The 144179-nt window shown below is 42.5% G+C and overlaps 1 protein-coding gene across 1 annotated transcript; it reads left to right on the top strand.

Moving 5' to 3' along the window:
• The first annotated feature begins 29938 nt into the window (after positions 1–29938).
• On the top strand, positions 29939–137689 carry LOC117361234 (Krueppel-like factor 5). The gene is made up of 5 exons (XM_033946298.1): positions 29939–30255; positions 88555–88599; positions 99397–100282; positions 100789–100848; positions 135622–137689. Exons 1-5 carry the CDS (start codon positions 30091–30093, stop codon positions 135798–135800), a joined length of 1335 nt encoding a protein of 444 aa, XP_033802189.1. The 5' UTR covers positions 29939–30090; the 3' UTR covers positions 135801–137689.
• Positions 137690–144179: the final 6490 nt, after the last annotated feature.

Here is a 144179-nt window from a genome sequence, read left to right as displayed (position 1 = left end):
GGAAAAAATGTAAAAAGCTGCCATTCTCACTGTGACCAATTTGGACGAAACTTGGTATGCAGATCCCTCACTACCTGGGGTGATATGTTCTGGGGGTCTCGCGGCCCACCTGCACACGTGGGCGGAGCTACAAACAGAAAATCAGATTTCACCCATTCATGTCAATGGAAAAAATGTAAAAAGCTGCCATTCTCACAGTAATTCACAAACGGCTTGACCGATTTGAACGAAACTTGGTATGCAGATCCCTCACTACCGGGGGTGATATGTTCTGGGGGTCTTGCGGCCCACATGCACACGTGGGCGGAGCTACAAACAGAAAATCAGATTTCACCCATTCAAGTCAATGGAAAAAATGTAAAAAGCTGTGGGACCGATTTGAACGAAAATTGGTATGCAGATCCCTCACTACCGGGAGTGATATGTTCTGGGGGTCTCGCGACCCACCTGCACACGTGGGCGGAGCTACAAACAGAAAATCAGATTTCACCCATTCAAGTCAATGGAAAAAATGTAAGAAGCTGTGGGACCGATTTGAACGAAATTTGGTATGCAGATCCCTCACTACCTGGGGTGATATGTTCTGGGGGTCTCACGGCCCACCTGCACATGTGGGCGGAGCTACAAACATAAAATCAGATTTCACCCATTCATGTCAATGGAAAAAATGTAAAACAGCTGCCAACGCAAAAACGGCTTGCCCGATTTGAACGAAACTTGGTATGCGGATCCCTCACTACCTGGGGTGATATGTTCTGGGGGTCTCACGGCCCACCTGCACATGTGGGCGGAGCTACAAACATAAAATCAGATTTCACTCATTCAAGTCAATGGAAAAAATGTAAAAACTGCCTCCGCAAAACCGGCTTGCCCGATTTGAACGAAACTTGGTATGCGGATCCCTCACTACCCGGGATGATATGTTCTGGGGGTCTCGTGGCCCAACTGCACATGTGGGCGGAGCTACAAACATAACTTCAGATTTCACCCATTCAAGTCAATGGGAAAAATGTAAAAAGCTGTGGGACCGATTTGAACTAAACTTGGTATGCTGATCCCTCACTACCTGGGGTGATATGTTCTGGGGGTCTCGCGGCCCACCTGCACACGTGGGCGGAGCTACAAACAGAACATCAGATTTCACCCATTCATGTCAATGGAAAAAATGTAAAAAGCTGCCATTCTCACTGTGACCAATTTGGACGAAACTTGGTATGCAGATCCCTCACTACCTGGGGTGATATGTTCTGGGGGTCTAGCGGCCCACCTGCACATGTGGGCGGAGCTACAAACAGAAAATCAGATTTCACCCATTCATGTCAATGGAAAAAATGTAAAAAGCTGCCATTCTCACAGTAATTCACAAACGGCTTGACCGATTTGAACGAAACTTGGTATGCAGATCCCTCACTACCGGGGGTGATATGTTCTGGGGGTCTTGCGGCCCACATGCACACGTGGGCGGAGCTACAAACAGAAAATCAGATTTCACCCATTCAAGTCAATGGAAAAAATGTAAGAAGCTGTGGGACCGATTTGAACGAAATTTGGTATGCAGATCCCTCACTACCTGGGGTGATATGTTCTGGGGGTCTCACGGCCCACCTGCACATGTGGGCGGAGCTACAAACATAAAATCAGATTTCACCCATTCATGTGAATGGAAAAAATGTAAAACAGCTGCCAACGCAAAAACGGCTTGCCCGATTTGAACGAAACTTGGTATGCAGATCCCTCACTACCTGGGGTGATATGTTCTGGGGGTATCGCGGCCAACCTGCACACCTGGGCGGAGCTACAAACAGAAAATCAGATTTCACCCATTCATGTCAATGGAAAAAATGTAAAAACTGCCTCCGCAAAACCGGCTTGCCCGATTTGAACGAAACTTGGTATGCGGATCCCTCACTACCCGGGATGATATGTTCTGGGGGTCTCGCGGCCCAACTGCACACGTGGGCGGAGCTACAAACATAACTTCAGATTTCACCCATTCAAGTCAATGGGAAAAATGTAAAAAGCTGTGGGACCGATTTGAACTAAACTTGGTATGCTGATCCCTCACTACCTGGGGTGATATGTTCTGGGGGTCTCGCGGCCCACCTGCACACATGGGCGGAGCTACAAACAGAAAATCAGATTTCACCCATTCATATCAATGGAAAAAATGTAAAAAACTGCCATTCTCACAGTAATTCCAACTACCTGGGGTGATATGTTCTGGGGGTCTCGCGGCCCACCTGCACACATGGGCGGAGCTACAAACAGAACATCAGATTTCACCCATTCATGTCAATGGAAAAAATGTAAAAAGCTGCCATTCTCACTGTGACCAATTTGGACGAAACTTGGTATGCAGATCCCTCACTACCTGGGGTGATATGTTCTGGGGGTCTCGCAGCCCACCTGCACACGTGGGCGGAGCTACAAACAGAAAATCAGATTTCACCCATTCATGTCAATGGAAAAAATGTAAAAAGCTGCCATTCTCACAGTAATTCACAAACGGCTTGACCGATTTGAACGAAACTTGGTATGCAGATCCCTCACTACCGGGGGTGATATGTTCTGGGGGTCTTGCGGCCCACATGCACACGTGGGCGGAGCTAAAAACAGAAAATCAGATTTCACCCATTCAAGTCAATGGAAAAAATGTAAAAAGCTGTGGGACCGATTTGAACGAAAATTGGTATGCAGATCCCTCACTACCGGGAGTGATATGTTCTGGGGGTCTCGCGACCCACCTGCACACGTGGGCGGAGCTACAAACAGAAAATCAGATTTCACCCATTCAAGTCAATGGAAAAAATGTAAGAAGCTGTGGGACCGATTTGAACGAAATTTGGTATGCAGATCCCTCACTACCTGGGGTGATATGTTCTGGGGGTCTCACGGCCCACCTGCACATGTGGGCGGAGCTACAAACATAAAATCAGATTTCACCCATTCATGTGAATGGAAAAAATGTAAAACAGCTGCCAACGCAAAAACGGCTTGCCCGATTTGAACGAAACTTGGTATGCAGATCCCTCACTACCTGGGGTGATATGTTCTGGGGGTATCGCGGCCAACCTGCACACCTGGGCGGAGCTACAAACAGAAAATCAGATTTCACCCATTCATGTCAATGGAAAAAATGTAAAAACTGCCTCCGCAAAACCGGCTTGCCCGATTTGAACGAAACTTAGTATGCGGATCCCTCACTACCCGGGATGATATGTTCTGGGGGTCTCGCTGCCCAACTGCACACGTGGGCGGAGCTACAAACATAACTTCAGATTTCACCCATTCAAGTCAATGGGAAAAATGTAAAAAGCTGTGGGACCGATTTGAACTAAACTTGGTATGCTGATCCCTCACTACCTGGGGTGATATGTTCTGGGGGTCTCGCGGCCCACCTGCACACATGGGCGGAGCTACAAACAGAAAATCAGATTTCACCCATTCATGTCAATGGAAAAAATGTAAAAAACTGCCATTCTCACAGTAATTCCAACTACCTGGGGTGATATGTTCTGGGGGTCTCGCGGCCCACCTGCACACGTGGGCGGAGCTACAAACAGAACATCAGATTTCACCCATTCATGTCAATGGAAAAAATGTAAAAAGCTGCCATTCTCACTGTGACCAATTTGGACGAAACTTGGTTTGCAGATCCCTCACTACCTGGGGTGATATGTTCTGGGGGTCTCGCGGCCCACCTGCACACGTGGGCGGAGCTACAAACAGAAAATCAGATTTCACCCATTCATGTCAATGGAAAAAATGTAAAAAGCTGCCATTCTCACAGTAATTCACAAACGGCTTGACCAATTTGGACGAAACTTGGTATGCAGATCCCTCACTACCGGGGGTGATATGTTCTGGGGGTCTTGCGGCCCACATGCACACGTGGGCGGAGCTACAAACAGAAAATCAGATTTCACCCATTCAAGTCAATGGAAAAAATGTAAAAAGCTGTGGGACCGATTTGAACGAAAATTGGTATGCAGATCCCTCACTACCGGGAGTGATATGTTCTGGGGGTCTCGCGACCCACCTGCACACGTGGGCGGAGCTACAAACAGAAAATCAGATTTCACCCATTCAAGTCAATGGAAAAAATGTAAGAAGCTGTGAGACCGATTTGAACGAAATTTGGTATGCAGATCCCTCACTACCTGGGGTGATATGTTCTGGGGGTCTCGCGGCCCACCTGCAACGTGGGCGGAGCTACAAACAGAAAATCAGATTTCACCCATTGAAGTCATTGGAAAAAATGTACAAAGCTGTGGGACCGATTTGAACGAAACTTGGTATGCAGATCCCTCACTACCTGGGGTGATATGTTCTGGGGGTCTCGTGGCCCACCTGCACACGTGGGAAGGGTGGGTTCACCCAAGAATGTATATGTTCTTGCTCCTGGAGGTGAAACTAAAAATGTTGTTTATAATCAATTTTTGTGTTAGTTGAATTGTATTCATTTTGTCAAATATTTCACATTATACTTTGAATATTTTACTTTTTATAAAGCCGTAACAAAATTATTTCATTCACCACTATAAAGTATCTTTATTTGAATCCATTTACAGTGTTATTGCTATAATTAAATACCCGTGCAACGCCGGGACATTAGCTAGTAAATATTAATTTTTTCCCTTTAGTTCATACACGTCCAGGGTGGGGTGGGTGGTGGATGGGAATATTTTATGATTTGTTTTGCTTCTGAATAATTGTATGGGGGTTATTTGATACGAGTTAGAACTTGAAGATTTATTAAGTGATGTTAAAGTATAAATGATTGTATTATATTTTACACTTATTGTGAGCTTTCAAAATGAAAAAAAATTAATAAAAAAAAAGAAGAAATTCTACATCTTATCTCTAGTTTAGAAAACTGCTTAAAAACCACTTGTTTAAGACATTTTTAGGTGTGTGGAGGGGCATTTTCATAACATATGTCTAAGTTCGATTTGGACATATGGTGCTAGATGACCAAAGTTGGCAGTAAGAAAATGCCTATTTTCGAAAGGCAAACCACCCACATGTTTAGAAATATATATATATTGAAAATTCTGTCTGGACATCCAGGCCATTGAGATGCCCAGACCATCAGAATGTCTGTCGTTATACCATATTTTCGAACAAAATTTCATCCAAGTCCCAAATGCCCAGAACAAGACCATTTGGATGTAGTCCTGTAATGGGCTGGGCACCCAGACATGGCAACTGAGCAGTGGGGCACCTTGGAGGGCACTGCTGTGAACTTCACAAAAAGGGTGCCAGATAAACATCTCACCAGAACTCCCTTATACGTTATGTTGAGCCCTCCAAAACACCTCCCAAATCCACCTGTGTACAACCCCAGTAGCCCTTATGGGTGCAGGTGGCACCCATATTGCAGTAGAGTATGGTTTTTGGGGAGACTCACATTTTTCACCATAAATATAGTGGTTACATTGGCTTATGGGCCTGGGTCCTCCTCTCTATGGTTCACTAGCCCACCCACCAGGCTACTTAAGGCACTTGTGTATAATTCTACTAGGCTTCCCCAAACAAGATACTGCTGTTTTAGAGACATAGAAACATAGAAATAGACGGCAGATAAGGGCCACGGCCCATCTAGTCTGCCCACCTTAATGACCCTCCCCTACCTTTCTCTGTGAAGAGATCCCACGTGATGATCCCATTTTGTCTTAAAATCAGGCATGCTGCTGGCCTCCTATTCCATCGATCAACCACTCCCTCGGTGAAAAAGTACTTCCTGGTGTCACCGTGCAGCTTCCCTCCCCTGATTTTCCAAAGATGCCCTCTTGTAGCCGTGGGACCTTTGAAAAAGAAGATATCTTCTTCCACCTCGATACGACCCGTGAGATATTTGAACGTCTCGATCATGTCTCCCCTCTCTCTGCGTTCCTCGAGTGAGTATAGCCGCAACTTATCCAGCCGTTACTCGTATGGGAGGTCCTTGAGTCCCGAGACCATACGGGTGGCCATTCGCTGGACCGACTCCAGTCTCAGCACATCTTTGCGGTAATGCGGCCTCCAGAATTGTACACAGTATTCCAGATGGGGTCTCACCATGGATCTATACAATGGCATAATGACTTCAGGCTTACGGCTGACGAAACCCCTACGTATACACCCTATGATTTGTCTAGTCTTAGATGAAGCCTGCTCCACTTGATTGGCAGTCTTCATGTCTTCACTGATGATCACCCCTAAGTCCCATTCTGCTATGCACCTTTTTGTTTTCCTTTTTGTGTGATGGAAGGGAGTCAGTGAGCACTGGGGGAGTGTGGGGGGTGTCTTACCTTGAAGTGTGCAGTGATCATCTGTACAGTATGGGCACCTTTGTGGCACTTAGAGCCTTCTAAAACAGTTTTATTTCCAAACGTATAAGCTCCATCCAGGATGTCTTGCAAAATGTTTGATTAATTATCGCTGCAAGATGTCCATGTCTAACCTGTCCTTGAAACTGCCCAAAGCCTGCCCATAACACACCTCCACCATGCCCATCTCATGCTCTGAATGTACAGAGGCTGGAACACATTGCTAGACGTACAGAAAAATGATTTTCATTATCGGTCCTGGTGATTAAGATGTCCAAGTGCTGATTTAGGATGCTTTTCGGACATCTGTGTTTTTGGATTATGGGCCCCCATAGCATTTAAACATTTATTTATGATTTATTAATTGTCCCTCTACTTTACAAACCTGGGCTAGAATTCCTATGAGAGTTTGAATTGTTACCACTGCATCCGGCGCTAAAAACACTAGACCGGCTTTGTAAAGGAGAAGGGGGTGTGAGTTATACTTGTAATTTGCTGTGTATGAACAGTTTCTTTTATTGTTTGTTACCTGCATTGAACTGCAAGGTATTGTGGGATAGAAATAAAATTTTATGTCATGTTATTCTGTAATGGAATCTGGGCACCCAGATGCCGTCATAAAATAACGTGCTCTCAACGCTGCATCGGTGAGCCTATCTCTAAATGCTCCTTTAAAGATTTGCCACTTTAAAATCCTACGGAACAGTAAATAATTATTTCCTTGCTACAAGTCAAAAGGGACATGATTTCAGAGATTACAGGCAAGACAGCCTAGTAATTGATATCTTAGCAGAAGTTAACAAGGATGTAGAAAACAGTGCTGGTTGTGATGGCCTCAGATTTCTGCCAGGTTCATGTGTTAGTAACATATCCTCCAGACATTGTGGGCGAACCCATTGCTTTAATTCTAAATGTCAACTCTGTTCCTTTGGGATATTCAGCAGTCTGAGATTAGTTAACATCCTCAGACACCTTGCCCACAAATATGTCAATACAATAGGCATGTATAATCACATAACCTGGGGCAACACTAGTGGCTAGATTCACTAAGGACACCGATCGGGTCCTGACCATTTTGCGACCTGATTGTTCCCCGACCTGATTCACTAACCTTGTGGCCGATCAACCTCTGATCCGATCCGATCTGTGCATGCAAATGAGGGGAAAGGCATGCAAATGTAGGCAGGCAGCGATTCACTAAAAAAATGAGGAACACCGATTGGGCTGACCGATCAAAAAATAAGCAACTGCTGAGGACCAGTCACTCAAGTTCTTTCTGACTGCCCTGCTCTCTGCCGCCCTGCTCTCTGTCCCAACTCGCCACCTTGCTTTCTGCCTCGACTCGCTTCTTGCTGCCCTGACTCATTTTTTGCCGCCCTGCTCTCTGCCCCGAAGCACCGCCCTGCTCTCTGGTCAGAATCGCTTCTTGCCACCCTGCTCTCTGCCCTGACTCTCTTGCCCTTCCCCACAGTGCGAGCCTGTGGTTTTAACCTGTGGGTTTAAAGCGGATTAAAACCATGGGTTCGTGAAGATGAGTGAAGTTAAAAAAAAATCCAAAGCTCTGTAAGTATGCACAGACCATCTACAGGCAATAAAGATGGTCTGTGCATGCGTCGGGATCGCTATTCAATGATCCGTGCAGTCGGTTGGGAGCGTAATTACGATCGCCCTCATATGCATGAGGACGCTTCGTGAATCAGCTACCCGTCCACAGATTGGATTGGGTCCGTGGGCTTAGTGAATCTAGCCCTAAGTTTGAGTTTTCATGGCTTTATTATATTTCTTACCTTTGCGGTCTGTCATTGTGCAAAACTGTTTTGTTTTATGAACTGGGTGCTTGTGTAGTATTCTGTTTTCAAGGCATCTTGCAAACTGCTGAGCTCATATGACACTTATCTCAATGACCCTTCTCTAATTCCTATAGAATACAATATGCAGATTATAGCTCTTTTCAGGATAATGGTAAAACAGCATGTGAATATTCAAAAGGTAGGGGGAAAAGTGGCTTAATTCAGACCTAGACGTCACCAAGAGCTGCTTCTCTCATTATTTAAAGGTGGTGATTTAGAGTCATGTTTTGCAGAAAATTATAGACCCATATCCCCTCTACCTTTCTTAGCTAAAATTGTTGAAAAACTCACTTATGATCACCTCTCTGACTTTGTAGAAACAAATAACATCTTAGATAATCATCAGCTTGGTTGCTGAGCTATAATCAGCACTGAAACCTTGTTAATTTCTGTATTAGACTTAACCAAAACTGACTTTGATAAGAGGTCATCTTTTATTTATTTAATTTTCTATACATAGCGGGAGGAAGACAGGATCGGCTGGTGACCTGACTACCGGAACCCAAGGTAGAAGACATAGTGAGCCGCATCAACAGGATCATTGACAGCGTGGAAGTGGAAGATACGGCGGCGGTGGGACAAACAACATGAGCAACAGGAACTACAACAGGGAAGTACTGAAGGACCAGTTCCAGAAGCTCGGAAGGAAGCTGAAGACCAGAACACAGAGGGTAGCATTCTCGGAGATCCTGCCGTTACCCATGACCGACGAAAAGAGGCAGACGGAACTGCAAGCAGTCAACGCGTGGATGCGGCGCTGGTGTGAGGAAGAAGGATTCCACTTCATGCGCAAGTGGAAAACATTCTGGGGGAAGAGCAAGCTATTCAGGAAGGATGGATTTCAACCTCAGCGGAGACGGAACGAGGCTACTTGCAAGCAACATCAAGAGAGAAATTGAGAAGTTTTTAAACTAAGAAGAAGGAGAAAGCTGACAGTCGACAGAGAGTCGATGGTTCGGGAACCGGTATATCCAGAGGATATCGTGCAGAAAGATAGTGGGGAAGACTCACTGGATCATAACCAAGACAGAAATCCTGACAGATCGAAAGGGACAAAGAGGGAAGTAAATGCAAGAGAGTAATAGGCCGCAAACTCAAGTGTATGCACACGAACGCAAGGAACCTAAAGAATACGTGAAAGATGGCACAAAAAGATAACCTTGACATCATTGGCATCATGGAAACATGGTGGAATGAGGAAAACGTCTGGGACCCTGTGCTACCGGGATACAAGCTATACTGCAGAGACAGAGTGGCAAATTGTCATTTCTTTAATAAGATATTAACTATTTTTTCTGAGGCCCTCCAAGTACCTATAAATCCAAAATGGTTTGAGTTGGAGACCACTGGTATAGAGCTATTCAAAAATTGGAGATTAGATTAGATTATACTTAGGTAACAATGCAATTGAGAAATACGCTGACAGCAGTGTCCCTTCCAATGTAAGAGTGTTATCAAAGAGGCTTCTCAGGTCTTGTACTTCACTTTCCAATTGTTTAAAGAGACAATGCCAACAGTAAGCATTGTTAGAAATGTTATTGTGATTTCAAAGAGGCAGATAAACAAAGAGCTGCAAACTGCCTATTTATTTCTATTTGGCTCACACCTTTTCCAGCGTTAATATAAGGTGAGTTATATTGCTACTACTATTAATTTTTATAACGCTACCAGATGTACGCAGCGCTGTACAGTCACAAAGAAGACAGTCCCTGCTCAAAGAAGCTTACAATCTAAACAGACAAGACAGACAAACAGGCTGCCAGGGTGGGGGATACAGTTAGGAGGGTGGGGGTGGATAATCTGCTGGTTGGGTTGGTGGGCAGTGGGGAGTAGGGTTATGGATTGAAGGCTATATCAAAAAGGTGAGTTTTCAGTCTGCTTTTAAACAAGGTAAGGGAAAGGGCATGGTGGACAAACTCGGGCAGTTTATTCCAGGCATAGGGGGCAACTAGATGAAAGGAACAAAGTCTGGAATTGGCAGTGGAGGAGAAGGGTACAGCTAAGAGTGGCTTATCTGAGGAACCGAGTTCTCTGGGAGGTGTATAAGGAGAGAGATTGAGGGGCAGCAGAATGAACATATTGTAGGTCCAGTCAAAACTAAGCAATGGGGGGTGTGGGGAGGGGGGGGGGGAACCCTTATTTTCAAACCAGCAGGAGTTTTAAGCAAATATCCAAAACGTTATGAAAAAGATAGACTCTAAATATCTGGCAATCTTTAAACCTGAATATCAATTGCATTCAATATCTAAACAAATATGCTATGATTGGATGGAGAGGCTATATATGGGGGGTATTCTCCGGGTACAGTCTCCAGGTCTCTGAGCATATTTTTGTTTAGATATTGAATACAATTGATATTCAAGTTTAAAGATGGCCAAATATTTAGGGGAGTCTATCATTTTCATAACATTTTGCATACCTTTAGGTCAGCATAGGAGCTTGAACTGTATGCAAAGGCGGGAGCCAGCGAAGTGATTTAAGTAGAGGGGCGACATGAGTGTAATGAGGTTGATAGAAGATGAGTCGTGCAGCAGAGTCTTGCACATATTACAAGGGAGGGGGGGACTGCAGGAGTAATCTACACGTGAGGTTACAAGAGTGTGGACAAGAGCCTGGGTAGTGTGCTCAGAGAGATTTTCAGGTATTTCTCTACCTACAATCTAAGGGCCTGATATTCAAAGTGATTTAATTGGGCAGCAGATGCTTCTGCTCATTTAAACCGCACTCAGTGGGCTGGAAGCTACTATTCATCAGCACTTAACTGGCCATGTTGAAAGTGGGCAAGAGATTGGTATTACAGGGGGTGAAGGAAGGGACAAGCCAATAGTTATGGGGGTGCTGGTAATATTCAGTGCCGGTGATCATATAGGTAACAGAGCATATAGCACTGCATAGGGGGAGAGTGTGGTGCAGTGGTTAAAGCTACAGCCTCAGCACCCTGCAGTTGTGGGTTCAAATTCAGGCTGTTCCTTGTGACCTTGAGCAAGTCACTTAATCCCCCCATTGTCTCAGGTACATTATATAGATTGTGAGCCTGCCAGGACAGACAGGGAAAAGTGCTTGAGTACCTGAATAAATTCATGTAAACCACTCTGAGCTCCCCTGGGAGAGCAGTCTAGAAAAATTGAATAAATAAATAGCAGTTGTATTTCTGCTTAATTAGCTATGTGTGTGCCAGCACTGGTATGGCCTGAAGCTGCCTGTGCATTCCCCTCCCAGCCCCCAACATTTTCAGCAGGTATCCCAGGCCTACCTTTAGTGATCTGGTAGTCTAGTGGTCAACAGGGGCCCGAGCAAACCCCATTCTCTCCTGCCCCAAGCAGCTCCAAAGTGAAAGTGGCTATTGCAATGACTGAGATTGCTGCTAGAGGTCACCTTGGCCATTTACACCAGGGGTGCCAACACTTTTTGGGCTTGCGAGCTACTTTTAAAATGACCAAGTCAAAATGATCTACCAACAATAAAATAAAAAAAAACACAAAGCACACTGTACGCAGAGAAAATGTTAATTATTTATATTCCGGGGTTTTTTCAAAGAGGTCAAGGCAGATGACTTTATGCAATGTCACCTCAGTAACAACCATACAAAAATCCCTTTGTTTTTAGCGCAGGGTGCTGTGCTACGCTGCTCTCAATGCTCATAGACTCCCTGCGCTAAAAACAGCTATTGTGGTTTAGTAAAAGGGGGCCATAGTGCAAAATATAGACAGCAGATATAAATTCTTAAAATGGACACATTTTGATCACTAAACTGAAAATAAAATCATTTTTTCTACCTTTGTTGTCTGGTGATCTCATGAGTCTCTGGTTGCACTTTCTTCTTCTGACTGTGCATCCAATATTTCTTCCCTTCTTTCAGCCTATATGCTTTCAGCCTGTATGCTTCCTCTCCTCCAGACCTCATTCCCACCCCCAACTTTTTCTTCTTCTCTCCCTGCCCTTTCTTTCTCCCTGCCTCCCTTTCTTTTTTCTCTCTTCATGCCCCCTTTCTTTCTTTCTTTCTTTCTCCCTGCCGTCCCCCAAGCCATTACCGTCGCCATCGGGGAACAGGCCCCCAAGCCACCGCCGCCACAAGCTCTCCTTGCAGAAGCGTCGGGTCAACCAGCATTCCTCTCCCCGATATCAATTCTGCCATTAGAGAGGAAATTCCGGGCCAGCTAGGCAGTGATTGGCTGGCCCGAAACGTCCTCTCCGACGGCAGAATTGACGTTGGGGAGAGGAAGGCTGATCAGCACAGTAGATTGTGAAGGTAACGCGAGTCTATCACAAAGCCTGGGATGGGCTCCGCGATCGACTCACTTTGCCTTCGCGATCTACTGGTCGATCGCGATCGACGTATTGGGCACCCCTGATTTATACTCACCAACCCTAGATTACCTAAACACATAAAAAAGGCCCATCAGAAGCTCCTGAAACTTGGGGGGTTGTGGAAGGTGGAGCTTGATGAGTGACATAGGAAGTGAGAAATGTAAACTGCCCTTATACAGGTTCTATGCAATATTCAGCCGCAGTCCGCATACATGTTTTTTATGGGACCTGGTTGAATATCAGCTGGGAACTGCATAAGTCCCCACAGCCAGCACATGTCTGGGCACCAGCATATTCAGTGCTGGTGCACAGACATGCCATGGTATTGAATATCCAGGGCTAATTTAGCTGGCCACAGTTAGCTCTTTTAAAAAATGATGATTATTGCCAGCTGAATATTGACTGGTAAGTTTGTACCTGAGTTAATGGATAGTTAAGTTCTTGCATAAGTGCACAGGGAATATCAGTAAGATTCGAACCCTGATTATAGGGTGACCAGATGTCTGGGAGAACCCAGCCCTATCCTCTTTTTAGAGGACTGTCTGGATGCCTTGAGGGATTTCCAAAACCCGGCAGTTTGTCCAGGTTTTGGAAGTCCCTGAGCTCAAGGCCATGCCTGCGCATGCCTGGACGTTGACATGATGATGTCACATGCATGCTCGCATGTGTGTAACATCATCACGCCAACATCCGTACATGTGCAGATGCCCTCCAGATGTGGCCCCGAACTCGGGGAAGGAGAAGCAAGGTTTGCGAGGTGGTGGGGCTGGGGGGTGGAACAGGGCGAGGCCTGGTGTCCTCTTTTTTTTAAAGAGGAAATCTGCAACCCTACTCTGGTTCCAACCTGCTGCAGCTACATTAACCATCATGCTATTCCAGTGGTTCCCAAACCTGTCCTGGAGGACCCCCAGGCCAGTTGGGTTTTCAGGCTAGCCCTAATGAATATGCATGAGAGAGATTTGCATATAATGGAAGTGACAGGCATGCAATTCTGCTCCATGCATATTCATTAGGGCTAGCCTGAAAACCCGACTGGCCTGGGGGTCCTCCAGGACAGGTTTGGGAACCACTGTGCTACTTTTACACTCTCCAAGTTACTTAGGCACAACCCACCCATGAGTGACAAGTGGGGGTGGAGGTGGGGGGAATCAAACTGCACGAGAGGGTGCTGAAAAGTTCTCAGCCCAATCAACTCACTTCCTAAGTTCTGAGCATTATTTTGCCACTGTAGTTGAAAAGAGTGTTATAAATCTTATTTCATTAAGTGCCAATTTGCAGAAATGAAATTCTATATTTTGACATTTTCAAATCATCGATTGAACCATATCCACATCATTCTCTTCTTGGTTGGGCTGAAAACTTTTCAGCACTCCCTCATATGTAATAAAAGTGAGTCAAGTATAGGACAATCACACCATTGTGACATCACTGCTGAGTTGGTTCTTAGGCATTGGTGAAATGAAGTATTATACATCACAATCTGAGCTCTGGAATGTTGCTATGAGGGGGTACTGTAAAGTTCTCAGCCCACCCAAGAAGAGAATGACATGGATATGGTTCAATTAATGATCTGAAACAATGTCAAAACATAGAATTTTGTTGCTGCAAATTGGCACTTCATGAAATAAAATAACACTCTTTTCAGCTACAGTGGTATAAGAATGCTCAGAATTTAGGAAGTTGGGGCTAGATTCACTAACCCTCCAAATCTTGTGTGATCTGTTTCCGTTTGCATGCAGGCCGACAAATTCACTAAAGGCCTACATGCAAATGGGGACGATCGATAACACGCCCCCTACCCATGGCCAGGATCACTAGAGAGCGATACCCGCTAATGCGCACACCCTGACAGTAGTGACAGGAGAAGCAGCCTCCAGTCACTGCTGTCAGGGCTCTGCCCAATCTCTCCTGCCTGCCATGCTCTGCCCCGATCTCTCTTGCCTGATCGTCAGACTCTCCTGTTCTCTATCATCGTTCTCTGCAGTGTAAGCCCGTGGTTTTAAAGCGGGCCTGCACTGAGGGGAGCGGCGGGAGAGTGCAGGAGGGTCCGGCGAGCAGGCAAGAGAGATCGGGGCAGAGCAGGGCAGGAGAGCCTATACTAGCCCCACACACCGGCCCGACACCCCCCAGGCCCCAATCTCTCCTGCCTGCCCTGCTCTGCCCCGATCTCTCTTGCCGATCTTAGCACTGAAAAATTGGGAGCAGGATGGGAGCTCAGTACCTCCTGCTCCTAGGCCTCCCACCCCCCGGCCCACCCCTGGTCGGCCCAGGCAGTCAGGCCCAGCCCACCCACCCCAGTACCTGTAAAATAGTTGGGAGCAGGAGGAGTGCCCGGTCCTTCCTACTCCTGGCCATCTTCGGGAACAGGAGGGGTGCCCGGACCCTCCTGCTCCTATGCCAATCTTTGGGAGCAGGAGGAAAGTCCTCCCGCTCCTCCTTCTGGCCGCCGCCCAATAGCGGCCTTAGGCCCCGCCCCGGTGCATCATCTGATGCATGGGGAGGGGCCTAAGGCACTGATTGGCTGAGGCGCCTTGGGCTCCTCCTAGTCTCACCAGTTTAGCATGAAATTGTCCAACTTTGTCTTGAAACCCTAGAGGGTGTTTTCCCCTATAACAGACTCCGGAAGAGTGTTCCAGTTTTCTACCACTCTCTGGGTGAAGAAGAATTTCCTTACGTTTGTACGGAATCTATCCCCTTTCAACTTTAGAGAGTGTCCTCTCGTTCTCCCTACCTTGGAAAGGGTGAACAGTCTGTCTTTCTCTACAAAGTCTATTCCCTCCAGTATTTTGAATGTTTTGATCGTGTCCCTTCGCAGTCTCCTCTTTTCAAGGGAGAAGAGGTCCAATTTCTCTAATCTCTCGCTGTACGGCAACTCCTCCAGCCCCTTAGTTGCCCTTCTGTGGACCCTTTCGAGTAGTACCGTGTCCTTCTTCATGTACGGCGACCAGTACTGGATGCAGTACTCCAGGTGAAGGTGCACCATGGCCCGGTACAGCGGCATGATAACCTTCTCGGATCTGTTCGTGATCCCCTTCCTAGCATTCTGTTCACCCTTTTCGCCACCGTAGCACATTGTGCAAATGGCTTCATGGACTTGTCGATCAGAACTCCCAAGTCCCTTTCCTGGGAGGTCTCTCCAAGTACCGCCCCAGACATCCTGTATTTGTGCATGAGATTTATGTTCCCAACATGCATCACTTTGTACTTATCCACATTGAACCTCATTTGCCATGTTGATGCCCATTTCTTGAGCTTGATTATGTCATGTTGCAGATCTTCGCAATCCCCCTGTGTCTTCACTACTCTGTATAACTTCGTATCGTCCGCAAATGTAATCACCTCACTCATCGTACCAATGTCCAGATCATTTATAAAGATGTTGAAGAGCACAGGTCCAAGCACTGAGCCCTGCAGCACCCCACTGGTGATGCTCTTCCAGTCTGAGAATTGTCCATTTACCCCCACTCTCTGTTTCCTATGCTCCAGCCAGTTTTTAATCCACGAGAGTATTTCACTCTCAATTCCATGGCATGTAATTTTCCGAAGTAGTCGTTCATGTGGAACTTTGTCGAACGCCTTCTGAAAATCCAGATATACAATGTCAACCGGGTCACCCTTGTTTATCCGACTGTTTACTCCCTCGAAGAAGTGCAGCAAGTTCGTCAGGCAAGATCTGCCTTTACTGAAACCGTGCTGGCTGGTCCTCATCAGATCGTGTCCGTCAAGGAGATCAATGATGCAGTCCTTTATCAGCGCTTCTACCATCTTTCCCGGTACCGAGATCAGACCCACCGGTCTGTAGTTTCCTGGATCTGCCCTCGAATCTGTTTTGAAGATAGGCGTAACATTCGCCACCTTCCAGTCTTCCGGAATCTTTCCCGATTTGATCGACAGATTGGCTATTAGCTGAAGCAGTTCAGCTGTAGTCCCTTTTCAGTTCCTTGATGACCCTTAGATGGATGCCATCTGGTCCTGGGGATTAGTCGCTCTTAAGCCTATCAATCTGCTTGCATACCTCTTCTAGACTGACCGTCAACCCTGTCAGTTTCCCGTCTTCATTTACAGCATAGAACCTAATGGGTTCCCGTATGCTGTGTATATCCTCTTCGGTAAATACAGATGCAAAAAAATGTGTTCAGTTTGTCGGCGATTGCTTTGTCCTCCTTTAGCACTCCCTTTATTTCACGGTCATCCAACGGCCCCACTGCTTCCCTCGCGTGTCGTTTCCTCTTAATATATCGAAAGAACGGCTTGAAGTTTTTCACCTTCTTGGCTATTTTTTCCTCGTAGTCTCTTTTGGCCCCTTTTACTGCCTTATGGCACCTGCATTGATGTTGTTTGTGCTTATTCCAGTTTTCATCCGTTTTTGACCTTTTCCATTCCTTAAACAAAGTTTTCTTGTCTCTGATCGCTTCCTTTACCTCTACAGTGAGCCATGCCGGTTCTTTGTTCTTTTTCTTCTTGGATCCTTTGTTGATACGTGGTATATATAGATTTTGTGCCTCAGTGACTGTGTACTTAAAAAGGGACCAAGCTTGCTCTAGTGTTTTTACAATGCTTATCCTTTTCTTAATCTTCTTCCCCACCATGAGTCTCATCCCTTCGTAATTCCCTTACGGAAGTTCAGCGCCGTGGCCGTTGTTTTGGACCGATGTTTCTCACCTGCATCCAGGTCGAAGCGGATCATATTGTGATCGCTGCTTCCCAACATCCCTTGTACTTCTACATGTTGTGCCGGTCCTCGTAGTCCATTTAGAATTAAGTCCAGAATTGCATTTCCTCTCGTATTTTCCTCGACGAGTTGTTCCAGGAAGCAATCGCCTACAGTATCCGGGAACTTGGTCTCACTAGTGCAGCCAGAGGTGCATAGGTTCCAGTCTATCACCGGATAGTTGAAGTCACCCATGATAACTACGTTGCCTCCCTTGCAGTTGCGCTTAATCTCGTTTGTCATTTGGTCGCAAAGGGCTCACAAACCGATCGGTACATCAGAGGAAGAAGAAAAGGCAACCAAAGGAAGAGAGGGAATAGTTTTTATCTACACACAGAGGGAGTAATTTTCAAGGAGCTATTTTTGTTCATGTGAATGCCACTGACATGTATGGATGACACTATCACTTATTTGTTTACTTGTGTTTCCACAGAGCGGTGAGGAGAGAATGAACAATGCTATGAGTACCTTTATTTCATATCCTACCTATTACTAAAGCACAATACAAGCAGTAGGAAGGAGTGGCTTTGTAGCAGAGCTGCTCCCTCTGCACCTAGAGGTTGTGGGATCAAATCCCAGGGCTGCTCCATTTGACCCTGGGCAAGTCACTTAATCTTTCATTCCCTCTGGTATAAAATTAGTACCTGTATTTATGTAAACCACTTTCAGTATGGTTGAGTAAGTATAAAAAAGCAATATGTAAGTCCCAATCTCTTTCCCTTCACAGAAAATACTACAACCAAAAACAGGGGTCAAAGAACCAAAATGCAGCATGCTAATTCTGTAACAACATCTGAACACCCAGATTCCATTGTAGAATGCTATACAGGCTGGTTAAGAACACCTGACTTACATCGGACCCATACTTACAAACTGGGGTCCTGCTTCTCCCTTCATGTGCCAACATGACCCTCTTCCTCCCTTCTGTGTCCCAACGTGTCCCATGTCCTCCTTCTCACTTGCCTCCCTCCCACAGATGTTACCTCTTGTGGCCGGCTCCCTCTGTACTTCTCTTCTCAACGCTGCGGCTACGGTTCCTACATGCGGCCCACAGCTGACTCAGAAGCCCTCCCTTCCTGTCCCAATGCACCTCTCTTCCTTCCTTCCATGTCCCAGCTGCGAGCCGTGTGCAGGACCCATGGTTGCAGCTTTCAGACGAGACGTAAGGCAAGGAGGAGGCCAGAGAAGGTAACACGCATGGGATGGAAGCAAGTGAGAAGGAGGATGAAGGGCTCATTGAGACATGGAAGAAGAGAGGTGCATTGAGACCAGAAGGGAAGGCTTCCAGTCGGCTGCGAGCCATGTGTAAGAAGTGCGGCGTTGAGAAGAGAAGTACAGCAGGAAGGAGGGAGTCGGCCAGAGGAGGTAACACCTGTGGGAGGGAGGCAAGTGAGAAGGAGGATAAGGGGCACATTGTGACATGGAAGGGAAGAAGAGGGGTGCATTGGGACACATAAGGAAGGGAGGAAGGAAGGAAGGAGGGGGTATGAACTTGGGACACAGAATGGAGGGAGGGGAGCATGAACTTGGGACATAGGTTGGAAGAATGGAGGGAGTAAGGGAAAGAGACGTTGAGATGGAAGAGAGACTAGAAAAGGAGAATTGTTGGGCATGGGAGTTTGAGTGAGAGGGAAAGAGAGATAGTGCACATGGGGAAATGAAGAAAGAGGAGAATTGGGCACAGGGAGGGAGAGAGAAATATTGGACATGGTGGTGAGAGAGGCGTAAGGTACAAATGCACGGGGAAGAGAGAGATGAGAGGGAGAAATGTCGGATGTGGTGCTGGAGAGGAAACAGTGGGATGGATGAAGAATGAAAGTACTGCAAGTGTAAACCTATCTTTTCTTTCTATTTAAACAACAGTACTTTATTTTGAGGACTCTTTCTTTAATGTTTAATAATTTTATATACTGTGTACTGTACCGGATCCAAGTTATATACAAATTCAACTTAAGAGTGGTTTAAAAAACGGAACCTGTTCTTAATCCTTGCACTATTTACATAGACTGTGGAATGGGGGTCAGGCCCCCCCCCCAATTGGCAGTGAACTAGTGTACATAATGCTAGTACCATTTTGATTTCTCCCTCCCCCTTTTGCACAGTCTGTAATAATGGGAGCAGGCACAGAAGCTGGAAGGGACATGTGCACGGGAGCAAAACGCCTCTTCAGCAGTGTGCCCTAGCCTGACCCGGGATAAAAAAAGAAGCGTCATTGCTAGCACTGTTCCCTAGGGGGCTACCGATTTTAAAAAATAAAGTGCCGTTCCTCTGCTAGCCTGGCACCTTTTTACCGGCAGCCCCCAAGGTGAAGAAGCATCATTCCTCTGCTGGTTTCCCCAGTGGCTCCCACAGTGAAAGAACTCCTCTCTGTGACTTCTGTCCTCCACTGCTTCCAGAAATTCTTGCAGCTGCTACCACTGCCCAGAAGAAGAGATCCATGCTCTCTTCTCCACCCCCCCCCTGCACAAGAAAACAGGGTCTGAACTCTGTACTCCTCCCCTCCCCCGGCACGAATCACATCTTTTGGGTCTACCACCACCAGAAAGAGGCACCTTTCCCTGGCAGGAGACCCAGTTCTATCTGGACAGCATTTTTAGTGCTAGGTAAGAATTAAAAAAAAAGATTATTGTGGGGTTTTGAATTAGATGAGTGGGTACAGCAAGAGAGATGGTGGTGTGGAAAGAAGAGAGTTTTTAAGAGTAACAAGAGGGGAATGGCCAGCATAGGAAAAAGGGCAGGAGGGGAGAGCAGTGGCATGCCTCACTTGGTGGACACCGGGGGTAGAGGGGCAACCCCCCTCCTCCAGGCAGTTGGGAGGATATAAGAACGGTCACAGGACTGCATTACAGATACACATAACCATTGGCTCTGCCTGTCCCCTGCCCCGGAAAATGAAATCGACAGGGGGTAGGGGTGTTAAAGAAAGCAGAATATAAATGATAGTTAATTAGATTTTTCTCTGCATCCTGCTATCTGGCATATCTTTCTCCTCTCCCTCCCTTCCATTCCCTGATTTAGCATCTCTTTCTCCCTTCTTCCATCACCCTTCTTTGGAATCTGACATCTCTCCCTTCCTTGAGTCATCTCTCCTCCTTCCCAGTATAACATTTTTCCCTCCCTTCCTCCTTTCTGTCACTTGCAGTGCAACATGTCCCCTACCCCTGAACTGAATTTCTCCCTGCTCTCATCCTTCTCCACCCCCCCCCCCTTGGCTAACCTAACACAGCTCCAGGGGGCTTCACAGTCATAAGAACATAAGAATAGCCTTACTGGGTCAGACCTATTGTCCATCAAGCCCAGTATCCTGTTCTTACAGTGGCCAATCCATGTCACTAGTACCTGGCCAAAACCAAAGGTGTAGCAAGCAGTGGCTTCCCCCGTGTCTTTCTCAATAACAGACTATGGACTTTTCCTCCAGGAATGTGTCCAAACCTTTCTTAAAACTAGCTACGCTATCCACTTTTACCACAACCTCTGGCAATGTGTTCCAGAGCTTAACTATTCTCTGAGTGAAAAAATATTTCCTCCTATTGGTTTTAAAAGTATTTCCCTGTAACTTCATCAAGTGTTCCCTAGTCTTTGTAATTTTTGACAGAGTGAAAAATCGATCCACTTGTACCCGTTCTACTCCACTCGGAATTTTGCAGCCTCCAGCCATATCTCCCCTCAGCTGTCTCTCTTTCAAGCTGAAGAGCTCTAAACATTTTAGTCTTTCCTCATACGAGAGGAGTCCAGACATCTCTTCCCCTGTCCATATCCTTCCCTCCTTTCCCCTCACCTTCCTAGTTTAAATCTTCTTTTTCAGAGGGGCCCTGGTGCAGCAGCCATTTTCACAGGATGCAGGTGCTGCCCCAAAGCTTTCCCTTTGCGGCAATTCACCCAGGCGGAAAAAGGAAGTTGCATTAGAGAGAGGAGGATCATGGCAGATGGAAAGCTTTGAGACAGTGCTGGTAGCCTGTGAGAATGGCTGCCACACTGGTGCCCTCTGGAAAAAAAAGATTTCAATTTAGAAAGAAGACTGGGAATGCCAATGGCGTACCTGGTATATTTGACACCCAGAATTGATCATTTTTTATCTCTCTCTCTATATATATATATAATATTTTTTATAATAATCCATGAGTCACACAATAAGGGTGCACCTAGGAAAAGGCAGCATCTTAAACACTGCAGTGAGCATTAGAACATCAATACACCCACTGTAAAACTAAACAAACCAGATTAATATAGATCGATCCTGCACAGTCAATGCTAACAGAAAACAATGTCCTTTTCACATATATAGAACACAGATATACCCGCGCCCAGTATGGAGTAAGTAATCACAAATACATAGATAAAAGTAAATTGAACTGTCAAGAAGCCAGACTCTGCATACAGTGAAACATCACAGAAACAGTGACACATGACCCCTCCTAATACTCTGTAAAATATAGATAGTAGATGTAAATTAGAAAAAAATTAAAAATAACAATCATCACTTTACAAATTAACAAATAGAAATAAAACAAAAATGGAAAATAAGAAAATACCACGATATTTGACTATTTGCTTTTTCAATTTGCTTTCAGAGGCGAAAACCTCCTTTTTCAGGTCAGTAAAGTATACCGCTATTACGGTATTCTGTCCTGACCTGAGGAAGGGGATTTGGACTCCAAAAGTTAGTAAAAAAAATGTATTACAATAAGTCCTATAAAAAGATTACCTTATTTCCATTTTCTGTTTACAAACATTTATCAATACAACTGCAATACTAATTTATTCTGAAGCAACAAAAAAATATTTTTTCTATCTTTTTTCATTTCTGCTTTAATCATTTTCTCATCACTCTCTTTCTGTCCAGCATCTGTCCTCTCTCTCCCTTATATTCAGCATCTGCCCCTTTCCATCCATTGCCTGCCCTCTCTCTCTTCCACCTATTGTCCTCCCTCTCCCACTTCATATAGCATCTTCCCACTTTCTCTGTCCCTTCCATAAGCAGTCTAACCTGTGCCCCTTCTCTCTTTTGTATATGATTCATTTCAGCTTCACTCCCTCTCCATTTTGCTTTCTGTATCCAACCCCTCCCCTTTTCTCTTGCATCTATCTTTTCTTTTCCTTCCTTCCCACCCTACCCCAGAGTCTGGCATCTCTGTCTCCTTCCCTTCTCTTCCCCCATGCCCTGGCATGTCCTTACGTCTCTTCCATCTATCTCTCCCCTCCGTGGTCTGGCATCTCCTCTCCTTCCTTTCCCCTTGGTTAGGCATCTGTCTCCTTCCCTTTCTTCTCCCCCCTCCATGCTCTGGCATGTCCTCTCCTTCCTTTCCCTTAATCCAGGGGTATCAAACTCAATCACATTAAGGGGCTGAAATCCAAAACACAAGCTAAGTCGTGGGCCAGACCCCGCCCAATCTCCGCCCCAGACCCCGCCTAATCTTCACCCCCATACCCTGCCCAATCTCCAGCCCCCAGACCCCGTCCCCATAATAATACTAAAACACCAGTTTTTCCATTCATTTTTCATATACACACACACAATATAATCTTATTAACACATAATGGTAATGGTTAACCAACATTTATTCCTACCAGAAAACAGATAACCCCTATGCAAATACAGGACCAAAAACTAAAAGTACTAATACATTAAAAAAACACCCTAAGATTCAAGATTCTGAATGCAGTACAACCCCCAGAGAAAAAGAAACAAACATGTATTTATTCCTGAGCATTGCAAAAGATAGCAGATTAAAATGCTCAAAATTGACACAATTTAAACACTAACTTGAAAATAAAACCATTTCCCCTACCTTTGTTGTCTCCCTCCCTCCATGCACTGCCTCCCTAACTTTCTGGCCAGCTCCAACCTGGCTGTTTTATGCGGCCTGCAGTCCAATCCCCCCTGGTGTCATCTTGTGGCCAGCTCCCTCCTCCTCACAGCCGTAGTGTGCAAGGAGCTACGTGCAATGGCTCCTCGTGCGTCCTGCACCTGAACTGGAAGCCTTCTCTCTGACGTCGCAACATCAGAGGAAATGCTTCTGGATAAGGTGTGGGACGTGCGAGGAGCCACTGCACGTGGCTCTGTATACATTATGGCTGTGAGTAGGAGGGTGCCGGCCACAAGGTAAAACTGGGGGCATCGGACCGTGGGCCGCATAAAATGACCAGGCGAGCCGGATTTGGCCCGCGGGCCTTGCGTTTGACACTTTTGCCTTAATCCCTCCTTCCTTTCCCCTCAGTCTGGCATCTCCTTCCCTTCCCTCCATGTCCTGGCATCTCTTTCTTCCCCTTCATTGTCTGGCATCTCCTTCCTTTCCCTCCCTCCCTCCTTCCCTTCCCCTTGGTCTGGCATCTTTGCCTCTTTCCCTTCCCTCCATGCCCTGGCATCTCTCCCTTCCCCTCCAGGGCCTGGCATCTCTTTTCCTTCCTTTCCCTCCTTCCTTTCTTTCCCATTGGTCTGGCATCTCTGTCTCCTTCCCTGAAACCGGGAGCTGCTCCAACGAAAAACAGACCCCTGCCGTAGGGAAGGAACTTCGGGCCGCGTGGGAGCCCAACTCCGCCCCCCGAAGCCCCCTGCAGAGCAGCTCACACAGCCTCTTCTCTTCAGAGCAGCCCCACTGAAACCGGGAGCTGCTCCAACGAAAAACAGACCCCTGCCGTAGGGAAGGAACTTCGGGCCGCGTGGGAGCCCAACTCCGCCCCCCGAAGCCCCCTGCAGAGCAGCTCACACAGCCTCTTCTCTTCAGAGCAGCCCCACTGAAACCGGGAGCTGCTCCAACGAAAAACAGACCCCTGCCATAGGGAAGGAACTTCGGGCCGCGTGGGAGCCCAACTCCGCCCCCCGAAGCCCCCTGCAGAGCAGCTCACACAGCCTCTTCTCTTCAGAGCAGCCCCACTGAAACCGGGAGCTGCTCCAACGAAAAAACAGACCCCTGCCGTAGGGAAGGAACTTCGGGCCGCGTGGGAGCCCAACTCCGCCCCCCGAAGCCCCCTGCAGAGCAGCTCACACAGCCTCTTCTCTTCAGAGCAGCCCCACTGAAACCGGGAGCTGCCCCAACGAAAACAAAAACCGGATCGACTGCCGCAGGGTAGGAACACCGGCCGCGTGGAAGTCCAATCTCCGCCTCCCCCCCCCCCCAAAGTCCCGAACAGGTCAATCATTTGATCAGACATACAACATAACCCATCTACCACAAAACAACAAGATCTATCTCCCTCACCAATAACAACAGGACAAACGACTTTCAGAATCAGTCCAGACCCCCACCAACTGCCACTAAAGATGAAGCTATCCACACAAACACATACTCAAGCCACCCTAATAATAATCCTCCTCATCACCAGCTGGAAAGTAGTAGCAAACAACTTATACACCACACCCACAAGCTCCTCTGTAACCAATTTCCAACTCCATAACGGCAGAACCTTCTTAACAAGAAACTCGAACCACCAGACCAGCACCCAACATTCCATCACCACAACCTGGAGAAAAAGAACAACTCCTCCCAAGACCAAACCTCAACCTCCTCCCAAAACACTCATCTACCCTGAAACGACCCACAAGAATCAAACAGAAACCACTACTCTAACGTGTGCCTACCTAAACATCAGAGCCTTAGGATCCAAAACAGAACATATAAAAAATTGGTTAAAAACCGAAAACCTAGACTGTCTCTTCCTCACAGAAACCTGGTTAACCTCAGACACAGACCCCAGAATAACAGAGGTATGCCCGCAGGGGTACAAAATAACAGTGACCTGCAGAGAGAAAAAAAGAGGAGGAGGACTAGCAATAATATTCAAAGACTCCCTAACCCTAAATATACAAGAAAAAACATCCACCACACAAATGGACTTCCTTGCCTGTCATTTCACAAGCTCCACACTAAAAAACTCACTAGCATGCATGCTCTGTTACATAACCCCGGGAAATTGGACCACAACGAGACCTGAATTTGAAAACTTCATCTACCAAAACTCCTTAACAGCAGAATATAACCTTATCCTAGGAGACCTAAACCTCCACCTAGAAGACCCAAAATCCACACCAGCAAAAAACTGTCTAGCATTTCTCAATGCCTTATCCTTCCAAATCCTAGACCCACAAACCACTCATGAAAAAGGACATCAACTAGACATTGCAGCCTTCATGACCCACCAATCAACCACCCCAGTAATTCAAACACCCAATGGAACCTGGTCCCCATCCCTCTGGTCAGACCACTACACTTACAATTTCAGCATTAACTGGACCAAGAACAAAACCACACCTAAATCCCAAAAAACAACATACACCTCACGCAAACATATCGAGCCAACTGTATTCTGGAAAAAAATAGATGAAACACTCCAGGACTGCGACCCAAAAGACTTCATCTCTCACTGGAATTCTCTAGCCACCAACACCCAGGACGAACTAGCCCCACTACAAACCAAAACTAGAACCAGTAGAAGATCAGACCAATGGTTTGACAATGATCTGCTCCAACTTAAAAGACAATGCAGAAGATTAGAAAGAAAATGGAGAAAAACAAACCTAGATCAAACGAAAACCGCCTGGAAAAAAACTAACAAACAATATAAAATCCTACTAAAAGACAAGAGAAAAACTCACTACACAAACCTAATAGGCACAGAAACCCAAGATACCAAAAAACTATTCAAAATATTAAAAGACCTAACGGACACCAAACCCTACACGACCACTAACAACAACCCAACCCCCTCAGCCACCCTTCTAGCAGACTATTTCAAGAACAAAATCACTAACGCCAGAGCCACCCTCAACTTTACCCCATCCCACCTAAACGAAATCACAACCCAACCCACGGATAAAGAATCTACTACAGCGGACAGAACATGGTCTCAATTCCCCAACATACAATGGTCCGAATTCAATAAACTCTACAAAAAATACAGCCACGCCTCCTGTGACCTCAACCACTGCCCAGCATATCTCCTTACCACCTCCAGTATAAAATTCCGTACTCTACTTCTGCAATGGATACAAACAACACTCACAGATGGCTTTTTCCCTACTGACTTCAGCGAAATTATCATCACCCCAATTCAAAAAGACCCAAAAGGACCAACAGACCAACCATCCAACTTCAGACCCATTGCCTCTATACCGCTATATGTCAAAATTACAGAAGGCCTAGTAGCCAAACTCCTCACAAACTATCTAGATGACCATAACCTACTCCACCCCATGCAATCAGGATTCAGAACTAACTTCAGCACAGAGACACTCCTGGGCTCCCTTATGGACACAGCCAGACAACACCTCAGCACAGGAAAAAAAATGCTTCTCATACAACTGGACCTAACTGCAGCATTCGACCTAGTTGATCATAACATCCTTCTCCAAATCTTGGATGCAATAGGTATCTCAGATACAGTATATTCTTGGTTTGAAGGCTTCCTAAAATCCAGAACCTACAGAGTAAAATCAAACAAAGAAAAGTCAGATCCTTGGTCAAACCCTTGCGGCGTACCACAGGGATCCCCACTATCCCCTACTCTCTTCAACCTATACACTGCCTCTCTCGGGGCATACCTGGATAACCTAGGCATTACCACCTATAGTTATGCGGATGACATCACCATCCTCATACCATATGATCAGCCAAAGACCACCATGACAAACATAATACACCAAACAATAGAAACAGTTACAACCTGGATGAAAGAACACAAACTAAAACTCAACCCAGATAAAACTAAATTCATCCTCCTCGAAAATGACAAAGTCCCAACTATAACCAATTTAGAACTTAACTCAATCAACTATCCAATCCAAACCACCATAAAACTACTAGGAGTGACAATAGACAGATGCTGCACTATGCAACTGCAAATAAATAAAACCATACAGAAATCCTTTGCAATAATGAGAAACCTGAGACAAGTCCGGAAATTCTTTGAAAGATCACAATTCCAGCTCATAGTGCAATCCCTAATCCTAGGATTGCTAGACTACTGCAACATCCTCTACCTCCCCTGCCCTGCCACGATGACCAAGCAACTACAAACAATCCAAAACACTGCTCTGAGACTCATCTACTCACTGAGGAAACATGATCATATCACAGAAGCCTACATCAACTCACACTGGCTACCAATCCAAGAAAGAATATTATTTAAATTCTACTGCATGATATTCAAAACCCTAAATGGAAACAGCCCAGCCTACCTAAACAATCGCCTCATCCAAGCAACCTCAACCAGACATAGAAAAACGCACTCCCCTTTCACACCTCCCCCGATCAAGGAAGTAAAACGGTCAAAACAATACGACGGCCTCCTAGCCACTCAAGCTGCAAGAATGGATAACCAAATCTCCAACCTACTGTTAACCACCCCAGACTACAAGATTTTCAGAAAACAAATAAAAACTATACTCTTCAAGAAAGCCCTGAAACAGTCCTAACCACACCCACCCTTAAAACCTCTTACTCTTAACAACACTTTTACCTATCAAATGCTATCTGAAACCCATAATTTCACCATATTCTTACCTCCTAAGGACCTCCACTTCCCTTTGGTAACTCTTTATCCAATGCTTATTACCTTAAAAAATTCTATGTCATCGCTTATTCTACTCCTTTTAATTTGTATGTAATTCCTGTTTTTTAGTTGGAATGTAATCCGCCTTGAACCGCAAGGTAATGGCGGAATAGAAATCACTAATGTAATGTAATGTAATGTAATGTAATGGTCTGGCATCTCCTTTCCTTCCTTCTTTTCCCTCCCTCCCTTCATCTCCTCTCCCTTCCCTGTTCTTTCTTCTCCCTCTCCCCTAGTGTAGCAATTCTCTTCCCCTCCACTCCACTTCCTCCCTCAGTCACCCCTCCCCGGTCGGCACAGTGTTCACAATTCACTGCTCTGTTTGGCGTCAGGCCTTCCTCTCTGTCAGGTCCTGCCTTAGCGGAAACAGTAAGTAGATGGGACTGGCAGAGAGAAAGGCCCAATGCTGACAGAACAGCGAATTGTGAAATGCTGCTGGTGCCAGAAGTTCATGATGCCGGCCCACAGAGCACCCCCTTATGCTGCTGTAGGAAGGTGAAGGGAAGGGAGGAAGGAGCATGGAAAGAGAAGAGATGCCTGGATTGCACACTGGCGCTGGTCTCATAACATCCCAAAATATTGGGGGTGCTCAGACACCCACTACACCCACAGAGCTGGCACCTATGACCTAATCCCTCCATTAGACAAATTTTTCCCCGTCCCCACAGGAACTCAATTTCCCCGCCCCATCCCCATTCCTGTCCCTGCCCCATTCCTGTAAGCTCTGCCTTAACCGCACAAGCCTCGAACACGTATGATTTTAAAATGTTTGAGGCTTGTGCAGATGAAGACAGAGCTTGCAGGAATGGGGCAAGAACAGGAAAAGAACTCGCCGGGTCGGGTGGGATGGGGAAAAAATATGGCCCCGTGTCATTCTCTACTCTCCATTGCCCCAGATATCACAGTTAGATTGTGAGCCTGCCAGGACAGATAGGGAAAATATTTAAGAGTACTTGATTACTATTCAGTGTACTATAAATTGCTTTGGCTGAATCTCTTCATGATAAAGGTGGTTAATAAATCCCAATAAATAGCCAGCCAGAAGACATTTCTGGCCAGTTAAATTGCTTTGAATATCAATCTCTAAGTACGTAAATGTTTGACTTGCACATACCTCTCCCCTTGTGTAACGTCCCTTGTAATTATACACTGTGCAACTTGTGCACTCACATTATAGAATATAGCTCTTGCATGTGTGAATATTGCATCCATGCATGCAAGTAATAATATTCTCTAATCTCAGCATGCAAGTGGTGCTTAGCAAATTCTGTATATGGGGTCTTAGGTTGTGCTCGCAAATTGGTGCGCACAGCTGATTTGCATGAACAACTTAATTGTTTAATAAGCCTAGTTGGCATCAATAATTGCCCATTAACATCTCATAACTGATGCCAATGGGCACTAATTAAAAGTTATGCACACAAAAATGGTAAGCGTATTCTATAATGTGATGTGCGCCAGTTCTAGTGTGTGAATCTGGAAAGGGTGCGGCCAGGGGAGGAGCACAGATGGATCATGGGCATTCCTAGAATTTGTGCAGGCTGTTATAGAATACACCCAATGCAAGCACATGCAGGTATTTAGGCCTGATTTTCCTTGGTGCGCTTAAAATTTGTGACAGGCACTGGCGCTTAGCATGATTCTATAAGGCGCACATATCTATTACAAAATTGTGCTAAGCACCATTCTAGTCAGCACTGATTTTTTTAGGCACCATATATAGAATCAGGCCCTAAGATTATAAAATTAGGGGGGAGGGGTGGGATACTGTATGGCATATAAATTGTGACCCTACGTCCTGCCTTAGATCCCAGCAATAATTATTATGATTTGTGTGCTGCATTTCCACTCCTGTAGCTTCCTGCTGAGAGGGCAGGACTGCAGGTATCAGAAAGCAATGTAGAATGAGTTTTGTAGGGCAAGTTTAGAGCTCTGTGACAACACAACAGACTTTTTTGTCTCTCTTTTTGTCTATCTCTTTGCTGAGGGAGCTGCCTCAGGTGCTGTAACAGGGCTGGTAATAGCAACACCAACCCTCTGCCTTCACTTATCTCCTTCAGAGCTCCACCAAATGTGCGTTGGCTGATTAGCCAGAGGTATTCTCTCTCAGCTCTGATTGGCAGAGACTATCTGTCAAAGAAGCTTGTTAGGGTAGTGTGCCGCCTACTTCAGGACAGGTACGACTCTCCTAGAGCAGACCAGACTTCTTAAGGCTACGGTGCACCTGGATTCCTAAGGATTAGCAACTGGATACTTACGGACCTTGAATCTCTTGTAAATTTATAGAAACTTTTCCTGTTCCCCTTTTCAGTTCTTGAAGTGAGGGCGGGGACAGGAGGGAGGGGGGGGCTCTGGTAAAGTGATGAGCAGCAGTCTAGTTTTGTGTACCCCAACAGCCGAAGACGGTGCTGTTTTTACGCAGCTTAAGCCTGTCACCATGTCAGGGGAGTCCGCCGAAGATACCTCAGTGTTTGAGGACATCAAGCCTTCCATAAGAATTCTGGAAAATCAACAGGATCTCGCTCAGGTATTTATTTTCCGAACCTATGCACGCAGCGGGGATAAAAAAGGGAGTGAAAATCCGGCACCTTTTTATATAATGTGGATGATATGGCATGTACAGTACAGATGCATTTTTGATCAGTTGCTACAAACCAGTGACATGTTTTACTAAATGATATTTAGAAACAGGATCAGGAATAATTTTCACGGATGTCAAATGTTCAGATCGTTTGAGTTGATTGAATTATTTTGAAACAGAAAGTATTGATAGTACGCTTCATATCCATGAATAGGTCTCTACTTGCCATATCAGTCTGTGTTAAAGTTTCAAGAGGTTCTTAGTATTAAAAACATATAATTAATTAGTACAGGTTTTTTTAATATCTTGAGAATGATCAGTTTTCTGGTAGATTTTATTACTGCATGAGGCTTGAAAATGTTCTTTAAAAAGTTGAAGGTGTTGCTTTCTGTGTAAGAACTAGGCTTCCTCAGCTTGTGTGTGCCTGTGAGTTTGTAGCGCTCTATAAGAAACATGCAAGGAATGTGTGGATCGGCTATCATTCCAATTTTTCATGCATTTAAGGGCTGCAGTGCCAGTGAACAGGAGAACAGAATTCTCTTTCAATCAGCCAGATCCTTCCCTTCATTCTGAGAAGTTGAGATAATGATAGCAGCAAAGGTGATGGGGTTTTCGGAGAGAGAAAGGTGGAGGAAACTTAACTCTATGTGTAATTGTGTATTAGCCCCACAATTCTGCTATATTTTTTTGGAGTTGGCTGACATGGTCAAATTGAAGTGAACAGCTCATCTATTTCCAGGAAATGGTGCCACGATGAGCAGCTAATATTCTACATGAAAACTGAATGAGTTAGCTCCACAGTACTTAACGTTTTTAAGGCATTTTCCAAAAAAGTGTTGCTTTATAGAGAAAAAAGCTTCCTCCTCCACTCAAAACTGCAGTAAATATTACCAATTTCTAACTACCTTGTATGAGGAAGATCTAAGCACTTAGCTCCAGGGAAAACACATTACTACAGTTATCAAGTGAATTCTTTTAGGGCATCTCATAACAGAAATGATTTCTTTCTTATGCAATCCCTGGGAGTTATGAAATGTGCTTCTGTAAGCTGACAGCCCTTGAATCAGGAGATTTAAAAAAGGGTAACAATAATGGTTTTAGAAAAGGCATACCTATAAGTTGATTGATTTTTAATTTTATAGGTAGAATGTTATTATTACAGCTGTTATAAGTACATCAGAAACTCAGGCCTCACAGCAGAGAGCAGAGAAAAGGGCCGAATGCTAGACAGGGTGACGATGTATGTTATCACTTACCAGTATTTGCCTGTTCAGTCAGTCCATATTCTACCCACTTAATAGTCTCATTTTAATCCCTGAGCAGATTTTATTGCACATTCTTGTAAGTAAAATAGCTGTTTTAAGGCCGGGTTAGTTCAACAATGACGTTATCTAAGCTGCAGGTCATTACAGAGTAATTTGGTTAATTTATATGCTCACTGAATATTTATTTATTTAAAAGATGTATAAAACCGCTTATAATCAAAGCGATGCACAAGATAGCATGCATATTATTGACACACCCCAAGATTCATAACAAACAAAAATTTACATTAACATTTCATACTTTACAAGTTGGAGTTCTTGCTTCGTCAACTGCTTCTACAAAATTCTAACATTTTAATATGTTCACATGTCTGTGTTTGTTTCTGATGAAAGTAGCAAAATGAGGTAAGGGGTGAAGTATATAAAGCGCTGTACTTCTACAGTTTTTGTTCAAATGTAGTTGCGGCCTATAAAGTTGAGTGACAGTTGGTCTCATGGTAACTGTCATTCAGCTTTATAGGCCTCAACTACATTTGAACAAAAACTGTAGAAGTACAGAGTTTTATATACTTCACATCTTATCCGCATTTTGCACATGAGACCAAGACCCACATCACTAATTGCACAGCATACCTGCTACTACTTATCATTTCTAAAGCTCTGCTCCCTGCTACTCTACTTGATAACAGCGTAATCTGAATGCCTGGAATGAATATTTGTGTCTCTTCCAAAGCAGCAAGAGTGAAGTAGCTTGGTAGAGCCAGGGCTACTCTGATTGCCACCCAATATCATGAACATGTTGTCTGAATAGGTGGAGTTCTTCATTTTCAAGTACCGTCCTGTCAGCCTGGCTCTAGGGGAAACATAAATAATGAAACAAAAAAAACATTTGGCTTCTCTGAAAATTTAGTGGACATATGGAGCAGTTTATTTCTGAATCAAAAGAAGTAAGAAATAAAACTCCCATATCAGAAGTCAAGAAAGTATGGATGATTAGAGGGAAGTAAGGGTTTGGGCTGCAGTCAGTTCAATTTGCAAAACTGTGGGAACGGAAACAAAGCGGGTTGCAGAGGAGTTGCAATTCTCATGTGCTGTTATATTCAACAAAGAATTTCCCATGTGTACTAAGTGCGAAAATTCCTTGCTAAACAAGGCCCTTTTCCTATGTTTCCTTTAGGCTAGAGACTAGTTCGTGGCATTTTGACTTCAAATTGAAACTTTCTGTTTCAGCTTCCTTGTTGGTCTCCCATCCATTGATCCCATCACCAGGTCCACAAAGTCATATTGACCCCAGGCACAAAGTAGGGTTTCAAGGCCTGCTTGTGAGACTAAGACTTCTATTATGAATCAGCTAATGATTAAACTCATCTGTCTTGTAAAACTCTGCTTCTATACAGTACATGAACAAGCCTAGCACTGCATGTACAGTGAGTACCGAAACTCAGAGAGGCAAGGGAGGGACACTGATAACCAATCATTGATTTTTAACATTTTATACTTTCTTTTATCTTGAGTAAAATGGAGCAGACTAGTTTTTCTTTACTATGATCTTTTTTATTTGCTCCTAGAATGAGTGGGGGAGAAAGAAAAAGAGGCCTAGTTGTCTAAGTACCAGGGAAGTTTGCATTGCTTCTATCTTTGCTGCATCTGAAGGTCTTTGATGGAGTAATATTTATAGGAAGCTTACAAACTCTGGTCTGCACTTGAGGTTGCACAGTTACTAGTTATGAGAGAAAGTTCTAGAAAATGATTTGGACTTCATGAGCATTTAACAAATCAATTGAATGAGGTTTTGGACATAATCAAGAGCTTGCAGGAATGACTACCATATGGGAAAAAAGGGAACAGAGAGAAGAGGAATGACAAGAGATTGGATAAAAACTAAGTGAGCAAGAAAAGAAGGAGACAGAACGGAAGAAGTAGGGGAATGAAAGGATGGAAAGAGACTTCATAGAGTGACAGAAGGAAAGGAAAAGTATAGGACTGGGTACTAGGAAAAGGGAGTAGAGAAATGGACAGTGAAAAGAGCAAGAAAGAGGGAAGATTAAAAGAGGTAAGAACTTAGAATGTGGAAAATAAGGAGAACAAGACAAGAAGGGCAAGAACTGCAGAGAGAGGGAGATGCAATGGTCACAGAAGTGAGCCATGAGAGAAAGAAGGAAGAAAGTGGGTGAGTGAAAGGCGAATAAAAATAATAGAGAGGGAACATTAGAAACATGATAGCAGATAAATGCCAAATGGCCCATTCAGTCTGCCCATCCACAGCATCCACTATCTCCTCCTCTCCTTAAGATATCCTAAGTGCCTGCCCCACACTTTCTTGAATCCAGACACAGTCTTTGGACAAATTCCTGGAGGAAAAGTCCATAGTCTGTTATTAAGACATGGGGGAAGTCTCTGCTTGCCCTGGATCGGTAGCATGGAAAATTGCTACTCTTTGGGTTTTGGCCAGGTACTAGTGACCTGGATTGGCCACCGTGAGAACAGGCTACTGGGCTTGATGGACCTTTGTTCTGACCCAGTAAGGCTATTCTTATGTTCTTTTGTTCTTAGTCACCACCATCTCCACCAGGAGACAATTCCATGTATCTATCACCCTTTCTCTAAAAAGTATTTCCTTAGATTACTCCTGAGTCTATCACCTCTTAACTTCATCATATGCCTTCTCATCCCGGAGCTTCCTTTCAAATGAAAGAGATATGCCTCATACACATTTACGCCACTTAAGTATTTAATCATCTATATCATATCTCCCTTCTCACACATTTCTTCCAAAGTATACATACTGAGATCTTTAAGTCTGTCTCCATACGCCTTATGATGAAGACCATACACCATTTTCGTAGCCTTCCTCTGGACTGACTCTGTCCTGTTTATATCTTTTTGAAGATGCGGTCTTCAAAATTGTACACAATATTCTAAATGAGGTTTTACCAGAGTCTTATACAGGGGCATCAATACCTCCTTTTTCCTACTGGCCATTTCTCTATGCACCCTAGCATCCTTCTACCTTTTACTGTCACCTTTTCAATCTGTTTGGCCACGTTAAGATCATCACATGCTATCACACCCAAGTCCTGCTCCTCTTTCATGCATAAATGTACCATTCCCTTGAGTTTTTGTAGCCCAAATGTGTGACCTTGTATATCTTAGCAGTAAATCTTAGCTGCCAAATTTTAGACCATTCTTCAAGTTTCGCTAGGTCTTTCCTCAGGTTGTTCACACCATCAAGGGTGTCTGCTCTATTGCAGATTTTGGTATAATCTACAAAGAGGCAAATCTTACCTGACAGCTCTTCAGCAATATTACTTAGAAAAATGTTAAAAAAAACAGACCCAAGAACTGAACCTTGAGACACATCACTGGTAACATCCCTTTTCTCAGAGTGATCTCCATTGGCCACTACGCTCTATTGCCTTCCATTCAACCAGTTTCTGACTCAGTCTGTCACTTTGAGGCCCATTCCGAGGCCACTCAGTTTATTTATTAGATGTCTGAATGGAACACTATCAAAGGCTTTGCTAAAATCTAAATACACCATATCTAGTGCATTCCCCTTATCCAATTCTCTGGTCACCCAATCAAAGAAATTGATCAGACTTAACTGACAATTCCTGCCTCTAGTGAATACATGTTCCCTCGGGTCTTGTAATCTACTGGATTCCAGAAATGTCGCTATTTTCTGTTTTAAAAACATTTCCATTAATTTTCTTACCCCATAAGTCAGAATTACTGGCCTATAGTTCCCTAATTCTTCCTTACTTCTACTTTTGTGGAGAGGGAGCACATCCGCCCTTCTCCAGTCCTCCAGTACCACACCTGATTCTAGAGAAGCATTCAAAAAGGTCAGCCAGCTGATCCACCAGAACTTCCTGCAGTACCATTGGACATACTATCTGGCCCTATCGCTTTGTCCATTTTTAGGGGTCCTTTTATCAAGCCGCGCTAGCGGGGTTAGCACGTCGGACATTTCATCATGCGCTAACCCCCGTGGCTGGCTAAAAAACTAACGCCTGCTCAATGCAGGCGCTAGCGGCTAGCACGGCAGGTGGTTTAACACATGTTAAACCCCTACCGCAGCTTGATAAAAGGACCCCTTAGTTTAGCTAACTCCTCACGAACACAATCCTCTGAAAATCGATCATGGTCTACCACACCTCCATCCTTATTTGCGTTTGTCTTCTGGGGTCCCGTTCCTGGCGCTTAAACTGTGAACACAACAGAAATATTTGTTAAGCAATTCAGCCTTATATATGTTTATCAGCTTCTACATATTTTTCCCCTTCACTTTTGAGTCTCAAAATGCAACTTTTGGAGAACAAAGAAAGGATAAGAGAGGCGCAAACAGAAACAAAAAATAAAAGAGAATGGGAAGTTACAGTTTTTTTTACAGTAATATAATACAGATGAGTTATTCAAATGAAAGAAAAAAAAATAATCGTGTATGTACCAGAATGATGTCTTTTCATTCAAATCGATCTGAACTATTTATAAAACTTTTCTGTACTAATCTACTTTGAAATAATATCTAATTATATGCAATTTAAAATTTGTTCACATCCAAGATTTAGGAGGTTGTATATTTTGAAACAAAATTTATGTACCCCCTCTTTTATTAAGGTGCGCTAACCGATTAGCGCACGATAAATGCTAACGTGTCCATAGACTAACAAACACGCATTACCGTTTAGTGTGCACTAAAGTAATTAGCACGCGCTAATTGGTTAGCGCACCTTAGTAAAAGAGGGCCATCGTTTTTTTTCTATGTCTATCCCTAATAATCCCTTTGCAAATCTCAAGTTGAAGAAAACACAAGTATTCGCTGCTATATCTGAGGGTACCAGTAAAGCCAATAACAGGCCATAATATGAGAGAAAAATAATTCTGATGAAGGTTCAGCGCACCTGATGACAAATTTATTTACGTACATTACATTAGAGAAGGTCACAGACCTTCCACTAAATCTGATCTCTTCTAAACTGAAATCAGAATTCATTAATATGACATAGCTGGATAATTATAGGAAAGTGAGTCACAAATCACATCCAGATTTAATTCACATTCTTTGCAGTCAGAGGGGAAGACTAGTGCCATCCATAGGGAGACATCAGCCCACTTTCTCTGTAGGTTGAGTTAGGGATTACCCTGTATCAGAGATGCTACAGTCACCCCTTCAGGAAATCCCTTTAGGAGACCTCCCTTCTTCTGAGACTGGTACAGGCCGATGGTAAATGATCTTGGCAATAGAATTCATTTTCTTTCAGCGCGGGATCTGAATGTCGAGCAGCTGCTTTGCAGAACAAAGTGCAGCCGCTAAAGCACTGGTAATATTCCTTATCTTTACCAAGTTACAGTTGGGTAAACAGACACAGGGCAGGGAGTGACCCAGCCACTGGTAAAATAATCATGCTGTAAAGTCTAAGCCAATTGACCAAACCCGCTATGCTGTTTTCATTAAGTGAATTTGCAACAAAACTTTACCCTCTTTCCAGCCTCTTCCAAGCTTTGCTAATGCACCACAGCCCTTGCTTGCTACACCTGTTTTTCCAGTACTGTTTTTCCAGACCCCACACAGCTCTGTTAATGCATTTCAGTCCCAAGCAGCAGCATTTCCATTGTGTTATATCTAGCATCTGGGCCCTACCATCACACTTGCCCTATGAGGTGGTTCAGTATTACTGACAAGAGCTTACTGATGGCACTGTTGATTATGATGACTGTGGTAAGACTTGCTAAACTAATTTCACTGTTAAGCTAACCCCCCCCAATTATAGAAAATTGGACTATTAAGAGAATGTCCTGTACCTTTGAAAGCAGGTTAGGAAAACATACTTTCTTGGCCCCCACATTTCCTACTAGATGGAATTGCACAGTTCACAAGGCATTTTAAAAAGTGTCATGGGAGCAAAATTCATTTAATATACATTAACTTCTGAACTGTGCCTACAATCAATTTCTGTACATTAAAAGTTCTAATGCATGTTCAAAATGTTTTTGTTGATATGAATGTGTAAAACACACACAAAAAAAAAAAAATTAATGATGTTGGGAGAAATCAAAATTTTCAAAAAAAGTCAACCAAATTATTTTGTGCATGTGCACATCCCTAACACACACGATTTCCTTATGGGCTACACTGTCATATAATTTACAGTGGTTTTAACTGGCACATTTATATTGCCTAGCCCAGACTAAAATAAATTGAATAATCAGTATAGATTCCTATGTATTCAAATACATCTCCCTTTTTACAAAACCGTAGTGCAGTTTTTAGCACCGGCAGTGGCTAGGGTCACCAGATGACCGACCAAGACGAGTAGGCTGAGGGGGTGGGGCTAGTGGCGACGCTGTGGTATGGTGTAGGTGTAACAGGGTGGGGATGGGGAGAAACGGGATGGGCAGATCTATGGGTCTGGATTTTACATACGTAAAATCTGGTAACTCTAGCCATGGCAGTAACAGCTCCGATGCTCATAGGAATTCTATGAGCATCGGAGCTGCTACCACCGCAGCTGGAGCTATAAACCACACTATGGTTTTGTAAAGGGGGGGGGGGGGGGATATGTGAATGAAAACACACCAGATTTCAACTTACCAGCCTAATCATAGTGCTATTGAAAGCCCTATCTGTGTATGAAAAGTGTTTTACCTGCAGAAAATGGTTTGGGGGAGAATTATTTACCCTGTGTACTTGGAAAAATGGTTTTACATGTACCGGAGGCATTCCCAGGGGTGGGATTAAGTCGAAGGAAGCAACAACATGTAATTTTTCCAGGAAAAAATATACTTCCAGAGAGAGCGGATGCAAATTTCAAAGATGTCAAGTTATCCAGTTCCAGGCTGTAGATTTTGGACCAGTCCTGGATTCCCGACTGTCCTATCCTAGAGCATTATGGGACTTGCAGCACGGATTTTAATGGAACAAATACCAGAAGTGGCCAAAAAGTCTTCAGCATGGAACTGGGTAAATTGGCATCTCTGAAATTTGTTTGTACATTCTCAGGGTCAATAAAGCAAAAGCACTCCTGGCAGTTGCACCAACATAGTAGCATAGGAAATGCTGGAAGATAAAGGCCAGATTGCCCAAAAGTCACACTCACTATCAGTTTGGGTTTAAAAAAAAAATATTTATTTATCAGTTTTTTTTATCATTAACCAAACAATCATAATCAACATACTTGAATATATGGTAGATTCACAAAGAAAATGAGTAACTTACATAAAGTGGGGGGAAACCCCTATCTCATTATCAGTTTGTGATTGAACCAACAACCCAATGTGGGCAGTTTGATTATTGCCTCCAGCCCCTCTCTAGTATCTGCCAGTCCTGTTATCCTAGTAGGCAGTATTTCTGTAATATGGGTAGATGTGTACTAGGGAGTAAAGTGAGGCCAGCAGATAGCGTATCTGGGTTCAAAAAAAGTTTGGACAAGTTCCTGGAAAAGTATATAAATGGCTATTGAGATAGACACGGGGAAAGCTACTACTTATCCCTGGGATTGGTAGCATAGAATTCTGCTACTTTTTGGGATTCTGCCAGATATTTGTGACCTGGATTGGCCACCGTTGAAAGCAGGATACTGGGCTAGATGGAGCATGAGTCTGACCCAGTATGGTTAGTGTTATGTTCTTATTTCATTTCTGATTTAAAAGTTCTAAACCATCAACAATGTAGAGAGCTCCATAATGGCACAGCCTTAAATATTCTATTGAAAGATAAAGAAGTTGATAATTATGTACTCCTGAGAGGGCAGTAGATAATTTTGCAGTGTTCATTCTTGCACTGCTAGTTTGCCTAGTCATTTGTGGTTTTCCAAGAACTGCGTATTTAAGCATTTCAAAGTAAAGAAAACAAAAATGCATTTTTTCAGCTTGTTCTATGCTGTAAACAGAGTAGTTTAAAGTCATAGACGTTTCTTAGTATTTGACTGGTACACGGAGTTGCAACATACCTTAAGATGCAGTAGGAATCAGTGTTGGAGCTTGAACTAGTGCTAGAGTTTACCATTACTGGCAATCGGTGATATTACACAGAGATAGAAAGAGTTGAACGAAAGAGCTAGAAATGATGGAAGACTTTTGAATTGTTACCCTACTATTCTATGATGACTTGATTCACCTTCCCAAAGATGGAAGGCTTCTTGGGAAGTCATCACACCTTTCAAAGGTCTGATACCGAAAGCTCTTCTAATATTATAGTTTCTAAAAAGGCGTTCCTACGAGGGGGTGTTGGAAAAGTACTCAGCTCAACCAACCAACTTCCTAAATTCTGAGCGTTATTTTGCCGCTGTAGCTGCAAAGAGTGTTCTCTTATTTCGTTAACTGTCAATCTGCAGAAACAAAATTCTATGTTTTGACATTGTTTCAGATCATTGATTGAACCATATCCACGTCATTCTCTTCTTGAGTGTGCTGAGAACGTTTCACCACTCCCTCGTATTTTATCCACCCTCTTTCTTTATCAGATAAATCTTTTATGGATGCCTAGTTTGCTTCATAGTTCCACGCAAATCTTTCCTGCTAAACCAGCAGTTAAGTGAAGTTCATGCTCCCAGAGACTTGGCAGCAGCTCCCTCTGTTGGCATTTAGTTTTGTGTTGCTGTTGGATGAAGGATGTTGTCAAGTGCTCAAAATTTCTGTTTTGCACAGCCTCAATAGGACATATAGTTGATGACAAAGTACTTACCATCCATCAAAAGAAAGATTTGATATGCGTCAAACCCTTAGGCTTTGTTATAATACTCTGACTGACATACAATTAATATTTTAGGGATGGTCAAATTGCTTTCAATATATCTTCTGTCTTGCTGTGCTTCATATTAAATCAATGTTGGCTTACTTCAGCTTCAAAAACTCTGAACTAGTTCCAGCTCAGCTTCAGTTCCCATTTTTGACTGGGTTTATGACCTGGATCTTGATGAACTCTTTTACTTCTGTCTGTGATAAACCTGGGGCAAAACATTGCATGGGAAGCAGAAAAGTTGCAAGAAACTCCCCTACCAGAGCCCCCCTCTTGTCCACTCAACGAGTCAATCAATGCCAAACCAAATGTATTGCTCCTATCCTACTTTGTTTCTCAGTGCAAACTTACCCATTTCTGTCGTTGCTGCACTGAATGTATGGATTATATACAGTCTTAATTTTCTTAGGGAAATTAGCACTACACCAGTATGTATGCAGTTTGCTGTCTGCTTTACAATAATAAAACCAAATCAACAAAATTGATATGTCCATTCCTTCTTCATGTTGCTTCAAAGATAAAAATAGTTCTTACCAGGGTTAGCTGAAGAACAAATACCAAGATATTTTTCCAAGCTATTTACTATAGATATTGTTTTATAGATATATTGAACTAGCTGCCTTATTTGTAAATTGCAGTTCAAATACCAGAATACTGAAATCTATCGATCGATCTTAGGGCTCCTTTTACGAAGGTGCGCTAGCACCGGATTAGCGCGTGCTAGCCGAAAAACTACCGCCTGCTCAAGAGGAGGCGTAGCGGCTAGCGCGCGGGGCATTTTAGCGTGCGCTATTCCGTGCGTTAAGGCCCTAACGCGCTTTCGTAAAAGGAGCCCTTAGTCTTGGATATACATTACAGTAGAATTATTGCTAGAATCTGTTTTTAGAGAGTCCTGGAATTCCAGGATGGGACACATTTCTTATTAAGGGAGAGGGATTAGGGTTACTGAATCACAAGAAAACACCAGTCCTAGAAAATTGACCTGGTGAATGTAAATCTCTAATTTGTCCCATACCTTGCTTCGGTTGTTCTCTCCTTTTTGAAATGAATCCTTTTTTTCTGAAGTCTGTTTGATGGAGGTTTTCTCAGGAAGGTTCCCTCCTCTCCATATTTTTACCTTGTCATGTTGCCATGCTATTTTTTTCCCTCCCTTTCCCCACCAGGTACTACTCCTTAGCCACTGGGTCATTGGTAACTTCTTTATTTCTTCTTCTTGTGATGGATAGAATGATTCACAAATTGTGATGTTATTCAACAGCAATGTTCTCCATTAAGAAATGAGAGTTTAACTTTGAAAGTAAAAAGGGAGTACTGGGCTAGCCTGCCAAAATTAAAATTAGTTGAAAGAAATCCGAGAAAGTTGCTAGCTAGAGATATAATCCCTTTTTGAGCCTAGAGGAAATTTTGAATTGCAGGTATGTGGGATCTATCTGCAAAGATAGATAGGGAGGGTCACTGGAGTGGGCAGACTTGATGGGCCGTGGCCCTTATCTGCCGTCTATTTCTATGTTTCTATGTATGCAAGGCCCCTTCCTAATACAAGCAAAATATTTGTGTCTTTAAAACATTTAACCTCAAAAAGGAGTCCTCTCTGTTCAGTTATATTGGTGGTTTTTCAACAGCCTTAAAAAAATCCAAACAATCAGCATTATTTCTTTCTGTTTCACTGCCACCTGATAGAAGCAAAGTTAAAAAAAGAACTGTCATTGGCCTTGGTATGGCTCAAAGAATTCATTTTGTGATGAACCATGAAGGGCCCTTTGCAATGAAATTAAAATGATTTCCTATTTTCTTAGATTTTAAACACTAGTCCATTGAGGACCATTCTGCTTGATAGTCATGTCACTAATGATGCACAATAATAGCACATGTCAATAATAGCACAAGCCTATTACAATAAAAGTGTTCTACGAGGGGGGTACTGAAAAGTTCTCAGCCCAACCAAGAAGAGGATGACATGGATATGGTTCAATCGAAACATAGAATTTTGTTTCTGCAAATTGGCACGTAACAAAATAACATTATTTTCAGTTGCAGTGGCAAAATAACGCTCAGAATTTAGGAAGTTGGTTGGTTGAGCTGAGAACTTTTCAGCACACCCCATCCTATTGTTTCATCACCCTGCCCTTTTTATTTGTTTATAAATTGTATTTAACCCTTTATTTTTTACCTTCTGTGTTTGGTTGGTCTAAAGTTGTTTAAACCATCTGGTTTGATTAATGTGTTTTTCTTTTTACCCCAATTTTATTATTATTTGTAAATCGCATTGAATTACGATTATGCAATCAAATCAAATTTTTATTAAACATGAAAATTGAAAAGTGAGCCAAGTATAGGACAATCAAGCCATTGTGACATCACTGATGAGGTTAGCTCTTAGGCATTGGTGGAATGAAGCATTATGACATCACAATCTCAGCTCTGAAATGTTGCTATGAGGGGGTGCTGAAAAGTTCTCAGCCCAGCCAAGAAGACAATGACATGGATATGGTTCAATCAATGATCTGAAACAATGTCAAAATATAGAATTTCATTGCTGCAAATTGGCACTTAACAAAATAAGATAACACTCTTTTCAGCTACAGTGGTAAAATAGAAAGTTTGTTAGTTGGGCTGAGAACTTTTCAACCCCCCCCCCCAGTGGCGTACCTAGGGTATGTGGCACCCGGGGCCCATCATTTTTTGAAACCACCCCCCCCCCCCCCCATGTAAAAAATTTTTTTTTTTTTTTTTGCAATAACCATGAAATGGAATAAATGGTCAGAATAGAAACAGGCAGTGAAAATTTTCTTTTATTGAACCTCATATATGTAACCATTATTCCAAACATAACATAACATAAATTATGTCTAAATTGTCATGACATTAGAAGTACATATGGAGTAGTTGCAGGTGATGCTTGGGACAGTTCGGATTGTGTTAGTTCGGTTTTATGTGTTTTTTGAATAGAAGGGTTTTTATTTCTTTTTGAAGGTTTTGCAGTCTGTGGTTGATATCAATTGGTTGTAGAGTTGGGGGTCGAGTGTTGCAGCTCGAATGGCTAGGAGGTTGTCGAACAATTTTTTTCTTTTGACGTTTTTGGTTGGAGGGTGTGTGAATGGTGCACAAGTTCTCCTATGTCTGTTTGAAGTGGATTGAATTATTTAGCTGAAGAAATTAGTTACCCCCCATTCCACACACATTAATTCTCTTCCATTTTTGTTCCCATTATAAAAAACACTGATAAGTTCCCAGAAAAAAAAATACATTAAAATAAGAAGTGAAAACAAAGGCCCCTACAGATGAGAACATAACATAAGAATAGCCTAACTGGGTCAGACCAATGGTCCATCATGCCCAGTAGCCCATTCTCATGGTAGCCAATCCAGGACACTAATACCTGGTCAAAACCCAAAGAGTAGCAACATTCCATGCTACCGATCCAGGGCAAGCAGACACTTCCCCCATGTCTTAATAACAGATTATGGACTTTTCCTCCAGGAATTTGTCCAAATCTTTCTTAAAACCAGCTACACTATCTGCTTTTACCATAACTTCTGGCCACTTCATTTTTAAGTTTAGATCTTTCCTTTCAAACAGAGACCTTGCTAGATGTCAAATACAGCACAAGGTAACTTCACATGGACTTAGCTGTGCAGGAAATGTGAATCTCCTCATACACCCACCATATAGTGCAAAAATGTGCAAAGGTCTGTTTTTTTCTTTTGATCACTACATAGCCTAATGCCACACGAGCGGTCCTTCGGGGGTGGCGGGGGACTGAACGGCAAGGCCGGGAACACCCCCTTAGGGCTGGTACCCGGGGCGGCCCGCCCCCCCCGCCTCCCCCTAGGTACGCCACTGCCCCCCCCCCCGTATTTGCTTGTACTATGTTGATATGCCCATCCCAAATAGTAACATAGTAGATGATGGCAGCTAAAGACCCGAATGGTCCATCTAGTCTGCCCAACCTGATTCAATTTAATTTTTTTAAATTTTTTCTTTTTAGCTATTTCTGGGCAAGAATCCAAAGTTCTACCCGGTACTGTGCTTGGGTTCCAACTGCCGAAATCTCCATCAAAACCTACTCCAGCCCACCTACACCCTCGCAGCCATTGAAGCCCTCTCCAGCCCATCCTCCCCCAAACGGCCATATACAAACACAGACCATGCAAGTCTGCCCAGTACTGGCCTTAGTTCAAAATTTAATATTATTTTCTGATTCTAGATCCTCTGTGTTCATCCCACGCTTCTTTGAACTCCGTCACCGTTTTCCTCTCCACCACCTGTCTCGGGAGCACATTCCAGGTATCCAGTACCCTCTCCGTAAAGTAGAATTTCCTACCATTTCTCTTTAATCTACCACCCCTCAACCTCAAATTATGTCCTCTGGTTTTACCATTTTCCTTTCTCTGGAAAAGATTTTGTTCTACGTTAATACTCTTCAAGTATTTGAACGTCTGAATCATATCTCCCCTGTCCCTTTTTTCATCTAGGGTATACATATTCAGGGCTTCCAGTCTTTCCTCATACATCTTCTGGCGCAAGCCTCCTATCATTTTCGTCACCCTCCTCTGGACCACTTCAAGTCTTCTTACGTCATTCTCCAGATACTGTCTCCAAAACTGAACACAATACTCCAAGTGGGGCCTCAACGACCTGTACAGGGGCATCAACACCTTTTTCCTTCTACTGGCTAAGCCTCTCTTTATACAGCCCAGCATCCTTCTGGCAGCAGCCACCGCCTTGTCACACTGTTTTTTTGCCTTTAGATCTTCGGCAGATCAAGACCGGCATGGTCCATGCTGTTTCCCTATCAAGGCTGAATCTGGCATTCTGCATAGGTTCTTCTTCTTCAGGATTATTTATGTATTAAAAAAAATTATATTCCACACTATCAAATCTTCTAGGCGGATAACATCAGTTACATACATAATCATAACATACAAAAACAAAACAAATTAATCCTCTAAAATAACAATAAAAACAAAACTCACCATCAGGTATAAATGTCCAATGCTTAGATAACGCAAATAGATTAGCTTTGCCCAAACTTCATTTCTGCACACTTTTACTGGCAAGGTATGAAGCAAGATGTCATGAAGTGTACTTTTACACCAGTTGATATTTTATGAGGCCTTTTATGTTCATGTGTGGCCACATACGTATATGCGAAAATAATTGCCAAAATTAACTGATTTATGCAGATAAAACACTTGTTTTTTTTCCACATAAATGTGAAAATTGACTTCTGAATGCACAAGTTACTGTACACTTATTCTGTGCAGAAAGGGCCAGATTCACTAACCTGCCCGATCGGGCCCGATCCGGGCAGGTACGACAAATTCTGCACAACTTAATATGCAGATGGAGGCGATCGGAGGAACGCCCCCATCTGCAGGCACGGATTGCTGTTGTGCGATCCCCGCGCATGCACAGATCATCTGGGGCTGGCTCTGAGCTGAAAAATACAATTTGCACGGCAGGGAGCTTACTAGTACCTGGAAGAAAAAATGAAACAGCACAGAACTTCCAAGCTGGACGAAACTCGAAGATCCCAAACTGACCCATTCGACGGTGCTTAGAAACCAGAAATGCTGCCCGAGCATGCAATGGGGTTGGGTGCCTGCGAGCAGAGGAGGGAAGATTTTTTTTCGAGAGCTGTGAAACTTTTTGCGAGCCCGTTTAATCTCCCGTGTCCCAGGCTAGCCTGCCTTCTCCGGAGTGCGAGCCCCTGGTTTTAAATTCCTAAATGAGAAGTCCATAGCCCATTATTGAGATGGCTTGGGAAATCCACTGCTTATTCTTAGCATAAGCAGCATAAAATCTGTTTTATTACTTGGGCTCTAGCTAGGTACTTGGGTCCTGGGTTGGCCACTGTTGGAAACAGAATATTAGGTTTGATGGACCTTTGGTCTGTCCCAGTATGGTAATTCTTATGTTCTTATTTGAGCCAAGACAATGTAGCCATTGTGACATCATTGATGGAATGAGGCTTTATGACATCACAGTCTCAGCTCTGGAATGTTGCTAACTATATGGGTTCTACCAAGTTCTTGGGACCTTGGTTGGCCACTGTTGGAAACAGGATACTGGGCTTGATGGACCTTTGGTCTGTCCCAGTATGGTAATTCTTATATTCTTATATGAGCCAAGACAATGTACCCATTGTGACATCATTGATGGAATGAGGCTTTATGACATCACAGTCTCAGCTCTGGAATGTTGCTAATTATATGGGTTCTACCAAGTTCTTGGGACCTTGGTTGGCCACTGTTGGAAACAGGATACTGGGCTTGATGGACCTTTGGTCTGTCCCAGTATGGCAATTCATATGTTCTTATGTTTTTATGTCTAGTGTCCAAAGTTAGGTGTGATAACTGGCCCTATGCACTAGTCTATAAAGGCACTCACGCTTTATAGAATAGCACTTAGCACCAATTTTATTTGGCACCTGTTTTTGAGCACTATTTATAGAATTCCCTCTGTAATATTCGGTTAACATGCAGAAACAGGCAACTGCATGACTGCATTTGGGGCCTGATTCTATATATGTTGTCTACAAAATCTGCACAAACTAGTGTGGTGCTAATGAGTCTATAAAAGTTAGTTGCCCATTATAGAATCACGCTTAGCGTCGCCTAATGTGTCAGGGCAGAAAGTGGACATTTCTATGATAACCCGCTCACTATTCACACACCCGCCAACCAAAAATGTCAAACGAAGAAAACTATATGACAACCTAATAGCCACCAGAGCAGCAAAACTAGACAACTCACCAAACTGCTGTCTTCGACCACAGACTACAAAACCTTCAAAAAAGAAATAAAAACCCTACTCTTCAAAAAATACATAAAACCTATTTAACATAACCAGATCCCAAGCTTCACCTATCTACTCCTTATTAAATCTAAAATGTTCAAATAACCCATTATGTATTCCCTAATTTCATGACAATTCTTATGTAATCCGCCTATATATGTCGTAACATCATGACAATTCTTATGTAATCTGCCTTGAACCGCAAGGTAATGGCGGAATAGAAATCACAAATGTAATGTAATATATCTACATTACCGCATGCTAACAGGTTAGTGCAGGCTTAATGTGCGGACTCTTATCGCCTACAAAATAGGTGTCGAGGAACACGATGAATAGCAGCTGTCAATCTTCAGTTGGGCACCATTTATAGATGCATGCCTAAATTGGACTTGGGCACTGGGAGGCATCAAAATTGTAAATGTGCCCTATTTATGCCAGAGTTTTCTTGGTCTAAATACCAGTGCCTAAGTTAGGCGCCTACAGGTGCTGTCCAATTTATGTGCCGACACAGAGAACAGGATCTGCCCATGACCCATCCTTAACCATGCACACTTTCTGGTAGGCACCTTGGGCAAGGTGCTTACCGATTTAGGTGCCTAACTAGCAATTAATTTTAATTTAAGCCGGGGGTAGGGAACTCCGGTCCTTGAGAGCCATATTCCAGTTGGGTTTTCAGGATTTCCCTGATGAATATGCATGAAATCTATTTGCTTGCACTGCTTTCAATGCATATTCATTGGGGAAATCCTGAAAACCCAACTGGAATACGGCTCTCGAGGACCGGAGTTCCCTACCCCTGATTTAAGCCAATTATTGAGCCACTTTACCCCCTCCCCTCCCCTCCTTTTTACAAAACTGCAAAAGCAGTTTTTAGGGCAGGCCGGTACACTGAATGCTCTGCGCTGCTCCCAACACTCATAGAGTTCCTATGAGCGTTGGGAGCAGCGCAGTGCATTCAGCTCACTGGTCTGCGCTAAAAACCGCTTCTGCGGTTTTGTAAAAAGGGGGGGAGGGTTAGCTTGTTATCTGTGCCGATTAAGCTAATTGATTAAGTTAGGTGCCTTAATCATCTAGGCACACCAATTAGGCTCCTAACATTATGCATCTTTTACAGAATCTGGACCTAAGTGTTCACATGGTAATTTTTTGAAAATTGCAGCAAATAGAAAATCAGGGTTTTTTTTTAAATAGCTGTGGTAAAAATGGCCTTAGCAATGGGAAAGACCTACGTAAGGATTTGCTAAGGCCAATTTTTAATGCAGTTTAGTAAAAGGACGCCAAAGTGATGCCTGTGCCAATATAGGCATGTTTACATGGGAGGATGTACACAATCATCTGATTGGCTGAAGATTATATTGGATGTGGCAATCATCCTTTCCATACACAGATAGGCTTTACCTCATACCTAATTTTTCTTCCTTCATCTTCAAACAATCCTTTCACTCAAGCAATAAACAAAATGTCACACAGCAAATTTACTGGCATGATAGCAATCGCTCAGTGCTTGAGGGCATGCAAAGCCATCTTGCAAAGGCATGTAGTAATCCCTGTATAGGCCCTGTCACAAATTATCACATAGTTTTACAGATGTAAGCCTCTCATGTGAAGAAAACTTGATTTCCTTTGACATTAGAACTGCAAGATAAAATCAACTGGTTTTGATATCAAAATGAAGGGCTCACTGTTATATTAACTAAAGGCTAATAATAGTGGGTTAGAATGACAAAAAGTAGTTATGAGCGTCGGGAGCATCTCAGAACATTCAGCGTGCTGGCCTGCACTACAAAATACTTCCGCGGTTTTGTAAAAAAAAAAAAAAAGGGGGGGGGAGGGGGTAAGTGACTTGCACAAGTTCATACAGTGGATAAAGGAACTAAACCAAGAATTTTAATTTTACATCTTTGTGCTTTTAACCCTGCAACACATTTTCACATTGCTGGCATGACAATTATAGATTATCCTTGGGTGAAAGCTTGCCCCGATACTCTAAAATCACCTTAAAATCCTGTGGGGCTGGTAAATTGTCTGATTTGAAAATGAAGATCGATGTTCAAAACAACTTTGCATGCAAATGTGGTTTGCGAAAGTCCACTGTAATCCCATCTGATCAGCCATAGGAGCAAGCAACTGAAACATGAGTAGAATAGTTCAAGGATAGAGTAGAATGCGCCAGGAAAAGCCACATCATAGTTACACATGAGCGTCAATCATAGGCATGCCTTAGTGTAGTGTATCATAGGCGTACATCATAGACATGCATCATATGCGTCTATAGCCATAAGGTGCTTATGCTACAAAATCAATTCTTTAAAACTGGTACATTTTCTTTTTCGTCCTTGTGTCCATCTATGCCATAGGTGAAGGAGAGGGGCAGAGAAGTATCAGCAAACCACACAAATGCTTTTTTCTATACTGCTTCTGTGGCACATTTAAGCTGCCCCTTGAGTTTTTTTAAACTTCCATGTCTCATGCAATCAGCAGTATTTAATGAACTCACATGAGGCATGCCTTTAACACATGCGCTTGAGATGCATTTATAATACACACATATATGGCCCTCTGTATGAAAAAAATGAATCCTGTTATTTCAATTTCTAGAACATTAATAACTTTGTTGCACTATCCACTTCTCCCTCCGTATTTGCGGTTTCAGAAATCGTGGTTTCGATTATTTGCGGTTTTTAGCTTGTTGGCTCCTCCTCCAAATTACATCAGCTTGCATAGAGAAATCACTGATTCCAAGTGTTTACAGAGAAAATCGCTGATTCCCAGCACTTTATTCACCGTGTTTTGCCTCTCCTTCAGGAACAGGCCAGGTCTCCCATCATGTTATTTGCGGTTTCACCATAATCACAATGGTTTTTAATAGAAAACAGCAAATAACATATGAAAAAGTTATTTGCGGTTTTTCTGTATTCGCGGGTCTGTTAATCCCCTATCACAGCGAATATGGAGGGAGAAGTGTATTTGCATAGCTGAGTCAGAGGCTGCTATGAAGCATGAGAAAGGCTGCAGTGAGCCATTATGAGCATCGATAGGTAAAATATTTCAATGCTAAACCAGTTAGAACTGGGCAAGGATCAGCGTGGGTTAAATGCACATTAGGTTTAGAACACTGGAGCCTTAAATGATTTGTACCTTTATTTACCCAGATAAGTAGTGAATTATTTGTCTGACAGTGTATTAAGACAGCTGGAAGCTGAAATCAATTAACACTTACACATAAACCACAGGAAAGATCAAAACATACTTCTGAAATGAATTGTGCCAGTTTTAAATAAAAGAGGGAACATACATTTTATCCCAAACAGTATTTAATGTCTTCTTTGCCCTTTTCTTCAAATAAATCTACCATACAGGAGGTACCTTTCAAAAATTACACTTAAGTGCATTTTTAGATCAGTTAGATCAGGCTTTTATGTCAGTTTTCAAAGGCAATAATTTCATTTAGGAAAATAGATGTAGGAAAAATATTCATTCAAATGTGAATCTATTATTAGCCAGGTACCACTTATTTATTTATTGATATATATTAACCGATTTATTAAAAATTCATCCAAGGTGGTATACAACAGCTATAACTTGATGTATACAAGTTACGGTACGTTGTGTTAACAGTGTAACAATAGTGGATGGGCAGACTAGATGGGCCTTTTGGCCTTTATCTGCTGTCATGGTTCTATATAAGCATAAATACAATCAATGTGATAAATTTGGAGATGGACAATTAAATCCTTCCAACAGCAGTGACATAAAATGTAAAACTTTCATGTAACTGAAATATAATGTCAGTATAATAGAAATGATAACAATAATTTGCAACATGAAAAAACATTCATATAACATAAATGCGATACTCACGATGTCAGCACAATGTAAATGAAAACACCTTAATAGGTATGCAATAGAACATTTAAATAACATACATAAGATACTCAAGATGTCTGCATAACACAATGAACCTTTGCTGACCCCATCCACTGAGACCTACCTGGGGGGGGGGGAATCTCATTGTAGTTCAAGTGGCTCAGAGAGAGAGCTCAGGACTGCACTAGGCCCAAAATGATGACACTTTGATGACCCTTTGTTGTAGTCTCGTGGTACTACCAGTAGGGGGCATCCTTCCATATAAGGAAGATTTTAATGCCTTGCTACTCATCCTAATTCCTGGATTCTTATCTTGAACCCTGGTCATATTCTTTCTATCAACTATGACATAAAACAGTGGATCCAGCTGAAGAATCAAAATGGCAGTCTTGGGAAAGGTACGAGAGGTACTGACATCAGAAAGGCACAAAACAAAAAAGAACAGCTTTTGCAACAGAAAAAAATAGAAATGGCCTTTTTTAGCTGGCAATGTACCACAACAAAAGAGAAAACAATAATTTATTGAGCTTTTAATATTTGTTTTGTGTGTGTGTGAGTGAATTTCATTATAAAAGAAAATAGTATATCTTTGCTAACTGTTCTCTTGTTTTATTCAGTTTTTGTTTTACCTCCTTGATTAATGTATGGATTTGGCTCACGCCTTTCTCAGAAGTAGAGAATGATACGGGGACATATTCAATTTCACTGTCCTGTCCCCGTGAGTTTTGTCACTATCGCTGTCCCATTCCTATAAGCTCTGCCTTAACCGCACAAACCTCAAACACTTATGATTTTTAAAGTGTTTGAGGTTTGTGCAGATGAGGTTGGACCTTGCAGGAATAGGGCAGGGACAGGAAAAGAACTCGCGGGAACAGGATGGGAAAATGAGTTCCCAAGGGGACAGGGAACAATGTGTCCCCATGTCATTCTCTACTCAGGAGCTCAAAGCAAGTTACATTCAAGTACAGGATTTACTTTCTTGACACCAGAGGCAATGGTGTAATGAGGGAGGAGGGCAGAGGGGGCAGATCGCCCTGAGCGCAGTTGTGGCAGGGGCACCGGTACCTCTTCTCCTTTCTACCCACCTCTTCAAAATCTTTGATAGTAGTTAGCAGCATCTCGTAGCTGCTGGTCACACCAGCCTCAGCTCTCTTTCTGTTGTCACTTCCTGGTCACAGGAGATTTTGAAGAGGTATATGGGGTAGGGTGCTTGATGGGGGAAGACGTGTGGAGGGGACATGTGACGGGAAAGAGGTACACAGGGGGGGCATGCGCAATGGATGTAAAGTGATGGTGGTGCGGAGGGCATACAGCACTATTGCCCCAGGCAGCTCCTGCCTCACTATGCTGCTGACCAGAGGGCTTACAATGTATTCAAAAATTCAAATTGATTTCATTGTGTAGAAGAGGCTCCTGACTCTTAACCAGGCAGTACCATTGAATATCCTCTCTGATTGCTATGGCACTGTCTGGGCAGTGCCAGGGCAGTCCTGGGGTGGTCCAAGAAGTTATGCAAGCATCAGCAGTATTTTTATTCATTCTGTTTTCTATACTGTTCTCCCCGGAGAGCTCAGAATTTATTCAGGTACTCAAGCATTTTTCCCTGTCTGTCCCGGTGGGCTCAGAATCTATCTAATGTACCTGGGGCAATGGGGGGATTAAGTGACTTGCCCAGGGTCAGAAGGAACAGCGTGGGTTTGAACTCACAACCTGTTCCTCAGAGCAGGCTTATCTTTGCCCAGTTAGCTGTGTTGGAATAGCACTGAAAATTGGCTGTGCTCACATAACTTTCAGGTACCCCTGCTGATCCAGAATGTCTGTGCCAATGCCCGGATATAGCCACCATTAAATATTCAGATTTTTAAATTAGCTGCTGGTGGTCATAGTTTTTGTGTTTTTTTTTTTTTTTTTTAAAAACAACAACAAATAAACACCCCACTTACTGCTAATGGCTCAATATTGATTCATAAGTTTATACCTAATGTAGTGGAGGGTTAAGTGACTTACCAAAGGTCAAAAGGATCAGCAATATGATTTCAAGCCTGTTGCTGTAAGTACACTCAGAGGGTGGTGGATACATGGAACGCGCTACCGGAGGATGTGATAAGCAGAAGCACACTACAGGGCTTCAAAGAGGGTCTTGACAGGTACCTGGAGGACAAAGGGATTGAGGGGTACAGATAGGAGTAGAGGTAGGTAATAGGGATAGGATTAAAGGATTAGAGGCAGTTACAAAATTAGTCATGGACACTGTTCAGGCAATTAGGCCTGATGGGCCGCCGCGGGAGCGGACCGCTGGGCAGGATGGACCTCTGGTCTGACTCAGCGGAGGCAACTTCTTATGTTCTTTAGGTAGCCATGGTTCACATTCCTTCTTTGCTATGTTGTTCATTCCTCAGTAAAACTGTCTATAAATTTTAGATTTCCTGTCTTTCAAATGACACTTGGAAAATTCTGAAAAATAATTATTTCTTATGTATACTGGTGCAAAAGGGTAAATACTTTGCATCTGACAACTTGAGTTGGCTATATATTCATATTATTGCTGACTTATTTGGACATGCTTTTATAGAGACCTATCAGTGAAGTAAATGGCTAAGCTGTGGGCCCAGACATCAATAGTCAGTCTCAGATCTTGTTCTGCTATCTCTGTACAAAGGTAGACATGTCAAACAGCTGCATTCAGCAGAAGTTCTCCAGGTATTGTAATCTATCTGTCACAGCTTGCTGTGTCTGGAGCTGGCAATTTTCGAGGCAGGCATTTGTGAGGGATTACAGAAACTCAGAAAGTACCTGCATGCCCACATGACAAGGCCAAGGGAGATTCTGACAACCAGGAAGTTACAGTAGGTTTTGGCATTTTATTCCCTGTTAAAAGTTTTTCATTCCCAAAGCTGTGTACTGAGACAGTGCATGAATTATCATTCATGCACTGTCTCAGTACACAGCTCATTCGACTTCTTCCCAAAGTGTCTAAAATGCATTCCAGTGGAATTGCATTTTACTAAATACATCTGAAACTGAAACAGAGCACATGTGAAGGGCAGTTCAATTACAGAACATAAGAACATAAGAAATGCCTTCTCCGGATCAGACCTAGGTCCATCTAGTCCGGCGATCCGCACACGCGGAGGCCCATTTAGGTACTCCTTTATGGAGACCTGGATTTCCCGTATCCCTCAATATGATTAGCAAGAAGGTATGCATCCAACTTGCGTTTGAAACCCAGAACAGTAGTCTCCATCACAACCTCCTCCGGGAGAGCATTCCAAGTGCCCACCACTCATTGTACGAAACAGAACTTTCCAACGTTAGTCCTGAACCTGCTGCCGCTCAGTTTCAGGCTATGACCTCTTGTCCTTGTCACATCTGAAAATGTTAGTAATGCTGATTCCTGGTCTATTTTGTCAAATCCTTTTAATATTTTAAAAGTCTCTATTATATCCCCTCGCAGTCTTCTCTTCTCGAGGGTGAACAGTCCCAGTTTCTCGAGGCGTTCTCTGTAGCTCAAATTCTCCATACCTTTGACTAGTTTCGTGGCTCGCCTCTGCACCCTCTCCAGCAGAGTTATATCCTTCTTAAGGTATGGAGACCAGTGTTGGACACAGTATTCTAAGTGTGGTCTGACCATTGCTCTATAAAGTGGCATTATAACTTCTTCCGATCTACTCGTGGATGGCCACTTTTACATGTCACTTGTGCATGTGAATGTACAGAATACTGACACTTTTTTGCTACTTCAGCTTGTCTGTGTTGTTCTTTGCTCACATGTTTAAAGACAAAAGACTGCTTTCAGTCCAATTCTTTATATGTGAGTTTGCAAACAAATGGACCCCTGAGGAAGGAGTGTTCGCTGAAACATGGACCGTGTAGGGTCCAGTTGGATTGTTATCACTTTATTTTTTATCATTGTATTTTCATGTTTTTATATGTTAGTGTATAATAAATTATCTCCAGAACATCTGAATCCACAGTTTTTTGTTTTTGTTTTCATCGGTGGATTGTTTTCACTGTGGATCATTGGGTCTCCCCATTTTTCTTTGTTGTGCTACACAGTGGTTAAAGCTACAGCATCAGCACCCTGAGGTTATGGGTTCAAACCCATGCTGTTCTTTGTGATCCTGGGCAAGACACCTAATCCCCCCAATGCCCCACTGAGTAGATTGTAAACCCACTGGGACAGACAGGGAAAATGCTTGAGTACCTGAATAAATTCATGTAAACCATTCTGAGCTCCCCTGGGAGAATGATATGGAAAATTTAATAAATAACTGGCAATAATTTGGATATGCACCTTGCCAAGTGTTATTCTATAAACATCCACATGAAAATCATATAGTGTGCAACTCAAAAGGGGGCATGGGCAGGTCAAGGGGGTTCACTGAAGATGCACTCAGTTTTACTAAATATTGGGGGATCCGCATCTAACTTAAGCTCTGAGATTTGCATCTGGTTGAGCGTGGATCCTGCACTACACGCTGTTCCATAAAGGGTGTCTCTCCTAGAGTCTGGGAGAAATTTGTGCAGGACTCACACTTATGTGCACAATTTATAGAATAATCCAAATTATGCACTCATCTTTGTCATTTAGGTGTAAGCATTTACATCAGCTCTGTGACTTGCATAAGCGCTCATGCCTAGATTATAGGTTAGTTAGTTAGTTAGGTGCCTTCGACTCATGTTTGAGTCCTAGTGACTTGATGAATTACAGATCTAAAAAGAGATTTGGTTTGTGCTAGTCCAGTAAGGTCCTCTAGCTAGGGTTACCAGCCATCCGGATTTACTCGGACATGTCTTCTTTTCAGAGGAATGTCCGGACGGCTTTTCAAAACCCAGCACTTTGTCCGACTGGTAAGATCAGGATGCGATGCGGTGATATCACACACATGCGCGCATGCGTGCAATGTCATCACATCGCATCTTTGCATGCGCAGATGCATTCCAGATCCATCCCAAAGAGATGAGGTTTGCGTGGGGCTGGGGTTGGGAAGTGGAATGGGGCCGGAGTTGGAATAGGGTGGACCTAGGGGCAGAATGGGTGGGGGGGGGGAAATAAGGGCAGAATGGGGAAGGGCCACAGGTCCTCCTTTACCAGATGCAACATCTGGTAACCCTACCTCCAACATCATCCCTATGGTTATTGTCAACATGTCCAGCCATCTGAGTGTAGGTCTCCTTCTTCACCTGGTTCCTTCAATCTTCCCAAACATAATGTCCTTCTCCAATGATCTTTCTCTTCTGACAGTGTGACCAAAATAAGACAGTCATATGCTAATATACTATAAAGGAAAGTTGGTGTCTACTTTCTGTTATAGAATGAGTGTCACATAGGTGCCATTTGAGTGCCTGCATAAAGATACAAGAAAATGGCCCTCTGAATGGCAATTTCCATTCTGTTTGCACATCTGTAAAGACCAGAAGTAATTTTTACTTGTGGGCTTCCACCAATTTTGAACAGGAAAAACTACCCATAGACTCTGGTCCCTCCTTTTTCTATGGCTACTTCTTCTGACCAAAGTAAAGTGCAACATGCATGTGCCAATGCTGGGGGTGTGGTGGGTACTTGAGCAGGCCCAGTATTGTGGGCTCCTTTTACGAAGCTGCGTTAGCGGTTTAATGCGTGTAATAGCGCGCGCTAAACTGCTGGCCGCGTTAGCCGCTACCGCCTCCTCTTGAGCAGGCGGTAGCTTCTTGGCTAGCACGGGGGTCAGCGCATGATAAAAAAATCACGTACGCTAAAGCCGCTAACGCCGCTTCGTAAAAGGAGCCCTATATGTACTACTTTACAGTGCAGAGAGGGGAGTAATTTATGTTACATCTAGTACCGTCAATTGGTTTGAAAAGTTAACTCTTTTGTGAGACAGCTCACACACTTTTTTCTGCAAACTGGATGGATGATTTTTCAAGAGCCCATGTCAGTTACCCCCTCCTCTATAATGTGCAGGACCACAAGGATGAAATATTTTCAATACACAGCTTCGTTTATGAGCACTGAGCCACGTTTAGCTATTAGTGCAAGGATAAAATGTTGTATATGCCTCCATCCAGGGGCAGCAGAACAACTTTTGGGTTGGAGGAGCCAAACAAGCAAAACTCCAGCCTTACCCCTTAGCTCTCTATTTGCTGATGCTGTGTTAGGGGGTGGGATGGTCAATGTGCTCAACCCCTTTCTGTTGCCCACATCCCATCCTCCTGCACAGCTGAGCATCTGAAAGGTACCTCAATGATTTTAACACAACATTGAGAAATGAAGAAAATTCTGCCAAGTTCCCAGCAGGAAAAGCCACAGGATAATGTGTAACTCTTTAAAGAATATTTAAGGGTGAAATGCACTCTATTTTTCTGCAAACTTAGGGCTCCTTTTACTAAGCTGCGATAGCGGTTTTAGGGCGTGCTTAGCGCCCGCTAAATTGCCGCGCATGCTAGATCTTAATGCCAGCATTGAGCTGGCGTTAGTTCTAGCCGCTAGCGCGGGTTTTTGCGCGCGCTAAAATCCTGCCTGCGCTAAAAATGCTATCGCAGCTTAGTAAAAGGGAGCCCTTGGTCTAATTTTTTTAATTATGTGTGCACACCTTTTGAGGAAATTCTCTTTAACCATGCAAAAAAAACTACCCTTGTCAAAGAACTTTGCATTCTCTTTATCTCGTCTCATTAGGACAACTGAACTTTCCAGTGAACTGTTTATTATCAGACTAAAATTGAAGAATTTCCTAACAACTGTGCCTGGGGTTATGGCTTTTATCTTTAGTTTCCAGGTGACATTTCTCTATTTTCTGAAATCTCTACTCCCTCAGGGAGCAATTGTCATTGGATTTTACCAGGACAAGTAGGGGCTTACCTGAGTATAAGGACCTGACTATAAACTGCCATCCCAAAAGATATGTGGGTTTCATAGTTCCTGTAGTTTTAGCCCTGGGAAAGAGAAGTTCTCCTGATGGTCTGTTGAGAGCAGAACACATAATGTGTTGCTTTGTGCCTTCTCTGCTAGGTGGTTGATAGTACATTTCCTAAATTTTTAAAAGAAACAACCTGGGTGGTGTCCTGAAAATTTTCTTACAGCACCTATGTACTTGCTACGTTTGCTATTTGAAAGTTTCTTCCTGAACGGCCAACTTAATACAACAAACACGAATTAGGAGGGTTCTGCTGTCCTGCTATAGGAAAGTTACATTAAAAGGGAAAGGACAAGTTACAACAGAGCAGTGGCTGTAAAGTAGATGTTTTAGGCTTCTAATGTAAATGAGGCCTTCAAAGGAGTCTTTACCAATACAAACAAAGACTCTTAAGAGATGTGAGGCATATGTGTATAAAGATGTTGAAGAGGGCTCACTAGATGAGCAGATTTTCTTGGTATATTGAAAAATAAGATTATTGGGAGGCACGGTTATTCAGGAAAAGGGCGGCGTCTTTATTTATTGAATTTATAACTGCCCAGTCTTTCCTCCTGGGTGGTTTACAGCCTACATACAACATACAAGAAACAACATGTTCAAAACATTCCTGGATCCAGATGCTAACAATAATATTGTAGAGATCTCTTGAGGATACAGCTGGGGAGATGCCAATGAATATCTTCAGTGCAGTCAAATGTTTAATAATATATGCCAACCTAATCCCCCTGAGTCATCTGGTGATGTCCCCTGTGCATGGGAATTTCATATAAAACTGGCTATTTGTCTACGTACAATGTTTTAACAAAAAGCATGGACTTTGCTCTCACAGTTTATGATATTAGACCATAAACACCCTTTCAACTGACTTATAATTTGATAACAATATTGTCTTTTATCCTTCATGTTAGATATTGAATTTGCTGTTAATTTTTAACTAGCTTCTCATCTAATATCAATAGATGTGAGTTAAAATTAATAGTAAGTGTATTGATTGGCTAGGAAAATTATTACACATGTATATTACTGATTCAAATCAGTTCTGGTTCTTTAATTAGTCCCACACTACTGTTGAAAGGCACCCCTAAAATCGGGCACCCCTATGGCAGTGAAGCTGTTATACACATTTTATAGCCTGCAGATGTTGAGGCAACATACAGTAGTATAAAACATATCTAGATCATGCATGAATTTATCCTATATACGTGTTATATCGTTATGTTAAAAAAATTTTATTATTTTGGCTGTGCTTAATATTTCATAGGGTTGCTTTTAGCAGAATGATCTCTTTGACAAGGGTATTGTGGGGTTAGCTGACTGAATTTCCTTAATAATTTTTCCCAAGTTTTTGTTTTTGACTTGCAAAATGGCTCCCTAAGTATCAGAATGAAAAACAAAATCGTCTAATTGCTTAACATGTCCAAAAGTCATGTTTCTCCAATATTTTATGGTCATGTGTGTACTTTGAACCTATTTGCGCAGTAAATTCAAACAACCCAGGCTTTAGCCTGCAGCTATAAACTTGTACTATGACAGGTGCTGTGGTTTGGAAGATACCTTAATATATAATTAACAACATTCCGCGTCTCTCTTCTTCCAATCCTTTCCATACCCTCAGTTCTATTAAATATGTTCTGTTAAAATCTATTTTTAATTCAACCCCACATCCTCTCTTGCTTTTTAGAATGTTCCATGAATTTTAAATTTATTGGTTACTGCAGAAAATAACAATTGTAATAACCTTTGTTTCAGATGCATATATTTCTGAAGGCCTGAAGCATAAAATCTAAAGATGAATACACTGAAAGACCATGTAGGATGCTCACTACAATATTGCTGACCTTACCTGGCCTGTCACTTCGTTCTCCCTTTCCCTTCATTCTCTTATTTTCCCATGTATTTTTGAATTGTGATGTTGCTTTGTTCCTACTCCCTGCATTGGAAGGATGATTCATGTACCAACCACCCTTGCTTTGAAAATATGCTACTCCAGCACCATTCCCTGTTTACTGCTTGCACAATATTTAGACTGTTGAAAGGTATTTGAATACTAGAGCTCTTAAGGTTTAACAGTTTAAAGGCCCAAAACGCTTTTACAAACACATTCTCGAGTTCTTTTTTGAGGCTAATCCCGATCTTCAGTCTTTAAGTAATCATTTGTATACAATAGTTTAACAGATTCTTGTGGCAGTGTAGGCCATACCCCACTTTTTTGATAGTTTTTAATCTATTTGGGTTTGAGAATGAATAACTGTGCCACAACTATGTCTCAAACTGTCACCCTGATAAGAGACAAAACTATAATCTATTTTGTATACTCTTGCAAATGACTTATTGGCTGTGTGGTATATAAATAGGAAACCATCAGTATGCCAATTGAATACAATAGGGTTAATAGAACACAATGAAAACCAAGAGAGCAGGATGCCTGTTCTTCCTAAAAATGTCATTGTATTAACAACTCCTATAATACAATCTTCCAAATAAGTCTTCTCCTTGCTCCTTTGCACATCTACATCCCACAACCAGTGGCGCAGTAAAGGGGGGTGGGCGATCCACCCCGGGTGCCGTTTTTGTGGCTTGGTGGGGGCACTGGCACCCATCCTCCTCTCTGCTCCCCCACCCACTCTTTCCCCAACCCCCACTACCATGCACACATGCCCTTTCCCTTCCCCATAACTCTTTAACCTTCCCGGCGCGAGCAGCAACCCCACGTGCCAGCGTCGGCTCTTCCTCTAAAGTTACTTCCTGGACTCACGTTATAGGAAGTGACGTCAGAGGAAGAGCTGATGCTGGTGCAAGCAGCAAGTTGGGGTTGCTGCTCGCGCTGGGGATGTTAAAAAGGTAAGAGGAAAGGGGCGCACACACGTGGTAGGAGGGGGCGGGGAAGGAGCGGATGGGGTGGGGTGGAAAAGAGGGCGGGGGAGGGGAGCCACCACCCCAGCGCCTCTCATCCACGCTATGCCACTGCCCACAACTATTCCTTATAATATACTACACTTCAGAATTTCAGCCTTTCTATATTTTCCATAGTTTCACCATCTTTTATTACTATTTTTGGTTGTTTTTGTGTCAGATTTCTTATTGGGTCAATCTTCAGAATGATTTATATGGTTGACATTGAAGTCAGCTGCATAAATTAGAAGGGCATCCTGTTATAGAACTGCCTCCCTAAGGGGGTAATTCTGTAACAACATTTAGGTGGCAGAAACACATATAAATGACAAATGCTGTGCATATGCTCACATATGTGCATAAATGCCAATATTCTGGGTATGCACTATTTTATAATTTGGTGCCTATATGTGATGATGAATAGTTTAAGGAAGTGATTCCCAACCCTGTCCTGGAGGACCACTGCCAGTCGGGATAGCCCTAATACATATGCATGAGAGAGATTTGCATATAATAGAGGTGACAGGCATGCAAATCTTCCTTATGCATATTCATTAGGGCTATCCTGAAAACCTGACTGGCTGGTGGTCCCCTTGGATAGAGTTAGGAACCAATGGTATAAGGGTTGGCATTCATTGGGGCAGGGTCTGGGTGAAGCATGGGCAGAGAACACATTTACATATGTAGATTATAGAATAATTAGTGTGTGTTTTTTTTTTTTTTTTTTTTTTTTTGCAATTTAGGCACCAGCACTATGGCTGGTGTAAGCAATCGTGCCTTAATTCGAGGTGTGTGTTTGACATGATATTCTATAAAGAAAACTATGCATGCGTTTTTCTTTACAGAATATGTTACAAACAGATGTGTGGTAAGCGCTTCATTGTAGACATCCCTTTATAGAATTGCCATCTCCAGATTCTATAAATGGCGCCCAAATCTTGGTGTTCAAAAGTGCACGTGACCCTGAGATCCGCGAGCAAATAAATGAATTAACAAGCCATTAACAATCAATACTTAGATGTTAGACATCAATTTTTTTTTTATTTGCATTTATAATATATATTTTTTCACACTGAATGACATACAAAGAAATCAAAGCACACATCAATGAGAATTATGTCAACAAAATTTAAATTTAGAAAATTAATCCCAACTCCATCATCCAAACTCTACAAAATTTAACTATATCTACTCTTAGTGCCCCTCAACAGATGCTTCTTTTTCAATCAGTAATCTTTCAAGCTGGGTAGGATCAAAGTACCTTGTAGAATTCAATGTTATCACACATTTACAGGGGAACTGAAGGAACAAAATTCCTTCTAACACTGTTACCCTATCCTTCAGTTTCAGAAACTCTTTTCGACGCAGCTATGTGGTCTTAGCCACATCCAGAAAAGTCCGGACTAACTGGCCACAAAACGGAACATCTTTTCTCCAGAAATACAACTTCAATATATTAATTTTCTCCTGTTCAGTCAGGAGGATGACCTGAAGAGTTGCCCTTGTGGTAATATCCTCCTGAGAGGATTCAAGGAAATTAGTCATGTCAATTGATTCTAAATTGGCAACCTCTTCTAGTCCCCCCTGACCTTCCCAGATTGAAGAACAAACACATAATGACATTCTGAAATAATTACCATTAATTACTGATGTTAATCGGCTCTAATTTGTATTTGAGCAAGGTTCTATAAAGATCTACACCTAAATCATCTCATGTGCAACCCAAAAGGGGGATGGCACTGACAGAGGCATGGGTGGGTCAGGGGTGTTCCAAAGAAATACATACAGTGTTACAACTTGCACGCCAGGATTTACACTAGGTTTCAGTTGGTGTAAGTCCTTGCGCCCAAAGTTGAGTGTCAGAATATGTGCTATTCTATGAAGAATAGTCAGCTTGGAAAGCCCTTTAGTGCAGTGTTTAACCCTGTCCTAGGGGAACCCCAGCCCATTGGGTTTACAGGATATCCCTAATGAATATGCATCTTATGTCCACTCAACACCCGCTATTATTAAAACTCTGTTAATTTAATTTTCAAACGTTTATTATTTTGTTATAAATTAAATCACAATATCATACACAATATCAATCACCCTCTATTTATAAATGAAACCCTCCCATTCCTTTCAATCACCCCAAAGTTCATTCATTCATTGTTTAAATCCTCCTGTAGATTTCTGTGCAAAACTTTGCCTTGCTATTCAACCACAGTCTTCTGGTCTCAAGCTTATTTTATGGATACTTTTCCAAATTCAAAGTTTTATCCATGTTCCTCTTTAAAAGCAAACACAGTCAATTCAGATTTCTGCCCGGAAGACTGTGATTTAAACAATGAATGAATAAACTTTGGGGTGATTGAAAGGAATGGGAGGGTGTCATTTATAACTAGAGGGTGATTGATATTGTATATGGTATTGTGATTTATTTTATTATATAAGTATATAACAAAATAATAAACATTTGAAAATTAAATTAACAGAGGTTTAATAATAGCGGGTGTTGAGTGGATATATGTTGTATATATATATATATATACATATATATATATATATATATAAAACGCTATTTAAATGGTATTATTAGCTCCGTGTGAGTTGAGTAATGAATATGCATGAGAGAGATTTGCATATAATGGAGAAAACAGTCATGCAAATATGTCTCATGCATATTCATTAGGGATATCCTGAAAATCCAACTGGCTAAGGGTCCCCCATTTAGGTGTAAGCATTTACAGAGGCTAGGGTTGAGAACCACTACTTTAGAGAATAGTGCAGCGTGTGAACATTTCCTAGTGTCTATTCCAGCCCTATCTGTACTGTATATCTTTATTTGTTTAAATACCACCACATATATAGCTGTCCTAACTTAAATGGATATCCTATTCATTTTAAGTTTAAGACCACATATTCAGCAGTCTTATTTAAAGTGATTGGATTGGATTTATTATTACATTACATTACATTAGTGATTTCTATTCTGCCAATACCTTACTGTTCAAGGTGGATTACAAAAGAAGTTATCTGGCCATTTCCAGAGGAATTGAAGAGTAGAGAGATTTGTTACAGAGAATTGGGATGAGTCTTGCGGAATTAGTTTGTCTTCAAGGATGTCTTGAATTGGATGGTTTTTATTTCTTTTCTAAACAATTTGTAGTCCGTAGTCGTTATCAGTAAATTGGAGAGTTGGTAGCCTAGTTTTGCTGCTTGAGTGGCTAGAAGGCCATCGTTCAGTTTTTTCCGTTTGACATCTTTGATTGGGGGATGAGTGAACAGTCTATGCGTTCTCCTGTGTCTGGTTGAGGTAGTTTGGATTAGGCGGTTGTTTAGGTAGGCTGGGCTGTCTCCGTTTATGGTTTTAAATAGTAGGCAGTAGAATTTGAATTGTACTCTTGCTTGTATTGGGAGCCAATGAGAATCTAGGTACGCCGCCGTGATGTGGTCATGTTTCCTCAATGAATAGATAAGTCTTAGCGCTGTGTTTGGAACAGTTTGTAGTTGTTTTATATTATATTATATTTGATATACTGCTTGTACGTGAGCATTAAGCGAAGGTTACAAAAATAATTTACGTTGGAGATAGAAGTTACATGATTAATGCATCAGAAGAAAGAAGAGAGGCAAGGGGGGTCAATGGACAGTGAGGCTGAAAATATGCCTAAAGATATCTAGATAACTTGCACATGAACATTAATCTCAATAGTTTTAGGGTCTGGGGAGTATATCTATTAAAGCTATGTATTTGTTTTTTAAATCTTCTTCCCAAAAGTCCCTGGAGTCATATTGCTCTTTGAATTGGTCGGGTAGAAAACTTCTCAGACCCAAAACAATGGGTGTACGGTGATGTGCAGTCAGGCATGGATTCTGTGTAGGACGCCCGGGAAGGGCAACCTATACAGAATCGGGCCTACACTAACCCCAATTCTGTAACCAGTGTCCATGTTGCAGACGCCGGTTACAAAATCGGGTTAGAGTAGACGCCGCCCACCCGATACCCCCGATCGCCGGCAGGAGGATGCCCAACCCTTCTTTCTGGAATGCCGCTCACCCGACAGCCCCAATCACCAGAAGGAGGGTGCCCAACCCCCGGATCCTCTGCACTAATGCTCCCCCGCTGCGCTAACACTCCCCGATGACCCCCTAAACCTCCCCCCCAACTAACCTCTTAATTGTTGGCCAGCTGGATGGGTCTTGGTGCTGTCCAGCCGGCAGGCCCGCCTCGTCGAAATGAGGCAGGCACGCCCCTTCCCGGCCCATCCCCGCTAAGCCTAAGGCCTGATTGGCCAAGGCTCTAGGCGCTTGGGCCAATCAGGTCTTAGGCTTAGTGGGAATGGGCAGACCCACTATGCCTAAGGCCTGATTGGTCTAGGCATCTAGAGCCTGGGCCAATCAGGCCTTAGGCTTACTGGGGATGGGCCAGGAAGGGGCGGGCCCGTCCATCCAGCCAACAATTAAGATGCTGGTTTTTTTTTGGGGGGAGGTTAGGGGGGGTCATCGGGGAGTATTAGCGCGGCAGGGGGCATTAGCGTGGGGGGTCCGGGGGGAGGCGTCCTCCGGAAGGAGGGGTTGGGCACCCTCCTGCCGGTGATCGGGCATGTCGGGTGGGTGGTGTTCCGGCAGGAGGGGTTAGGCAACTCCTGCTGACAATTGGGGGTGTCGGGGTGGGCGATGTTCCGGCAGGAGGGATTGGGCTCCCTCTTGCCGGTGATCAGGGTGGGGGGACAGGTGGCTGCTATACTTATCGCGGCAGGGAGATCCCTTGCCGCGATAAGTATAGCGGCGTCTACATACAATGTAGGTCAGCATTTTGCTAGCCTTTATTGTAAGCATCTCTTCCTCTACTAGGAAGATGCGTAGGGCCGCCTAGGTTCACCCTTCAGGGGGTTCAGAGAATCCCCAGCCCAAGAACCTTGCCATTTTTTGTTGTTTACTTTTTTTTGATGCAGTTTGACTGGCTGAGCAGGCTGCCTACTCAACAAATCAAATTGCATCAAGCAAAAAGTATACAAAAAAAAAACCAAAACAAAATAAAAAGGCAGGGCTGTAGATCTGTGGATTCACTGATTCTCCTGAAAGCTATCACTGCTCGCTACTGTGGGTGTGATAATAATAATAATAATAATAATAACTTTATTCTTGTATCCCGCAATACCATGGAAGTTCAATGCGGTTAACAATAGAAGAGACTGTACATTTACAGCGATGATACATATTACAGTGTTATTACATTTACAAAGATGTTACATAAGTAGCAGTAATAAAAAGGCATATACTAAAGAAGAGACTGTACGTATACAGCGATGTTCCATGTTAAAGCGGTGGTACATTTACAGTGATGTTAAATATGAGGCTATGAAAAGGCAGGGCAATTAGATAAAACAGAGCTTGAGAAAGAGAGGCCATAGTGGCTTGGGAGGGGGGTGTAGTCAGAGGGAATGGAGGCATGTCGAGGTCAGGAGGGTGCAGGGAAGGGGGGAAGGCAGCGTTAGCGGAATTTGTCGAAGAGGTAGGTTTTTAGTGACTTCCTGAACAGGTGGTAGGGTGGAGAGTTGGAGATGAGGGCGGTAAGGCAATTGTTCCATTTGCCCGCTTGGAATGCTAGGGTTCTATCAGTGAATCTCTTGTAGAGGCAGCCTTTTAGGGAGGGAAAGGTGAATAGGTGGGCGTTTCGTGTGCGAGAGGGGCCTGCTATTTCAAGGTGCTCAGACAAGTAGATTGGGGAAGATCCTGTTAGAGTTTTGAAACAGAGGCAGGCGAACTTAAAGATGATCCTTGCCTCTACTGGGAGCCAATGGAGTTTGGTGTAGTAGGGGCTAACATGGTCGTATTTTTTGAGATCGTAGATGAGGCGGACGGCCGCATTTTGGACTGTTCTAAGACGTTTGATGGTATTTTTATAGGATCCCAGGTAAATAATGTTGCAGTAGTCTAATATGCTTAATACCAGAGATTGGACGAGTAGATGGAAGGCTTGGTGGTCGAAGTAACGTTTGATGGTGCGCAGTTTCCAGAGGGTACAGAAACATTTTTTCACCTGGGCACTGGTATGGTCATCGAAGGTTAGGGTGCGGTCCAGGATGACTCCAAGGATTTTTATGGTGGGTAAGATAGGGTAATCTAGCCCATTCAATCTGAGGGAAGTGTTTGTTAATTTGTGGTTGGGACTCGCTAGGAAGATTTTGGTTTTTTCAGAGTTCAATTTTAATTTGAGTTTTGAGGTCCACAGTTCTAACTTGGTGAGGATAGATGCGATGAGTTTTTCCGTTTCTGGAGTGAGTGAGGTAATGGGAACAATGATGGTGATGTCATCTGCATATATGAACGATTTTAGGTTAGAGTTTGCTAGGCTTCGTGCCAGAGGGGTCAAGTAAATATTGAATAGGGAGGGGGATAGGGGAGAGCCTTGTGGGACTCCACAAGGGTTACGCCAGTGGTGGGAGAAGGCTCCATTACTGTGGACCTGGTAGGTACGGTTGGTTAGGAAGCCTGTGAACCAATCTATTACCTGGCCGGAGATGCCGATGGAGTCAAGGCAGTTGAGCATAATGTCGTGGTCGACCAGGTCGAAGGCACTACTCAAATCGAATTGAAGTATCAGGGCGCTTTTACCCAGTGAGAACAGGTGGAGGAGGTAATTTGTCAGGGCAGCTAGGACGGTTTCGGTGCTATGATTTGGGCGGAAACCGGACTGGGAGTCATGAAGAATATTGTACTTGTCGAGGTAATTCGTAAGGTTGTTGTTGACAAGACCTTCCATGAGTTTTTGGAAGAGTGGTATGTTGGCGATGGGTCTGTAGTTGGTGATGGAAGAGATTGGCTCCTTGGGTTGTTTAGGGATAGGGGAAATGAGGATGTGGCCAAGTTCGGACGGGAAGTGTCCAGTGGACAGGCATAGAGATACCCAATTGAAGAGTTCTGCTTTGAATGATGGGGGGGGCGCATTTCATGATGGTGGGAGGACAAGTGTCTAATAGGCAGTTGGAATTGGCGTATTTAGAATAAAGTTCGAGGAATAGATTCCAGTCAGGATTTACAAAGGAGGTCCAGGACATGTCGGCTATTGAACCTTCTGTGTCTGCTGCGCGTAGGTTGAGTGGGGGATCGGGGCTGTGAGCTGAAAGAGACAGTTTTAGAGTGTGGATTTTGTTCGCGAAGTGGTCGGCTAGAGTGATTGCGGAGGGAGGGAGGTCGGAGGTGGGGCGTTTGTGAGAGTCTATGTCGAATAGAGAGTTAACTAGTCTAAAAAGTGCTTTGCTGTTTAGAGAAGGGGAGTTTATTAGTTGGGAGTAGTGTTTACTGCGCTTATCGATGATCTGTTTTTTGTATTCTTTGACTTTCAGTCGCCAGGTAAGTCTGTCTAAATCAGTCCCTGATTTACGCCAGATTCTTTCATGTTTCCGGACTTCTCGTTTTATGGTCAGGAGGTCCGCGTCAAACCAGCTGTTTGAGGGGCGAAGAGTTTTCGAGCGAAGTTTAAGAGGGACAGTGGTGTTAAGAACCTGGTCGCTAAATTTTTCCCAATTTAGGTGGAAGTTGGGGTCTACGTCGGAGTCGGAGATGAGAGTGTAGTGTGACCAGAAGTCTGCTGGATTAAGATGTTCTCTTGTCCAGATGAATTGCTTTGTATGGATGGGGTTAGGCTTTTTGTCAGGTTGTTTTTTGTGCCAGGCTAGTTCAAAATTGCACAGGAGGTGGTCAGACCAGGGGGTATTTGACCAGGTTTGGTCTGAGAGACTTATATTGGGAGTGGTGTTGGTATTGGAGAGAAAGGTGATGAGGTCGAGGTGGTGGCCTTTGTTATGGGTTGTGGTTTGGGGGGGATTGGAGAAGCCTAGTGTCGTGAGGAAGGAGAAAAGGTCTGCGACATTTGGGTTCTCTTTCTGTTCTAGATGTAGGTTGATGTCTCCTGCTAAGAGATTGTAGGTACCTGCTGACGAGTTCGCAAGAAGGTGCTCGTAGAAATCATCTTTTGCTTGATTCCATTTATTAGGGGGTATATAGAATAGCGTGACGATTAGGTTATCTATACAGTCTGTTTTGGAAATTTTGCAGGTGAGGATTTCTAGGTCCTTGGTTGATTTAGAGTCTAGGACATGGAAGTGAAGGTGATTATGGAGAATGATAGCGAGGCCACCTCCTCTTTTTGAATTTCTTGAGAGAGTGATAATTTTGTAGTGTGGAGGGAGAATGTCCCCTATGATGGGGTCCTGGTCGGAAATGAGCCATGTTTCGGTTAGGAGGACAATGTCTAAGCGAGTTTCTTCCAGCCAGTCTTTGATGAGCTGGGCCTTATTTCTAGCTGAGCGGATGTTCAAGTAGGCACAAGGAAGAATGGATTGTTGTGGGGGGCAGGAGGGTATCGTACGTTGCAGATATTTTAGAGATCGTTTTCTTTTAGGAGTTGGTCTAGGCGGGTGGTGGGTGGTATTGATCACAGGAATTGGGAAAGGACCTGCTTCTGTGCAATCGTGTATAAGTTGATGAGGGCGGAGGAATTTGTCAGGACCGGGGATTCTAGTCCAAGTGGTGTAGGTTGAAATAGGTTCGAATGCTAGGACATTTGTAATCCAGCCTCTTGTGCTAAGCAAATAGAGGAGGAGAAAGGCGGGAAGATTATGAGTGATGCTGGTCATGTTGGAAATGTTGGCCTGGTCAGGAGGGGGGAGAAAGATTCTGAGAGGCTAGTGTGAAGGGGAGACCAAAACTGGGTTCGCAAGGGGGAGATTGAGGGGTGTTGGGGGAAGAGGAGGGCTAGGGGAGAAGCTTAGAGAGGGGTAGCTAGGTAGAAGCAGAAGGCCTGGGAAGTGGAAGAAAGAAGAGCGTAGTTCTGTGAATCAAAGTTCAAAATGAGGTTGGAAGCATTTAAGATGAGGTGGACTATGAACAGATCTGTACTAAGTGAGGGCGATGTGTAGGTATAGGAGACTATGAACAGGTCATAAGATGGAATTAAAGGTAAAAATATGTAACAGGTTTGAAATAGGAGTCGTGGGTAGATACAGAGAATAAATCTGTGAACTTGAGAGGAGATGATCAGATCAGGGAGGCCGCAAGTGGGAGTCAAAGAATATAGTGCGTGGCCCTCGGGAGTTAGTGACACTGAGTTAGGTGTCGGTCTTTGGCGGCTGAGCCCTTGAGAGGGCTGGAGAGGCAGGCCAGATGCCGAAGTGGCTGTTGGGGACGGGGCAAACCGCCGAACGCGTTGCTCCTCCGGTGCAGTGAAGAGGGACGACTCGATCTCCCTTCCCCTTCACTGTGCTGGAACAGGGAAAAAGGCCCGGTCTGCAAAGCCCTTAAGAGGGCTGGAAAAGCAGGCCAGGTGCCTAAGTGGCTGCTGGGGGCGGGGCAAACCGCCGAACGCGTTGCTCCTCCGGTGCAGTGAAGGGGGACGACTCGATCTCCCTTCCCCTTCACTGTGCTGGAACAGGGAAAAAGGCCCGGTCTGCAAAGCCCTTAAGAGGGCTGGAAAGGCAGGCCAGGTGCCTAAGTGGCTGCTGGGGGCGGGGCAAACCGCCGAACGCGTTGCTCCTCCGGTGCAGTGAAGGGGGACGACTCGATCTCCCTTCCCCTTCACTGTGCTGGAACATCGAGTGATACAGCCATAGGAGCTTCTAAGCACTTATTTAAGTGTTAAAACAGATTCTTGAAAAGTGTAGGTATAAGTGTTGGTGTAATATCTTGCTTCAATACCTTAGAAGAGATCTGGGAGCAAATTACTGTTCCACAAGTTGAAATGATTCTCCTAATTCAATTTGATCTGTTCTGTTATCTGAGGGTATTTGAGGTTAGGGTTACCATATGGCTCCAGAAAAAGGAGGACGGATTGAGACATCCGAGTTTTACTTCCTCTGAAAGCAATGGAAGTAAGGAGGACAGATTGAGACATCCGGGTTTTACTTCCTCTGAAATAATAATAATACATTTATTCTTGTATATCTCCCAACCACAAAGTTCAAGGCGGTAACAACAAAGAAGAACTGTACAATCAATGAAAAGGTGCATCAAGTTAAAAATGAGTAACAAGAAGAAGATTCCATAATTATTTAACAAATTTATCAAACAAGTGTAGTTTTAAAAATTTGCTAAAAACATTATAAGAATCCATTTGACAAGCGGGCTTAACCAAGAGTTCAGTTTGCCTAGCTGAAAGGCAAATGTCCTATTCAAAAATTTCTTGTAATGAGAGTTCTTAACCGAAGGATACATAAACATTAACTTATTACGAGTGTTTTTTGATGAGGTATAAAAATTAAATTGAGAGGCTAGATATCCCGGAACCAAACCAAAGCTATGGAAGTAAGGAGGACGAATTGAGACATCTGGGTTTTAGTTCCACTGAAAGCAATAGAAGTAAAATCTGGATGTCTCAATCCGTCGTCCTTTTTCTGGAGCCATATGGTAACCCTAGCTGCGGACAGCATAAACTTAGTTTAGAAAAATAGCTTGCTGTTTGAAATAAGTTGGTAGCAAACAAGAGAAAAGTAACCCATTGTAGAGCGGTATAGTGAGTAGATGTATAAGCCTACTGTTTGGAAGAGAAATGAGTGGAGTGACTTCATTATTTCCAGTAACAGTCAAACATGTCAAATTTAGATATTTTTTTTTACTCATCTCGTAACTGAATCAGTCTGCTATAGGATAAAAATACAGGGGCAGATTTCAGAATGATTTAACTGGGCAGGAGTTGGCTATCCCCAGATTTTCAGTGGTACTTATCAGCTACTGTTACTGAAACCACCATGGCACTATCCAGTTAGTGCTAGGGAGGTCCAGGTTTGGGATGAGGGTGAAGCTGAAACTTATCTAGATGGGCCATTTGGCCTTTATCTGTCATCATGTTTCTATGTTTCTATCTTCTACCAACCTCACTACGCTCATGTCACCCCTCTCCTTAAGTCACTTCACTGGCTCCCTATCTGCCATCGCATACAGTTCAAGATCTTATTGGTGACCTACAAGTGCGTTTATTCTGTTGCCCCTCAATATCTCTCCTCTGTCCTTATATACCTCCCAGAGAACTCCATTCCTCAGATAAGCCGCTCTTAGCTGTACCCTTCTCCTCCACTGCCAGTTCCAGACTTCATTCCTTTCATCTAGCTGCCCCCTATGCCTGGAATAAATTACCCGAGTTTGTCCATCAAGCCCCTTTCCTTGTTTAAAAGCAGACTAAAACCCACCTTATTTATATAGCCCTCCAACCCAGTCAGCTGATTAATCACTCAACTTAACTGTATCCATGACATCCTGTTTGTCTGTCTTGGCTGTTTAGATTGTAAGCTCTTTCGACCAGGGACTGTTTTCTTATTCTTTGTGACTCTGTGCAGCATTGCGTGCGTATGGTAGCGCTATAGAAATAATTAATAGTAGTAGTACCCAGCTTAGCATCCATTTTTAGTCTGAATATCAGCTGGGATTAGGCTAACCTATGGTGACTGCTTATGAGCTAGATATTCAATGCTAGTACCTGAATTAAGTGCAGTATTGAATATCAGCTCAGATTCAGCCTACGTAGTCATGGCTTTTAAATTTGCTGACTGCCTTGGGCTGAATATCAGGGGGACAAATAATTAAAACATACAACAGTATACAGTGACTGCATACAACCAAAACAAATAAAACCCAATCCACTTAACATCTTAACAGGCAAGATGGTCATGCTTTCTACCCACCTCTAGTCTGCGTATGGCCATTGGCAAGATGGTGGTTGCTTTAGGAATTACAAGGCTATGGCTTAAAGAAAGCTAAACCGAGTAACAAAGTAAAATGTGCTCTTTTTATGTGGCGTGAGGATTAGCACTTATCTTGCAAAATCTTGAATCCCTGCCCAGGGTTGCATCTTCTTTTAAAGAAGACCAGACCAGGCTGTGAAGCAATCCCTCACTGCCCTCGGGGAAACTTAAGAATGTAAGAACTTTAAGCCAGAGTTATGCAAAGGAAAATAACCTTTGCAGGCAACTTGTCAAACTGGTTAGGGTATCCCTGAATTAAAGAAAAACAAAATGAACACATGAATGCTTGTGTAAAAGGTCAGTGTAAACGGACTTTTTCTCTTGAATTCCTAACATGATTGTGTCTTGAAATGAAGTTTCCACTTTGATTTGTGAATGTGAATGACAGACTTACTGATGGTCCCATAGAGATAAGAAAAATCCATCACAGTTATAATGGAAAGCCTAATTTCTACCAAAACAAATCTTTCCTGTGGAAATTAGACCTAAGCATAGGGAAGAGCCTATTTTTTGCAGACCTTCATGAAACATATGAAACTTGAAAATGCTTAACTGATTTGCAGATCACTTTGCTTTATCAAAATATTTAGGAGTAAATATTCCGCTAGCAGTAGTTAGCCTTTTTTTTTCCTTTTTGGCTGCTGCCAGCAATATGCCCAGCTATTCAATGCTGGCCATGTCCAGGCACTGGCACAGATGGACCGATTCTATAAATGGTACCGAACAGTGCCTATCTTATAAAGGCCACTCGGCATGGTGGTCAATCAACTGCTAGGTGCCATTTACAAAATTGCACCTGTGGGCACCTACCTCAACATATGCACCAGTAGGCGTAGAATTGCCAGATTTCCTCATTGAAATAAGAGGATACCTGGCTCCTCCCTGTTACGCCCCCAGACCCACCCTGCTCCGCTCTGCCAGTGCCCCGTTCCTCTCCCATCCCCCCCCAAATCCCCAGGGTTTTCCTGGCCTAACTTATTGGCACCTAAAACAGTCACTTACCAATGTCTAAGTCATACCATGTCTATTCTCTGCTCCGAACAATGCCCACAGTTTCAGGCAGGCATTGTTAAGCGCCTGCAGGTGCCACGCTGAATTCAACACACAACTTGAATTACAGTTAAATTAATGTTTTAAAATTGACTTTTAATTAAAATATCAATTAAAGTCAATTAACAAATCTGCAGTTCTACACAGAATTTGGCTAGGTGCCGTTTATAGAATCTGGCCCTGAATATCCAGAGTTGTGCAGCAGGCTATCTCAATGAAAGGTAACATAGAAACATGATGGCAGATAAAGGCCAAATGGTCATTCCAGTCTGCTCAGTCGCAGTAACCATTATCTCTTCTCTCTCTGAGAGATCCCACATGCCTATCTTAGGCCATTTTGAATTCAGACACAGTCTCTGACTCCACCACCTCTTCTGGGAGACTGTTCCATGCATCTACCACCCGTTCCGTAAAAAGTATTTCCTTAGATTACTCCTGAGCCTATCACCTGTTAACTTCATCCTATGCCCTCTCATTGCAGAGTTTCCTTTCAAATGAAAGAGACTTGACTCATGCACATTTACATTACATAGGTATTTCAACGTCTTTATCATATCTCCCCTCTCCCGCCGTTCCTCAAAAGTATACAGATTGAGATCTTTAAGTTATACACCTTATGATGAAGACCACACACCATTTTAGTAGTCTTCCTCTGGACCAAGTCCATCCTTTTTATATATTTTTGAAGGTGTGGTCTACAGAATTTACACAATATTTTAAATGAGGTCTCACCAGTATTATACAGGGGCATCAATACCTCCTTTTCCCTACAGGCTACATACCTCTTCCTATGCACCCTAGCATCCTTCTAGCTTTCACCGTCACGTTTTCAACTTGTTTAGCCACCTTAAGATCATCACATACAATCACATCCATGTCCTGCTCTTCTGTCATGCAATATTCAGCCCTTAACCTAAGTAAAACCGGATAAAGATAGATTATGTAGTCTTATTTGTCCAATTAACCTAGGCAGTTAAGGGCTGAATATTAGCACTTAACCATATAAGTGCTGACTCTGTCCTCAGACCATTCACAAAATAGTCAGTTACAGCTTTAGTGGTTTGTGCTGATATTCAGTGGCACCAAGGCCCTGGTTCTATAAAGTCTGCCTAAAATTAGGCGCCAATATCAACTACTAATTTAATTGAGCAATAGGCAAGGCACCTAGACCAATGTGCCTACACTAAAATGGATGTAGTGAAGGGGCAGATCAAAGGTGTATTATGAAGTTAGGCGCCTCTTTGTAAATCAGGTGCCATAGGCTCTGATATCAGCACCAAACTCTAAGCATAGAAAACCCTGGCATAAATGAGGGACGCCTAAATCTTAGAATAGTGAGCAATGCCTAAGCACATTTAGTTGACGCTAAGCATGATTTTATGATGGGTGCCTATATTTTATTTATAGAATTGGTGATGGTATTGACACCTAACTTTAGGTGGATTCAGTGGCATAGTAAGGGAGGGTGGGGGGGGGGCAGTTTGCCCTGGGTGCAATCTTGGAGGGGGCGCCAACTCCCATAATCCTCTCTACCCCACTCCTTCCCTGGCCCTTCACTACTATGTACACGTGCCCGCCCCTTCCCTTCTCCTGTAACTTTTTAATGTTCTCAGCATGAGCAGCAACTACAGCCTACGGCTCGCACCAGCATCGGCTCTTCCCCTGATGTTACTTCCTGGACCCACGCCTAGGAAGTGATGTCAGAGGAAGAACCAATGCTGGCATGAGCAGCAGGCTGGGTTTGCTACTCACATCAGGAATGTTAAAGAGGTACGGGGAAGAGAAAGGGTGATGCATGCATGTGGCAAGATGGGGCGGGGAAGGCACAGATGGGGTTGGGGGTGGAGAAGAGGGCGCCTCTCACCTTTGTTATGCCACTGGGTTGATTTTATAGATTTAGGGCCTAACTGTTTAAGTGGTGCTGAATACAGCAGATAGATCTGCACAAGCAAATTAACCAGAAGCCTCTCTTGGCCGGTTAAATCACTTTGAATATCAACCCCATAATGTTCTTGAGATGAGAATATGTATTCTGATGATCCTGAGAGCTATTTCTCCAGAGAGTAAGATACTGACAGAGGTACCCCTGCCAAACAGATCTCATGCATAGAACTAGACAAAGAATGAACTGGAGTCGAATGTTGTGCTTCAGGCAGAAAAATGGACTTATCCCTAAACATCAAAATAGAAGGAGGAATAATTATATTTAAGACCTTTTTTCTTGTTTGATTAACTGTTTTATTATATCTATGCTCCGCTAAGATTCCTTGAGATATCTTATCTAATCAAATCTAATCTGGTATTTCTGAGTCGTGCTATGCCTAAACAGGTTCAAGGCGACTTAAAATATTTTGAATTACATAATGAATGTACTACATTATAGTAGTTTGAAGAGGACAGAATTATGAATAGGGTAATATATAGTAGATGAGAGAATGGAGGTTCTTTGATTGTACTGGATTTAGTGACTTGGGAGTACTTGTAGGCAAGTCAATGAAACAGTCCGCGCAATGTGTGGCGGCGGCGAAAAGGGCAAACAGAATGCTAGGAATGATTACGAAGGGGATCTCAAACAGATCTGAAAAGGTTATCATGCTGTTATACCGGGCCATGGTACGCCCCCACCTGGAATACAGTGTTCAACACTGGTCGCCGTATATGAAAAAGGACATCGTACTACTTGAAAGGGTCCAGAGAAGAGCGACAAAAATGGTTAAGGGACTAGGGAAGTTGCCGTACAACAAGAGGCTAGAGAAACTGGGCCTCTTCTCCCTTGAAAAGAGAAGACTGAGAGGGGACATGATCGAAACATTCAAGATATTGAAGGGAATTGAATTAGTAGAGAAAGAGAGATTATTCACCCTCTCCAAGGTAAAGAGAACAAGAGGGCACTTGCTAAAGTTAGAAGGGAAAAGATTCCATACAAACGTAAGGAAGTTCTTCTTCACCCAGAGAGTGGTAGAAATCTGGAACACTCTTCCAGAGGCTGTTATAGGGGAAATCCCTCTTCAGGGATTCAAGACAAGGTAGGATAAGTTCCTACTGGAACAAAACATATGCAAGTAGGGCTAGACTCAAATAGGACACTGGTCTTTGACCTAAGGTCCGCCGCTCGAGCGGACTGCTGGGCACGATGGACCATTGGGCTGACCCAGCAGTGGCAAATCTTATGTTCTTATATTTTGAGTTAGTTGTTTATGGTGTGTATGCTTTCAAAGAAAAGAGGTTTTAATTTTTTTTTCAAGAATCTGTTGTAGAATGTTACTATCCTGATGTCAGTTGAGAGGTTGTTCCAGGTCTTGGTGCCAAAATATGTGAAGAGCAAGTCGAATATGCGTTTGTATTTAACCCCTTTGGGAGACGGGAGTAGCAGTTGAAGAAATTTCAGTTTTCTAGTTGACACAGACCAAGAGTTGACAAATAAGTTTATGAGCGGTTCAGCAGTTTTTGCATATATGATTTGAAACATTATGCCTGTATTTCTGGCACCTACCTATGATGTAAACTGCGCCTCCATTGACGCATTGGGCTGCCTAATGCCACCTCCGATGTTAACCACACTTACAGTGGCGTTAAGTGCCTACACAGGCACAATTCAGGTGCTCATTTAGGTGCCAGTAGGTGCCTTGAAACTGTGTTTTTTTTTATTTTTTTACTGAGCTTGGGTGCCTACTGGCGCCTAAAAAATGGCGCCATTTAGAGAATTCAGTCATATGCCCAGATTCTATAATTGGTGCCGAGTACAGGGTTTTCCTGGCCCACATTTCCAGCACCTACCTATGATATGAATCATACCTTCATAGGCACTTTAGGCTGCCTAATGCCACTTTCAGCGTTAGCCATGCCTACAGTGGCATTAGTCAGCCTAAAGTGTGTACAGAGGCACAGGTCCAGCACCATTTTTTAGGCACCAGTAAGCACCTTGAAACTCAGTTAAATACATCATTTAAATGGCATTTTTTACTGAGCTTGGGCACCTACTGGCAGGGCAGGATTAGGCACACAAGTACACTGGGCCCCCTGACCCGCTCCTCCCCACCCCACCATGTGCCCAGGCAGAAACAGGAAGCTGCGTCAGAGGGAAGCTTTGGGCAAGTAGCACCACTTGCACAATTACAGTTCCCGTTGCCTTTCTTACCCACGTTGCTTGCTTGTCTTACTTTCTGTCGATAGGGAGGCCTGCGTTGCCGATCGATGCTGGAGGGGCCCATCGCCGTTTTGAAAAAACAATGTTGATGCCCTCCTTCATCGGGCCCCAGGCACGTGCCTACTTGGCCTATTGGTTAATCCTGCCCTGCTTACTGGTACCTTAAAAAAATGGTGCTGTTTAGAGAATCCGGGCCCTTATGTATATGGACTCATAAATATTGTTGTGTTGGTCATTCACATTGGACAGGGAGGGAGGTACTGTAGAAATGAAAGGTCAAAGAAGAGTTCTCTTTAGTACCTCACTAGCAGTCGGTTTAGGGCTTTATAACTGAGAATAAGTCTTTATAATTCTTGATGCTGGTGCAAATCATGTGATTTTGGCTTAAGAATCATCAATTTAGCCAATATGGTGGCTTCGTTATGTGATTTTGCAAATAGTTTCAGAATTTGTATACAAAGTGGTAGTTATACTTTCACAAATAATTATACTTTATGGTACTTGGGGAGAACATGGATGATATTATTGGAACTGTTGCGATCAGGAGCTCTCGGTGGCAGTTTCATAAATCTTAATTCCTAGAATCACAGAGATGGTTTTTCTAAACTGGCCATGCTCTTCCTTCTTATATAATTAATTACACATACAGCATTTTGTGGGGCCTGCTGTTATTAGCTGAAACTTTTTTTTTTTTTTTTTTGCTATGGTCTTTGCTTGCTTTCCTCTTAAGGGATTTATACTCTTTTGAAGTTAGCTGTTAACATGGCACCATGCTGTTAGCATCCATTAAAACAGCAATAAACCACATCTTGGTAAATAAGCCTCAGGGTGAATTCAGTGTTTTGCTGTTGGTCAGAAAGTAGTAGAACAAGATGCATGGCTTTTCTGTTGCTACAAGTCAAGTCATTGCTTTTCCCCACAGCAGCTGATGGTATTTGCAGAGGGGATAATGGAGCATAAACATGTTTTGCTTTTGCAAACAGATATGTACATTTCTGCTCATGCCCAGTTATAAATTTTGCAAAGTACAATTCAGTCATTTCTAATTAGCACCCTCTGAACTTTATAACTTACTAGCAGAGATCAGAGAATTACACGAGGGTGCTTGAAAAAGTTTTTCGCACCTTTCATATTTTCGCGGGAGAAGTGGTAAGAGAATGTCATGTGACTAGTCAGTCTTGTCATGTGACTAGTCAGTCACGCAAGCCGGCTCATCTTGATGTAATTTGCTTTTGAGATATTTAATAAATAGTGATTAAAAAAAATAAAAGTGCAGAAACTTTTTGAAGATCCCTTATACATATCCCTTGTATAACTTTTTGAAGATTCCTTGTACATATGTAATACTTGTAATATGTTTGTCCATAAATATAGTAGATACTCCTATATCAGCTTGCTCTCTCTCCCCTGACATGCAGAGATCGCATTGCTAGAGAAGGAGGAAGGGAACTGCTACACATTGGGTCACTTCTGTCTTTTCTGCTGGCTAGACCTGACCTGTTTAGATGAACTGTATAGCTGTAAGAAGATCAATGTAGTTCACCTAAATAGTCAGGTCTAAAGCCTGCAGAGGAGGAAGAAGTAGCCTGATGTGCACTGGTTCACTTCTTCCTCCTCCTGCCTCCTGATCTCTTTGGGGGAGAGGTGAGAGATACCCATTGCTGGCACTTTGTGATTTCTGCCACAAGAAGTGCAGGAATTCTGCATTGTTCTATGGGGGAGGGAAATTCTGTGCAAATTCTGCATGCGCAGTTGTGCAGAATTCCCCAAGAATAAAATAATATACCTCTGCTTATGTATATGAGAATGTGCACTAATGATCAGGAAACAGGCTGCAGCTGGTATCATACTATGAGACATTTGATATGGTGCCTTCCTGATTGGGTCTTCAAGATACAAGGTGACAATGTGAAACCAAAGACATGATTCTTAAAGATTGCAGGCATTTGAGACTCATTTCTTTCAGTATCTCTCTAAAGTTCTTTGAGTAGGGACCTGCTGAGGCAGGATTAGTCTTTTTTTTTTTTTTACTGGATGCAGACTCTTAAAGAGCAAAAAGCCTGAGGTCTAAAGAATATGCTATTGAACAGACCTACTGAAGGAAAACATATGACTTGAAAGTATATAAAACTTGAAAGTATGTAGGTGAGAATAGCTCTGGAAAATCGAATAATACAAGAAATTTGCAGAAAAGTCCTGGCAATCCACAAATTATTGTGGTTGCAATGGAAATAATGATCTCAACACCATCTGAGAGGAGAAGACATTTTTTTATTTCAGAGAAGAGAACAATTCTCTGGGTAAGTATACAGTATATTATTTTTGCTCTGAGCTCTTGATAATTTTTGGGGGGATAAAAGCTAAATTATAGGTATCTTTATTTAGACAGTTTAGATCTTAAAAAGAGCAAACTTTACTTAGCTAGTTTCCATATATAAAAGCCTTTTTATAGTTTTACAGTTTTTAAGCTTGAACATTCTGCTAGTGAAAGTCTCTGGCAGGCATAGCAGGGTCTGGCTTAGTCTTCATTCCTGCCCACCCTTCCCACTCCCACCCATCCCTAGCTCATTTCTTTATGTATAGTCTTAATTTATAGTCAATTATTCTAATCAGAACAAAAGGAGTGATTGTTTAATACATATTCTTACTACATTTCATTACTTGCTAAGAATTAAACACTAAGGACTCCTTTTACTAAGGTGCGCTAGCGTTTTTAGCTAACCCCAACGCTACGCGGCTAGAACTAATGCCAGCTCAATGCTGGCGGGTAGCATCTAGTGCACGCGGCATTGTAGCTTGCGCTATTCCGCGCTTTAATGCCCTAATGCAGCTTAGTAAAAGGAGCCCTAAATAAAGCATACAATATAATCCTAATGCTCTCTCTACTAGTCTAATATTCCAAGAACTTTAACAGGGTTTAATTAATTAATTAATAACCTAAAAAATAAGATGCAGACAGTAGTCCAGCAGTAATATGGGTGCTTTCCAGTCTTTTGCACTGAGTGTCACAGTGTATGATTATTTCCCACGTGGGCAAGAAGTTATATCTACTTTCTACAGTCTCTTCAACAGAACTCTCCAATACTGCTGATATATAGTATAAAGACTATCTGAAGAAATGTCTTCCAGTTGAGCTTGAGAGATTTGCACTAGAGAATGACATGGTGACAAATTCATCACCGTTCCCGTCCCCCGCGAATAACCGCGGGAAACCATCTTCATGTCATTCTTTAAGGAGAGAGGGAAGAATCAGAGTATGAATGGCCACAACCACTGACCCACAAGCTTTGCTTTGAAGAATGCTGGTTGTAGAAGGACTGAGGTTGAAATAGACACTAGAAAATGACATGGGATTATTTCCCGCGGTTATCCGCGGGGACGGGAACGGTGATGAATTTTGTCACCGTGTCATTCTCTAAATTTTGCACCTGCTTCAAAGGAAGATAATAAATTTTTATGGAGAGGAGGGAAAGCATATTAAGAATATTTTAAGCACTCCTTAAGGAAACCAATGAAAAGTTCCTTAGGAAGGCTTGTCACAGAATGTAACACATCTTAACAGTAGCCCAAATTGATAACTTTGCCATGAATATTGGTGTTATTTGAATAGTGGCAACCTTTGCTATTCATTATCTGGATAGCTGCACTTAATATCCATATAGAATTTAAATACCATGGCTGGCATATAAACAAATGCTGGCCATGTAGTTTAAATATTGACCTACATGATTTTTGATTGAGGATGACATACGTACACACAATAGTACTCTAAAAAAAAAGGCCATGCATGCAAGCTTCTAATTATTTACTCTCGTTGAGTTCTTTTATTGTAAGCTGCCATAACATGTGATGAAAAAAATCCTGAAACGTTCAAATGTCTCTAATTTTTATAATGTATAATTACTTATTTATCATCTGGCACAGACTGTGTTTCACAATATTCACTGGCTGTCTCAAGGGACCACCTGAACTGTTGCAAATGCCATTTAAGCCTCAATGCCAGGAAAAACCTTTGCTTTGAACACAGCGGCCTCCAAAACCACTTGTACTTTATTGTATCTTTGATAATTTACTGTTCACATAATATCTTCTGATGAGTGACTCTCTAAAATTGCCAGCATTATTTCTAATACAGTAAAACAAAATTCTCATATGGATACAGGTGCTTCAAAGGCTGAAAATGATATAACCAGATCACCAAAATAATAGCATAGATCAGTGATTCTCAACCCTGTCCTAGGGGACCCCCAGCCAGTCGGGTTGTCAAAATATCCCTAATGAATATGCATGAGAGAGATTTGCATATAATGGAGGAGACAGTCTTGCAAATATGTCTTATGCATATTCAATAGGGATATCTTGAAAACCCAACTGGCACCAGTAAGCGCCTTGAAACTCAGTTATAAATACATCATTTAAATGGCATTTTTTACTGAGGGTCTCTTAGGATAGGGTTGAGAACCACTGGCATAGAACTTCATTTTTTTTTTTACTAATGCCAAAGTACTTCCTCTATTCCTTTGCTTAAATATAATCTCGTGTGAACATATGGTGAAGATGATAATATTACAATAAATTATCACTTGAGTTGATTAGATTTCACAGATGCTGATGTTCTTTGAGGCCTTGTAAACTTGTTTATCTCATAAATGACTTAAAGAGAAGCAGCCCAGAAGATGAGTAAAATACTGAAATTTTGTTTCATCTGAAAACCACAAATAGTCAACGTGCAAAGATTCTAGTCCCATTCTTCATCATCTTCAAATTAAATTGGCAGACAGATTGGCGATTCAATCTACAAAGAATTGGGCTAATGACAGGCATTATAAAGACATTGGAATCAAACAGTGGTGGTAAACAATGTCATAGGGTGTGGATAGAGACATATAGTTAAAATTCAACAACAGCAGGTTGTGGCCAGACTTAGGGTAAATGCATATCAAATTCTAAAGTGACCTGCGCTTTGTGACCTATGGTTGATGATTGCTGATGTGATGCCTGATCTACACAGGAAGACATTAAAAGTGGGGTAAACCCACTAGAGAGCTCCTTGTGAAGACTTCTACCATCACAGACATCAAAAGGGCAGGTTTTGAGCTAACTGGAAGTAAGAAGGGCCACAATAACACTAGTGGCTTCATCTCCTCCAAGCATAAGTAGCTCATAGAGATATCTGTTTCTAATTTGGGCACATATAAGTGAATTAATTTATTTCTGTAGATTTAGGAATCACCTAAAATCTGAATATACTGTGATTCCTATGGTTGGCCAATCAACTTCACCCATTGACTTAAAATTTTACCCCAATTCTTGGCAGTGAAACATGTAGATCCATATTTTATTCCCTGATACTGTAATTATAGTGGAGTAATGATGTAGAATGGTGGGTTTTCAATCATGGAAGCAAGGATTCAACTCTTACTGGTGATCCTTGTGATCTTGGGAAGTCACTTCATCTTCAGGTGCTTATCTCAAGATTGCAAGTTCACTGGGTACATAGAGGGGTATTTTCGATAGGACACCTAAGTCTGAGTTTGGATGTTTTGGGAAAGACGTCCAAAAATTCAGTACAGAAAATATCCATTTTCGAAATCGCAAGATGTCTTTTTTTTTTTTTTTTTAATGACCTGCTAGACGTCTTGGCTTAGAACAGGGGTAGGGAATTCTGGTCCTCGAGAGCCGTATTCCAGTCGGGTGTTCAGGATTTCCCCAATGGATATGCATTGAAAGCAGTGCATGCAAATAGATCTTATGCATATTCATTGGGGAAATCTTGAAAACCCGACTGGAATACGGCTCTCGAAGACCGGAGTTCCCTACTCCTGGCTTAGAAAGACGTCTATGCTTTTTGGCCATTTTTGAAGAATAAGGCATCCAAATGAAACTCATCCAAAACAAGTCATTTGCATATAGGAGGGGGCCAACATTTTTAATGGACTAGCCACACAGACATGCCAGCAGAACAGTGGGGCATCTTAGAGGGCACTGCTGTGAACTTCACATAAAAGGTGCCAGGTACATATCTCACTATAACTCCCTTATAATGCATAGTGAGACTTCCAAAACTCCCCCAAAACCTATTATACCTACTTGTCTACCACCCCAATCGTCCTTATGGTTGCAGGAGTCACCAAATATGACAATACAGTAGGTCTTTGGTGGACTCACATTTTCCACCATAAATGTAGAGGTTAGAGTGGGATATGGTCCTGGATCCCCCTTTCTATGGTTCACTACACCACCCACCAGGCTATTCCAGACACCTGCTTGCTGCTCTATTAGGATTTCCCATACCATATGCTGTTTTTATAGAGACAGGAATGCACTGAATTGGGGGGGGGGGGGGAAATCACTGACCAATGGGGGAGTGTGGAGGAGTTATCTGGTCAGTTTGGATTCCTTATTGGCCCTTATTCACTTTTAAAACAAGTCTAACTCCAAATGACTAAATGGAGTTCTGGACATCTTGGTAAATGTTTAAATATCATCACAAGACATTCTGGCACTAAGCCTGCTCTAAGCCTGCCCATAACTTGCCTCCAACATACCCTCTTGAACTGTGGATGCACTGCAGACACAAAGTCTAGCAAGACATCTAGAAAGTTGGTTTTGAAAATGACTACTTAGACGTCTTAACCAGTAAGACAACCAAGTGCCACTATATGTCATTTTTCGGACATCTTTCTTATTTGAAAATGAGCCTCAAAGAGTCTTATGCCCTCCTCTCAACATTCAAGTCCCTAACCTACCCTCTCTACAAGATATCATGTTTGTAAATGTTAAACTTTGTGTGTGTTAGGTGGATATATCACACATCACACATGAAAATAATGAGAGAACTTTCCAAACATCATGTAAGGCACAAATCTATTCATTGCATATATGAATCTCTGTCAGACCAGGGAAAACAAAACAAAAAGATCCCAGAAAAAAACTCACCGGCTGGGATTTTTTTTTTGTTTTTCTGACGGAGATTGGTGCCTAGCCCTTGAAATAGCATTTGCAAAACAGTGCCACTGTCGGGCATAGGTGAAGAGTGGTATTCTTTATTGAAAGAAATGGAATTACGTCTTGTTTCTTCTGTGCTTGCATGACTGGTTGGATATCTCCTTAAGGAGTCCCAGAACAGCTACTGAGATAAGTACATTGCTGCAAATTAAAGAATTTTCTGTGACAGTGTCTGGTTTACATACAGGTACTTCAAGCATTTTCCTTATCTGTCCTGGTGGGCTCACAATCTATTTAATGTACCTGGGGCAATGGAGGACTAGGTGATTTGCCCAGGGTCACAGAGAGCAGTGTGGGGTTCGAATGCACAACCTCATCACACTACCTCTCTAATGTGGTGTTACAACCACAAAAGTGCAGTGTGATGCCTTGTAGCGAGGAGTTGAACTGCATCTAAAACTTTATCCTGACTATCTCAAGAAGACTTGGAATGCCTTTGGTAGATGACTACACCAAAGTGTGCTTGTTTAGCTATTAACGAAGTATGTTAAATTTCTGTTATTTTCCACAATAAAGTGCAGATATTGAAGATTCATTTAATAAAATGCTGCTAAGGTTTTTTTGGATTTTTTTTTTTTTTTTTTTTGCATAAAATGCCTTTTTATCATTGTCTTGACATAAAGGACCAAATTTTGTAAAGGACTTCCAACTTTAGGTGTCTACAATGTGGGTGTCCATCGACTTAGGTATCCAAATAAAGTGGATATTGTCCAATTAATGACTTTAACATGCACTAATTGGAACTTAGACATCTAAACACTGGACACGATTCTACAAATAGGCATCCACAATTTTGTGGATGCCCACTGGAAAAAGCTGCACCTAAAAAATAGGCGTGGGCCTGGCATAGGCATGGCATGGGAGCTTCAATTTAGATGTCCATTTAGAAAATCGCATGCTGCTCAGCAAACGAATACATTAACCTAACGCCTAAAATGTAGGTGTTGCAAAACCAGGTCTACTTTTGAGCGTGAGCTGGGCGCTAGGTAGATGTGAATAAGGTGGACATGACTTAGGCATTACTTAGTTGTGCCATAGGCGTCCATTTATAGGTGAACAGGGCTTTTATTTTGGGATATAGAGGACTGCAGGTTAATATTAAGCTCAAAATATGTTTAATAATGCATTACTTAAGCAAAGCACATGAAAAAAAATTATTAATTTGGATGTTCTAGGATATTACACATTATAAATGTTATTCTTTCTTCTTTTCTTTTTCTTTTCTGTTTAAATGGAGTTTTTTTCATAATTTTGATTAAGTTATATTGTAAACTGCTTTGATCCTTTTTGGCTGTATATGCGGTATATAAAGATTTTCAAAAACATAAACATAAATTGCATACTGAACATAATTTCCAAAAAGTTAACATAAAGGAAATATACTACTCACACAATGGCTGCAGTAGTTCAGAGTAAGTGGACATGTCTGATGTATAATCTTGACATCATTGTGACATCATCAATATGCACCTAGATGGCAGAATGTCACTACAAAATAATTAGGAACCAAAATTTCTTGTAGCTTAGTGGTTGAAGAGACAGCTTCTATCATCCAAAAGTCATGAGTTCAAATCCACATACCACACCCCTATCTTTAATACCTTTACAGCTTCTTATTTGCTCTCATAAAAGAGTATAGATTGTGGACTTTGCCATTTGCCGGGTCCAGAGGGAAACTTATTTATACTCTGAGATGGTTTGTGATATCCTAAGGTATCATCCTACATGGCACCTGTGGTTCAATGGTTAAAAGCACTGCTTCTATCTTCTAAAGGGCATGGGTTCAAATCCCAAATATGATCAGATACCCCAGCACATGTTCCTATTTTTTATTAGTATTCTGCCATCTAGGTGCATATTGATGATGTCAAGATTGTGCATCAGGCACTTCCACTTGCTCTGAACTACTGCAGACATTGTGTGAGTAGTATATTTCCTTTTATGTTCTTAACCTTTTGGAAATGAAGTTTAGTATGCAATATATATATATTTTTTTTTTCATGTGCTTTGCTTAAGTAATGCATTATTAAACATAAAAAATAGAAGCTCCGTTCACCTATATGAGGACGCCTCAAGCATGCCTAAGTCACGTCCATCTAGACCTGCATTTGCAAGCAGTCCTCTTACTAGAAAAATAGAGGATTTAGTATGCAATCTACAGTATATATTTTTCTTTTTCCATGTAATTTGAGGAACAAAGAGGCCAAAAGAGGAATTGGACAAGTGTTGAAGGTATATGTTTGATATTTATCCTAGAGAAATGACTGCTTGGAAATCAAGAGGATATAAGCTTGGCTTTGGAATTGACATGTAGTTTACCATCTGAGTGTGTGTGGTGCAATGGTTAGAGCTACAGCCGTAACACCCTGACGTTGTTGGTTTGAATCCTACTCTGCTCCCTGTAACAGATATATATATACTGTATATAAAAGATAGATATAATGGTGGTGCCAGCATTTCACTGCATACAATTTTAATTAAAAACAGCATAAAATCTCCATTATAATTATGTCATAATAATGAGACATAATAACATTATAGATGTTGTAAAAAAATCTATGTGCCAACTAAAAGGTGATTCTGTAAAGGACTTCTAACTATTTAGATGCATTTAGACTCGCTGAATGGCGCTGAGCATGATTCTCTATAGTACTTCTATGCATTATAGAATCACGCTTAGCATTCTACTGCTGGACATCTAAACAATGCCTACATTTTAGGCGTCTTTTACAGAATCTGGCCCCAAATGTACTTTATCAATGTATCATTGCTAAGAGTGAAAACATAAAAGTTATAGCTATAATACCATGAAATTTGCTTCATTAAGCAAAAATGATAGCAAATTTTAAGAAAAACAGAGCTTTGTGTAATCAGTGGCTTTGAGAGACCCCAGGATGGGCTTTAAATTTTTCTAAAAAAAAAAAAATTTTTCTGATCAAGCACAATCAAATTGATGTGAAAATTTCAAATTTTCTAAATTTAGAGCTCCTTTTACAAAGGCACATTATGCTTTTTTATCGCTAGCCGCAGCAGTATTAGCTCTGATGCAGAAAGGCAGTATATCAAGTCCATGCCCTTTTACTTGTATACATGCAACCAACGCACTTGGCACTTCAGGGCAGGGTCAATTGTATTTATACTTGACTACTGGCTAGAACCAGTGGAGCGTTGACCTGCTGCTGCCAGCCTTTTAAGAATGCAGTATTAGCAAATTTTATAAATTATTACTGTGCAGCATCTTTTACTATGCAGTACTCCCCCACGAATTTGCGGTTCAGCGTTCTTGGCCTCAGTCTTTCGCGGGTTTTTTTTTCTCTTCTTCCTCCTATTGCTTTTGAGAAGGGCCGGCGCTCAGGTGAAGAACCTGTGAGGAGAAGCAGCAGCTTGCGTCCGTATGGGAGGTGACTCGGAGGATATGGTTCCCAGCGTCCGAAGCTGGTGCTCATCTGCCCCACCACCACCACCACCCCTCGCACCGTGGAATCTGGCCTGCCAGCTGCTGCAGCGGCACCTACTACTTCCAGCGCAGCCGCTGTGAGGGAGATTGGGAAGGGGGGAGAGAGAGAGGAGATCGGTGACAGTTGCAGCGGTAAAGCGCACGCACGCGCAATGGAGCCTTCAAGCCAATGGTGACCAATGGCAGCAGCCAAAAACAGAGCGGGGAGGGCATTTTTGTACCACATCCATTTTTCGTGGTTTTTCATTCCGAGAACCTAACTTCCACAAATTTCGGGGGAGTACTGTATTCAATAATAATATAGATTTGGACTAGAGAAAAAGTTGAATCTTTATTGATATGTGTAGACTATTCATACATGAAATAACGGATGAGTAGTAATAAGCTGTGTTTATTCCACAGCTGAATCCAGTGAGGATGGATCACCGATTACTGCTTCCACTGGAGGTAAATGTCATTTTCTTACTTTTACTATTTGAAAACAGAGAATTTTGGTACAACGTGCAATCATAACACAGAGAAAGCGTTTCTTTCTATTCTCTTTAACTCTTGCTGTGCTCATTTTGATCTGTGCTTATGAATGGTGATGGGGGTGCTTTATTAAGTTTTGAGGGAGCATATCTGGTCATTGCTCTTGAGTATTTATCCAATCAAGAGCTTTCGTGTTTCCATGCCAACATTAGAGGATCAGAGTACCAAATTCTATAAATGGCGTTGAGTGACGCCAACATTGTAGGCGCTACTCGGCATGGTTATCAATAAAAAAAATGGCCCCATTTATAAAATCACGCCTAGCAGTGCCTAAGCAGACTTAGGCATTGCAAGGCCTCCTAGACATAGGCGTTGCTCCATTAGACCAGATTTTCACTTGCCTAATTTGGCAATGCCTATGTCAGATGCCAAATGACGCCTAACTCAACCACACCTATTCTCTGCCCATAACTACACCTACTGTTTTAGATAGGCATCATTAGGCATCCTTAGGCGTGGGAGGGCACCTCTACTTAGGCATTGTTAGGCATCCAATAATTCAGCGCCAAACTCTTACATAATTTAATTATTATTATTTTTTTGATTGGCTGAAAACCAGCATGGTCAATTACCACACCGATTAAGCCAATTAAAAAATAAAAGTTAGTTGCTGATCCTGAAATTTGGCATCGCTAGGCAGCTGCAAATAGGGCACCTAGCAAACAGCATAATGTAGGAACATGACGTGCAGTGTTACATTAATAAAGTTGTAATTCATCCACTGACATTGAACCCCATGCACTTGTGTGCTTGGTGACATCATGGGACGACATCTGTTTAAACATGCTGATGGCTTTTCTTTTTGTCTGCTGTATCAACTGCTTTTATGGTGATTTAATCAAAATTCTTAGCAGTTAAAGTCTTTGCAACATAATATAACCTCCCCCCTTCCACAATAACTATTTGAAAACACTCCAAATCAATTATAAGCTTTAGATTTAATTCTCATAAAACAGAGTTGTTAACAAACAGCACTGAAGATGTCAAACATTTATCATCGTATGAAGGGGTGCTGAAAAGTTCTCAGCCCAACCAACCCGCTTCATAAGTTCTGAGTTTAATGTTCTGAGTTTAAAGTTCTGAGTTTAATAATGCATTACTTAAGCAAAGCACATGAAAAAAATGTATTAATTTGGATGTTCTGAGTGTTATTTTGCCACTGTAGCTGAAAAGAGTGTTATGTGTCTTATTTCATTAAGTGCCAATTTGCAGAAACGGAATTCTCTGGGCTCCTTTTACTAAGGTGCGCTAGCGTTTTTAGCGCACATAGGATTTTAACGTGCCCCCTAACCCCGCGCTACGTGGCTAGAACTAACGCCAGCTCAATGCTGGCGTTAGCATCTAGTGCGCGCTATTCCGCCTGTTAATGCCCTAATGCAGCTTAGTAAAAGGAGCCCTCTGTTTTTGACATTGTTGCAGATCATTGATTGAAACATATCCACGTCATTCTCTTCTTGGTTGGGCTGAGAACTTTTTAGCACCTCCTCGTATATTTTTTAAACAATACTTTGATTTCTTTTCCTTTAGACTGCTGGTTCAATCCCTGATCTTAAGTACCTTAGACTACTGCAATATTATATACTTGTGATCTCTGTCTCAGTCTGTCTCATTTATGGCCTCAAGAAATCGGTGTCAGGTCAAAAGCGCGCCGGGACAAAGGCGCGCCCAGACAATTGAGCGCAGCGCGGAGGCCCGTGCCACAGAAAATTACTGTTTTTAGGGCTCCGACAGGGGGAGCGGGGGGGAACCCCCCCACTTTACTTAATAGAGATCGCGCCGCGTTGTGGGTGCGTTGTGGGAGTTGTAACCCCCCACATTGTACTGAAAACTTCACTTTCTCCCTGTTTTTAGGGAAAAAGTTAAGTTTACAGTAAAATGTGGGGGGTTACAACCCCCCAAACCCCCCATAACACCGGCGCGATCTCTATTAAGTAAACTGGGGGGGGCTCCCCAACAAAAACCCCCGTCGGATCCCCTAAAAACTGTAATTTTCTTTGACGCGTGCTCAGTTGTCGGCGCGCGCCTTTGTCTTTCGCGGGGTTGTCTATGAACCCAAGAAATCAGACCATGTAAGCCCATATTACAAAAAACTACACTGGCTGCCTGTGGAAGCAAGGGTCATTTTTAAGTTTGCTTGCCTTTGTTTCAAAACCATGACAGGTTCCTCCCCAACCTATCTGTCTCACCAATTCAAATTCCCAGGTACAACTAATACACGCAGTACCTACTTGTTCACTTTTCCATCCCTAAAGGGCTACACCTACAAGAGATACCTCGACAGAACACAACCAACAGACACAAACGAAGCTCGCATCTGAACTTCGTCTCTCCATCATTCAGAGGTTGTAAATTCAAAAGTCATTACCAACATCTTCTCGCTCATCAAGCAGCACTATGGGGTAAAGACCTCGAACAATTGCTTGTGCCCATTACCTATGTGGAATTTAGGAAACGCCTAAAAACACATCTGTTCATGAAGTACTTAGGAAACCAACCTATACAATCTCAATCCTCAACAAATGATCGCTAGAACTATCAATAATTAAGTCTGTACTTTGTTTATTCCATTTAATCTGTAATATTACTAATCTGTAACATTTCTAATAATTGTAAACCGCATAGAACTTCACGGTCCTGCGGTATATAAACTGTTATTATTATTATTATTATTATCATTCCAAGCAGGCAAATGGAGCAAATGTTTAACCAACTTCATCTCAAATGCACTTTCGTACCAAACGTTTAGAAAGTCAATAAAAACTTATCTCTGACAAATTTCTCTGACCCCACTTCAACCTGATGTACTTCCAAAACACTTCCAGATAAACCTGACTAAACTTAGCATGCCAATGTAATTTCCCAAAAGTTCTCTGTAAAGTCGCTGTATGTATACAGTCTCTTCCCTTGTAAACCGCTTAGAACTGTTTGTGGTATGGCGATATATAAAAATAAAGTTATTATTATTAATAAATCATTGCACAAGACAGCAGTTCTCAAACCTGTCCTGAGGGCTTTCCAGGCAGTCAGATTTTCAGAATATTCACAATCAGCATTCATTAAAGAGATTTAAATGTACTGCTTCCAGTGCATACAAATCTCTCTCATGCCCCAAATCTCTTCTCAGCCCCAAAATATGATGCCATTTACTGAATCCAGTGCATAATGTATTCCCTTCAATTTATATATTCTCTGTAACTCATGTTTTGTGGATTGAGACATCCGGGTTTTACTTCTACTGAAAGTAATGGAAGTAAGGAGGACAGACACCTGGGAGAGCCATATGGTAACACTATATATGAGTGATTTACAAATTGGGAGGATATAGCATAAACGCAGTTTAAAAAAAAAAGTGGGGTTTTAGCCTGGATTTGAACACCATGAGAGACTGGGCCCAACACACTGTCAGGCAGGATGTTCGAGGCATAAGGCATAGCAAGGTCCAATATACAAAATGCTTCAACATTAGTTCTGTTACCTCATTTGTATGTGGGAGGACAGGTTCACTTATAACCTGTGCCTTTGCCAGTTATTAACTTGCTTCCATAAATGTCTGCTTTCCTAGAATACTTTCTGAAACTCTGGCATAGGATCAATATCTCCTTTAATGTGGAATGGCCAAATGTTTTGCCATGAAATATAAGAGTCAATAAGATGGTGATTGTGTGCCCAGGAAGGGAGAATTCAAAATATAAGTTCCATAAACTGCCTTCTTTGTTAAAGGAGATCTGAAGATATCATACAATAGCATAAGTCATTGTAAATCTTATTTTGAAGTGATTTGCATTGTGATGTCTCCCTGAATATGGCTTAATTACTAGGAAAAGAATAAATACTACTGTGCAATGAGCCATATTGTATTTATTTCTGAGGGGACTCCTGGATGCAGGCTCTTCTTTAACCCCACTGCCCCCCCCCTCCCGTTTACAAAACCATAGTACGGTTTCTGGCTCCAGCTCCGGCAATAACAGCTACAACACTCATGAGTGTCGGAGCTGTTACCACCATGGCCAGTGCTAAAAACCTCACTGCGGTTTTGGAAAAGGGGAGGGGGAGGGTTAAATTTGCAATACAATGCAGAATAGAGAGAGCCAAATAGTGTGGTATAAACCATTAGCATAGCAAAGTTAAAAAATGTTTGCATACGTTCCTGAAGAAAAGTCCATAAACTAGTTATTAGAGTGGACTTGGGGAAATCTACTCCTTATTCTTGGAATAAGCTGTGTGGAATGGTATTACTATTTTCAGATCCTGCCAGATACTTGGGACCAGGATTTGCCATAGTTAGAAACAGGATACCGGGCTTGATGGTCTTTGAGTCTGTCCCACTATGGCAATGTTCATTTAGTCCAGGGGTAGGCAATTCCAGTCCTCGAGAGCCGGAGCCAGGTCAGGTTTTCAGATCTCCACCATGAATATGTATGAGATGGATTTGTATACACTGCCTCCGTGAGACGGAAATCTATCTCATGCATATTTATTGTGGATATCCTGAAAACCTGACCTGGCTCCGGCTCTCAAGGACCGGAATTGCCTACCCCTGATTTAGTCGAAGGACTTTCTCTAAAGCAATTGGTCCCTGAAAGTGCAAGCATGCGGTTGAGGCTGGAAACGAAGCCCTGTAGTTGTGTAATTCAGTAATATATATGGCCCCTATGAAAAGTAACTAGATATCCATTAACATGTGTCTCAAGCACTACAGGGCAGAACCTAGCCAGGCAACCGAAACAGTGTAAAGGGACAATTATACTGAACGAGGGAGCACAATCAAACTGCATGTCACAATGGAGAACTTAAAAAGAAATCAGATAGTAAAAACGTTTGAACTGAAACTAATTTTACTCTCAGATATTCTTGCTAGATAAAAATATAACTGAAAGTCTAAGTATAAAGCTTGTCCAAATTCATTAGTTTAGGATTAATTTGTTAATAATTGGCTAGCAAAATTTCCTGGAAGAAAAGACAGAGAGAGAGAACTAGGGCTAGAGAGGAGGGAAAGAGAAGGCGAGGCAAAGCTTGAGCAATGACTCTGGAAAATCACTGAGGGCTCCTTTTACAAAGATGTGTGGATCTTTTCCAGATAAGCCCCGCTACTAATGGAAAAAGTGGACGTGCCGAAAGTTAAGCCCTGACACCTTTTGCCAGCGCACGCAACCTTAACCAGTGAAGTTCTCAGCACAACGGCCCCACAACGCGGCGCAATGTGTATAAAGTAATAGTGGGGGGGAGCACCCAAAAAGATTATAAAAAAAGAGGATATGAAACTTAACATTATCAAAAAAGATTATAAAAAAGAGGATATGAAACTTAATCATTATAAAAAAAATAGGATAAACTGTCGACCATTTTTTAAGGGCTTCCGACAGGAGGGTGTGGGGGGTAACCCCCCACTTTACTTTCTAAAGATCGCGCCTCTTTTTTATAATTTTTTTTTGGGGTGGCGGGGTTAACTTTTTGGCGGGGCTTATCTGGAAAAGATCCAGTATGCGTTAGCGGTTTTTTAGCGCACGCTTAGCGCGTGCTAAAATGCCGCACGCGCTAGCTGCTACCGCCTTCTTTTAAGCAGGTGGTAATTTTTCGGCTAGCGCTCGCTAATCAAGTATCAAGTTTCAAGTTTATTAAATTTTGATTTTACGCAATATCAAATATTTCAATGCGTATTACATAATTGTAATGTACAATAGAAACCCAGGGATGACAAATACAAATACAAAATAAGACAAAATACAGACTAATCATTATGTTCTATTAATACAAATTGAAACATGTAGGTAAAAGGTGGAAATACAATTTAAATAATTTATAATATTAATAAAAAAGGAAAAAAAAAAAAAGGGAACAATTAAGGTTTGTACATAAGGGTAGGGGAGGTGTAATATTAGGAATAATTAATCGGTTTAATATTAGAAAAATTTTAATATAAAGAGTGTAAGAAGATCCAGATTAATATTAATGATAATTTGATAGAAAAGAAAAAAAGAGAATTAAGATTAAAAACACTTATAGTTTCTATATTGATGTTCTGCTCATTTAATTCCTTAAAGAACAAGTATTGTGTTTATTACGATTACTATCTATGTATTGAATGCATCTTTATAAAGAATGCTTTTCAGACCTAATCTGGTGCATGCGCTAAAAACCCAAGCGCACCTTTGTAAAAGGAGCCCTGAATAGCAACAAATTACTAGGGAGTGCAGGCAGTTTAAGGAACAAATATTTTGTATGATTCCTCTCTATACCCACAAACATATTTTTGAGAAGAATTCATTAATATTCATGTAATTTGGTTTGGAAAACAAATCATCTGCCTTTGCCTACTGGCAGGCTCTTTTCCAGATATACCAGTTGTACCCAGCAGCATTGAATTTCCAAAGTGCCATACAAGAGTTAACACGAATGAGATTGTGAAGTTTCACATCATAGTTGGAAACTGTAATTAACTTTAAGATTAACAGAAAGCTGAGTTTAATTTCAAGCATACTGCTTAAGGGAAAGGGTAGCCACTGCTACTTTAAGAAATGACTTGACAGTTTTCAATGCTCTTGATAATTGCTCAATTTTTTTTTAATGGATCATAGAAAAAAAAATCCCTTGACAGCACCATTTAATCTAAGATGCTTGTTTGGAGTTCACAAACCGTTATTATGAGAAATAATTAGATATTTCTCAACTGTATATTGAATGAATCCTATGCTGGACCAAAACAATGTAGTAAAAAAGCATGTCTTCCCCAGTGATTAGGTCATTACTATAGTTCAGGCTATCAACAGGCTGTGCAATGGTACAGCCTAGTAGTGATTCACCTCCCATCTAAAAATAACAGCTTTGATGAGAGGAATTAGGAAACCTCTGCACATCTGACATTCCAATATATTTTTCCTGTTTAATAGTGAAGTTCTTAAGAAAAAAAACAAAAACACAACTCTTATCCTTATTCATGCTGATGAGGATAGAATGCAGGAAAAGACCCATTTTTTAATATCTCCAATTCATCATGCATTTTGTCAAAAGTTGAAAACTGGGCTGGATTTTTGGAGCCAAAACAAGAAAAACTGCAGACACATGTACAATAATGCAGGCAGAGTTTATTATAGCAATAAATTAAATGTGGTTAAAAACAACATCTTAAAACAAACCAGGGGACCCGACACGGTCCGTGTTTCGGTAAACCACACCTTCAATCAGGGGTAACTAATAAGACAAAAAGAAATGACTCAGAATGTACTTCATAATAAAAAATAAAAAATATATATATATATGTAAATACATGAGCATATAACAAATGAACATATAAAGAAGGTGTACAATGAAGTAATAATGAAAACTTAAAAACAAAACCATAAAAAACAAAACTTAAAAGCTAAAAGACATCCAAATCTAAAAAGCACATAATCAAAATTAAAATATTGAAGATAAAAATAAAAATAGGTGTTCAAATGTTGACGCAGGCTAGACGTAAGAAATTTCTGACCTACATTTTCCAGGCCTACATTTCCCGGCACCTATCTTTGTCATGAATTCACGCTTATGTAGATGCTTTAGGCCGCCTAATTGCCGTTTCCTGCACTAGCTAAAGTGCTTATGTAGGTGAAATTTCTGCACTTATTATTTTAGGCTACGGTAGGTGCTTTTAATGGTGCTGTTTTTCTGCCTTTTTAAATGGCATTTGTTTAATTAATCTTAGGTGCCTAGTGGGGGTGCCTACTAAATTTAGGTGCCATTTGTAGAATTTCCCCCCTAGATATATATTTACCCATAAAAATACCCGTAGGGTGCCTAAGCGTTATTCTGTAATGGAGCATGTAAGTGGCATAGCCTGTAAATGAAGGTGTGTGCACATATGGGTGGAGCATAGGTGGGCAATGGGGAGCTCCCACTTATGTGTGCAATTTGTAGAATACTGTAAGTTATGCACATCTCTGCCACATTTAGGTGCCCAAAGGTCTACAGCTGGTGTAACCGTAGTCATGTAAATGTAAGGTGAATCCATAACAGGCTATTTATTTCTAAAAATTATAGACTGCCTAAAACTAGGCAGTTAACAATTGAAAGAACATTCATAGAGCTCCTTTTACTAAGCACGCGTTAGTTCATGGTGCATAGCACGGGGTTAGCGCGCATGGCAATGCAGCGCATGCTAACAACGCTAGTGCACCTTAGTAAAAGGAGCCCATAAATAATTCATGCACAATACAATTACAAAATGCATTCAGATTACATTGCAATTACACGGTAATTTCATCCTCCTAAAATAATGTCGAGAGCTCAATGAATTTACACAATAGCCATCCTATTAAATAAAATGCAATAACCTCAGCTTAGAATTCTTATTAAATATGTCTCCCCAATAGTTAAAAAAAAAAGCCTCCACAAACAGTTGTGTCTTCAACATCTTTCCAAATTGTAAACGGTCAGAACAGGTCCTCAGGATTCCAGGGAGGGAGTTCCAAAATGCTAATGCTCTATGAGGGAATATGGCCATCCAGATGCTGTTATAGAACAGGCTTGAACCGTGCAACATCAGAGCACCAGAGTAAAAGTGCTCACTAGAGAATGATACGGTGACAGAATTCATCACCGTTCCTGTCCCATGGATAACTGCGGGAAACCATCTCATGTTGTTCTTTAGTGTCTTTTCTCAACCTCAGTCCTTCTACACCAGCATTCTTTAATGCAAGACTTGAGGGTCAGTGGTTGTGCCCATTCAATACTCTGATTCTTCACTCTCTCCTTAAAGAATGACATGGAGATGATTTCCCGCGGTTATGCACGGGGACGGGAACAGTGATGAATTTTGTCACCGTGTCATTTCTCTAGTGCTCAAGTATAGGACTTGCCCCCTTTATATATTAAATTTGAGAACATTTCTGTAGTGCTACTGTAGGAAATACCACACAGTAATATAAGAATTCTGAATATGAAGAATGGTCTGCCAAATCCTGACCATTATTTGCCAAAATATAACCAATAATATAAGATTATAGTGCATAAATTCATACCATGACCATTAAAAAATTTCAGAGTATTCCCAGATTATAAACTGTTATAATAGTTGCTTTTCCTTAGAAAATGCTCCCAGAGATCACATCTGTTGCTGGCAGTTGCTAGTTACCATGATTTGTTATTTTGGCTTCAGTTTATGTATTACACTGAAGTGCTCAACTAACGTTCTCCCATGCTCAACTGCTTGCTCAGACACATATCTTGAGCTGTGAGTGCTACTGAAACTAGCATTCTCCTTAAAGTTTTCAAGCATCCAAGTTATGTTTATACTTGATATAGTGCATATAGTGAAACATCTTTGCGGTATACAACACAATTAAAAAAGGCTGAAAAGTTCTCAACCCAGCCAAGAAGAGAATAACATGATTCAATCAATGATCTGAAACAATGTCAAAACATAGAATTTCATTGCTGCAAATTGGCACATGACAAAATAAGATAACGCTCTTTTAAGCTACAGTGGCAAAATAACGCTCAGAATTTAGGAAGTTGGATGTTAATTACACTTCTCCCTCCGAATCCGCGGTTTCGGCATGTACGGATTCGGTTATTCGCGATTTTTAAACAAAAAAAAAAAAAAACCATTTTCATTTTTCGGGCTATTTTAAGCACTGTAAGCCCCCCTTAAGCCTTACCTGGTGGTCTAGCGCAGTGGTTCCCAACCCTGTACCTGGAGGACCACCAGGCCAGTCAGGTTTTCAGGATAGCCCTAATGAATATGCATGGAGCAGATTTGCATGCCTGGCACCTCCATTATATGCTGATCTCTCTCATGCATATTCTTTAGGGCTATCCTGAAAACCCGACTGGCCTGATGGTCCTCCAGGACGGGGTTGGGAACCACTGGTCTAGCGGGTTTTCGGGGCAGGAACGATCTTCCCACGCTCCTGCCCCATGCAGATCGCTCATAGGAAATGGGTGCCTTGAGCTCCCGTAGACTACGATTGGGAGCTCAAGGCAGCCATTTCCTATGAGCGATCTGCATGGGACATGAGCGTGGGAAGATCGTGCCTGCCCTGATAACCCGCTAGACCACCAGGTATGACTTAAGGGAGGGGGGGGGGGCTTACAGGGCTTAAAATAGTCAGGGAGAAGTGGGGGTTAGGGGCAGAACCGGCCCGAATATTATTTAAATATTCACGGGCCGGCTCTGTCTCTAACCCCTGTGGATATGGAGGGGAAAAGTAGATAAATAAAATCTGTCATTAAAGGTCCTGTCAAGTCCAGTCTTAAATCATTGATAAGTAATCTCTAAATGTAAGTATTGTAGGTAAGTTGTTCCAAAGTGTTGGACCCATAGTGCTAAATATAGAATCACAAACAACAGTGAATGAATGTGGTTGGAACTCAGGAGAGGGTTACTTCACGTGTACTGACTTCTGATAGGCTGATATCCATTTTGAAAGTAATTTCATCTTGCTGTCAGTCACAGGAGGTTTTTCTTAATTTTTAGTCCATATGAGGGTGACATGAAGATCAAAACTACTGGAAACAGACTAGAACTTTCAAGCATTTGCTAGAAACTTTTAAATATTTTGTAGCCAAGTACATTTTATGGGAAACTTGAGAATATCACCTACAGTTCACAGGTTGTTGAAAAAATGTCGACGTTTCCAGAATACATAATGGCAGCTTGAAAAATATCTAAAGGTTCACAGTTAAGTCTGTCTGATTGTCCTTGCTCTACTTAACTGTGTGTTTTTTTGTTTCTAGACCCGATCTGAAATGGATAAGTATCTTCTCAGTCAGATTCCCCCAGTGCAGATGATGACAGACAAAAAGTACCGGAGAGAGAGTGCTTCTGTGGTAGATGAATTTTTTGAGTCTGAGAAGCCATCTTCTGCCCCATACAGCGTGAATATCAATGTGATACTACCAGATACAACACATCTTCGTACAGGACTCTATCGGCCAGCCAAGCCAATCACACTCTACCCTCAGATCAAAACAGAACCCGGCACCAGCTTTTCTCAGTCGTGTTCATCCGCTCTGACACAGACCTTGCCAGATTTCACAAGTGTGTTCAGCATGCCTCAGTCTGTGGCAGTCAACAATATCTTTATTAAGCAGGAGATGCCCAGTGAGGTGCCACTGTCTGCACCAGGCCCACATCAATCTCAGCTTTATCAGTTGCCAATCAGTAATGATGCTATCAGCATGGCACAGTCCACTGGCAGCACTACAGTCATTAACGCATTGAACGGTAGTACCATGACAGCAGGAAGTACAGGATCTAGCTCCCTTCTCCGACAATCCAGGCCTGTTCAGGTTAAACAGTTTCAGAACATTGCCCAAGGGCAAGGAAACTTCATTCCAGGGCAGATTTACCCTGTTCCAGGGGTTACTTTGCCCCCTTCACCTCCAAACTCACAGCCTGGCAGCCCAGAAAATCAGCCAGAGTTGATCAACACCATCTCACCCCCACCACCCTATGAAGCTACTTTTGGACTGAAGCTGATGCCATCAACTCAGATTCATAATCTTCCCAATGCTCTAGGCACCCTGTCTCAAGGGCAACTCATCATGTCAGGAGCAAAATTCAACAGAAGGAACAATCCAGAACTGGAAAAAAGAAGAATCCACCACTGTGATTATCCAGGTACTCTACAGCAATAAGGAGAATCAACATCTTACTTGGGTATACAAATTTTTAGCCTGGGCTTTATCAGAAGAACTTTAGAGTTAACATAAACACATTCAGGTAGGGGTTTCTTAACTACAGTGGGTAACCTATCGGGGCTACACTTTTAGGTTAGCACTTTGGGCTAGATTCACTAAGCAAATCGATCGTGTACCAATCGGTTTGCGAGCCCTTTACGGCCAGATTTCCTTCCGACCCGATTCACTAATGCCTGTAGCGATCCGATCCCGATCGACCCATGCAAATTAGTAAAACCCCATGCAAAATAGCCAAGCGATTGATTTGTGCACGGTTTGGAGATTTAGTGAATTCTGGCCTTTGTTCTTGATTTAGAAGCAGAGGATTTTAAATTTGATTATAGAGACCCACTTTACTTTCTCTTAGATCTCTTATGGAGAGTTGGGGAGGACAATGGCCTAATACAAGCACATAACAATGGTCTTTCTTCTGTCACTTCCTTCTAGGATGCACAAAAGTTTACACAAAGAGTTCTCACTTGAAGGCACATCAGAGAACCCACACAGGTATGTGATACCCTTGTTTTTAAATGATTTGCTACTGGGTTAATGAACCAAGAGAATTTTCTAGCAGCCATAATGCACTGGTGTCCTAGGAGTCTGAAAGCACTGATATGCTGAATGACTAAAAGATGAAAAGTTAATATTAATAATATTTGCTATAGTAAAGTAATGGGATATAAGCATTACCAGGTTTTCAGCATAACACTGAAACTTCGATGAGTATATGGTGATAGGTCTGGAATTCCTAAATTTTAGATCTTATGAATATTACTGTCAGGTAGACAAAGTAGAAACCATGGGTTTTACTCTAAAGTATACATATTGAGATCTTTAAGTCTGTCCTCAAACACCTTATGATGAAAACCATGCACCATTTTAGTAGCCTTCCTCTGGACCAACTTCATCCTTTTTATATCATTTTGAAGGTGCGGTCTCCAGAATTGTACACAATATTTTAAATGAGGTCTCATCAGAATCTTATACAGGGGCATCAATACCTCCTTTTTTTTCCTACTGGCCATATCTCTTCCTATGTACCCTTGCATCTTTCTAGCTTTCTCCATCACCTTTTCAACCTGTTTGGCCACCTTAAGATCATCACATACAATCACACCCAAGTCCCGCTCTTCTGTCGTGCACATAATTTTTTCACCCCTTAAACACCGTTCCCTCGGGTTTTTGCAGCCCAAATGCATGACCTTGCATTTCTTAGCATTAAATTTTAGCTGCCAAATTTCAGACTATTCTTCAAGCTTCGTTAGTTCTTTCTTCATGTCATTCACACCATCCAGGGGGATCTACTCTATTGCAGATGAACGGGCGCTAACATTGTATTAGGATTGCAGTAGTCCACTGTTAATATGGGCTTTCACCATACAAAATGATAATAATCTAATTTGCATGTAAATGAATGCAAAACTCGTTAATATTCACAAGCTGGGTTAAGAAACATAATTTTCATGATATTGCTGGCAGCATCAAAACTTAAATACACCTTTCCAAAGTACAGTTACATGTTTGCATTAATTCCTGGAGCCTACCATAAGGCTTGCCATAAACTGTAATATTTTTCTCTACCAGACAATAAAATAAGACTCCTCATGGGTATCTGAACCTCCCAACCTCTTTGCTGTCTGAGACTGAGACCTGGCTGTCTACCCCATTAGCTGCAGTATAGGTGCAAAATGGTACCTGCTGATCTCATATGGTTTTCTGCATCTGGTGATCAGGGGGAGCCACAGTCCAGAGATAATTATTTCTCTGTCAGAGAAGGAGAGAGAAACACTGCACTCATTGTGGGCGCTAACACATCATTATCTCCTGCAAATTACTTTACTTTCCCTCTCCTTTTACAAAACCGCGTGAGGTTTTTATCCCTGGCTGGCGCGCTGAATGCTCTACACCAGTGTTTCCCAACCCTGTCTTGTAGGACCACCAGCCAGTCAGGTTTTTGGGATAGCCCTAATGAATATGCATGAGAGAGATTTGCATATAATGGAGGTGAAAGGCATGCAAATCTGCTCCATGTATATTCATTAGGGCTATCCTGAAAACCTGACTGGCTGGGTGGTCCTACAAGACAGGGTTGGGAACCACTGCTCTGACACTCGTAGGAATTATTTGAGCATTCAGCATGCTGCCCGACACTAAAAACCTCTTGCACAATTTTGTAAAAAGGGGGTATTTATTTGAGAAAACATCTCATCAAAAAGCTCTCAAGGCAAGTATCAAAATAAAAGTCCAAATACCAATATAACAAATTTATAACAGTGCATGAAAAGCTAATAAAAACAAAACTGAAGGGGAAAAAATTCCTTACTTTAGGATCCCCATCACAAAATAAGACTCACAATATTTTTTTAAATACCAAAACATTTTTGAAAATGCCTTCAAGAATTTTTTGATAGAATTTGTTCCAGATCAGTAGGAGTCTCATAACTGGTTTAATGGCCATTATTGTATCAACTGTGGTGTTTGGTGAGAAATAATGCACATTAATAGCCGATTTTAGCTCAGCTTGCAATATGCATATTGTATGAATGAATATATAAGATTAAAATATCTTTATGGGATTTCTATGACCTTCTGACATCTTGGATAGCTGTACTTATCTGGCTCCCGCTGATTCTCAGTTTATACCAATACTGATCTATCCAAGCTGCAATTATTGTGTGTTTGGAATTAGTTTCATTCTTTCTTTTCAAAACATCAAAAAAAAACATTGTATAAGAATGCTTTTTAACAATTGATTTTGATCTTATCTGAGCTTTTCAACCTGTTTAAATATGTTTTAACGTCACTGGGGTTTACTTTACCCACTCTGAAAGGTATAAAAGCATAAGTGCGAAATAAGATACACTTACAAACACAGGTGCATGTGGTGTAGAACATTCTATTCTGCATAGGTATGCTTTTCTTCTATAGCATGAAGCAGGTAGAGACGTGCAGTCAATCTGATTGTTCAGTTTCAGTGCAACAAAACAAATGTAAGTACTAGAGAATGACACGGGGAAAAAATCTGTCCCCGTCACTGCACCGTCCCCGGCCCACCATCCTCTGCACCGCCCCGTCACCGCCGTTCCCTTCACCGCCCCGTCACCGTCACCGCCATCCCTTTCACCGCCCCATCACTGCCACCGCCATCCCATTCACCGCCCCGTCACCGTCCCCGCAGCATCCATATAAGCCTCTGTACTGCAAAACACCATGAAGACAGAAGAGAGTTCTGCCACTACTACTACTGCACTGAGAATCTGTTTCAGTGCCTCTGCCCTGTAGTAAAAACCGAACATAAAAATAAATCAATTAACTTGTCCTCCCTTTCAATGACGTGTCCCCCATGTTCACCTATAGCTCAAATCAGGTCAATTGTGCACATTAAAAATGCAGGAGGATCTGGAACGTGAGCGCAGGCAGGCAGTGATACAAAAACAGCAGACACCCGACCGACTGCAGTGTTCCGCCATCTCCCTCCCTCCATCTCACCTTAGATGTAGAGTATGCCAGCTTTCTTTTTCGCCCAGCCGCATGTGCGGGTGCTCATTTGTTCAATATTCTCCTCTGACGCAACCGGAAACAGGAAGTTGCAAGAGAGGAGAAGATTGATCAACGCGAGCGCGGCTTGGCGAAAAAGAAAGCCGGCATACTCTACATCAGTGGTTTTCAACCTTTTTACACCCGTGGACTGGCAGAAATAAAATAATTATTTTGTGGACCGGCAAACTACTAGGACTAAAATTTTAAAACCCTGTTTCCGCCCCATCTCCGCAAGCTCAGTCATCTCAGTAACTATAGAAAAATAGACAAATATAGTGCAAAATATAGACAGCAGATATAAATTCTCAAAACTGACACATTTTGATCACTAAATTGAAAATAAAATCATTTTCCTACCTTTGCTGTCTGGTGATTGATTTCATGAGTCTCTGGTTGCGTTTCCTTCTGTCTGTGTATCCTTTCTTTCATTTCTTTCTTTCTGCACTCAGGCCCAAGAATTGTCCCTTTCTATTCCCTCCCTCTTTCCTTCCTATGTCCTTAGTGCCCCTGATGCCTCCTTCCCATGTCTTTAGTGCCCTTAGTGCCTCCTTCCTATGCCCCTCTCACTGCCTTCCACACTTTGTCCCACCCCCACCCCTGAAGCCTGCCTGCCTGCCTGTGCCTGTCTACCTTTCTCCCTACCTAGCCAAAGCCAGCCTGCTGCCTCCCTGCCGCTCAAAAAAAAAAAAAAGTCTCCGTCCTTTTCCCCTTCTCTTACCGCCATGCTGCAGCTGCTAAAGCTGGAAGTCTTCTTTCCGACTCAATTCTGAAGTTGGAGAGGACGTTCTGGGCCAGCCAGGCAGCGATTGGCTGGCCCAGAACGTCCTCTCCGACGTTAGAATTGACGTCGGATAGACTTCCTGTCGGCTTTAGTAGCTGCAGCATGGCGATAAGAGCAGGAGAAAAGGAGAGGCTTTTTTTTTTTTCTTTGCGCAGACCGGCAGAAATTCAACCGGCGGTGCTCTTCCAATTCAAAGGTGAGGTGGAGGGAGGGAGATGGCGGGGACCACGCGATCTTGATTGCCTCACTGCGGGGACAAGTCCATTCACCGCTCCACGGGGCGGTGAATGGCCTTGTCCCCGTCCCGCAGAGGCCACTATTTTTTCTTCCCCGTTTTGGCGGGTTACCCGCGGCTAAACGCGGCTAGCCGCGGTTAACCGCCACCATGTCAGTTTGCTTTGTGAATCTAGCCCTATGTGCCCTAATCCCATAGCATGCAACCCAAAACGGGGAAGTGCGTGGGCAGGTCAGGGTATTTCTAAAATCTGTGTGCAGTATAATAGAATACTGGGGATGTACGTTCAGATTGGTCACCAGGAATTACACTTGGTTTCAGCAGGCAGAAGTCCTGGTGCTTTGTTTGTCGCCAAAACCAGTACTCTGTGCTAATTAGAATGGGTGTCAGCGTTTCATGCTAGTCTTGCTAGAATCATCAAGACGCACCAGAAGCTCCTTTGTATATTTTGACCATCTTTGAGTGGATTCATTCTTTGCCAAAATTCACACATTAGCTGTTGAGAGTGTTCCCAGCACGTTTCCATTCAATTAACACAGAGGAAATGTCATTAATGTGCCTTAATTGCATCACAGATAGCACAATGTAATCAGCTAAATCTATTCAGGTGGCATTAACTGTTAACACATTAACATTTAATGCATGATAATTATCTTCATGATAACTCTAAGGCAGAGTCCCATATATTTCTCTACGTGTTATGCCTCTTCTGCATTATTTGTTAATGGGAACAATTTGCATATGTTAATAGTTAGCATGCCAAATTAACTATTCATGTGAGGGCGATGCTATTAACGTGCACTCATGCTGCAGTAATTCAACTTAGTAAATAAGCCCCCAAGGTCATTGCAATTGAGGTGCTGGAATGATGTGCACTTTGCATAAATTTAATAACAGCAGTTGTGCGTACAACTGCTATTATAGAATACTAGCATAACTGCATTTTACACACCTAACTTTAGATTGGAACAATCTAATGTTCACGTTAAACTTTATGCAGTTAGATGCATAAATGATAACATTCTATAACCCATACACATCCCTGAGCTTGCTCCCTAACCCACCCATTCCCCTCCCAGGTCTACACCCCTTTTGAAGTTGCATACTCTGGAATTTGAGCACATAACTTATCGAATAACGATTAAGGCCAGTTACATGCATAACTGGGAGACTGGACATCAAAATGGCAGATGACATTTAATGTCAAGAAGTGCAAAATAATGCATGTGGGAAAGAGGAACCCGAACTATAGCTATGTGATGCAGGGATCCACGTTAGGAGTCACTGTCCAGAAAAAAGGATCTAGGTGTCGTTGAGGAAACGTTGAAACCCTAAAGCTCAATGTGCAGTGGTGGCTAAGAAAGCAAATAGAATGTTAGGCATATCAGGAAAGGAATGGAAAACAAAAATGGAAATGTTCTAATGCCCTTGTATCACCTAGAATACTATGTGCAATTCTGGTTGCCGTATCTCAAAAAAAAGATATAGCAGCATTAGAGAAGGTACAGAGAGGGGTGATGAAAATGATAAAAGGCATGGAACGACTTCCCTTTGAGAAAAGGCTGAAGTGGCTAGGGCTCTTCAGCTTGGAGAAAAGACAGCTCAGGGGTGATATGATAAAAGTCTATAAAATACTGAGTGGAATAGAAAGGGTAGATGTGACTCGCTTGTTCACTCTTTCCAAAAATACTAGGATTAGGGGACATGTGATGAAGTTACTAGGCAGTAGATTTAAAACAAACCAGAGAAACTACCGTATTTTCACGCATATAACGCGCGCGTTATACGCGTTTTTACCTACCGCGCATACCCCTCGCGCGTTATATGCGTGAGCGCGGTATACAAAAGTTTTAAAACATAGTTCCCACCCCGCCCGACGCCCGATTCACCCCCCCAGCAGGACCGCTCGCACCCCCACCCCGAACAACCGCTCGCACGCGCTCCCACCCGCACCCGCATCCACGATCGGAGCAAGAGGGAGCCCAAGCCCTCTTGCCCGGTCGACTCCCCGACGTCCGATACACCCCCCCCCCCCCCCCGGCAGGACCGCCGACTTCCCGACAATATCGGGCCAGAAGGGAGCCCAAACCCTCCTGGCCACGGCGACCCCCTAACCCCACCCCGCACTACATTACGGGCAGGAGGGATCCCAGGCCCTCCTGCCCTCGACGCAAACCCCCCTCCCCCCCAACGACCGCTCCCCCCCAAGAACCTCCGACCGCCCCCTAGCCGACCCGCGATCCCCCTGGCGACCCCCACGACCCCCCCACCCCCTTCCCCGTACCTTTGGTAGTTGGCCGGACAGACGGGAGCCAAACCCGCCTGTCCGGCAGGCAGCCAACGAAGGAATGAGGCCGGATTGGCCCATCCATCCTAAAGCTCCGCCTACTGGTGGGGCCTAAGGCGCGTGGGCCAATCAGAATAGGCCCTGGAGCCTTAGGTCCCACCTGGGGGCGCGGCCTGAGGCACATGGTCGGGTTGGGCCCATGTGCCTCAGGCCGCGCCCCCAGGTGGGACCTAAGGCTCCAGGGCCTATTCTGATTGGCCCACGCGCCTTAGGCCCCACCAGTAGGCGGAGCTTTAGGATGGATGGGCCAATCCGGCCTCATTCCTTCGTTGGCTGCCTGCCGGACAGGCGGGTTTGGCTCCCGTCTGTCCGGCCAACTACCAAAGGTACGGGGAAGGGGGGTGGGGGGGTCGTGGGGGTCGCCAGGGGGGTCGCGGGTCGGCTGGGGGGGCGGTCGGAGGTTCTTGGGGGGGGCGGTCGTTGGGGGGAGGGGGGTTTGCGTCGAGGGCAGGAGGGCCTGGGATCCCTCCTGCCCGTAATGTAGTGCGGGGTGGGGTTAGGGGGTCGCCGTGGCCAGGAGGGTTTGGCTCCCTTCTGGCCCAACTACCAAAGGTACGGGGAAGGGGGGTGGGGGGGTCATGGGGGTCGCCAGGGGGGTCACGGGTCGGCTGGGGGGGCGGTCGTTGGGGGGAGGGGGGTTTGCGTCGAGGGCAGGAGGGCCTGGGATCCCTCCTGCCCGTAATGTAGTGCGGGGTGGGGTTAGGGGGTCGCCGTGGCCAGGAGGATTTGGGCTCCCTCCTGGCCCGATATTGTTGGGGAGTCGGCGGTCCTTCGGGGGGAGGGATGTATCGGACGTCGGGGGGGGGGCATCAGGCTTTCAGGATGGGGACAGACCTTCAAGGGGGGACAGTGCACGGAAGTCAGGGGGGGTGAACGGAGAGTCGGGACAGCGCACGGAAAGTCAGGGCGGGCGAAAGGAGCGTCGGGCAGCATGCGCGGTATACCCGTGAGCGCGGTATACCAAAGTTTTTGTACATATCATCGTGATTTCTGCACGCTATACCCGTGTGCGCGTTTTATACGGGTGCGCGTTATTTGCGTGAAAATACGGTATTTCTTCACCCAACGTGCAATTAAACTCTGGAATTCGTTGCCGGAGAACATGTTGAAATAAGTTAGCTTAGCAGGGTTTAAAAAAGGTTTGGATAATTTCCAGAAAGAGAAGCCCATAAGCCATTATTGAGATGGCTTGGTGAAAGCCATTGTTTATTCCTAGGATCAGCAGCATAAAATCTTTTACTTCTTGGGATCTAGCTAAGTACTTGGGACCTGGGTTGGCCACTGTTGGAAAAAGGATGCAGGGCTTGATGGATCTTCGGTCGGTAATTCTTATGTATAAACTAGTGTCAGATAGCAGCCAATTATTGAATGGTTATGCAATCAACTGATCTTATTCTATAATTTGTAATGTATATGGTATACAAATATCACATTTGGTAGAGAGATCTGTTCACTTTGATTTGCTTGTCCTGTGATCCTACTACTAAGATTTGTGTGAGCTAATGTCCATATCGCAAAATAAGTAAATTGTTTATAGAGTATTAACTTACATATTGGCTTTCTGGTATGTTTTAATGCTTTGTAAATGAAGAAATGGGACTATGAGGGGGAGCTGAAAAGTTCTCAGCCCAACCAACTAACTTAAATTCTGAGCATTATTTTGCCACTATAGCTGGAAAGAGTATTATCTTATTTCTTTAAGTGCCAATTTGCAGAAATGAAATTCTTTTTTTTTTTTTTATAATTCTTTATTCATTTTCACAAATTACATTAAGTGTTAATATTTTCATTCACAGTAACAATAAATACATCACTTATAAAGAAATGAAATTCTATGTTTTGACATTGTTTCAGATCATTGAGTGAACCATATCCACTCACTCTGTTCTTGGCTGAGCTGAGAACTTTCAGCACCCCCTCGTAGTGGTTTGACCTCGTCAGGAGAAAGACAAAAATACTGTATTTTTCGCTCCATAAGATTCACTTTTTTCCCCCCCAAAAAAGTGGGTGGAAAAAAGGGTGAGTCCTATGGAGCAAACACCCACCCCCCCCCCCCGCCCACCCATTATTTTATTTAGATCGGCGCCTGCCCCTCGCCCGCTGCCACCGCCGCTGCTACTGGTGGCGCCTGCAAGTAGAGGAAGGGACACTTTCTGCTCCTAGCCACCATATATAGAGAAAGGGAAAGGCAAGGTGGGTGCAATGATTGCATGCCGCTGGCATCTGCCTTGACATCTGTGCCCTGTCCCTGCCCGCCCTGTGTCCTGTCCCAGCCTACCACTAGACCACCAGATGGGGGACAGGGTGCAGAGCCTGGCAATGAGTGTGGGGACAGGGTGCAGAGCCTGTCAGGGAGAATTTGGTTCAGAATGTTTTTTTTCTTGTTTTCCTCCTCTAAATTTAGGGTGCATCTTATGGTCAGGTGTGTCTTATGGAGCGAAAAATATGGTATGTGATAATGGAAGATAGGGAAAAGAAAAGATTAAACAAAATGGAAAGTAGTAAAAATAGAGATGAAGAGAGGGAATGAAAGAGAAATGCAGGGGGAGATGGAAGAGGGTGTAGCAGAAGGCAGGTGTAGAACTGTGAGAAGAGGAATGGGAGATTTTTAGTCACCGAGGGTTCCATTCTCTGGATCCTTTATTGGTAATCCTTCCAACTAAAAGATTAAAACAAACGTGTGTAACAGTATAATATAATCCAAGTCTCTTCAATTCAGATGTACCTGTACTGGTGAAGTGGATTGAATTTCTGTCTGTTGCTATGACAATCACATGCTTATGAAGAAATTAAAGAGCTAGCAGTTTTAAATCTACTTTCATCAAGAAGTAAAAACTTTCATTTTAAACTTACATTAGAACATAAAGAATTGCCATACTGGGTCAGGCCAAATATTCATTTAGCCCAGCATCACAAATTTTCAGTAGTAGCTCAAAGTGCACATGCACATTGTCTACTACGTATGTCCCTATTTATTTATTTAATTTATTTTCTATCCTGTTGTTCCCAAAGAGCTCCAAACAGGTGACAGGTTGAACATACATAAGACAGTTAACAGGTTATGATATGCCATAATTACAGTACAGTTTATGATACAAGTATTTTATCCTAACTTGTTATATGCATGGGGTCTAATACCAATATACAGTCAAACCTCGGTATGCGAGTAACGCGGTTTGCGAGTGTTTTGCAAGACGAGCAAAACACTCGAGCAAACTTTAACTTGCAAAATAAGTGTTGACTTGATAAGCGAGCACAGCCCACCCCCCAAACCCTTACCTCACCAACCCATGCCAGCACCACCGCCTTGCCTATGCCGCATCCAGCTCTGCCGGAAACAGGAAGTGCAATCAAAAGGGGGTGGAACTTGGACGATGGCATAGACGCAATGGAGGGGTGAGGGAGTAACTCTTTCTAACTGCAATTCCCTGTGCTCCCGGGTATTGGCATAAGAATAGGGGTTAGTGCACTGGGCTTTGTGCCAAATGAGGAGTTCCAGCAGCCAGGCGGAATGAGAAATGAAAGGAAGGGGCACCCCAGAGCTCTCAGTATCTGCCGCTGAAATGTGCAGCTGGGTTTCTCCCCCACTTGAGGACTGGGGGCTCCAGAGAGCGATGAGGAGGCCGGGAACTGGGGGTCCTCTGTGGGAGAGAAACCTGGAGAGGCAGTGAACAGCAGCAGAATCCTCCCTGAGAGAACTGGAGGAGCTGTGTGGATAGGTCCGAGGCAGCGGTGGAGGTGTCGCTAATGGTAATTAATCTACAGGGTTTTGGAGATATGGAACGAATCGTCCAAGTTTCCATTACTTGCTATAGGGAAAGTTGCTTTGATATATGAGCGCTTTGGATTACGAGCATGCTTCTGGAACGAATTATGCTCGCAATCCAAGGTACCACTGTACTTCATATACAGTTTATAGGTTATAGTTTGTCAAAATCATCGTTACAGTGCAAGTTTTTCAATGCAAGTTATTATTCTAGCTTGACACACACTAGGGCTATAATACCAATATATATAATGTACAATTTATAGGTTAAATTTTCCATAGTTACCATGGAAGAATTTCAGTATTCCTGGAGAGTTCACAATCTAAGTTTGCACCTGGCACAATGGAGGGATAAGTGTTTTGCCCAAGATCACAAGGAGCAGAAGTGGGATTTGAGCCAAGCCTTGACCAAAGAGATCTCATTTTGTTGCATGGCACTGAAATATTTATACCTTAAACCATGTAGTTCAAAGCACAAGTCAGGGTCTAGATGGTTTCTCCTCCTTCCATTCTGGGGAAGGGGGAGATGAGAGGATTTAGCAGTTGGAAAATGTGAAACTCTGTGTACATGCTAAGTCAGTCACTGCCCTCTTGACCAAAGCTGTTCTCTTCCACAATTCCATGTGGAACAGTTTATTCTGTAGCTCTTACCATGGAATGGAATTAGAAGAGATTAGGGGCTCTGCTTCAAAGATACTGGAGAAAGGGAATGTGAAAAATTTTCAAAATGTATTTTCTTAAAACTTTCTGATGCTAATTGTTCATTACCTTAACTTTTAGAGAATTACACGGTGACAGAATTTGTCAATGTCTCTTTCCCCCGCAGATAACCGCGGGACACCATCCCAAGTCATTCTTTAGTGTCTGTCTCAACCTCAGTCCTTCTACAACAGCATTCTTCAATGCAAGGCATGAGGGTCAGTGGCTATGCCCATTCATACTCTGATTCTTATGTGAGCCAAGTATAGGATAATGAATCCATTGTGACATCACTGATGAGGTTGGCTCTTAGGCATTGGTGGAATGAGGCATTATGACATCACAATATCTGCTCTGGATACCAGAGACTGTCATTCTTTAGTGTCTATCTCAACCTCAGTCCTTCTACTCCAGCATTCTTCAATGCAAGGCTTGAGGGTCATTGGCTGTGCCCATTCATATTCTGATTCTTCCCTCTCTCATTAAAGAATGGCATGGGGATGGATTCCCACGGTTATCCACAGCGACAGAGACAGTGACAAATTCTGTCACCATAGCATTCTCTATTGGCAGTAAGTCAAGTTTTAATATATTCTAATTGTACATGGCCATAAAAAGTTAATTTTTGTCGCTGAGTGGAGGGAACGATGAGAATGGGGAGGGTTAACAGTGCTCCAGACTTAAGAGAGCTATTTATTGTACCTGGGCTCCAGTGAATTTACTTGAGTGGCATAATTAAGAAGTTGCAGCTTCCTATAGTAAAACACACAGGGACTTAATTGATCGTAGATAAGATTAGGTATGAGTCTCATGAAATCAACATTTGATTTACTTGTGAACCATTTCAGTCAATCAGATCCATGTTTGTTTTATAAGACCGCAAAAATGATAATTTCTTAAGTAAAAACAACATAAACTGTAAATTGTTCTTTCTGATTCCGGAAACTGTCATTCTAAGTTTACCTTCCCCTCCCCTTTCTCCAAACTCTTAGTCACGACCACATCTCAGGGTGAGCAAGATACAAACAATCCAGGTATTTTTTCCCCAGGTAAGGGAGTACGTACCTGAATTTGAATATTGTATACAAGATGCAGAGAAAGGAAGTGACCTACGTTCCTGATCCAAACTGTCTGAAATGGTTCAATGCATTTGCTGTGGCTCTCAAACTGATGTGTTAGGTAGTGTTAACCTCCAGGAGACTCTTTACCCTCCCTTCCTGCATGGTACCATTGTGAGATTAAATATATAACTGCAGGCTCCACTGATCCATTTCCTTGGAGAGTAGATTGCCAGCTTCAGCCATTGTTTGAGGCTGCCCTGCCATGGTGTCCTGGGAAAATGAGCAAGCACCCAGAACAATGGAAAACATTTTTCTACACATTGACACATCATTGTTCTAAACCAGAGAGCCCTGGTGGGACTGACCCAAGGGCCACCTCATGACCTTGGAGAAACAATGACTAGTCTTGCAGGGTAAAGCTGGCTTTTCTTCATGCTGTGATCTTCTGTAGTGAGGTAGGCAGCTGCTAGAAATAATGCTTATAATATTAAATAACATAGATGTAGCCAGTCCTCAGGCAGGATTGTAGGTTTACAGATCAAGGGACAGTTAGAAAACTAATGCTGCAGGCTCTGTTGGCTGGCGAGAGGAGGAGCTAAAACTATCTCTAAAACCCTAGTTTCAATGGACATAAGAACATAAGAATAACCTTACTAGGTCAGACCAATGATCCATCAAGCCAAGTAGCCCATTCTCACGGTGGCCAATCCAGGTCCCTAGTACCTGGCCAAAACCCCAGGAGTAGCAACATTCCATGCTACTAATCTAGGGCAAGCAGTGGCTTTCCCCAAGTCTTTCTCAAAAACAGACTATGGACTTTTCCTCCAGCTATGCTATCCACTCTTACCGCTCATACGGGGAGAGGCTGACTAAATTGTGGCTGTACTCTCTCAAAGAACATAGAGAGAGGGGAGACATGATTGAGATGTTTAAATATATCACCAGTCGTATCGAGGAGGAAGATAATATTTTCTTTCTTAACGGTCCCTCGGCTTCAAGAGGACACCCGCTAAAAATCAGGGGCGGGAAATTTCATGGCGACAACAGGAAGTATTTCTTCACTGAAAGAGTAGTTGATCATTGGAATGAACTCCCAGTGCAGGTGATCGAGGCCAGCAGCGTGCCAGATTTTAAGAATAAATGGGATGCACATGTGGGATCTCTAAGAGGGTAAATTTGGGGGAGGGTCATCAGAGTTGACAGACTTGATGGGCTATGGGATATCTAAGAGGGCAAAGTTAGGAGGGTGGGTCATTAGTGTGGGCAGACTTGATGGGCTATGGCCCTTTTCTGCCATCATTTTTCTATGTTTCTAACCTCTGGCAAGGCGTTCCAGAGCTTAACTATTCTACTACCACTACTACTAGTTATTATTTCTAGGGGTCAGGGAATTTCTCACAGAGGGAATGATAAAACAGACATGGTACATGAAATGTCTGTCATTCTACATCAGCTAAGCATGCTGACTTAACTTTAGGCGTCTTGTCTAGAATTTGGGGGTTTTGGTGTAGAGGTAGATATTCAACCAGTGGCAGTCAGTAATTTTTTGGCTGTTGGCAGCTTTATCCCCAGATATTCAATGCTAGGCCATGTCCAGGCATCGGCCTTGAATATCTCAACATATGCAACTGCTTAAAATATATGCGGTTAACTGCAATATTCATCTTACTTCAAAAAATATTGAGTTGATGCATTTTTGTTTGCATCTTCAGAATGTGTATCATGAAGTCCTTATTTCTTTGCTTTTCCTTCGGTGATAGGTTACTTATACAAAATATATGGTAGCAGGCAACTCGCTTACCAAGCAGCTCTTTGGGACCATGAAATTCACCCCCCACTTGTTAATTCTACTGCTTATATGCACTTTAGAAAGTTATTAAAAACGGAATTGTTTGTTAAATGTTAGTGATTGAATTGTTTTTATAGTTTGAATATTATTATTTATGTACATTGCTTTGAACTGAAAGGTACTGTGATTCATAAATACATTTTTATGCTATGTTATATAGTGAACTGCATAATCGCTGAGTTTTATCAAATAACGTAGAGGTTTTTACTGTGGGCCAGCGAAGTAAGTGCCCTGACTCTCATAGAATTCCTATGAGAGTCGAAACATGCACCTCACTGATCTGTGGTAGAAACCTCTACCACCATTGGAGCCCAAAGACAGGACTGGGTTTTATGCAGTTTTATTTATGTAATTATTGAATGTAAGCACTGAATATTGGCACTTAACCATATAAGGTGCTAATACAAATTAAGGCCTTCTTTTACTAAGCTGAGGTACAGGTTTCTACTGCGGCTTGGGGTGCTAAATGCTCCAACGTTGCTCCAATGCTCACAGGAATTCTCTGAGTGTCAGATCAGCGTCGTAGCATTTAGCACTCCGGGCCGCAATAGAAACCTCTGCCGTGGCATAGTATAAGGGGGAGGGGGTGGGGTTAGTCTCCAGTTACAGAAGTAACTTTCCTGTGAACAGAAACTTGGAAGATATGGAGGAGAAATTGACTAGTGGTGAAAGGCCTAAATGTCCTCATTTCTGATTTTCTTTGTGATCTTGAGCAAATTACTTCATATCCATATAGGTGATTAGTAAATCCTAATAAATCCATATAGGGGATTAGTAAATCCTAATAAATAAATAAAATTCTCCCAGTTACCAAGAGGAAATGGATGGCAATATCAGTCACAGTGTTTGGAAACTGGTATACAATATTCTTGTATGGTGGGGTATGGTAGCATTTATTTTTAGTCCTGTTCCAAAACACAGCAGTAGCAGTTTTATCTTTGATGTGTTATTTTGTGAGAGATGTGTTTCCCACTTGATTCCATATTAAAAAAGACGGACCTTTTCTTGTGATTGTGACTGCCACAGTGAAGGACCTACTCTCCTCTTGGTTGTAGGAGATATGGTCATTACCCTACTGTCTTGACTGCTGATCTTGATATATCATGCCATCTGTGGCTCACTGCAAAATTATGGCACTATAAACAATTTCAAAACCTGTAGACTGGCACTTCTTGTTTCATGAACTGAAAGATCAGCAAGCCAGTTTGTGAAAATTGCTTGCAGACATTTTTTAATATAGTGATATGCAAACAAGGGGTTGCCAGATCCATTGAAGGGCTTCTACAGCTTAAATGGCTGCTTATGTATTTTTGCAGAGCTATAACTGAATTTTATTTGAATGAAAGTCAATATACAAATCCAAACGATTGCTATCATTGCAATGATAAATAGGCCTAAGAAAATCGTTGATTATTGAAGAGTTCGGGGTTTTGATTGTTGCACCTGTGTACATTAGCGTGCCAGGGTTTACCATCACTCAACTGAAACAAATGAACCTCTGACAAGATGTGTATGCACTTGCCACACACATGATGCAGTTTGCTCTGGCGCCTTTGTGAAGCGGGCTCGTTGTTAATCTTGCTGGGGCTGTCCAAGCATGGGCATGTCAAGCAACAAAGCCTCTGAATGACTGGCTATATCAACAGAGCTGCAGAAGAAATACCTTCCTCAGTTGCTATTTGTTGTTTATTGTGTATTAGACTCCTCAAGTACAATGGAGTCTGAAATTCCAAGGTTGATATTTCATGTTGCTAGAGGTGTTTGAACAAGAGAGGGAAAGTGTATTAATAGTAACACGGTTCATCCAGTCTACCCAACAATGCGGCCAGAGCTGCACCTGCCATTGCACGCAGGTTACACTCTTTCATGATCAGATACTGGCATCATTAATAGGACAGTTGACGAATTGCAACAATATCAACCACAAATAGGCAGCTATATTTGATACAATTTTGGAAGAGTGGGTTTATAATCTTGGTTGCAGCATAGTCACATTCATTGTCAATACTTGACTAAACCAACAATCTTACAACGTTCTATCTAACTGTAAGGTGTTTTCCCCTCCCATTCTGAGATTCAGAGAAGCATTTGAAAAGGAGGCAGGTGTAAGAAGTGAATAAGATAGCGGAAGATGAATAATAGGTTTCTTACTTCATCTTACTCAACGTTATCCACTTTCTCTGTTTCTCCATGGAATTAGTCTACCTTCCCAAGAGATGCTGGATCTATGAGCCCATGTGTGCAATAGCTCAGAATTAGAACTCAGTCATCACGTCAGGGTTGACCTGGATCAAGCTGTAGCCCTATCTACCTTCATTTGTTTTCTCATTCTCCCCATCCTTTCCTTACCCCTACCCTCTTTTTGTCTTTTCGCCCTTCCTCTTTTTCTTCCAATCCTCTTGCAGCATGAGTTCTCCATACTCTGCTTATCGTGTAGTCAAAACATTGACGATCTGATTTTCAACGGATCTATGCTCTTAACTTTGATATTTATCTCCAAAATTTGCCTCTATGAAAATTTATTAGAGTTGAGCGCCTATAATAGGTTGATCAAATTTGGGCATGGACATAGATTCACATGCAAACTAGTTAGTAAATGAGCCTTTAACAATCAATAATTGGCATTAATTGATGCTCATTTGGGATTGTACACAGATCCGCCCTGTGTTCTGTTCTATAAAATGCACAAAAATTTTAAAGTGCGCAACTGAAAAGTGGGTGTGACCATGGAAATGACATGAACATTCCCAGAATTTAAGCACAATGCTATTGAATAGGGTAATTTATGCAGCCAACTGCCTCAAATTGTGTACCATACACATTAATAAGCCATAACCAGGCAGAAACATTTTAAGAGACACACTTATCATTTAAAAGTTATTTTTCTATATATCTTTAAAATCATAAAATTAATTCTTCAAAAGAGCCTTCAGAAGTGGGGCTCAACAAAACCAATTCTAATGTTGAACCATAATTTCTGCCGCTAGCTTCCCCATCGGCTCAATCAATATTTGGTGTAAAACATTCTTCAAATATAATGTGTATCTTTTGATTCTTTGAAATTCACTTGTAAGATTCCTTAACAAAACTTATTTTTGAGCTGTAACTGCCCACTTTAGAAAATCAAGTAAAAACACTTAGGGATCCTTTGACAAAGGTGTGTTAGGGCCTTAACGCGCGGAATAGCGCGTGCTAAAATGCCACGCACGCTAGTCGCTACCGCCTCCTTTTAAGCAGGCAGTAATTTTTCGGCTATAGCGCGCACTAATCTTGTGTGTGCGCTAAAAACGCTAGCACACCTAGTAAAAGGAGCCCGTAGCTGAAGCTGTAGTCACAAGATGCCATGTTGTAGTAACAAACTGCCAAAATAGCAAATAGGCAGGGGATCTTGGGACCATAGAGAGCAGCTGTTCAGCCATCTGTTGACCCATGTAGAGAGCCACAAAGTGGACATTAGAACACTCTGGGGGCCACCATAAAATCTTAGTGTTACACGTGTAATTTGCTTGCTGCCTTTGTCCCCCCCCCTCCCAGATGTATAGAGCACACGTTTAACCGTCAAAAGACCAAAAAGTTAAAAATTAAATGCTTCCTGCCTTTGCCACCATCATGCCCACCAAGATGTAGAGAGTATGCATTTATCCCCAGAAAGACAAAAATAATTAAGTGCTTGCTTCCTTTGCCACTCCTACTTCCAGTTACCAGTGCCAGTTGTCTGGGGAGAGAAGAAGAGAGAAGGAGCAATACTGGACATGCGAGGAAAAGAAGGTTTAAACCCCACCCCCCACTTACCAGCAATATTTGGGATCATAAATAGATTTTGGTCAGAGGCGCTGTCAGCTCATGGGGAGGAGTGGTTGGCATCAATCGTGCCTCTTTCATTGCTTTTACTTCTGGTGTAACAAACTGGATGTGAAAGCAGGTGAAGCCAGCTAGTGCTACTGCATACTTGATCTCCCACCAAAATCCTGCTGTGCTGACCCCAGTGTAAGAGGTTGTGGTCATGGTTGGAGGCACTGTCAGGTCACAGGATGGAGGGGGTTGTTGATGCTGAATACTTAAATAATAATAAATATACCACCATTCCCAGAGAGTTCTAGGTGGTTCACAGCAATTAATTAAGATTACAAACAGTGAAAAAAAAGCATTGGAATTACGATACTATAAGTGTACAATAGTAAGGTAAAAAAGTTTATTTACAGGAAAAACCGGTCGTTGACACTTAAATTGGTTGGTGGGCACAATAAGAGGGGACGGTGGAGGTTCAGGTGGATTGAGATGTATTAAGGAGGTGAGGGTGTGTTAGGGGTTCTGTTCATGGAATAAGTGAGTTTTTAGTTTTTTTCTGAAGTCAAGGTAGGAGGGGGCGTCAAGTACAATTTGGGCAAGCCATGAGTTTAGTTTGGCTGCCTGGAAGGAGAAGGTTTTATCGAGGAACCTTTTGAGGTGACACAATTTTAGGGGGGGGGGGGGAAGGCAAACGGATGAATTCTGTGAGAGTTCGTATTGTTGTGATTTAGCTTGAAGTGAGGGTTGAGGTAGCTTGGAGATAGACCAAATACAGTTTTATAGCAGAGGCATGCGAATTTGAATAGGACTCTGGATTCAAATGGCAGCCAGTGCAGTTTATGGTAGAAAGGGGTGATGTGTTCCCGTTTGTTTAAGCCAAATATAAGGCGGACGGCGGTGTTCTGAATTAGTTTTAGTCTCCTAGTGGTTTTCTTCGTGGAGCCTAGATAGATGATGTTGCAATAATCCAGGATGCTGAGAATGGAGGATTGTACTAATAGGCGGAAAGAGTTGTCATCAAAGTATTTTTTTATGGTGCTGAGTTTCCAGAGCACCGAGAAGCTTTTCCTAACGGTAAGATCAGTGTGTTTCTCAAGGGATAGGTGTTTGTCTAAGGTGACTCCCAGTATTTTTAGGGTTTGTTCTAGGGGGAAGTCCGATCCATTCACTTGGATTGAGGTATCTTTGATTTTGTCGTTGGGGGTGGCCAGGAATAATTTGGTTTTGTCAGAGTTTAGTTTTAATCTATAGGATAGCATCCAGAGTTCTATCTGCCTGAGTAAGTTTGATAGTGAGTTGAGTAGCTCTAGAGTGAAACTGGTTAGTGGGATGATTATCGTGATGTCATCTGCATAAATGAAGAATTTAAGATTGAAGCTGTGTAGGAGGTTTCCCAGGGAGACGAGATAGACGTTGAACAGGGTGGGGGATAGGAGTGAGCCCTGGGGAACTCCACAGGAATTGGCCCAGCTGTGGGAGAGAGAGTCATTCTTGATCACCTTGTATGATCTATTTCTAAGGAACCCTTGGAACCAGTTGAGAACCTGGCCAGAGATGCCGATGTGTGCAAGGCAGTCTAGGAGAATAGTGTGGTCGACTAGGTCGAAGGCACTGCTTAGGTCAAGTTGCAAGATCAGGGCGCTGGAACCCTGGCTGAAGAGTGAGTGCAGGTGGTCAAGTAGAGAGGCTATGATGGTTTTGGTGCTATGGCCAGAGCGAAAGTCCGATTGGTTGCTGTGTAAGATGTTGAATTTGTCCAGATATGAGGTGAGTTCTGCATTTACCGCCTCTTCTGTTATTTTGGTGACTAGCGGGATGCTGGCGATAGGTCTGTAATTAGACGGGATGTTGGGAGGTTCTTTTGAATTTTTTATGATTGGAGTTATCAGGATGTGGCCTTGCTCTGCTGGGAAATTTCCTGCGGCTAATAAAGCATTGACCCATGTCAGCATGTTGACTTTGAAGTGGATAGGAGCAGTTTTCATGACATTTGGGGGGCAGGTGTCCAGTTTGCAGTAGGAGTTATTATATTTGTTGTAGTGTATGTTGAAGGATCACCAGTGTATGGTTTTGAAATGGTTCCAACTTAGGTCCGTTCTGGACCCTAGGTCAGAGTTGGATATTTTTGTGTCATGTAGGATTGGAAAGTGCCCGTGGGGATTGGCGGAGGCAATTATTGACGATCTTAATTTTTGTACCTTGGAATTGAAGAAGTCTGCTAGGGTGCTAGCTGTTAAAGTGGGTTCCTCCTGGGTATCGGTGAGTGTCTTGAGGTTGTAGAGGTCATTGACCAGATTGAAAAGGTTTCTACTGTTAGTTGTAACGTTTCCTATTTTTTGGGCGTAGAAATGTTTTCGTTTTTCCTTGGTGAGGTTTTTGTAGATTTTTACTTTTGATCTCCATATAACCCTGTGTTCCTGAGTACCAGATTTAGTCCATACTCTTTCTGACTTTCTTAGGTCCCTCTTTAGCAGTAGTAGCTTGGAATCAAACTATCCCTCTAGATTTGTGGCTCTAATTCTGCGGGTTTTTATGGGGACAATTTTGTTTAGAATGTTAGTGCTGTCTTCAGTCCAGGAGGACATGAATTGATCTGATTCTGCGTTCTGAGTTGTGATATTCTCATAGTGGGACCAGAATTCTGTCAGGTCGATCTTACCTCTGGAGGTTTGAGTTTTATTATTTCTTGTGTTATTGTTTTTGCTGGTTTTTTTGTTGACAGTCAATAGTGAAATTACATAGTCTATGGTCGGACCATAGGGAGTCTGACCAGTTGTCTTCTTTCCAGTAGAATTTGGGGTTGGTTGGTTCATTGGAGGAGAAAGTCACCAGGTCTAGCTGATGACCTTTTTGATGGGTTTTGTTTGGGGGTGGTATGAAGTAGCCTAATTGGGAGATAAGTAACCAGAGATCTGATATTTCTAGTTGGTCTGATTGCTCTAGGTGAATGTTAATATCTCCACATAGTAAGTTGTATGGGCCTGATAATGAGTTGGTCATTAAAAATTCCGCAAAGTCCTCCTTGGCTAGGTTCCATTTTTTTGGTGGGACATAAAACAGAATAGTTGTTAGAGAGGCTGTTAGGGATTTTGAAGTGAGCGATATTGCTAATATCTCTAAGTTGGGCGACGATTTGGAGTTACGAACAGCGCAATTTAGGTGGTCTCTGAAGATTATTGCTAATCCTCCTCCCCTTCCCCAGGTTCTGGCTAGCGTTAGAATCTTGAAGCCTGGGGGAAGACAGTCTTTGATAATGATGTCGTTGTCAGATAGTAGCCAGGTTTCTGTGAGTAGAAAAAAGTCTGGTTTGGTTTCGTTCAGCCAATCTTTGATCAGGATGGATTTGTTTCTCGTAGGTTCTGGTGGGTGGGGAGTTCGTTTGTGGAGTAGTGAGAGTAGGCTAGTTTTTTTTAGTGATCGTTGTTTTATAGTGCGGGGCTTGGATGAAGTGTGGGGGGACGGTGGAGTTTGGAATGGGAGTGGACCTATTTGTTTGTAGGGTGTGGATGGTGGGAATTTGGTCTTGGCTGCGCGGTGTGAGGTGTAGTGAATTGGGATTGGGATTGAGGTTGGGTATAATGGGTTGGCTGTACAGATTCTGGTACAGACCAGATAGAGTAGGAGCAATAGTGTGTATTGATGGGAGTTTGGCAGAGCCATGGCTCAGGAAGAAGAGGTCAGAGGGGGGAGGGGGTTATAGGGGGAAGGTGGGTGAAATTTGGGAGAGGGGGAAAAACAGTACTTGACAGGAGGGGGGCGGAGCAGGGCTCCCACGCTCCTCTCCTCGGTGCAGAGGGGGCCGGCAAAAAAGGCAGGCTCCTCTGGCGAAGAATCCCAGAGTTATATGGGACAGCAAAAAAGGTGTACTGGGGCCAAATGCAACCTGTGGGCCATGTGTTGGAGACCACTGCCCTATGTGGAGGGGTGGGGACTAGGCATCCCATGTAAAGAAACTGCAGCACGTCTGTCCTTATAAAGGTGATAAAGGTGCAGGGGTTTGCAGGCCAGCAGCAAAGCAATAGTTGCCAGCCCCTGAGCTCCTGTGCCTTTAAGAAGGAAGACTCATTGGAGACTTAGTTCTGCTGAAGTTTGCTTGTATCATTTGCAGATATGGTTCATGCAGCATGGGGTGGAGTTTGGAGCAACAGAAGGCGGAGTCTGAAGCAATAGAGGATGCATCTTCAAGATGCAGTAGGAATGGGGTAGAAAAAAGACTGAGGCAAGAGGAGAGGCAGGAAACACGATCCTTATGCTTAGGATGATTTCTGGACTCAATCCACCTCTGTGTTGACCTCTCAGGAATCTGTAGGTTTCTCGATGTAATGTTTGCAAACCTATTTGTCTGTACTTAGTACAGTACATAATAAACGGAGCTGGAATCAACCCACTAAGTCAATTTAGGTTTTCTTTTATTCAAAGACTTGTTTTCTTTATTGGATATTCACTCTCTGTCTGGATAACAAGTCCAGGCAACACCCAAACTGATAATAGAAGCTGGAAGTAGCCAGTACATGACGGTAAAATGCAGAAGTGTTGTGCAAACAGTGCCTGCCAAGTAAGCAGATATAAGGCAGGGTTCAACATGGTCAAAAATATTTTTTAAACCACACCCAGTTCTTAAAGCATTAGCACTCTCTAGCACCTCAAAATGTCAGTTGTCCATTTTGGGGAGGGGGACCATTCATTAATTTCCCCAGTCCTGTTTAGAACTTCCAGCAGTATTTGGTAACACAGGTAGCATGCATTTTGTTAGTGTGCTTAAAAAAATTTAGGGCTCCTTTTATCAAGCCGCGCTAACGGTTTAACGCGCATAATAGCACATGCTAAACCGCGGGACGCGCTAGCCGCTACCGCCTCCTCTTGAGCAGGCGGTATTTTTTTGGGCCAGCGCAGGGGTTAACGCGTGATGAAAAGTCGCGCGTGTTAACCCCGCTAGCGCGGCTTGATAAAAGGAGCTTAGTGTGCACAAAATTGATTTAACAAGTGTTAACCTGCAAATTAGTGTGTCTACAACTGATCTATGCGTGTTAACAAAGAGTTAGAGTGTGCTAAAAAAAATTTAAAGTTAAAACAAACATGAACTGAAAAGAGTCAACAAACATTTTAAGAAAATGGACTAAAAGTGTTTCTTCCTTGTGTAGATTTATACTCATAAGCCTTCATTTCCATCTACCAAATATACTTTAAAGCTATTTTTATAGCATTCTCCTTCACTTAGATTAGTCATTGCAATGACAGTCATTGGCCAAAAGTCACACAACCAGACAATATTCAACTGATGATCAGCAATGTTTCTAGTTCTAATTGTGACTGGCTAAATTAACTCCTGATAGTCAAGACTGGGCCACGCCTGCCTCGATCCTTCACTAGACCACCAGGAATGGATAGGTAGACCCGGTGAGGGAGGGGAAGATTGGGATATCAGGGGGTGAGTCAGGTTGGGGGGTCAGGTGTGTTTGTGAGGAGGTTGTCTAGTTTTGGGGGGTTTGAGAGGGGGATCGGATGCGAGGGGGTTTGTGAAGAATACATTTCCTCTTTACTAAGCTGTTCTTCGAAATCATTATTCAGCTGACAGATGAAGATTAGTTTTCTCAAATATGGATCAAATGCCCATTCTATTTCTTCTTTCTTTTTGCCTTCCCACTGGTCTCTGCCAGTGCTGCTAGAGGAGTACCTCTTCTGGCATTCATTCTCAAAATGATTTTCAACATGCAGGGGTCACCCAAGCAGTCACTGTCTTCCCTAGGTCTCAGCACTTCTCTGTACTGCATGCAAAGTCGACTAGTATGAGTGGATGAATATCCCCCAAAAAAACACATAGATCTCTTGTGCCACAGTGTGGAACTCAATGAACCAAGGAACTTGCCCACTTTCATTTCTTAGGAACATCTCTCAGGAATTTTACAGGTGCATTGATAACTGGCTGATATCTGGTTGTTGTTAGCCAAATTTTCAGTGACAGTGGCACGGTCTACTGTTCAAAGTTCTCCTAAATCTAACCAGAAAAAAAAAATCTGTTAGCTGCACTGATTGGCTGAATCCAAAACTTGCCCTAGTAATCCCTCCAGATATACCCCTTTTTTGATTGGTTAAATTTGTGCATCCTGTAAATTTGGGAAGATAAATCTAGCCTATCAGTGAAGGAAGTCTCAAACTCTGAAAATCGATCCATTCATGTCTGGTTTAATCATCTATAATAAAAAAACAAACAAACAAAACAAAACAATTGAGCATGTTGATGAATTTCTTTTTCTTCAATACCATTATAGTCTATCTTTCTAAAACAAGTGAAGATATCTCTACTAACCAGCACAGCTACTATTAGAAATGTGCAGCCAAGGGACGGATTCTCAGAACTTGTGTCTCATAAAAGCAGCTTGCTTCAGCTGGTTCTGGTTTTTTTTTTTTTTTAATGTAGCTCCCTTAACTTTGAGATCTTTGTCATCTTGTTTTACCAGTACAAAAAATTCAAAACAGAAAAGTAGACTCTTGTTCGGGCTTGAAAATGCATGACATATTAAAGCAGGGGTGCCCACACTTTTTGGGCTTGCGAGCTACTTTAAAAATGACCAAGTCAAAATGATCTAACAACAATAAAATAAAAAAAACAAACACAAAGCACATTGTACGCTGAGAAAATGTTAATTATCATTCCTATTCCGGGGTTTTTTCAAAGAGGTCAAGGCAGATGACTCTATGCACTGTCATCTCAGTAACAACCATACAAAAATAGACAAATATACCCCCCTCCCTTTTTACTAAATTAATTGTTTATTAGATAACCCAGTGGCATTATCATATGATACTGTGCTATTTGGTATGGCAATGAGAGCAAAAAGTCAGATTTCTACAAATAACAAATTATTACTTATAATAACTAGGGTTGCCATTCAACAAATTACGTATAATTGGAAAAATTGGAGTAGATTAAATTATAATTTCTGGTGGAATTCCTTATGTCATGTTTATAAAATGGAAAGATTTATTGCAATACAGCGCGGATTTTTCGGGAAATTTCAGGATGTGTGGGAGCCATTTACAAAGTATTGTACCGATTAGATGATATTTTATTATTTTTTTTCCCCTTAAATTTACAGTTTGATTGTGAGGGGGGAGGGGAGGGTAAATGTATTGTTACATATTGTATAAGGTATTGATTATATGATAAGAAAGGGTGGGAGATAAGAGCATATTATTTGTACCATTGATGATTATTAAGTGTTATATTTATTGTTAATTTGTTTGGATATATTGTTACATTTATTGTAAATTTGAAAATGAATAAAGAATTAAAAAAAAAAAAATATATATATATACCCCCTCCCTTTTTACTAAACCACAATAGCAGTTTTTAGCGCAGGGAGCTGCGCTGAAAGCCCAGCACTACTCGCGACGCTCATAGGCTCCCTGCGCTAAAAACACTATTGTGGTTTAGTAAAAGGGGGGCCATAGTGCAAAATATAGACAGCAGATATAAATTCAGACACATTTTGATCACTAAATTGAAAATAAAATCATTTTTCCTACCTTTGTTGTCTGGTGATTTCATGAGTCTCTGGTTGCACTTTCTTCTTCTGACTGTGCATCCAATATTTCTTCCCTTCTTTCAGCCTATATGCTTCCTCTCCTCCAGACCTCATTCCCTCCCCCCAACTTTTTCTTCCTCTCTCCCTGCCCTTTCTTTCTCCCTGCCTCCCTTTCTTTTTTTTCTCTCTTTATGCCCCCTTTCTTTTTTTCTGTTTCCCTTCTTTCCTTCTGTCTCCCTGCCCTCCACCAAGCACTGCTGCCACCATCGGGGAACAGGTCCCCAAGCCGCCACCGCCGCCATCAGGTAACAGGCCCCAAAGCCACCGCCGCCCCAAGCTCTCCCTGCTTCCCTGCGTTGGGCCAACCAGCATTCCTCTCCCCGATGTCAATTCTGCCATCGGAGATGAAGTTCCAGCCCAGCCAGGCAGCAATTGGCTGGCCCGAACTTCCTCTCTGACGGCAGAATTGATGTCGGGGAGAGGAAGGCTGATCAGCCCGGTAGATCGCCAAGGCAAAGTGAGTCTATCACAGAGCCCGGGATGGACTCCGCGATCAACTCACTTTGCCTTGGCGATCTACCGGTCGATCGCGATCGACCTATTGGGCACCCCTGTATTAAAGCATCTCCAAAGGGAAGGAGTTAGTGAAAAAGAGAAATGCTCCTCCAAATCAGTGTTACCCAAGTCAATCCTGGAGCACCTCCTTGCCAGTCAAATTATCAGGATATTCACAATGAATATGGATGAGATTTATCAGTACAGTGGAACCTTGGTTTACGAGCATAATTCATTCCAGAAGCATGCTTGTAAACCAAAATACTCGTATATCATAAGAACATAAGCAATGCCTCCGCTGGGTCAGACCTGAAGTCCATCGTGCCCAGCAGTCCGCTCACGCAGCAGCCCAGCAGGTCCAGGACCTGTGCAGTAATCCTCTATCCATACCCCTCTATCCCCTTTTCCAACAGGAAATTGTCCAATCCTTTCTTGAACCCCAGTACTGTACTCTGCCTTATTACGCCCTCTGGAAGCGCATTCCAGGTGTTCACCACACGTTGGGTAAATAAAAACTTCCTAGCATTCGCTTTGAATCTGTCCCCTTTCAACTTTTCCGAATGCCCTCTTGTTCTTTTATTTTTCGAAAGTTTGAAGAATCTGTCCCTCTCCACTCTCTCTATGCCCTTCATGATCTTGTAAGTCTCTATCATATCCTCTCAAAGTCTCCTCTTCTCCAGGGAAAAGAGTCCCAATTTCTCCAGCCTCTCAGCGTATGAAAGGTTTTCCATACCTTTTATCAGACGTGTCGCTCTCCTCTGAACCCTCTTGAGTATCGCCATATCCTTCTTAAGGTATGGCGACCAATATTGGACGCAGTACTCCAGATGCGGACACACCATCGCCTGATACAATGGCAGGATAACTTCTTTCATTCTGGTAGTAATACCCTTCTTGATTATACCTAGCATTCTATTCACTCTCTTGGCGGCCCGCTGCACACTGTGCCGTCGGCTTCATTGTCATGTCAACCATTACACCTTTCTTGGGTACTCTCCTTCAATAACATCCCTCCCATCCTATAGCTGTGCCTCGGGTTTCTGCTTCCCACATGTAGTACTTTACATTTCTCAACGTTGAACTCCATCTGCCATCTTGTCGCCCATTCCCCTAGTTTGTTCAAGTCCCTTTGCAATTCTTTGAAGTCCTCTTTAGTCCGAGCTCCACTAAATAGTTTGGTGTCGTCCGTGAATTTTTTTATTTCGCACTTCGTCCCTGTTTCTAGATCATTTATAAATATATTAAATAGCAGAGGTCCGAGCACCGAACCCTGCGAGTTTCCCCATAGGAAGTAAGGGAAACTTGCTTGATTGGTTCCACCTCCCCTCCCCCCCTGGCCACTGGCGCTGCTCCACCCCACCACATCCCCAAAAGACCCCCCCCCCGAGGCCACTGGTGCGCTTCCACATCCCCCCTGCAAACCGGCATCACCCCCCCCACCCGCATACACCGCCCCCCGCAAACCGGCATCACCCCCCTAATGAACCAGCGTCCCCCGCCCACCCAAACTGAATGCTTACCCCCAATGTGTTACCGGCACGCAGCACCAACCCACAGGAGGTGCTGGTGCCCGAAGATCGTGCCTCTCCCCCAACTGGGCCTTGAGCATGTGTGCATGCTCAAGGCCTTCTGTATCTCGTTCTCTCTGAGAATCTCGGAGAGAGGCGGGAGCCAGAAGACCTTGAGCATGCACAGATGCTCAAGGCCTAGTCGGGGAAGAGACATGATCTTCGGGCACCGGCACCTCCTGTGGGTTGATGCTGCGTTCCGGTACTACATTGGGGGTAAGCATTCAGTTTGGGTGGGGAATGCCAGTTTGCGCGGGGGAGGGGTGAACATTTGCGAGGGGGGGCGATGCCGGTTCATGGGGGGACGGCGTTTGCAGGTGGAGGAGCGATGCAAACCGTGGCACTCGTAAACCAAGGTTTGACTGTATAAACTGCCTCCATTATATGCAAATCTCGTTCATGCATATCCATTATAGATATCCTGAAAACCTGTCTAGCAAGGAGGTACAGTGCTCCCCCGGTCATTCACGGTCGGCAATTCACGGTCCCGGTCATTCGCGGTATCGGGGGAGTTCTATACTCCAGGACAGACTTGGGTAACACTGCTCTAAATCACCTGTCTAATCTGCAGGATGCCATGAAGTCCAAAGGGGATTTGGCTAAAAGAAGGCAGCACAGAAGTTAAAATGTGTGCAATTAAGTTTTAAAAAAGCAAATGTATGATTGTTTCTGGGAAAAAGTTGACTAAAGCAACCATACATACAATTTCTTAAATACCTCAAATTTCAACAAGGATTCTCTGCAGTTTACAATAAGATTGAAGAGAATAGCCTTTTCTAATTACAGGTTTGAAGAGAAAAGAAAGGTCTTTAGCAATTTTCTAAAGTTGTAATATGAGTTTGGTTGGTGTAAGTGCTGTGATAGACTGTTCCATACTTTCAGACCTTGGAATTTGAAAGAGGATTCATATAGTTGTTTTTTTTTTTTTTCTGGTATTCATGCCAAGGCGAAAGGAAGGCCAGCTTAAAGCGCTGTTTTGATTTTGAGTGTAGATACAAATTTGTAACTTTGATGTCAGAAACTAATTCAGCGGAATTTTCCCCATAGATGGCTTTGTGGACCGGTAGCCAGTGCAACTCCTGTAAGAGTGGGCTGACTTTCATAAATTGGCTTCTTCAAAAAATTAGCCTGGCTGCTGCATTTTGGAGTAGCTGTGGTCGTTTACATACTTTTTCATTTATGCCGCAGTACAAGGAATTACACTAATTTGAGTATGGAAGCAGAACCGCCTGCACCACTGGTCTGAAGGTAGGCTCTCAATTGTCTTAGCCTGAAAAAAAAAGGTCCTGACTACGGAGTTGATCTGATCAGCAAATGTTAGTTCTGGATCTATTATTACGCCTAATACTTTTGAGGCCCTCTCAATTTTGAGGTTTTCTCCTGTTTCCAACTCCAGTTCTGTATGTGGCAAGAAATCATAATTGCTGAACCAGAGATTAGTTGAGAATGACTGAATTTTCATGTCATGGGTCCGTGGGTAGTCTGAGAAAGTTACAAGTTTTAACTTCTATAACTTTTTTTTTTATATTTTTCACATAAAAGGATGGGATTTGGACTATTGTATTATAAATTATTTGCTTTAACAGAATTCATTAAAACCTCTTTTACTTTGTTTCTCGTGACTTTAGTATTTTTTTCCCCAGAGATGGTTATATATGTGGTGAAATTTGGAGACATGGTCTTAAGTCCAAAAAATGTGGAAAAATTCACCATTTCCCAGAGACTCAGGGAGTTCAACAACATTCTCACTAGATACAGTATAGCACTTATTTCTTTCTGAAATTTGAAAAATGTTTGGATTGAGAAATACATCCTTGGCCAGTTGTGATATGTTAAACAGTTGTGGCTGCTGCAGAACATGCAGTACGGGTGGATTATTTTTGTAGGTGTGACATGGTTTGTTGACATTGTAAATCTTAGTTTGTGTGTTATGGGATAATTTGTGGTTTATTTGATTCCATGTATCTGTACAGCCTTGACAAGGAGCACGTAAGAATATTATGGAGGACATTTGTATCTAGGAAGTTTGTACCTCTCACCTTTAGTTTCTCAGAAAACAGAGGTTGATTTCTTGTTTGCTAGCACGCAAGTCAATTGCTTTATCAGGGACTTTGTTGTGTAGATTGTGATAAGTGTTTTGAAGTACTCTGACCCTTTCTTAGCTCAGCCAATTCACCTGATGATGTCTGTATATGAAGCAGGACATGTGATTAACCAATGGATCCAAAAGCCTCCCATTTTGCTTCAAGAGCTCTAGTGTCAAACTTCCAACCTGCTCATTCACTAATGAGAAGCATTCATTCATTTTACAGAGATTAAATATATGAGTTTAACTAATTCAGTATATGCAAAGGTTAAAAAAGGTAAATATTGAGGGTACAGGGTGATGTGCATTTAAAAAAGAATTATCATGACTATTGGTCCTCAAAAAAAATTGGCATCTTTTTAAATTGTGACACTATGTATTTGTTGAGCAGAAAAGATATTATGGTACGTGATACTTCAAAACAACAAGAAAGGAACTTTGGGCTAGATGCACTAAAGTCAGCGATCGTTGCGAAACCTGTTAACACAGCTGTAGCGACGATTACTTTTACTAACCCTATGCACAAAACAGCTCACCTCGTGTTTTTCCCATCAAGTGCCCATTTTCCATAAGAACATAAGAATTGCCACTGCTGGGTCAGACCAGTGGTCCATCATGCTCACGCGGTGGCCCTCTGGTCAATGACCAGTGCCCTAACTAAGACTAGCCCTACCTGCGTACATTCTGGTTCAGCAGGAACTTGTCTAACTTTGTCTTGAATCCCTGGAGGGTGTTTTCCCCTATGACAGACTCCGGAAGAGTCTTCCAGTTTTCTACCACTCTTTGGGTGAAGAAGAACTTCCTTACATTCGTATGGAATCTATCCCCTTTTAGCTTTAGAGTGCCCTCTCGTTCTCCCTACCTTGGAGAGGTTAAACAACTTGACCTTATCTACTAAGTCTGTTCCCTTCAGTACCATGAATGTTTCGTTCATGTCCCCTCTCAATCTCCTCTGTTCGAGGGCCATGCAAATTAGCTAAAGAGAACAACTGCAGATGGTGCAGATGCTCCTTGTGACCCTGGGCAAGTCACTTAACCCTCCATAGCCCCAGGTACGTTAGATAGATTGTGAGCCCACCGTGACAGAGAGGGAAAATGCTTGAGTACCTGATTGTAAAAAAAAAAACTGCTTAGATAACCTTGATAGGCGGTATATAAAATCCTAATAAACTTGAAACTTGAAACTTGATGGTGGATGATGGAATGCATAGTTGCTTGTCGACTATTGAGATGCGTTATGAGCTCATTTGCACTCAAAATTAAGCAATCCATCGCATTGATTAGCAATTCTATCTACTTTAGTTTCACCATTGTTACAATTACCCATACATAGTTTAAAGAACTTTAAATAAATAACTCTCAAATTTATACCCCCTTTTACGAAGCCACATTAGGCTTTTTTATCACCGACCGAGGCGGTATTAGCTCTGACTCTCATAGGAATTCTATGAGAGTAGGAGCTAATACTGTCACGCGGCCGGTGATAAAAAAGCCTAACAAAACTTTGAAAAAGGGGGGGGGGGGTAATTTTTTGTTGGTTTTACCATTTTTAAAAAATTTCCATTATAATGTACCATGAAAAACAGTTGCTTCATTTAGTGTGCCACAAAAAACATTTGCTCTGTTTAGCGTAATAAAAACTTCTTGCTCTCTTTTTATTTAACACATGCCAATAAGATTCTGTGATTTGTAATCACGTGTCTTATTCTGGGGAACTAAGCTAAGCTTGTGGATAGAGTAAAGCTTTGGCCAACCATTTCCAGTTCAGTTTTTTTTTTCATTTAAATAATTTGATCAGATATTCATCTGGTTTAGCTTTTCTCTTGTTATGAGTGGGTTATGGATGTTTGGGGGCAGTGACTCAGAGAAGGCAAGCTCCCCTTTCCAGAAGAACAATTTGCATTTCTTCATCGTGAACTGTAGGTTCTTTCCTAATCTTTAATCCTGCTGCCTAATGAGGCGATGTATCAGCAGCTCCTATCGCATGCTTCCTTGTAGCAACAAAAGAACCAGGATTAATCATATTGAGCCTTAAGTACACATTGCTGATTACCTGCATTATTTGTTCCTAGTGGGACAAAGTCCTGCATATCTACTGATTCTTGCCAAAATCCTGTAGGTTTCCCAAAGCCATTCTACTAATGCTATGACTCTTGTATCAAGACAGAGCATGTACCATGCCAAGACCCATAATGTAAATTTGTGTGTTCATATTATTTAGAAATTGAAGGTGATATGAATTAATAGGGGAATTCTCATTGCCATATGTGCAAATAGTGACAACTGAAAGAACTACCATAAGGACTTTGGCATTGTCAAGAACGGCTAAAATGTGAAATAAATTCCTAAAGCCTATGAGCAGATTGGTAGATTATTCCTCTCCTTCCCCTGCTACTCTACTGAATTGTATTATGAATACAGAGATTTTGATCCTTTCATTAGAAAGATGGCATACTGGTTCTGCGATAATAAATCACACTGCCATGCCAAGGACTTAGGACCATTATTCCCTCTAATAATAATAACTTTATTTTTCTATACCGCCAACACCCACAGAGTTCTAGGCGGTTCACATAGTAAGAAGACTGAACAATTCAGTGATTAAAAAGAGTATTTTAGAAAGAACAATACAATATTCCATTTATAAAAGTGCAGTATGAATACTATGATGTAGTCATTGATCAAGTAACAAATTTTTTGAACAAATAAGTCTTAACTGATTTTGCTAAACGTACAATAAGATGAGTACGGGTCCTGTCATATTCTCAATAGTGACGAACAGGCAAGCTCTGCAGGACTCCAGTGAACCTGCCTGTCCCTAGCGATTGAAAACACAACATTGAAGTACAACTCCCCAATGGCAGCAATGGCTGGTATAAGTGTTGCACCTAACTGCACCATGCAACTTGTACAACTTGTATTATTATTTATTGATCTGATATACTACCTGTACCATCAAAGGATCTAAGTGGTTTACAATTAAAACAAGTAAAAAACAGAACATGAAAGGAATCAGTTGATAGGAAATGAACCATGCGTATAAGATGCGCATCTCGTTTGGCACCAGCCCATTGCCCCCCTATGATTTGCAAACAAGCAAAGCAACACAACATGAAGCAGACCAACAAGCATAGAAGTATGCAATTTATTAAATCAAGCATGTAATAAATACACTGCATACTCTTACAGTTATGTGCCAATGAGCTACTTTATAAAATAGCACATGGAACATTTAGGATGGCACTTAACTATACACACCCATTTATCAAATTGCCTCCCCAATATACGAAGGGGTGCTGAAAATTTATCATCCCAACCAAGATGAGAGTGATGTGGATATAGTTCAATCAATGGTCTGAAATAATATGAAAACATAGAATTTCGTTTCTGGAAATTGGAACTAATGAAGTCAGATAACAAGCGCAGTAGCAAAATAACGCTCAGAATGTAAGTTGGTTGGTTGGGCTGAGAACTTTTCAGCACCGTCAGGACAGGGCTGAGAACCACTGCTCTAGAGACTAAAAATAGTGGCAAATAAGCCAGCAAAGAACATGTAATAGATGTTTGTCTGTCTCAAACAAAAGATTTGTGACAGTTACTATTCAGCAAATCCCTAATTTCTGCAGTTATTCACTAATGCCTTGATTCTATAAATGGCCCCTAATAGTGCAATTATCAATCATTCGCTAGGCGCTGTTTATAGAACTGCGACTATCGCAATGCCTAAGCAGTGTTAGACACTGGTAGGTATTGAAAACTTGGGTTCATTCCCATTTAGATCAGGGTTTTCTTGGCCTAAATGAGTGTGCCTATGTCAAACCATGCACCGAATCTGCCCTTAATCATGCCTACTTGCTGGTAGGTGCTTGGGAGTAGATGCCTACCTTGAAGCTGTCTATAAATACTATTTATAAAGTAGTAAAAAATCAGTCAATAAATAAAGGGAAAATTTTTTTTTAAGTGCAAAATACTGCCGATCAATCTATAATAATGAAACTCGCCGACCACCAGGATCATCAGAATGCCAGCTGAATCAGAAACTCATGCTGACTGAACTCTTCATTAGTCCTATATTGGTTCAAGTGTTTTTTTCTTCTTTTTCAAATTTAATTTCATAGAAGTGCTTTCTTAGTGCAATCTTGTTAAATCAACTAATTTCTTTTGTATGTATATAATTCATATCTCTCATTTCATTAATATACTGGCTAAGTACACTATCATTTATATATGTGTACTTAGCTTGCTATGCAGCCACACCACTCCGACGGAATATCCGTTTCAGTTCTTCTTCAGGGAGCCGGTGTGTCTGATAAAGTGAAGTGCGGATAAGCGCTGCTGTTCATTACATTCTAAGCTTATATATAAATGATAGTGTACTTAGCCAGTATATTAATGAAATGAGCGATATGAATTATATATATAAAAAGGAAATTAGTTGATTTAACAAAATTGCACTAAGAAAGCACTTCTAAGAAAAAAAGAAAAAAAACCCACTTGAACCAATATAGGACTAATGAAGAGTTCAGTCAGCATGAGTTTCTGATTCAGCTGGCATTCTGAAGATCCTATTATAGATTGATCGGCAGTATTTTGCACTTTTGCACTTTAAAAAAAATTTTCCCTTTATACCTTGAAGTTAGACACCTTCCAGTTAATTCATTTTTAAATTGTTTTTTTTAATGGCACTTTCAGTTAATGGTGCCAATTAAGCCAATTAAAAAATTTAAGTTAGGTGCCGATCTAGGTATCTAACTTCAGACACTGTTTATAGAATATGGGCCTAAGGTCCCGATTCTACAGTATACATATTGCCTAAAAAATTGGCACCCATTACAGAATCATGCTTAACACCAATCCTGGCTATCATCCGTAAAAAGGAAAACTAGGCACCCTTTCTACACAATATCATTAAAAAGAGTTAAAAGAATCAGATCAAGTACTAATCTACATGGCACACCATTGGTAATGCTGCTGAAAATTTGAAAAAAAAGACAAAACAATAAAACAACCAAAATTCAGGAAAAAAGGTGAAATGAACCAAAAAAATACACCTTTTTCAGCAGCTCCATGAATACTGACTTTGATATCAATATTATCTAATAGCATTTTTGTATGCAGTGGATATACATACAAGACATTCTAAACCCGAATACATTGTCCAGTTTTATTGTATTCATGCATAAATTGTGCTTTCATTTCTTTCAAGATGTACTTCTAAGATCTTTACAATGGTGGATAAGGTTATAAGGGCATTTATGGATAAATGAGGGACTTTAGATTAAGTATGACTTCCATCTTGGAACTCAGACAATATTATTTGCTAGCATCTCTGTAATGACTTATTTTTATGGTATTTTAAGCCTGAACTAATAATTGTTTTTTATTTCAGCATATAAGCAGTTTTTCCATTTTGTAAGAAAGTTTTCAAAGACAGATGTAAAGTATGACTTACTTTTTTTTGTCCGTGCTCCCTTCCAGGTGAAAAACCTTACAAGTGCACATGGGAAGCCTGCGACTGGCGTTTCGCACGCTCTGATGAACTTACCAGACACTACAGGAAGCATACAGGTGCAAAACCCTTCAAGTGTGCTGCTTGTGGGCGCTGCTTCTCCCGCTCAGACCACCTGGCTCTCCACATGAAGAGACACCAAAACTAAGGGGGTTCTTCTTCCTCCATGACTGGCAATGTCTCTTGTACATAAGAAGACTTATAGTGCCATCAGTTTATAGATTCTTCATTTCAGACATCACGTGTCCATGCACAAGCCTTTCCTCTCATGGTGGGAAATATTGTTTAATGTCCCATCAATGCATAAAGATTTGGAATACACATCTGATCATATCTGGTATCGTATCATTATTGAGATAATTCTTGAAGCAGTCTACTCCAAGACAACGTCAGTCTAGAACTAAAGGAGATTGCTTAAGAAACCAATCGAAGACTTCTATTTCTAATTTAGAGTGCAAAAAGAAACACTGGATGTATTCCTATTTTCATTTTGAACCAGCTTTCCATACGATCTCAACAAGTTCATCAACAGGCTTTCTAATTTAGAAATGTAGAGTTTGATGCATCTAAGGCTTTCAGTAGAACAAAGACAACGAGAATGTATAAGTTACAAACTATGTAGAGTGTTCAATTGAAAATAAAAAGCTATACTAGCAAGAGAGAGATGCAAATCATCTGAAATGGCGATCAAGCACTTCCAAAGAGAAAGAACAAAACCTAAAGCAAGCTTCTGGTATTTGCTATATACAAGAGCGCCAGACTGAGGGCTAAGCTATAACAGCAAACAGACCAACATTGCACATTGATTTCAATATATCCAACGCGTGTGACTTTATATCATATGGACAATTCATGTTAATATTACTAGTAAGTAATAATGATTTATGTTATAATGTATAGATCATTCCATTCAGTTAGTACCCCAGGTGAATGTGTCATTTTACCTTTATTGTGCCCTGTATGACATTTCTGAAGTCACTGAGAGGTTTTAACGAGATTTATTCCTGTCCTGCCTTTCTCTGACTTTTGCTTTAAATTTAGGCTCTGTAAAGATTAACATGCAGTATGTTTCCTGTTGGATCAATCTTTGTATATCAGATCTTTTTAAAAGTATCTCTACCTATGTATAGATAGATATATGACATCGTATGCAATTGTGTTTGGTTTACTGTCATATGTGATACTGGACACTGTTTTAAAGGAGTCACTCTTCTTTGTCCCCTTTGAATGCAAGACCTATTATATACTATATGAGGTGGCAATCCTATGGCTGACTCTACGAGACTCTGATGTTGCAACTTCTAGTTGCTGTTTGTATCTTAATTATGGACTGCTGTTTTTATACGTTTTGAAAGTGTGCCTTTGAAACTAAGTTGGTTTACATTCAGCAATTTTTTTTTTAAAAAAATGTATAATCATTTATTAAAGCAGAATAATCAGGTTTGTTTGATTGGTGTGCTATTGGTCCACCATATAGTGGAGAAATATTCAGTTTCTGTGCTTCATCTTGTAATATTATGTATAATATTCTACAAGGGTTCCTAGTAGAGAATGACATGAGGATAAATTTGTCTCTATCCCTGTGGGATTTCAATATCCCTGTCCCATCACTACGAGCTCTGTCTCTGGCCCATTCCTGGAAGCTCTGTGCTCCTCTGCACAAGCCTTGAACACTTTAAAAATCATGTGTTTGAGGCTTGAGCAGTTAAGGCAGAGCTTGCAGGAATGGGACAGGGACAGAGATATTGAGATCCTGCAGGGACAGGGATAAATTTGTCCCCATGTAATTCCCTAGCCTAGTACCCATGCTTAAGAATTCAATCTTTGCCAATCTCTGTCTACTGTACTGACTTATCCTATGCATGCAAAAGCCACTTCATTAAACGGTGCAGAAAGGGGAGTGGATCTTTCATGTGGGCTTAAGACTGACTTATCCAGGTGTCCACAGAAGATTCAGGGGATAGATAGCAGGTAACACAAAAGGTATAACTTTGGCAAAATTTATTGCATACTTGGGAATAATCTTAATAGAAACATGACGGCAGATAAAGGCCAAATTGCCCATCTACTCTGCCCATCCACAGTAACCATTATCTCTTTCTCTCTCTGAGAGATCCCACGTGCCTATCCCAGGCCCTCTTGAATTCAGACATAGTCTTCGTTTCCACCACCTCTTCTGGGAGACTATTCCACGCATCTACCACCTTTTCTGTAAAATTGTATTTCCTCAGATTACTCAGGAGCCTATCACCTCTTAACTTCATCCTATGCCCTCTCATTGCAGTTTCCTTTCAAATGAAAGAGATTCAACTCATGCACATTAATATTATGTAGGTATTGAAACGTCTCTATCTTATGTCCCCTCTCCCGCCCTTCCTCCAAAGTATACAGATTGACATCTTTAAGTCTATCCCCATATGCCTTATCACGAAGACCACATCATTTTAGTAGCCTTCCTCTGGATCGACTCCATCCTTTTTATATCTTTTTGAAGGTGCAGCCTCCAGAATTGTACACAATATTCTAAATGAGGTCTCACCAGAGTCTTAGGCAAGGGCATCAATACCTCATTGTTCCTACTTGCCATACCTCTCCCTATGCAACCCAGCATCCCAACATTCCTTCAAGTTTTATACATATGTACATTAATATACAAACTTCACTTCACACTATATTTTCCACTGAATATTATGGAGCTGGACACTGGTACTTAGTACTATAGATCTATGTGCTATGTTTGTATGCTCCCATTACTGGCTCTGGAAAAACCACAGGTGAGGAGTAGCCTAGTGGTAGAGCTGCTGCATCAGCACCCTGTGATTGTGGGATCAAATCCCAGCACTGCTCCTTGTGACTGTAGGCAAGTCACTTAATTCTCCATAGCCCCAGGTACAATATAAGTCCTATATATATATGTAAACCACTTTGAATGTATACAATGTATACAATTCCCACACCTCTTCCCTTTCTAGTGGACTGTGAGAAGTATACAAAGTTTAAATACAACCATTGTATATCATCCTTATACATTATCTAATATAGTACATACATTATAATGCATATATCAAATACTACTATATAAAAATGATGAACAGTGCATCATAATGCAAACATACAGAGGACTATATTTAATGAGATAGTGAAAACTCAAAGACATCCATGTAAGTTATACAAATACTTTATGTTTATATTCAGTCTTCCTGCATGTATAAAACAGGTCCTATATAATATATTACACTGTACTGAATATACTGTATAATCCAGGGGTAGGCAACTCTGGTCCTCGAGGGCCAGACTACAGTCGGGTTTTCAGGATTTACCCAATGAATATGCATTGAAAGCCGTGCATGCAAATAGATCTCATGCATATTCATTGGGGAGATCCTGAAAACCCGACTGGATTCTGGCCCTTGAGGACCGGAGTTGCCCACCCCTAATTTATACATAGGTTTCAAGTTTTATACATATGTAACATTAATATACAAACATTTCACACAGAAAGGTGTAGGTGAGCAGGAAGAAATAGATTCACGTTATTGTAGTAGTAATTGCTATACTACTACAACTTATCATTTCTATAGCGCTACCAGACACACAGAGCTCTGTACATTAATACACAAGAGACAGTCCCTGCTTGAGAGAGCTTATGATCTATAGCGCACAAACTATTTAGGAGCCTAATTATTTCTGTGCCCAATACAAACCCACAAAAACTTAAGGTATCCACAAAAGGACATGTTCGTTAAAGAGTGTTAATTGTTTGCCATGCTTTAACTATAAAAATTAACATGCGGTGAGTGCAAAGGCTGTGTGCTAAATGTTGATGGGGTACCCAGCATGTCCCCTGAAGTTACTATAGAGATGTGCGCATTAAATTGAACCACAGCTAGTGCAGATGGACTTACAACTTCCTCATAAGGAGGCAGTAGATGCAGCTGTACTAACTGTACAAGTGATAACATGCAGCAGATACTGTGCACTAACTGCAATGTGCAGTCCAAGCCAATTCTCTGCCCACATCTTGTGCAGCTCCTGCCCCATACCTCAAGAAGCACTTAGCATGGGACTTGGTTTACCGTCATAGGTGGCTGGCAGTGTGCAGGAGCCATTACCACTGTAAACAAGCTCCAAAGTATTACATGAGCATGAGTGTTGCTTTGGATCGATTCATCACCATCAATTGCACCTTCCCGAAGGTCAGGGCAGGATTAACCAATAGGCCAAGTAGGCACGTGCCTAGGGCCCGAAATGTTCAGGGGGGCCCGATGAAGGAAGGCAACAATATTGTTTTTTCCAAATGGCGATGGGCCCCTCCAGCATCGATTGGCAACGTGGGCCCCCCCGATCGGCAACGCGGCCCCCTCCCCATCGACGGAAAGTAAGACAAGCAAGCAACGTGGGTAAGAAAGGCAACGGGAACTGTAATTGTGCAAGCGGTGCTGCTTGCCCAAAGCTTCCCTCTGACGCAGCTTCCTGTTTCCGCCTGGGCGCATGGTGGGGTGGCGCGGGACAGGGGGCCCAGTGTACTTGTGTGCCTAGGGGCCCTCGACGAATTAATCCTGCCCTGCTGAAGGTATAAAATATATGGAGTTTAAGCAAATGGTACTGCTACCAAAGTATAACCCCAATAAAATATTTTGTTATGTCTATCCCTTGTGCTAGAAACACCAGAAATATCAGTACTGTATATATATTAATTCCTCTCAGATATATCACAAAATTCAACCACAAGTACAAAAACGCAAGAGGCTGATAAAAATGAAAGCATTCACATGCCCAAAATTTATCCTGGGGTTGATGCATCTATTTGCCTAGCCAGAATTTGCTAGTAAAGGTCTTCTGGGCCATTCTGATTGGTAAAAGCAACTAATGTCTATTGTTTATAAGGCAGTGATCCCAAACTTTTCAAGGGAAGCCACATATAGGGCATTTCAAATCTCTGAAAGGGCTGGTAGGGGGCTCTCCACTGAAACTGGCTGAAGGTGATGGTGTGGTCCCGTTGGAGTTTGCTGTCATGCCGTACTGCCATTGTTTGCTTTGGTGGGCGGGGTCTGGGAACTACATCAGCCTTACTGTTTTTATTTCTGTGTATAAAAGAAAAAAAAAAGTTAAACAGCCAATTAATGTGCTGATTAAACCAATTAAAATCAATTAAGTTAGGCGGCGGCAGGGCACCTACACTTGCCTAACTTCAGGCACCCATTTTAGAATTCGGCCCTATTTGAATAGTGCTGGGGTGGTCCAGAAGTAAAGTTAAATATGGCCAGTGGTCAGCTTATACTCAGATACTGAGTTCTGGTGATTAGATATGAACCAGTGCTGTATATCTAGTTATAACTTCAACTGCTATAGTCAGTGTTTTACATCAATGCTGACCAGAGTTTAAACAAGAGGGCTTAATGTTAAAAGCCTTATTGACTCTTGAAGCACAATTTTAGGGACTTCTCAATCTTTTTCTGGTTATAAGGGCTTTTGCATTACTTGTGCAGAATATTTTGAGCTCCCAATTATTATCTGTGGGATCATGGGCATGACATAGACATGGGATTGTGGATCTTGACTCATGGTTTTTTTTTTTCATATATAAGGCTTTTAGGAAAGTCCAGAAATGAAAATGTGTTTGTTGTCTTAATCTGTTCCTGCCTTTTTTCTGATGTTTGGGGGGCATTTGCAGCCTATGGGGAACACATAAAACCTATCTGTAAAAAAAAAGTCATAATATTTGTACAGAACATTTTATATGAGGATTTTAAATATTTCTGTAAATGCTGAACAAAAATGGAGCAATATAAATGGTGGTAGTTTATTTTCTGACTTTGTTTTTCACTTTGCAACTGTTTTTATTTTAATTATTATTATGAAACCTGTTTTGTAATAAAATAGACATGAAGGAAGGGATGTTCATCCTTTTATTGAAGAATGAAACTGAAAGCTCTTTCCCTTATCTCAGCCTGTTCTGGAGTCTATTTCCAAGAAGGAAGCAAGTTAGGATTTAATATTCACTGAAAAGCTATAGAATATGTGATTGAAATGCTCACTGTATCATAAAGAGACTGGAAAATAAGGGCCCTTTTACTAAAATTTAGTGCATGCTAATGGACATTAGTGTGCATTAAGGCCCGGATTCTATAAACGACGCCATTGCCATTGGCTGCATTAAAAATGGCCACTGATTGTGTGTCAATCATGTGTCGGTGCCGTTTATAGAATCGCAGCTTCAGGAAAGATAGATGTCGGAAAAATAGAACAGGGTTTTCAAGGCCTACATTTGTGGCCCCTAGTACCAAAATGTAGGTATTCAGCAAAAGTAGATTTAATTTATATAGAGCAAGGGGGTCTAATTCCTTTTGAATTCCAGCTTCTTAGGTGCCTAAAATTAAATGCATCAAAACCAAGTGGAACATTGTCTCCTATACACTTTGTTCTAGTGATCTCGATATTCAGCTTTGAGGCAGTGGCGTACCAAGGGGGGGGGGGGGGGGGGGGGGGGGGGGGGGCGGTCCGCCCCGGGTGACAGCCCTGAGGGGGTGCTCCCGGCCTTGCCGTTCAGTTCCCCCCCCACCCCCGAAGGACCGCTCGCCCCACTGACCTTCCTGCACCACCTGTGAAGCAGCCCGCAGCAGGTTCGCGACGTCAGCGATCCCTGAGCTGCTTGGGCGCTGCTTCTTGCGCCGCGTTCCCGCCCCTCCTCTGACGTCAGAGGAGGGGCGGGAGCGCGACGCAGGAAGCAGCGCCTAAGCAGCGCAGGGATAGCTGACGTCGCGATCCTGCTGCGGCTGCTTCATAGGTGGTGCAGGAAGGTCAGTGGGGCGAGCGGTCCTTCGGGGGTGGTGGTGGGGAGACTGAACGGTAAGGCCGGGAGCATAGGTAGTGCTGCTTCATAGGTGGTGCAGGGAGGCCAGGGGGCGAGCGGTCCTTCGGGGTGGGGCGGGCAGGCAGGCAGGCAGGCTTTCAAGGGGAGGGGGGGTGACAGGCAGGCAGGCAGGCCTTCAAGGGGGGACAGGCCTTCAGGGGTGTGTGCAGACCTTCAAGGGGGAGGGACAGGCCTTCAAGGGGGGGCAGGCAGGCCTTCAAGGGGGGGACAGGTCTACAAGGGGGTGGGACAGGCCTTCAAGGGGGGGACAGGCCTTCGGGGGGCTGCAGGCCTTCAGGGGGGGTGCAGGCCTTCGGGGGGTGTGCAGGACTTCGGGGGGGGGTTCAGACCTTCAAGGGGGTGCAAGCCTTCAAGGGGGGGGACAGGCCTTCAAGGGGGGACAGGCCTTCAAGGGGGGGATAGGCAGGCAGGCCTTCAAGGGGGGGACAGGCCTTCAAGGGGGTGGGACAGGCCTTCAAGGGGGGGTGCAGGCGTTCAGGGGGGTGCAGGCCTTCGGGGGGTGCAGACCTTCAAGGGGGTGCAGGCCTTCAAGGGGGGGACAGGCCTTCAAGGGGGGGACAGGCAGGCAGGCCTTTAAGGGGGGACAGGCCTACAACGGGGGGGGACAGGCCTACAAGGGGTTGGGACAGGCCTTCGGGGGGAGGGGGTGCAGGCCTTCATGGGGGTGCAGACCTTCAAGGGGGTGCAGGCCTTCGGGGGGTGCAGACCTTCAAGGGGGTGCAGACCTTCAAGGGGGGACACAGGCCTTCAAGGGGGGGACAGGCAGGCAGGCCTTCAAGGGGGGACAGGCCTACAAGGGGGAGGGACAGGCCTTCAAGGGGGGGCAGGCCTACAAGGGGGTGGGACAGGCCTTCAAGGGGGGTGCAGGCCTTCAAGGGGGGACAGGCCTTTGGGGGGACCCTGGTTTAGAAGTACACGGAGGGAAGGGGGTGTTCAAAGAGACGTGCATATGCCAAACTTTGGGGGGGGGAGGAAGAAATAATGCATCTGAAAATAGAGGAGAGGGAGAGAGATGATGGACCATGGGATTTAGGGAGGGAAGGAACAGAAAGGGAGAGAAATTGGACACAAGGGATGGTGTGGAGGAGGGATAGAGATACTGGATAGGAAGGTAATTGGGAAAAGAAAGGGAGAGATGGTGGACTCTGGGGTGGTGGGGAAGGAGGAAGAGATGCCGGATGAAAGGGTAGTTAAGAAAAGGTGGATCTGTGGAGGGAGATGAAAAAAAAGGAAAGATACCAGACTTCCTGGGGAGGGGAGGGAAATGGAAAGGGAGGACAGAGTTGGCAGATGGATGGTTAGCACACAGAAAGAAGAAAGAAGGAGACCCTGGCAAGCAAGTTATCAGAAGAAAACCAGAGCCTTGGACCAACAAGATTTGAAATATAACCAGACAACAAAAGGTAGATAAATTAATTTTATTTTCTGTTTTGTGATTATAATATGTCAGATTTGAATTGTGTATCCTGCCAGAGCTGGTGTTGGACTGCAAATGTGAGCTAGGATTTAACAGAGAGAGGAAAAGTCCTTTTTGTTTCTTTATTTTATTTACACCACAGCGCCAGTGTGGTTAGGAGAAGCCAAAGGGGGTGAAAAAGCTATAAAACCCACCAGGAGTTTTGAAAAAAATCACCCAACTGGGCAGGAAAATCG

The sequence above is a fragment of the Geotrypetes seraphini genome, chromosome 5 (genome assembly GCF_902459505.1).
Source record: "Geotrypetes seraphini chromosome 5, aGeoSer1.1, whole genome shotgun sequence".
Classification (NCBI taxonomy): Eukaryota; Metazoa; Chordata; class Amphibia; order Gymnophiona; family Dermophiidae; genus Geotrypetes; species Geotrypetes seraphini.
The sequence above is the reverse complement of the archived record's forward strand: the minus strand, read 5'-3'. Positions and strand labels throughout refer to the sequence as shown.

Bases quoted from the DNA above. Each gene is read 5' to 3' on its own strand.
- LOC117361234 (XM_033946298.1), top strand. From the start codon at position 30,091: ATGAGCAGCAGTCTAGTTTTGTGTACCCCAACAGCCGAAGACGGTGCT. The intron at 88,600-99,396 runs GTAAATGTCATT...TTTTGTTTCTAG, and splicing joins GATTACTGCTTCCACTGGAG to ACCCGATCTGAAATGGATAA. The intron at 100,849-135,621 runs GTATGTGATACC...GCTCCCTTCCAG, and splicing joins ACATCAGAGAACCCACACAG to GTGAAAAACCTTACAAGTGC.